The sequence below is a fragment of the Trachurus trachurus genome (genome assembly GCF_905171665.1).
Source record: "Trachurus trachurus genome assembly, chromosome: 3".
Taxonomy (NCBI): Eukaryota; Metazoa; Chordata; class Actinopteri; order Carangiformes; family Carangidae; genus Trachurus; species Trachurus trachurus.
The window spans coordinates 18,715,242-18,839,760 of record NC_139893.1 but is presented as its reverse complement, the minus strand read 5'-3'; the positions used below and the strand labels follow the sequence as shown (position 1 = coordinate 18,839,760).

At 39.9% G+C, this 124,519-nt stretch overlaps 10 protein-coding genes across 12 annotated transcripts in view; 4 read left to right on the top strand and 6 right to left on the bottom strand.

The window, feature by feature from the left end:
• Nucleotides 1-5,682: 5,682 nt before the first annotated feature.
• rec114 (REC114 meiotic recombination protein) lies at nucleotides 5,683-13,851 on the top strand (the record flags this gene model as incomplete). Its single annotated transcript, XM_084001564.1, has 6 exons — nucleotides 5,683-5,697; nucleotides 7,132-7,230; nucleotides 10,309-10,392; nucleotides 11,217-11,390; nucleotides 12,503-12,568; nucleotides 12,827-13,851. The coding sequence occupies 6 exons, from the start codon at nucleotides 5,683-5,685 to the stop codon at nucleotides 12,989-12,991; spliced, it is 603 nt and encodes a 200-aa protein (XP_083857690.1). The 3' UTR covers nucleotides 12,992-13,851.
• Nucleotides 13,852-14,004: 153 nt separating this feature from the next.
• LOC310984190 (neuroplastin-like) lies at nucleotides 14,005-47,454 on the bottom strand. The gene is made up of 9 exons (XM_083969339.1): nucleotides 46,856-47,454; nucleotides 30,907-31,254; nucleotides 26,471-26,645; nucleotides 24,959-25,053; nucleotides 20,418-20,551; nucleotides 19,997-20,270; nucleotides 14,724-14,745; nucleotides 14,510-14,583; nucleotides 14,005-14,419 (listed from the first exon to the last, which is right to left on the bottom strand). Exons 1-8 carry the CDS (start codon nucleotides 46,932-46,934, stop codon nucleotides 14,523-14,525), a joined length of 1,188 nt encoding a protein of 395 aa, XP_083825465.1. The 5' UTR covers nucleotides 46,935-47,454; the 3' UTR covers nucleotides 14,005-14,419; nucleotides 14,510-14,522.
• Nucleotides 47,455-53,250: 5,796 nt separating this feature from the next.
• Nucleotides 53,251-55,746, bottom strand: LOC311008272 (UDP-glucuronosyltransferase 2A1-like). Its single transcript, XM_084001780.1, has 2 exons — nucleotides 55,665-55,746; nucleotides 53,251-55,451 (listed from the first exon to the last, which is right to left on the bottom strand). Exon 2 carries the CDS (start codon nucleotides 55,442-55,444, stop codon nucleotides 53,870-53,872), a length of 1,575 nt encoding a protein of 524 aa, XP_083857906.1. The 5' UTR covers nucleotides 55,445-55,451; nucleotides 55,665-55,746; the 3' UTR covers nucleotides 53,251-53,869.
• Nucleotides 55,747-56,699: 953 nt separating this feature from the next.
• Nucleotides 56,700-59,816, bottom strand: LOC311008271 (UDP-glucuronosyltransferase 2A2-like; the record flags this gene model as incomplete). 2 transcript variants are annotated; one of them, XM_084001778.1, is made up of 4 exons in its annotated part: nucleotides 59,719-59,798; nucleotides 59,432-59,523; nucleotides 59,242-59,333; nucleotides 56,700-58,304 (listed from the first exon to the last, which is right to left on the bottom strand). In XM_084001778.1, the coding sequence occupies exon 4, from the start codon at nucleotides 58,281-58,283 to the stop codon at nucleotides 56,700-56,702; it is 1,584 nt and encodes a 527-aa protein (XP_083857904.1). In that variant the 5' UTR covers nucleotides 58,284-58,304; nucleotides 59,242-59,333; nucleotides 59,432-59,523; nucleotides 59,719-59,798. The 2 variants fall into 2 exon arrangements, with proteins under 2 accessions (XP_083857904.1, XP_083857905.1); XM_084001779.1 differs by lacking the exon at nucleotides 59,242-59,333 and having other exon boundaries at nucleotides 59,719-59,816.
• Nucleotides 59,817-60,640: 824 nt separating this feature from the next.
• LOC311008270 (UDP-glucuronosyltransferase 2C1-like) lies at nucleotides 60,641-62,884 on the bottom strand. The gene is made up of 2 exons (XM_084001777.1): nucleotides 62,818-62,884; nucleotides 60,641-62,521 (listed from the first exon to the last, which is right to left on the bottom strand). Exon 2 carries the CDS (start codon nucleotides 62,519-62,521, stop codon nucleotides 60,938-60,940), a length of 1,584 nt encoding a protein of 527 aa, XP_083857903.1. The 5' UTR covers nucleotides 62,818-62,884; the 3' UTR covers nucleotides 60,641-60,937.
• Nucleotides 62,885-65,163: 2,279 nt separating this feature from the next.
• chrna5 (cholinergic receptor, nicotinic, alpha 5) lies at nucleotides 65,164-70,414 on the top strand (the record flags this gene model as incomplete). The annotated part of the gene is made up of 7 exons (XM_083995634.1): nucleotides 65,164-65,254; nucleotides 67,664-67,815; nucleotides 67,968-68,012; nucleotides 68,750-68,859; nucleotides 69,160-69,337; nucleotides 69,424-70,119; nucleotides 70,256-70,414. The coding sequence occupies 7 exons, from the start codon at nucleotides 65,164-65,166 to the stop codon at nucleotides 70,412-70,414; spliced, it is 1,431 nt and encodes a 476-aa protein (XP_083851760.1).
• A 2,750-nt stretch (nucleotides 70,415-73,164) lies between these two features.
• On the top strand, nucleotides 73,165-74,763 carry LOC311008127 (UDP-glucuronosyltransferase 2C1-like; the record flags this gene model as incomplete). The annotated part of the gene is made up of 1 exon (XM_084001563.1): nucleotides 73,165-74,763. One exon carries the CDS (start codon nucleotides 73,165-73,167, stop codon nucleotides 74,761-74,763), a length of 1,599 nt encoding a protein of 532 aa, XP_083857689.1.
• A 5,564-nt stretch (nucleotides 74,764-80,327) lies between these two features.
• Nucleotides 80,328-86,876, bottom strand: chrna3 (cholinergic receptor, nicotinic, alpha 3; the record flags this gene model as incomplete). The annotated part of the gene is made up of 6 exons (XM_083969285.1): nucleotides 80,328-80,456; nucleotides 80,575-81,769; nucleotides 82,091-82,200; nucleotides 83,594-83,638; nucleotides 86,203-86,342; nucleotides 86,816-86,876. 6 exons carry the CDS (start codon nucleotides 86,874-86,876, stop codon nucleotides 80,328-80,330), a joined length of 1,680 nt encoding a protein of 559 aa, XP_083825411.1.
• Nucleotides 86,877-89,708: 2,832 nt separating this feature from the next.
• Nucleotides 89,709-96,344, bottom strand: chrnb4 (cholinergic receptor, nicotinic, beta 4 (neuronal); the record flags this gene model as incomplete). Its single annotated transcript, XM_083992343.1, has 6 exons — nucleotides 89,709-89,873; nucleotides 90,760-91,813; nucleotides 92,291-92,400; nucleotides 92,638-92,682; nucleotides 94,013-94,154; nucleotides 96,292-96,344. The coding sequence occupies 6 exons, from the start codon at nucleotides 96,342-96,344 to the stop codon at nucleotides 89,709-89,711; spliced, it is 1,569 nt and encodes a 522-aa protein (XP_083848469.1).
• An 18,614-nt stretch (nucleotides 96,345-114,958) lies between these two features.
• ube2q1 (ubiquitin-conjugating enzyme E2Q family member 1) overlaps nucleotides 114,959-124,519 on the top strand; it is a 12,357-nt gene continuing 2,796 nt past the window's right edge. Inside the window, exons 1-13 of one of the 2 annotated variants that reach the window (XM_084001750.1) lie at nucleotides 114,959-115,657; nucleotides 116,056-116,160; nucleotides 117,913-118,035; nucleotides 118,342-118,395; nucleotides 118,732-118,872; nucleotides 119,447-119,531; nucleotides 120,127-120,187; nucleotides 120,273-120,363; nucleotides 120,459-120,517; nucleotides 120,635-120,683; nucleotides 120,817-120,912; nucleotides 122,955-123,021; nucleotides 123,928-124,519. The exon at nucleotides 123,928-124,519 is cut by the window's right edge and continues 2,796 nt beyond it. In XM_084001750.1, the coding sequence (XP_083857876.1) occupies nucleotides 115,499-115,657; nucleotides 116,056-116,160; nucleotides 117,913-118,035; nucleotides 118,342-118,395; nucleotides 118,732-118,872; nucleotides 119,447-119,531; nucleotides 120,127-120,187; nucleotides 120,273-120,363; nucleotides 120,459-120,517; nucleotides 120,635-120,683; nucleotides 120,817-120,912; nucleotides 122,955-123,021; nucleotides 123,928-123,959 (1,122 nt within the window). In that variant the 5' untranslated portion in view covers nucleotides 114,959-115,498 and the 3' untranslated portion in view covers nucleotides 123,960-124,519. Of the gene's footprint in view, nucleotides 115,658-116,055; nucleotides 116,161-117,912; nucleotides 118,036-118,341; nucleotides 118,396-118,731; nucleotides 118,873-119,440; nucleotides 119,532-120,126; nucleotides 120,188-120,272; nucleotides 120,364-120,458; nucleotides 120,518-120,634; nucleotides 120,684-120,816; nucleotides 120,913-122,954; nucleotides 123,022-123,927 lie in introns of both variants that reach the window. The other variant, XM_084001749.1, reaches the window with a different exon arrangement.

The window sequence follows — 124,519 nt, the reverse complement described above, 5'->3', positions numbered from 1 at the left end:
GGAAAGGTCATGCGCGGCGAAGGATGCTCTTTTCATCAGATGTCTTTCCAGCTGCCGTCAAACAACGCGACACAATCATGAAAAAATACAATGGAGCATTCCAGGGACTGCTGACATCACTGATCCATAGTCAGGGTGCGTTTTGGTGAATTGTGAATATTCATGATGCTGATCTATTGGGTTGCCATAGGAGCGAGATCTGCAAATAAGCTCAGCCCACCTTGTTTAAAGGGGAATGCTCTTCCCATTCTTAAAACGCTCTCCGTTTATCAGGTTAAGGCTACAGGTAGGCGATGCAAGCCCGTTGTTTAGCACCGCGAGGCTGGATGCTCCAAACGGGTAAACCAAGCAGCAGCCTGTTTGTGATCCAGATGATCAGAGCGATCCTCTGCGTAATTTGCGCACACAAACGCCGGTGAGGTAGAACCTCGTAAAACGTGGTTTATAGAACTGTAAGAGCGACTTCTCATTTGGCAGCAAACACAAATAAAAGCATGCACACTTTGACACTAATATCAGTCGGTTCGTTCATGGATTTTACATAACCTTTTAACAGATCATGCCACAAATCATGGGGGGAAAAAGTTTATTTTTGACATTTGAAATATCCTCTTCACGTAGGTTGATGTCAAACAAAAGCGTTACCGCCTTCAGAATGACGCACTGGAATGTTTCGATCTTATGAGTAAACCTTTGTAAATATCCAGGCTATTGTGTAATATTGACAGTATGTATCCTCAGTAATTAAACATCACTGCATGTATGTGGAAGTAGATGTTTCTTACCTTTAATGTCAGCGTTTAAGGTCATTCATTCAAGTCCAAAGTGGGCACTTGGGAGTTTCAGCACACGATGATCTGTTTCTTTCTGTAATAAATTTCAATATGACAAAAGAAATAATTAACAAAAGAAAAAGAAAGAAAAGAAAATCACTCACTACCGTAACAGTCAAGCACAAGCAGACCCAACATTTGGTAAATCCTACATGAACATGGGAATGATTGAGCCCTTCGGTATTAAAAAACATTAAACATCAAATTTGCTGTAGGTATTATAATGACTAATACAATGTACTCATCTTAAGTGATACCATTGTTAGTCATAGAGTTTATATTATTGTGATCAACAAATGAAAGGTTCTACAGTTTTTGTGGATATAGGTCAGAATTTTGCATTTAATTGTGGCGAAGAGACAGACTTTTTGTTCCTGGATTTATAAAACGTTCTTGTCTCTAAAAAAAAAAGTGTTCCTCTCTGGGCGTTTTTGAAATATAATACAAAAACTATACCTCTTCATATTAGAATAAAATGAGATAAGTGTGTATTTGTAAAATGACAGGCTAGATGTGGAAAGAAAGAAAAACAGTGTGGAGATCAGACCAAGTCAAATTACAGATAACATGACAGGTATTGATACATTTGGACCAAAGAATAGTTCTAACAGACATGTCAGCTGATATTGGTTTATTCCAGATGTTTCAAGTGTGGTGTAGGGCAAAAATGTCAAACTAGTTTTGATGTATTCCAGAAACATTGTCCTTTACGCAGCTGGTCTATGGTAGTGAGCACTGGAGTTGACTTTTTATTCTTTTAATAAATTGAGAAATGTCTGACAAATAAAGTAATCTCCATGTTTTAATTTGACACACACACACACATCTACTCTGTATCAAAACATGAGTATAAACCACTAGACAGCACAAAGTAACCAACTCCTGAATTCCTGAAAAACTCTGCAAATTATCAGATGTAACAACTGCTTATTAGAGAAAAGGGCATATGTTGGAAGAGTGCTGAGGAAGCAGCTTGTGAGCTATGTCTGTCAACCCCTGGAGTACTATGAATCTCCAAGTGGCCGATCGGAAGTCCTGCCAACAACTTGACAACACAGAGCTTTTCTTCTCTCCAGAGAGGATGATAGTGGAAGACTGGAGAGGACTCAGCCTCAGAAGAAGATGGCTTCCACTGATCTAGTCAACTTTGTCTTTGGATTGACTGTGATTCCATGACAGTCTGCAGCAAAAGCAAAAGCACAGTCTGCACTTAAGATAAAGGCAAAGATGGAGATGGAGGCAGCTGTGTCAAGTTCTGTGTCTACTGACACACGCTCTGTTTAAATGAAGCACAATCTGCAGTAGAGATGGAAGACGAAGCAGCTGTCTGTATTGGAGGGAAAAAAGTCTGCAGTGAAGATAAAGGCAAAAAAAAAAAAAGATGAGGTAGACCACAGACCTGACCCAGGAACAGAATTGTTTTTGACCAGACAGAACAGATCCTCCTTCATCTACCTGAGATACATTTAATTGGATGAGAATGAGGAGAATATATAGCTACTGGGTATGCTGGACAAAAAGACCTGAGCCTTGATGATGGAGGCAGAGCAGTTGAGATTAGAACTGACAGACATCACAGAGGAGAAGATGGAATGGGAGGCATCCAAACCGGAAGGTATCAAAGACCAACAGTGAAAAGGCAGAAGACTGATACATGCCTAACCAGACAAGTTAAAGCAGAAGTAAGCGATCCGGTTGTTTTGGTTAGCTTCCTGTCAGCCGATGGAGTTAGCAGTCCTCACCCTCGTCCCTACGTCACCACATTCACGCGCATCCCTTGGCTGCACTGGCACATGACGACCTGGACGAGAGAGAGAAAGATCAATTTATAAGTAAAATTGTCAATCCTGAAAATGAGATGGGGGTTCAAATCAAATCAAAGAAAACGTATACATGGAAACAATTTATCCAGCTTTTTAAATTAACTGGGGGTTACCCAACGTTGCTCAGTCACCTCCCAAAGGTATAACATCCATTACTCATGCACTCTCTGTCTCTATCTTCTCTTTTCTTGTTCCTCTCACTCTCTCTTTTTACAGGACCAAGAAGCTAAAACAAAAACTTCATTCCGTGAGTTTGCATCTGTCTGTGTGGGCTTTCTCTGGGGTTTCTCCCATTTTCCAAACACTTAATTTAAATAATTGAAAAAGTATGTGTGGGACAACAAAGTTTCACTAGAAAATTTCCTCTGGGGAAATTTTGATAGGACCACGGGGGGTTACTGCAGTTTTGCAGAAACGTGCAATTTTAAAACAGGGGTCCGTTCTGCTTCTCTCAGAAAATCTTTGTATTAGAGCCAATGAGGAGCAGAGACAGACGTGGCATTTGAGGTTTGACACTTCTTACACACTTTGGACTACCTCAATTTTACAATGAGAATAGAAAAATATATCTGACCTCGATCTTAAAACAAGTAGCCTAACTTAGTTTGTCATTCATTGGGCAAAACATATCAAGATTTAGCCTAGTGAATAACTATCTGCCCTCCCCGAAAGATAATAATAATAATAGGCTAATAATAATAATAAGACTTTATTAAGGACACAATCCAGAAATACATAAGTCTCTTTTAATAATAAAAAGCATATTGGTATTATACTGATATCTACTCTGGCCCTCTGTAACTTATCAGATCAAATCGAGTGTTGAGGTATTAGCCTACCACCCCTGGTACCAACTTGCAGCCTCCTATCCTACTAACTTTTGACCTGGATGATATCATTTCTGAGCGCTGCGCGGCGCGGCTTGTTTACCTTAAAGTTGTTACTGCTAATACTATGGTTCATTTCTGCGTGTTTCTGACTTGTCGGAACAAAATGACCAGCTGGACGAAGTTCAGCTTCCACAGGCTTCCTGTCCCCAACCTGGACTTACTAAAGCTCTGGCTAGTTGCGCTAAAAATGGAGCCGAAGTGGAATCATTATTATCAGAATGAGGCGCTCAGAGATGACATCATCCAGGTCAGAGGTACATCAACCTACAGACCCCGGATGTTGATAACAGGTAAACCCCAGACTCAGAGGGGAATACTGTAGCACTAGTGTATCATAACAAAATATTGATTAAATGAACTAGTGTTATTTAGAGGCCAGATTGTAAAAAACGGCAATTCCCCTTTAAAGCAGAAGTAAGCGATCCGGTCGTTTTGGCTAACTTATTGTCAGCCGATGGAGTTAGCAGTCCCCGCCCTCGTCCCTACATCACCACATTCACGCGCATCCCTTGGCTGCACACACAGAGAGGACCGCCCCTTTATGCCGTTCTCTCTCCTCATTGGATAAAGGTTGTAGGATACAAGGAAAGTTTTCTCCTCGGCTTACAGCAGAGCAGAGTGACCGACAGACCCGTGTTTCAGACCAAACACTCTATAAAACTGATTGCTGTCGGAAGATATAACTATTTAAGACTTATATTAACACAAATATTCCGCTTACTTCTGCTTTAATAATCTTTCTCAGGATATTCTGACGCACCTGTACATTGGAAATAATTGGAGTAGTATATGCAATAATTACTTAGGCTACTGCATAGATCTTGACAGCCCTAATTTACACTGTTGAAATCACACCCGACATGTCCAGTGATTTTCAGCCTTCTGTGATTACATTTGTGCCCCCCCTCCCCCTCAAATAGGTGACCCATTCCCAAATTAAAACGGCAAAAAGCGACTTGTTTGCATCCCTGCATTTTAGCAACTTTTTTAAAACCATAATTTCAAATGAGGAGGCCGCTGTCTCTTGAGCATCCTAGGAACCACAGTTACCATCTTTCACCATCTGACCACTTTCACACTTTTCACACTTCAGGACCATGTGATGTGGCTGAATATGCTTCAGCTGTCAAATGTATACACTGGCTGCATTATGTTGTAGAAACAACATCTGTTCTGTGATGTCAGGATATTGATTAAAGCAGCCTAGCCCTACATTAATTTTGTCTCCTTGAGTGGATCCCGTGATTGTGGAATTAAGTGACAATGAACTTCATTGTTTTAAGTACAATTACCTTTTCATTTCCCATGTCTCCATCGGTGCTACAATAAAAACAACAAAAAATGCACTATCTGTCTGTCTGTCTAGTGTGCTCTCTACTATGTGCTACCAGTGTTGGAAATTAATTTTCAATCCAATTATCATTATGCCGAGCTGTTTTCCAGTAGGACAGTGCCCTCATTGCAGCAATGTACATACTCCATATGTACACCAGTCAGTCACAGTAAAGGTAACAGGAGGACTTGGATGAAGAAAAAATAATCGTTCTGCAGCCAAGGACACCAACAGAAAGGAGAAAGTCGTGCAGTATGTTATAGTGAACAGCAAATCAACCTCGGAAAGGCAAAGTGATCTGTTGCTTAACTTACATGTTGATCTCGCTTGATATGGCTGTTTTCATGTTAGCTTGTAGTTCTGCCGTGATCTCGGGTCTCCAGCTACTCTGGGCTTAGCTCCGCAGCACAGTGAATCAAGAATACGCTCAGTTGGCGAGGGCGACCGCATTTGGTCGGAGCAGAACCGTCTGTAGACATGAGGACCGACTCCATGTTTTTTCCGCTCAGTTCAGTTCAGTTCAGTTCGCATTGACCGCCACTGAAGACGCGCGCTGGCGGCGGACCAGAGCATAGACCAGAGGCCCTCACCTAGCTGCCCCCGCCCCGACAGGTCAGTTGTTTAACTCGGTTGAAAGCTCTCTGATAAACTATACCCGTATTGTCAAGTGCCAGATGCAAATGTGTCACCCTGGTGCGAACATGCAGTCTTTCTTATAACGTTACACTCACCCTGTTTGTTACTTAGCAGGTCGGTGTTTATTCGCTGTGGAAAATATCTCGAACAACTTGTCTCCAGGAGAAATGGCCGCCAACCAGGTATGGCGTTTGAAGCGATACGCCCGTTTCACCCCAGGTCTCAGAGAGAGGGGAGGAAAGCCTTGGACGGTATGACATCTGCTCTAAACTACACTTGTAGCCGTTGAAAAACATTATGCTAGCTAGCCGGTTGAGATTAGCTTTGTTAAGCTAATGCTAGCTCTTGGTAGTAGCAAAGATAGCCTACTGCAGTAGCCTGACATTCAGCTGACAGTGTTGCTGGTTTACGGGCTCAACATCATTGTGTGCACACATGCATTGAAGCTCCCTTCAAATACTGTTGGTTGTAATCAGTGTTTTGTTATTGGGGCTAACAGATAGGTAGTCAAAGGACAGGATGCTAGTGGCTGAGAGGTGTGTGTATGGCAGCTGCACTGATTCTGGACCTCAGCATCACTGTAGGTCATATGGTAAAAGTTGAAAAGAAGGAATTAAGGATCTTCAGTGTCTTTATGCAAGTGCTTTGAGGATCGTTGGGAACTAATATTTGAAGGGAATATGAGGAGTAAAGCTCCCTCTACAAATAAGACCATTAGACCAAATCTTTAAATTGTAAAACTGTTATAATCCAGGCAGAGATCCTTGAAGTGCAATATCTCCTCTTAGTTGAAATAAATAAGTAAAAAAGGTAATTCATTTACACATGATTAACGTTCACAACATAAGAATTGCTTCTAAATGTGTTATGAAATTCTAAGTGGTTGGTAAATTTCCCTTCATTGATAGACGAACAACAAATTATGTTAAAAGTGTGTGAGAGTTTAATAAACACTTAATAAACTAAATTTCTCAATGTCCTGTATGTGTTGGGTTTCAAAAATATTAGTTTTAATGGAGCTTGACAGATGGTTAAGAGATATGGGAATAATACTGTTTGCTTTGCTGTAAAGAAAAAAAAGACTGGCATATAGCCTAAGATTGTGGCTTTGTCTTTCATTGACTGCATCAGACTCTAGATGGCAAGCTGGAGCTGCAGTTTCTGAGTGAAAACAGGAGTTGAGGACTGTGAAACTGAAGTGTACCCTTGTACATTATATTGTATGACAACTCATGAGAGTTTGGATACAGTTGCACACACTGTCATTGGACCTTGTGGGATGTAACACAGTTCAATTTGTGAGCATGGAAATACATGAATCTGGCTGATTTTATTTTATTTTTAATATTGATTTACATAGGATCATGGAACTTTCTAAAAATAAGAAAATTGAAAATGACATAAAATACAGAGCATGTGACCAAGTAGTCCTTCAATGCCCTCAAAATCTTATGTGATAAAACAATGTCTATGACATGCCTCATTTAGTTACATTATGGTTTAACCAAAGACCTAATGCCTGCCAAAATGTGCTGTAGAACCATCATCAGATGATCAAGAAGATTAATCACTCACTGTAAATTTGCCCTGCTTAATATTCTCTTCTTTTTTACCAGGTGTATGAGACAAAAGGCAGTCAACCTGAGATTGTCCTTACATTTTTGGAATCTGGATATTTGCTGGTATCACAGGATCGGGAAAGTTTGGTAAGTAAACAATATGGCGTGATTGTTTTTATTTTTGTTTCCATGGATTGTCTCGTATAATGCTGAATCCGTGTCCACTCTATTGTGTCATCCAGCCTCATGCATGTCCATGTTGTTAGTGAGAAGGCTATTCTTTCAATTAACTTTTTTACAGCTCTCTGATGTGTGCAATAATTTAATACCATTAATTTACTTAATTTATGTTATTGCATATTACAATCCTACCAGTTCACTGCCTTTACTGTCTTTCAAATGAATGGTTTGAAATTCAACCCTTCGGGAAAGGGAATGGAGAAAAGATTGAAGTCAGATTATTTTCCATATGGTATTTACCTTAAAAAGAGTAGTTATTATTGATTAAGTTATGCTGAACTTGAAGTGCCAAATCACATGGACAAAGGCTATTCAAATGATGGTGGAGTAGTTCAGCATAGTAACCAGAGACTTTCAGCTCATACGATCCGATTATTCTGGCTGTAGACACTGGATTAGTAGCAGATGTCAGTGCATAAAACACTGTGTTGCATAGATGCTGCATGTGTACCTTTACTTGAAGCTCTGTTATTCAAAAAATAAATTGTGGCTATAGGGGAATTGCTTGAAATAATTTACGGCTGCAGCTGTGAATGTCATGCTCCGACACTGGCAATTTGTAGTACGTCACAGTTGTTATTATTGGTTGTCCTCCCCCATGTGGAGGGGACACTGAATATGAATTCTATTAATTATTTGTAACGCTATTCCAAAGTGGGATTCCTTGATGAAAAATGACTCTTCATTCAATTGTGTACATGCATCCTTAAATGCTTTGTTATGTTATTACTGTGATGGTGTTTCCTGACCTGGCTCCTCTGTATTCAGCCACACGTTTCTCAGATCTCGTTATTTGTGTGTGTGTGTGTGTGTGTGTGTGTGTGTGTGTGTGTGTGTGTGTGTGTGTGTGTGTGTGTGTGTGTGTGTGTGTGTGTGTGTGTGTGTGTGCGCTTGCATGCATGTGTATGTGCTCGTGCGTGTGTGCATATGTGTGGGCATATGTGCTGGGGTAGGGGTGGGGTTGCTTTTAAACATGTAAAGCACTTTGTGCTACATTTTTAATGTATTAAAAGTACTTTATAAATAAAGTTTAGTATATTATTATTATTATTATTATTATTTACCAAGGATCCCCCTTGAATTTAAAGAAATAAACAATTAGCTTTATGTAAAGAGACTATGTAGTGGCATTTTCAACAGCACATTTTCCAAAGTGGCAAACTAAAAAGGGATGCAAATGAGTAACAGAAATCTGCTTTCCAGATAAAAAGCTTCGATGGAAGCTGTATGAAATATTCTGCTGAGCAGCTTGACATTTCTGCTCAAATCTTATGGGACTTGACTGTGAGTGTTTTGGTTGGATCAAGCCAAATGTCCCTCATAACCTTACGAGTACAGGTTCAAAATCGGTTAAAGAACTTCTATTGCGAAAGATTTGGCTCACAAAAAGCTAAAAACCACCACATCCTTGGTTGAGATTAGGATTTGGGTGCAAGATTTTAATGTGGTTTATTGCAAATGCACTTTACATTGTTATCTTCTCTGTGCACTGTTTTTTCAACCTTGTGAGTTGTGTATATTAACTACTAGACAATTAGGCCGATTGCAGCTGTGGACAGTCATGGCAAAATAACTGAAGTCACCATCAAGAATAATGGTGAAAACTGAGTTGTAACCCCCTTTATCAGGTGTGCTTCACTATAGTAGTCTGGTTCAGCATGTGAAATAGTAAGAGAAAAACATGACTTGGCATTTTTACCAGGCCTAAGTTTGCTTTCTGCTCCTCAGACAAAAACTTAAATTTAAGGGACTTCTCAGTGCCTCATTAATGGTGTTCTGGCAGGGTACACGGCTATCTTGCTGCACCAGGGTGTTGAGCCAGACAGATATTCAGGTCAGACTGCAGAGAGCTTTCACCGAGGATGATAGACTGGTCTATTATAGCTTGGTGCAGTGAATGCTCAGAAACTTTCAATACAGAGAGCTCAGACATCTAGACTACATGATAAGGACAGAAGGAAACTTCTGGGACTGTCTTTGAACAATGCAGAAATGGGCTGTATTAGAGAAAGTCGGGGTGACTGTGGAGCTTTAGTGCTTTCCTTAAAATATAAATACTCCCGACTTAACAGGCATCACTGATCATAATAAAGATGATGATGTTGAATGCTATATCTCTTGAAAATATTCTTGCTGCATGTCAAATAAAGGGAAAAACCCACCGCAAGCCACTAGAACAGCTACAGCGCACCATGGCATTGATTCTTGGAAACCCCTGTTGGGAGATGAATGCCATTCTTCCAATGAATATTCCCTTATTTGGTCCTTTCATGATGTTTGTGAAGAACCTGTCAGTGCTAAATGCCCCAAAGGTGTATGCTTAGGCTTAAATCTGGTGACTGACTGATGAGGCCATAATGTGATTACTTTGAATACAAATAAATACCAAACAGCATGCTGCCATATGATTCAAATCATTTGTATGTCCCTCAGAAAATATTTACTTTTTAACTAATGCATTCAATTTTATTCCGCTGCAAAAGCTTTTCCCCCCTGCAACACAGTTAAGATAATTCCTCTTTGAATAACATAGCATAACAATTTAAATTTAAAAAAAAAAAAAAAAAAAGAAATAACTTCACTGGAAATGCAAAAGTCAAAACAAGTTAATATTTAAATTAAAATATTTAGGCTAGGTCACAATATCAGGCTACCATTTATTATTATATCTGCTTGTTGAATTGTTTCTATCATATGAAACAGCTTGTAAGCCCCAAACTTGAGGTTCAGAGGTTACTGGGTGAATAGAGACCCCTGCAGGCAGGTCCAGGTAATATTATTTTTCCAGTCTTCCTGATAATGTTAGAATACTTACGTGTGTCCTTGACATTTATCCAGTGGTTTGAAGTGAATGAGTGGAAATTGAGATGATTTTATTTGGCACATTTGGTATAGTTTTTACATTAAGTGTTTTTTGTTATGTTATCCAATCACTTAATGCAGCTTGTATGAAAACCGTTTGCTAAAGACTTTCATTCTCTGGTCCCTTCTCAGGATACCGTCCCATTGCTCTGTGGCTCAGACTCTATCAAGGTAGAGCAGAAATCTGATAACCTGATACTTCAATTTAATGTGAAGGTGAGTCGTGAGATGCATTGCAATCCCATGGTGAATAGTGGTTTCTCAGTGTCTGACCTAATACCTTAATTCACTTTGTAAGATGAAGATCCATGTTTACACGTGAGGCTAATAATGTTCAAGATCAATATGATTATTTTTGATACAGTTTATTCTAATGCCATAATGCTGAACAGCTTCACTTATATAATTCAGTTAAAATTTTAGGGTTCAGACATGAGTTGCCTCTGTGTTTACCAAACCTTTTTTTTTTTTTTTTGTCTGTCAGTTTTGGCGCTTTTCCACTACACAGTCACGGAACGGCACGGCTCGGTAAAGGTGTTTTTCCACTACAGCTGAGTTCTCTAGTTCCTCCTCAGTGGGGGCAGGGTAGTCGCAGGGGCGATCGCAGGGCCGCATTGTCCGTCTCTCTTTTTTCGATCCGTTCGTCAGCTCCAAACTCACTCGTCTGCACCTCGATTACGGACCACAGCGTGGTTTTCCACACAGCATCATTTAACTCGGGTGAAGGAATAACAACAGTCTCGATACAGATCAGTGGACGCTGTTGCCGCTCTGTTCTTGAAATTTCCGGGTTGGATTCTCATGTTGGACACAGCGCTCGCACTCGTCCAGTGACGATGCTCTGTCTAGTCAGTGGAAGGCAGTGGGCTGAAATTTAGTATTGCTTCGGCTCGCTTGGAACCAGGGCAGAGGCGGTACTAAAATAGTACCTGGTACCAGGTACTAGGGGCTAGTGGAAAAGCAAAAAAAGCGGGCCGTGACGTGCCGTGCAGTGCTAGTGGAAAAGCGCTATTTGAGATCAAATTTGTGGGTTTCTGCAGGGAGAGAGCCGCATGATAAGGATGCAGTTTGATGGAAGAAGCAGGGCAGAGGCTATAAAGGGGTGTTCAAGTGCTGTGGAAAAACTGATGGAGTACTCCCAGGTCACCACTCAGGATAACACCCCTCCACCCCATAATCAGCCCCCAACTGAGGTCTCTGCACCAGTGATACAGGTTGCCCACTTTACAGTTCACTAAAGGAAATGTCTGTGTTGGAACCAGCATGACACTGACAAAATGCATTTTCTATAGAAGTCCTCAAAAATACTCTTTGTGCGTCTGGTTTGTAGCTGCTGCTTTTTTCTGCCATGTTCCAAGTTTGATGGGAAGGAGCCACTGAGCTCTAAATAAGCATGTGTTCTTATTCTAGTTTCTAAATGTAAAAATACATCAGTGTCATGTAAATTGCCACAGTGGAAGTTACACCCACTGCTTAGTCGACATTATTGTCACAGTGCTGTTACCAGCTTTATGAGCAGTGGCCACATTGTCCTCACTAGATGGTGCTATTTGCAGTACTGTTTTGTTCTAAATGCTGACTCTACAACTGCAGTAGGTGGAGTGAGATAGTCTATATACAGCCCATGTATCATTAGCCAATCACAATGCAACATATGGTGTAGAATGCAGTATGTCCCAACCCAAACACACACACGCAGACAGGAATGTAGAACAATAATATAATTAATTTGTAAATACAACCATCAAAGTGGCATACCCCTTTAAGCCACCGAAGAAAGTAGTTCTTAATATTGCCTTTAACAGTCAAATTGTTGATAAGGAAAACAAACATTTTTGTCCAAAAGCTAAAAAACAACAACAACAACAACAACAACAACAACAAAAGAAGAAGAAAAAAAAAACATGTCATCAAAGCATTTAACCAGCTGAAAAATACACTCTACAAATCACACAGGGATGAGATTGTTGGTGTCTCATGTCAGTACTTGCCTTTTATTTATTTTCAAACTTGAAAACACTCAAGAGGATATGGTTAATTAGAGACTGGATTCTGAGTCAAACTTAGATCCAGCTCCTCTGGGCTTCATAACATTTAACACGAAGGACTGAGAAAGGAATGGACTCTGCCATGGGGTAGAATTTGACCTTTAACAAACAGACTCACTGAAGGAGTTCACAGTGAAGATGAAAGGGCTTTGACTGGTGGATATCTTTCAATTAGTAATGAAGCCATTGATTGGCCTCTTAACCCTGTGGTTTCATGCCGTGTTTGTCAAATCTTTTTTCTTCTTTTGCGTGTCACCCTGTGTCTGCAAACCTGGCAGGGGAAGGCTGTGGGAGCTGAGCCTGAGGTTGTCCAAGGACCATTGTCCATCAAGCGCCTTACACAGGTATTGACTGGGAAAAGTGGGAGGAAGTAAACAGTAAGTTATCCACAGCCGACAGCTGCTAAAAATTGAGATAGCCCCTATGCAACATATTAACTGTAAAATATGTGTTATGTTTAACCATGGAGACAAAGATTTTTACCGGGGTATAGGATGCTTAATCAATTTGTTGCTGTAAATTATCGACCATGTCTTAGTCGATCCTCAAGGGACTGTTTCCTATATTTTGACTCACTGAAATATTTTTTGGACCATCCACAGCACTTCCTGGGAGAGACTGCTGTGACTCTGCCTCAAATATATAGCCACGATTCTTTGGCACAGGGTGACTTGGAGCCAATCCTTCGTGTTTGTTTGCTGGATCCCAGCTTTCCTGCATTTGTGGAGAAGGTGGAGGGGGAGCTGAAGAAATTGCTTCAGGACTGAAGACTCCTAGCAACAACTGAAGGCAGATAGGTCAAGTCAGTGCAATGTTTTTCTTCTTATACAGTTTGTGTAGGCAGTACCTGTGGCGATTTTGTGCTGTTCTGCCAATGTTGTTTGAAATGTTGTTACATATTAGTTGTGATGATACACAGCCCAAAGAGCATGTTTTCAGCTGTATTGAATTTAGGTGTTCAGAGGAAGAATTTCCAAAACAAACCAAAAAAAAAAAAAAAAGATCTGGATTCATTTTTAAACGTTTTATTCAGAAAAAAAGTATTGGTCTCACTCATATGTTTGATCGTGGCTATATACTCTGGTCCCTCTGTTCCCACCTGAATGCAGGTCCATTCCCACCGCAACACACATGGATACATTGTATTGAAAGAGGAGTCATGCAGCTACAGCAGTGAATTTTGCTATGCCAGCTTCCAAGTGATCCCACAATATTAAAGCTTCACTGAGTAAAACAAACTGCCCTCCATATATCTATTTAAGAATACATATTGCATAGGATTATAGCCATGCTATACAGTTAAAGAGAAAAAATAAAAATCAATTCATGAAATTGGGATATATAAAAAAAATATTATTATTACTTTTTTTTTTTTTTTTACAGATTTCCTATCATTTGAACACTCATACTTTAACATATACAAGACACCTAAGTTACTCTGGAAATTAAGTAAAAAATAATACACATTATCATTTTAGTTTAGATAGTTAAACACACAGTAGTCATTTTCTGTTATCACTCTCAATTAAATTTAAATACTGCCAGTCATTGAAGCCCTTGCTTCACAATAAAAGATCTGTTAAAAGTGGACTTTTTGTCACAAACTCAAACAGTTAAATGACAATGATATGCTGTACAAATCTTTAAGAACAAAGTAAAGCAAACTATATATATATATATATATATATATATATATATATATATATATATATATATATATATATATATATATATATATATATATATATATATATATATAATTTTTTATAAGGATGACTCCATAAAAAACATAGGTCATTTTGGATGCAAAAAAGCCACACGAGGGATAACAACAGAAAATGTATATTCTGAGTATCCTATTGCGTAATTATCTTGCATGCATTGTACATGATATGTAATACAAAAGGGATCACCTCATTTGAGGACATGATAAAATTAATTAAGGAGACATCAACAGCACATTAAAAATGTGTACACCTTTGTGGTGGTTTTCATCATTATTCGTCATCCTGAAATCTCCATGTAAGACTGAATAAGGCATGCTTAAGACAGCCATTATGTTCTTTTTGTTGCCAGTGTTATGCTGATATTGTTTCTCATAAAATGAGATAAGATATGCTTTTTTGAAAACTGCCCGGAGCGCTATCCACCGCTGATACCATCTCGTTGTCAAAAATGCAGTTTAGCCATCTCACCTGTGAAGAAAATCAAGACAATATGTAACTATGGCTAATCCTGTCATTGAGTTCTATATTTAGCCCTCGTCCTCTACAACAGTGTCTTACTTGAGTAAATTGCTTATTTTGTATTCCTCTGGCGAATGTTTTTGTCCTTGTGGTTGTTTGTTGAATTTGTTTTCCTACAAAAAGAAGCAGTTTTAATTAAGTGACGATAATAACACAAAATACAGCACTGAGTATATTATATACGTATATATATGTATATATACACACACACACACACACACATATATAGGAAGAGGGATATTCATTTACTTACATTGGCCCAACTGGTTCATCGTCTATGACATGAAGACAGAACAGGACAGAAACAGAACAAAGACAAATATGAGATACAGATAAAATAAAAATACATGTTGTATGTCTCAGTACATTTTCACAGGCAGCTATTAGTTTACAATCATTTCACTATGATATGAAAATTTGTTTGAGATTGAATTTTGAAACCATCCAAAAATGAACAACAATACTGTGTGATAAAGCAGCTGAAAGCCCAGATTTCTTTGTAACATTGTAATACTGATGAAGTCGGAGTCATGCACTGGTGGGAGGCTCTGTCATCAGAGAAATTCGTGTCAGTTGCTGAACAGCTTTACTGTATATGCACAAGTTCTGTATCTGATAAACAGCCTCAGAGAGAAATTACTAAGCAAAAACAAGAGTGTAGATTTAGACACTTAGTTCTTACATTAAGGAAGGTTTCTGGACCACACAAAACTCATTCAGAAAAAAATATATAACTGTGCTTTAAATGGTCAGCGGTGACATATTTTTGTAGAAGGGCTTCTTCTGTGAAAAACTGTGTTATGATCTTGTAAACAACCACAGCTTTATCGCCAAGCATTTCTAATTTAACCTCAGATGCCATCTGAATCTCAAGGGGTTCCAGTTCATTGCAGACTGAGCATATGTGTAGGAGAGCTACAGATGGCTCACTTAAAGCCATCTTTTAATTACACTAAGAAATGTCATAGTGATTCTGGAAATGCCTAGTTCATGGTTGTGTTATTATAACTGAATTGGCATTAAAGAACATGGAGCTAGTCAAAGCTTTCAGAGGATCAGAATATAGAGGTTGTATCAGTTCCCTGCAGTGCACAGTGGTTAATGTCCCTGTTCAGTGCAAATTTCATTCAGATGTTCAACATTTAATAACTTCCTCATTTGTGCAAACATGTGCAAAAGAAGCTTATCCTCTCCATACAGCAGTGCAATAAATAACATACAATAGGCTGTCACAGTCAGAGATACTGCAGGAAGAGGAACTGTATAATGAATAATACTGAATACCGTGGCACTGAGTGACAGGTTAGTTCGAAAACTCACAACCTCAGGGTTGACAAGGTGGTTGGTGTTTAGCATACAGATGACAATATGTCAACAAGTAAGTAACCAGTCACAGTGAGATATTTTCCATGCAGTTACAAATCTGAGATAAGCAGCATTAGCAGCATTCCATGGCATTAATATGGAGCAGGTTATGGCAGTTATATGTTAGACAAAAAAACATGGTTCTGTGATCATTTGGAGGAGAATCCGTTGGCATATCCATCCTTTTCACATTTCATATGCAAACACCGCAAAAGCTACGTTTGCTTTGCAAGCACATAACAAATAACAGATTTTTACTGTGTGAGGTGCATAATAATCATTTGATCTCTGTTATCTTTATTTTTTCAAGTGAATTGAACAGACTTTGAAGTGACATACAGTATACCTTATGTAGGTGCACATTTATTGAATCTTGTGTTGAGCGGTTGTGTAGCAAATCGTCACACAGCAAAATCTGTAATTTTTAGCAACTGGTTTTTGAAACACAGGATAGAAAACGTCAGCCTCTGCCTCAGAGCCTTTGGCTGCGTAGTATAAAAGTGTTCAAACACAGCTAAGCCATCGGGAGACCAGAACTCATAATGCACGCAGACAGGGGCCAAAACCTCTGGGAATATGGGATGCTAAAAGGAGATTTTAGAGAGGCTGTGTGCATCGTGAGCAGGGAGTCCTCATTCCTGATTTGAATGGCATAAACATGACAAATATAATCCACCTTAATCTCTTCATTTTTCCGGTAGATGAAACCAAACTAGAGGCCATGCACAAAGCTTACTTCAGCGGCATAGTTTGTGCATGTATTTTGAGCAAGCAGTCAAGTAGAGCATTTTTCATTTGTTATTTTTTTCTCTAAGTATCAAGTAATTATGCATCTTAGAAAATAAGCAAAGAATATTACTTTTTATCCTTCACATGTTAAGTTAGAAGTTACAAATGCCTTAATAGATTATAGATAAATATGTGACAAATTACCGTGCCAAGCCAAGGAGATCCTCCTACAGAAATCAATTCCATATTAGCATTAATACTATATTAATATAGCTTTAAACCTATCTACAGCACTGGTAAATGTTCACATTAAATGACATATGCAATAAGTTAAGTATCAGTAAGCACTGTTTTTATACCACACTTAATAATTCATTCATTTTGAGTGTGTCACCCTAACCCTGACTGAAGTACAGCTAAAGTGTCTATGAGGAGTAAAGAGGTAGAAAATGACAGGGAGAGGAAGCCTCACATCTAAGGAGAGTTTGAACATTGAAATCTAAGATAGATTCATCTACTTAATATTCCTTCAACCGAGTAAATCTTATTTTGTTTGTGCTGCGTAAATGAAAAGCAGAGTGTATACTGAAGGTTTATTTGTGTAGTCTGCATTAGACTGTGGCGTACAACTATTGCCCAGCTGGCATGATTCATATCAGGAGGGGGAGGGGGTTGTTGTGGTTCTGCATTTTTGCTTGTGTTCATGTTTCAAATGAAAAGTAGGCGGTGCTTCATGAGAAGAGGTCAGACAGAACCTTTGCTGCCTTTGGGCTTTCTGGACAGCTCTCATCGTGTCACATTCCTATCATGTGATTTTTTTTTTGTCTTCCTTCCGAACAAGGGGTTAATTGACCTATGGCTAAGCCATGCCCCCAAACGCGATGAGCCAATCACAGTGCGCATAGCTAGCCCATACACTCAGACATTCTCTGCTTCCACGTCCATTGAAATGCATTGCAGTTAGACAGTTTTCATCCGTTTTTATATGTTTTTTCTTGACATTTTAAGTTTAAAATAGTCAAACGGTGTGCATGGGGTACATGCAACTCCGACACTAGGTATCCCGAGAGGCTGGGTGACGGGGTGTATTTTTTTTAAACTTTTCCCAAGCCACATCTCAACCGAGAGAAGTGTCTGCTCTGGATAAAGTTATGCGGTAGACCACAACACCAACTAAACGTGGATAAAATTAACAAGGATGTCTACATCTGTTCTAAGTTAAGTCAACAACGTATTTGAGGCAGCATATTGTCAGAGATGTTTAGATGTTAGCCAGTATCACAACTTAGCATAAAGTCCACTAGCTTAATGCTAACGTATAATGTAAAACTCCATAGACAGGCTAACAGAAATTAGCCCGTCGTTATCGGCGTTTTGCGGCAACCGACAGCCATAACAGTAAACCTAAGTTAAGTTTTGGTGACTTCGAGATGATATTTAATCTTTCTGTCTCCAAAAATCATCAACTGCCTCCTGTGAAATGTCTCCTACTGTGACAGCTGCCATAGCGCCTGTCACTGAATGTTGACTGTTTGTCTGAGTGAGTGGAGGGGGCGGGGCTTAGCCATGGGTCAATTGTGTCATTGGATGGAACTGAACTTGCATAGAGGGTACAAGAATTTACTAAACGGATGTTGAATTAAAATGAGTATGTACAGTACATGTCTTCAGTGGTTGAAAACAATGAACAAATGAATGAGTCAATTGATCCAGTACTTGTAATTACTTTTGTATTTCTTTGCCCACACTAGATGTGGTTTTTATATTTGTACATAGTGATCAGTACAAAACTGCAGATTCTTCAGTGTACAGTAACCTCAATTAGCCACCAGAGTAGGGACCTTGTTAGTATTTAGTTGCTCTGTACTACAACTGCATTGACCTTAGGAGCAACGCTATTCTTTATTCTGGAGATTAGATTTTAAAAGTAGCACAGACATTTAATCATTCATATGTGGTTGTTCTTGAAAAGCGTCAAGTGCGGTTTAACTCCCTGATGTTGCTTAGCTAGATGGGTCTACCCACCCATCTGTAACATGTTTGCTTGAGTTACTAAGTTCATTTCAGGCGCTGACATGGAGTGCTTAAAACTGTCTTAAGTGAAGTCATTACAATGAGCAAGGAGTACATCAAGCAGTGCTCATAAGAATGTCCTCCCTTGTGCAGGCAGCACAGTAACCTCTTTCATCGCAGTTCCCTGGCCATGATAAAGGGATCATAAAAAGAACAAAAGCCCATCTTGTGTGAGGAAAGTAAAAAAAAAAGTTCCACTGAGTATGTAGCAGCAGACTGAGGTTAGAAATTTTCTCATTAATTTATTGTCTTTACTTTTTACTTTATTAATAATATTTGAAGATGCTAAGATTTAATTTTAAGTTACATATTCACAAGCCGATGAAGCACTGAAATTAAGTTAAATTAAATCAAGGCATGTTGATTTAGATTTTATTGTGACAGTACTGTAATAGTATATTGAATTATTATGTCCAAGCCTAAAGCTTTGACCTCAACTGTTTTGTTTTTGGATCCTCAAACAATTGTTTATTTTATGTCTCACTTAAAGCTGTTCAAAACAATTTATATAGTTGTATTTGATGATGTATGTTTAAAAATGGGTTGAGTAGGTTTTTGAACTCACTGAAAATTATGGCCCTTTAGAAAGCGTAAGCAAATTTAATCCAACATCCATCCAAACATTTAACTACCTGTAGACATGTGACACTTTATGGGTTCAGCCTAATAGAAATGGAAATGAGTGGAGACATTCATTTTATCGTAACTGGTGTGAAAAAAAAGAACTTAGTTCACTGTATTGAGACTCAGCAATATTGAAGCAAAGGTTGTAATGTTTTTGGATGGACTAGGCTCGTTAAAAACATACAAACTGACGGAAAGAAAAATAACGTCTCTGAAACCATGCAGGGTCTCTCACTTACCACCCATATAGATTATGTTGCCATATGGAAAGAAGGGGGGAAGGGAAAAGAATAGTAACCAATTACATTATAAATTAAGTTACCGGTATATATTGGGACTGGTGTTTCCTGACAGTTATCAAAATGCAAACAAATGTGCTGTTTCCATGGTGATTAGTACAGCACAGAAATAGTCAACACTCTTGGAAAAGATGAGGGCCCCCTGTTGTTGACCTGATGTGCATCTTTAGAGATGTGGCATATATATGTCAGTGTCCTTCCTCCCTCTTTCACTACCAGTCAATAGGTCAGGGACATGAGAAGCAAATACATACTGATTTATCATTATTACAGAAAGTGTCAAAGCACTTTTAAAATATTCCAATATTTTCAAGATCAAACATGACACAAAAACACTAAATTCTCTGAGTTGTGATTTGAGCATAAATAATGTAGTTGCCACTTTCATGGTTTATTATTTAGTGTCTAGGGCTTGTAACAGAAAAGGTTTTCTTACCATCAATAATGTCGTCTGGCCTCTTGCGTTTCTCGTACACAACGATGATGACTACTAGGATTATAATCTCTGCAAGCACACCCAGGAAAGGCCAAAGCGGTGCAAGATGGCTGCGCACCCGTAGTATAGTGGTCTGGGCTGTGTTTCCAATCACATTAGTGGCATTGCACTCGTATATTCCAGGATCTGTGGTTATATCCAGGTTTATTATGTTGAGCTCCGTGTAGTTGTCTCTGTTAGTGATGAAGAAGCGTCCAGTGGAGTTGTCAATGTCCTGGAAAACAATTACCATTTCTCAAAGTTAATTACATAGAAAACAGGCTCATAATAATTGATTTGGAGTAAATATATATATAGCATGTCTCTTTTGTGTCTACACATACACACACACAGATATAAACATACTATACAGTACATGTACCGTATTGGATGTTCCGTCGACTTTACGCCATGTCCAGGTGGGATGAGGGTAACCGACAGACTTACAGTACATCATTGCATTTTCCCCCTCGTTTTTATTTTCACTCCTCTTGTGGCCAGTGACATCAGGTTTTGCTGGGAAGGTGAAATAAATATATAAAAAATTATAATTAGCTGAGTTGGCAGAGGTAAAACATTCAAAGGAACGTTTTAACTCCTACCAGATGGCATGAATAAGGGAATAATGATTGGCTGTTCTGGCTACAGTAATAATTTGAGGTATTCAGATGTCCATATGAGAAAGAGAAGTGTAATTAAGAGTCTCTATGGCTGATTGACTATATATTAGGGGTGTAACGGTTCACCAAACCCACGATTTGGTTCGAACTTCGGTTTTTGAAAACATACTGAAAAACCTTTTGGAAAACTTCCAGAAAGGATTGTTGCATTGCAATATCAAGAACATGAACATGACTTAAGTTATATTAACTTAACCAAGTATAACACTTCTCTTTAGACCAGTCCCCTATAAAAAAAAAATAGATCAAAAATAAATTTAAAAAACAATATTCGAGTTAATCTCTTAACTATCCAAGGATACAGAAAAATAAACATTTGTCTTAAGACCAGTCTACATTGTCTGAATAAATAAAATAAAAACTTCTTACACTAGTCCGAGGTATAACAATAAATAAGTAAATAATAATTTCAAAAGAGTAATAGTTGCATGATAATCGATAGGCGCTATTTTCTCTCCGCATCACTGCACACTGCAGCGTATCGACAGCTGTGCACGATTCCATCACCTGTTTCACAGTGTTTACTGCTCGGATAGTTAACGTAAACATGTCTGACTATGACACAAGTGATGAAGACGTTATTAGCACATAGCCAAAGGGAGACCTTTATGAACCTGAATACAGATGCCGAACTTTGTCAGATTGAGTCAGAACGGGCAGAGAGAGAGAGAGCGGAAGAGACCGGGTGATGATCAGTATTGCAGCGCACTGAGTCCGTGATGAAAGATCAGACAGACAAACGTAGGCTACACAGACAACAGCAATTAAGAGGACGATTTGTTTTTCTTGCCGTTATAAAGCGCATAGCGCAGTGACACACCAGCCACATCCACTGAGCTCTGGCTCTGCTGACCGGTGGTTAGTTAGCGGTCAGATTTTCTTGTTAAACTCTTTTTATACAAACAAAGTGCAGCCAAACATCAGGCTGAAAGAGAGAGAGAACTAGCAGAGTCTCCTCTGACGGCTGCAGGTGAGCTGCAGGTGAGCTGGCTGGAGAGCGTAGCGGCACCGTCCTTGCAGGTGATGCACGCTGTCTGTCTGTGTATGTTTGTCGGACTGATCTTCCATCCCAGACTGTGCTGGATTACTACTGATCAGCCGGTCACACTGTCTCTCACAGCTGTGGGTCCAACTTCAGCTTGTCACTTCTCTGTCCCTCCTCTCTCTCTCTGCCCTAATAGGCTTTATGCACAGCTCCACTACATACTGAATTTAAACAAACTCCTTTATTTCCTCTCTTACATTATTGGACAAACTGATTAATCCAGGTGTGTCTGACTCTGACCGCAGTAGTAATCACAATAATGGTCAGACACACCTGGATTAATCAGTTTGTCCAATAATGTAAGACTGTAAATAAAGGAGCTTGTTTAAGTTCAGGAAGTAGTGGAGCTGTGCATAAAGCCTATTAAATTTGGCGTATGAGTGTGGGAGGGGCGGGGATGAACCGATCGGTTTAGGAAGATAGAATGAGTTTCTGAACCGAAGTCCTTTGAACCGAGGTTTTCGGCTTCGGTTCAGAACCATCACACCTCTAATATATATATTTTATAATCATATACTATAAATCACATTGCACCTTTTCCCTTAGGCATGTTATTTTATCACACAGACTAGGTTGCTGAATTTGTGGGTGTTTGTGAGTCTCATATTTCATACATTTGCAGCATTTTCCGTTTGACTCCACTAGACTCACAGGGTTATTTCTTTTTTTGCATTCTTTCTAAAAACGCATTATGAAGGTATTCATCTCGTATGAGGTGAAAGAGCGTCAAACATTTTAACATGTACTATAAATTATTTAGTCGGCTTTTAAAAGCTACAGCTCCCATTAGTCTTTGGCACAGGCGTTGTGAGAACTGTAGTTGTTGAATGAATGCAAAGTAACCTTGTTATGAGAGGAATACCACTCTGGGATAGACAAAAGCATTTCAATACAATTCATAATGAGGTCATGGAAGAGGGGGATCAGTATGATATGAGAGGCTCCAGATGTTCCCATTCAAAATAATTCCACAGTGAATTCCACAGAAGAGATTTTGAGCCAATGGAAAATGTTGTAAACTGGCTCTTGTTAATGAAAGAGCTGATGATACAAATGCAACACAAAGGTTATGGGTTAATTAAATCAATTCAGGCATATGTCATAAAGCACTCAAACAGATGCCAAGTCAAACTAATCCAGCAATAAGGACAGGGAGTAAGCACCCAAAGGTGAGAAACAGATTCTCTATTTAACTATGCACAGCATCAAGAAGATAACAGTTCCTGCTTTTCCGCTAATCCTCAAAATTACAATAATTCCTTCCATGCAATTAAGCAGGATAGGGGAGACGCATAGAGGGAGCATTTTCCAGTAGTGCATGGATAATAGAGAAGGAGGGGTCTGAGCTCTTTGGTGACATCACCCCACTCTAATTATGGTGCACACGTGCTCCCTGAGCAGGGGAGTGGCCAAGCTCATTTGTGCTTTATCCTAACTGTATTATGTCAGTGAGTGACAGCACAGCAACAGCCCTCGGACAGGCACAAACATGGGCACAAACCTCCTTTTCACACTCCTGACTGAGATTACTGCGATTATTAATCTGCATGTGCCAGACAGTGGTAAAGTGACGTATGACTGTGAGGGGGGGAAGTGTGAACAGAGGCAAGGTCATGGCTGTCAGAGAGAGCAGAAACAAACAGAGGGAGATGACACGAAGATGTTAAAGAGACGTGAAATCAAATCCTTCATTAGATACTGTCCACAATTTATGTTTGAGTAGGTACATGTTGTGATTTCTTTTGAGAATTTGTGTAAAATTGTGTAATCTCAGGTAGTCAAATGTATTTCTTTAGGGTACTGTGAAATAAGCAGTATGCATGATCAATCATTTTCACAGAGAATGTTGTGAAAAATTTGGTAAAACTGGTGAAATGCGAGGTACCGAATATGTATCTGTGGTAAGCTTAGTATCACAGACAATAAACTCCACTCCCGCCACAGAGATGGCTGGGACAGGATTCAGAGCCTTAATCCTACAACATCACAGAACCCTCCATCTGTTGCCTCTGAGCTGAGTCCTGCAAGGATGAGTGTGCCAAGGACACTGTAGGCGAGGGATCTCAGTGAACTGCTGCCAGAAGCACGATGCAAAGCTGGCTAGCATAAAAGTGGGCTTGCTACCTGGGTCACAAAAGATGTCAAACACCTTTAGAAAATCACAAGAACACTTAAAAGCTGAAGAGAATGCTTTGTTAAGCTTCAGCATTGGTTCCTACTCTTGACAGTGAAACATTCTGTTATTTTTAATAATTTTACGACATGGGCTCTAGGCCTATTTAAAGGACAAAATCATGCATCATCAGTTTAGTTAAAGCACTGACACTTTTCTCCAGGGGACAGATAGCAAGCCTCAACAATCACAGGCCTGCAGTCTAGTGATGGCTGGGACACTTCATTTTGAATGGCGATGAGTCCCGTCATCTCACAACCCCAGTGAAAGCAGAACACACACGGTCATCACCCATGTTACGCAATCAGGCAGCGCTTGAAGACAGCCACTGAATAAGAGGCAGGACATGCTCAGTATGCACCATAGCCATGCCATGGCAAATTGGCTTAAGCACTACACACAGCCAAGATTCTCTTGAACAGGGTTTCACTTGCCCTTTCTCAGAGAGGATTCCTAATTCAAGTTGATGGCTTCGCTGTCAGCTTGAATGAAACCAACACAGTAGTTTAGCTTTGATTGGGTTTTCCAGCTATTACATACACCGTAGTCGATTTTATTTTAACCACTGTTAGCTCTGTGGGGTTAAGAAAAGAGCAAAAATTCACAGACGTTAAACCATCCGTTTAATTCTATTCTTGAAAGAGTAGGATGCCTCCTTGTGGGCTTAATGTTTGCATGTTTTGGTGAGCATGTGCTGTGCCTGTCCACTTTGCTACAGTGTCCTCTCAGTGAAAGCCAAGAGTGACAACAGCCTCAGGAATGCTCCCTGTCATCCCCACCACTCTGCATGAATTCAAACATCTTTGTCAACAAGAGCTCTCTTTACACAGCTTTAGGTGGTTAACTATTTTCTAGGACACCTTTATCTTTCCATCTCTCAGCAGAAAACCACAGACAACATTACTGTCATCATGCTGCGAGCTAAAATCAAGGTCAGGGTTTCAGAATTCCAGCACGTCACAGAGGTTTTTTTTTTTTTCAAGCAATATTTTTGACATTCATAAATTACAAAGGTTCAGGCTTACCTTTTACTTCAATTGTTGCATTTGCATTTGGTGCCAATTCAAATGTGTAAACACACATGTATTCCCCAGAATCATCTGCCCGTGGTTTATTGATTCTGCAAAAACATACAACACAGCAACTTATCCCATAAACTGAACATACCAGTCACTCTAATAGCAAGTAATCAAGTAAATAAGTCAACTAATTTCACATTAACTCTGGTAATTAGTTGGGACTACAGCAGTGAAAGCTTGAGGGAACTCCAAGGCCATAGGAGACAACATGTTGGCATTATGCTGTTTTATTACGGAGCAGCAGCTCTGGATTCTGCAGGGAAGGGCACTACAGGCATTTTAGCTGTAATCTTCAGAGTATCACTGATGTAATGTGACAAGGAAGTGACCAATTGGTCTTATCTTGTGGCTAGGGAGAGTCTGTGGTAAGTCTACGGGGGCGACAGAAGCTTTGTGCTTCAATGGTTATATTGTGTGACAGCAGGAACTAACAACTAGTTGGTTCTTTAGGCAATGGCAGAGTTTTTCTAGTTAGTGGCATAGGTATAGTTAAACATTTGTCTTAAGGCAGTATATGTTACATAATGTTGAGAGAGTCTGAGGGTGTCACATTTGTCAGGGTTCTTCACAGGCTTGGCTTTTCACTATTCTCCACTATAGTTCAATACATTAATAGAAAAAAAGAACAATGAATCATCATCTGAATTACAATGTACTGATATTTTGTCGCATTTTTCTGGTTAACCAAGCAGCATAATGCAGTGAAATGTGCCATATAACTAAATTTGTCCAATGTGGCACCATGCCATATGTACACTGCCTGTCCAAAAAAAAAAAGTCACACACTCTTAACATTTCGTTGGACCGCCTTTAGCTTTGATTACGGCAAGCATTTGCTGTGGTATCATGTTTTTTTGGACGGGCAGTGTGTATATATATACTGTAGCACATCGTCAGCCACAAGATCAAGCTGCTATAGGTACTGGCAAATAAAACATGTCTTTTCAATTAATAGCAAAACATGTTCCAATTTCAACGTATTGAAGTGTGTGTTACTACTAACTACCAAGGTGCCTGTACAACCAAGCAAGTTTTGAAAAGCTGTCATCTCTCCTGTGTCTGTGAGAAATGCACAAACCACACACACTGACTAGCGAGAGTGTCAACTCTGTGGACTGACCCATTTACAAGAAAGTACCAACAGTTAGTTAGCCAAGCAGAAAAGCAAACTTGAGTTACTCTCATTTTAAACTCAGAGCCAATCGGTGCATTGTCTTGGTCTCAGCAAGCTCCTCTTCTCCAGCATTCCCTGACATGTATCACTCCTGACTTCCACTGTTGGAGACTGAGACATAGCTCTGCAAGATTATCTCATCATTGTTTTTGTTTTTTTGCTTGCACAGCCATTTTAATTTTATATTAAATGTTTTAAAATACATTCTCATTCACTTTCCATTGCTGAGGACATTTAACATTATAAAGTTATGCTAACTGCACAGAGGAAAAGCTTTTTGTCACCTGTATACTGTGGTCCTCCGCTCTGTCCTTGTGTTGCTGATCTCGTGTCCATTCTTCATCCAGAAGCTTTCCTGGTGGGGAGTGTGGGCAGTGGTGAGGTTACACTGCAGGGTAACTGGTTTGCTAGAGGAGTCCGCTGATAGGATGATCTGATCAGAGGCACTGATCTTTGGTTCTGGAAGACAGAGACAGTCAAACCTTATCACAGAACTGGGGCTCATTGCTGGTTTAATGCTTCCTCCCATGCTGTAGTAGCTGTAGGCTGTATGCTGTTTTTATACGATCTGTGTAGGAGGGTGTCTATGAAGTGAAGACAAAAGTGCACACAACAAATAAACAAAAGACATAATAAGGATATGAAACAGCTGGAATGTCTTGTGTTAACCATTTATCTTTTGTTTAAAACTGAAGTAACTGTTATTTTTGCTAAAAGCTGAGCATGCAAATACTAAGTTTGTCTATCGATCTACAGTAATACCATTAATGATACATCAACATTAAATCATAACATCTCCCTAACAACTTAACCGATATTAAAAGATTCATCAAATATTAATTTATATAGCCTACCTATTATACCAATTTTGCACCTATTGCTTGGTCACTGCACTGCATTACTAAATGTCTTCCTGAAATACTGTACGGTCATGCAGACTCCTGGAAGAGATTTCACAGATAGAAGATAAACTGTAGCTGAAGATGGCACTAATTTTTAGATTCCATCATAACACAGGAAAACTGGATGGGCTCTTAAATATGCTCAGCCTAAGCTCATATGTAAATGTCTTCAGAATCTAGTGTAGAGGTAAAATAAGATATGTGATTGGCGATCTAAGGGCTAGGACTAATGTAAAATTGAACAGTCATTTGACATTTTTACACTACTGCTGAATGACTACTCAAATTACTTCAGCTTCTACGCTGCTAAGCACACTGATACTAAACAATACCAGGGTCCATTTCTCAAGGGCGTTGAGGGAAGCAGGAGGTGTCATCTGAGAGCGAGGTGCCCTTTGCTCTGCCTTGAGTAGTGAGCAGGAAGCCTCCTCGGCCCTGCCCCTCCTCCTCCTCCTCCACCTCCTCCTCCAGGGCGGGCCAACCATGGCAACGATGGAGCCCCCGAGGGGAGGAGCAGAGAGGAGAAGCATCATAATCCTACTACTGGCTGCTGTGGCTGCAAAGCTACTAGCAAGGCAAAACGGAGGAGAGGGGAAAGAAGGGCTACTGAGACTGGCAAGTGACTTCTATCAGCATTCATGGCACCTTTTTCCTGCTATTCTGTATACTTAATAGCTAAGGGGATATTACTCCACCCCCCACCCCCCATTACATCTCTCTCTCCCCCACCAAGCAGGACCACATGGACTATTAATAGTATCTTTGAGACATGCGTACACACAGAACATGAGGTACATAAATTAACATTTAGCAAACACGGCACAGTGGTCCACAGGCAGTTTCACCAAAAGGTTGTTTCTAGGACACCTTGTCACAACTTAAAATGCGGGAACTGCTGGATAAAACATCACCGTATCAGAATGTAAAATATAAAATGCCTAAATGAGTCAAGATGTAGTGAAGCACGATTTCCCCCCCTTTCCTCTTGCAGTCACTCTCATACAGAGTTGCATTTTGGTTAATATTTTATCCAATTTACTTACACGTTACATAATGAGGGGTTAATACTTGAATTAAAAAAAATTGCATAATCGGTACAAATGTGTTTTCTTTTTAACGTCATCTGTAACATTTTTGCCAAGATGTATGAAATCAATTACACAAAACAGCTGAGGCATAGAAACCGACTTATCAAGGTCTATATTTAGGGGAACATTATGTCATTGTAAAAAGGCAGTGTACTCCTGACCAAGGTGCCAGTATCTATGCTGGCACAGGGACAACAGTGGGCCTCCTGAGCACGTGGTTGAGCTAAATGGTTTGAACCACTCATCCTTCATAAGGATAGGCAATTTTTTAATACATTCATATGTATGATATAGAACAATGCACATTTGTGGCACTTTGCAGTAGATAACATTAGAGCTTCCCATATTTTAAAAAGCAAAGTCTCACAAATGTGCTTATAATTCAAAATAACAACTTGGCCTTTAAATGTACAGTACTGTATGTCTGTACTCAAAATCTACTGAGATCTGTGCACTTAGTGAAAGCCATACTACATGCATAAAATATGTGTATGTATTTTGGTATGAAACACTCATCTCTAGAAAAGTGGCATGAATACTTGTCATCACCATTGGAATTGGTTGTTACTGGCATAAATTAAAGCTGATGGCAGCTGCTGTTCAAGATTTTTGAAATATGTTTATTCGTTTTCTTGCATGGAGTTAGATTAGAAGATCAATACTAGTCTTATATTTGTAAACATTACGTTTCAGCGATTAGCCTAGCAGCTTAGGTTAGCATAAAGACTGCAAATGTGACATTTTTAGACATTGTTTTTCATATGGATTACCAAGATATGGATGTGCTGCTACACTATCTACCTTTGGACAGAGTTAGGCTACAGTAGCTCCCTGTTTCCAAAAGATATCCTAAACTAAGCTAACAATCTGCTGGCTGTAGCTAAAATTTACCATACCAACTGGTACCATTGTTCTCAAAAAAATAATAAGTGTGTTCTTAACTGTCTTAATCATTCTGTTAACTATAAAACTACATCTTTTTTTGAGAGAGAGTTTCATACTGAAAATACAGATTTATTTTAGTACACATAGAAAACATTTGTTTAATAGAAATATCATCAGTAGATTTTGTCCATGCATCCATGCTTGAGTTTCTTTCTGTTTTTTTTTATTACACAGTAAAACTGCAATTACTGCCAAATAGAATTAGTATATTATAATGAAAGCATTGCAATTGCTATATGTATACTGATTTGGGCAGAAGGATTTAGACCAGTTCATATTCACAAACTAAATTAAGCAAAACTAGGAGGCCAAAACAAGACAATCAAACTTCAGCATGTTTCCCCAGCTACAAACTATACATTCATATCAAGTGGCTATCATGTATAGCCTTTTATATACATGTAATAACATAAATATTACATGTATATATAAAAAAAAAAAAACATTTATTCCTCAGTAATGACAGAATATATGTACATCAGATCTGAATTCATGGTTTGAGGGAACATATATGAAATTACTAAATGGGACAAGTGAACAGCTGCTGTCTATTGCACTTCATAAAGGAGTTGAAATGACACCCAAAAAACCCTGATCCAATAGTGTTCACCAGAAGTCAAAATTTGTCAGTCTAATCAGAAGAGTCAGCAGTGATCAGACTCCTCTGAGCTTCTCAGAGAGCTTCACTATGACTAACAACATTCCACATCTCCCTGTGCTCCAGTGGGCAGAGCACCGAAGCATGCACAGATTAGAAGGGTCCAGTTGAAATTCAGTTTGTTTGAACGTTAGTGTGCATAGAGCAGAGGGTTAAAGGATATAATGTCATTACTGATTCACAGTCACACGCTTAATGGCTGAGAAGGCACAAGGTTACACATTGCACAGGCAAGTCCAGAGAGGCTGTTTCTCAGAGGTGAAATCTCTGTCTCGTAGGCCCGCACATGGCCATATCCTTTATTTGGATTTCCACACGCAAATTAGAAAGCAGAAAATGTTAGCTTTTATCAGGCAAGAGCTGACAGCAGGAATCACTCTTTTACGCCTTATCGGATCCCTCCTTGTGTCTTCTTACAGTCTCATTTACACTACGCCCAGAGTGAGAAAGCCAAATCAAAAGCACCATTACTTCAAAGCACCACTAGGTTTCTGCTGCATTTAGCAGGCAGGGCTTTGAAGTAAATGAAACAATTCACGTAACGCAAAAGACACAACATAATGTTAAGGGAATAGGTATCACAAATAAATCTAGGAATAGGAAATGGTTCAAATTAGGATACAGAGAAAAGAGATAGTGATCAGAATATTATAAAAGGACACATGAGACAGTAAGAACAAAGGTCTGGTGTGGGAGGAAAGAGGGAAATGTTGATAGAGGCTCGGTAAAGTTCCTGGGTTTGTGGTCATTTACAACAAGATGCTCAAGGGATTCAGGGAGAGCCAGGGAGTTTTCTGAGCTCAGTGGAAGAAAACATAAATAATTTCCAAACCAAATAAGAAACTAAATTTAATATGAATGAAAACCAACAGGAAAAGCACCCACTGGCAATGGGGATTTAGATAATTACATTTTTTTTTCATAGTAGTAAAATTACTACTATAACAAGCAACTTAAATTATGAATATGAATAAATAATGTGGTTGGTATTTATTTTAATTCTGCTTGGCCAGTGAGGGCTGTGGTGAGGGTGAGCTCTTGAAAAGATTGTACGGGTTGGAGTGGTTGGGGGCAGGGGATTGGTAGTTCATTCACCATCTAGGTACTACAGGACATATACCACTCACTCTGTAGCACCGAAATGGTGGCCTGGGCACGGATCCAGGTGATGGCTGGGTTTTGTCGGAGGTCATTGCGCCTGGGGTCGTTGCTGGCTCGGCACTCATAGGTCCCAGAGTCCTCCAGTGTGAGGCGCGTGATGCCGAGCACACTAACCCCATTGGCGCCGTAGGCCGTGTTGATAGATACCCGACGCTTGCGAGCTCCGTCCCACAGCTGCTTGAAGGAGTCGGCTCGGTTGATCTCGGCATACCACCACTGGATCTCTGGAGTGGGGTTACCAACCACGTCGCAGTACAGCTCAAAGGTGTCCCCTGTAAGCTTAGTCTCAGACATGGGCGACTTCACAAACCCAGCTGGAGAGGAAAAGTGTGGCAGGGTGGCAGGAAGGAAAGGGTTAGAGCAGTAGAAAGATGTGAAAAGGTTAAGCGGTGGAGAAAGAAATAAATTTAACCCAATGAAAGGATGATTAAAGCCAAAACAAAAACAAGCAAGCTTCAAATCATTGATAGGTGAAAATAAGCAAGACTGATGATTGTCTAAAAACCAGTCCGTTCAATGTCAAGTTCCCTGGCCCGCTGAGACCTGTCAGACATAGTCAAAGCCTCAAGTCTTTACCAGCAAATCATGCTAGTGTCTTGTGTATGTCTGTCTTCTTTTATTTCTCTCTTTCGCACACGTAAGGATCTTTGAAGTTCACCTTTCATTTGGTTGTGCTTGAACAGTACAAACATTACAGTGCATTAAATGTGGTACATGGCTAAATCTTAAAAATGTAACAAAACACTTAAAAAAACAAAGAGCTAGTCTCATTGGGTTTGATCAGTTTAATCAGCCAGTTCCTTAAAGGTTTGTTTATCAAAGAGCCTCACCAAGATGATCGATCACCTCACCCTTTTCTACATTTACTGTGATGCAACAATTAGTGGCACCGTTCTTGACCCCCATTGAAATGAAAAGTCCTCACAAGTGTGCCACATATGTCAATGCTGAAAAAAAACATTAATAACCGTTAACCAATAAGATTACGATTGGCGATCACCGATGGTTATCTTTTTCTTTTCTTTTTTATTGCTGTTATAAAATACACACACATGCACAGCAACAGCTGATCAGCGCCAGATCCACTGTACTTTGGCTCAGATTGAAGTTAGCTCCTTTATGGAGTTGCAGGTGAACCGGCTTTTTATTTATTTTTTAGCAGCACCGTTGTTACAGATCGTGCACCTCTATATCAGTGTGGGCTACATTTATTGTCTGACCTTCCCTCATGGGGACTGCGCTGCATAACTGGCACATACAGTCAGTCCTCCTGTGTAACGTTTTGCTGCGAAATATGACTGAAGGCAGGTGAAAGTCTGCATGTGTCGACACGCCCCAATGAGTTGACGACATAAGGAGCAAATATAAAAAATTAAACAATAGTATTAATCGGTCAAAGGTCTTGTTATCGGTTAATCATGTGCATCCCTACATAGTATTCCTCAAAATCCGCAGCTGTGAAATTTTCCCTTTGAGCTTGAGTCTCATTGACACAACTCTACCAGAGGAATGAATGTCACTTAAAGGTCCCATATTATGAAAAACACGTTTTGTCTGGTCTCTACATATATAAACTGGTCCTCCCTGAGCCTACCAACTCCTAGGATGAGCAAAGCAAACGGGTCCTGAATCGACTCTGCAGTCCACCCTCTGGTAAAACGGCGCTTCTACAGGCTGCTTAGAATCAGCTCCTGTGGTGACGTAACGACGGGAGTGAATTGCATAGGCCGGCCCCCCCGGTTTCTATGGCTGCACAGCAAGAAACTCCTGAGCTAAGTTGATGAAATACTGACCAATTTTGAGTCATAAAGTGGTAATAATCTTTGCCGTGTACAGTAACCATGTTACTTAACAAAATAAAATTTATGGTAGACTGATCGGTTCACTGAAAAACATGTATTTATTTATGTAAATGTGGTGATTTAAGTACATAGCCCAGAGGCAGTCCTGCTCACTTTTCATTCAAACAAACTAATGCTACTGCCACAGTTGTTAGATTTCATCAATGAGACTAACATTAATCTCCTAAAAAAAATTTAACCAGCCAGCGGTAAACCTCTAAATGCGTAAGTCCATTTGTAAAGCAACAAAAAAAAGTTTCCACCGCTTTTACAATGTTTCCTTTCAAATTGGATTAAAAAAAAAACTATACTAATGACTTATCTTATTATTAATGTCCTTCACCTATCTCCTTCAAGTCCATTTTCTACTCCTGCTCAGGGTGCTGGAGTCCATCCCAACACACTTGAGGTTAGAAGTAGGGTACATCCCTGGACATGTGGTCAGTCTGTCACAGGACTAACACATCCAGATGGACAACCACATTCACACTCACTTTGACACCTACGGGCAATTTAGTGTCACCAGTTCATAAAATCTGCATGTCACTGGACTGTGGGTGGAAACTGGAGGAAAGACATAAATTCAAACACATGGCTTTCTAACATCGGTGTCATCTGGCAACTCATTCTAGCATGTTAAACAATCCTATTAAAAATCAGAAAGAAAATTTACAGGTTTAAAAATCTGTATGGTAATTCATTCATCTATTCATATTTTGTATCTGAATATCCATGTACATACCTATTAAAAGCAATTCCCAGAAATCATCACCAACAGATATAACTTCAAGTATATATGTATGGACCTAATCTCTCTTCATCCATATCAGCTCTTACTGGTAACACCATAAATTAGGTCAACCAGCTTTTCATTTTGGATAAGCTGGAATTTAAGAGCAGGTTTTCAAAACTCACATCTGGTCAGAGTGGAACAGGATAGTTCAACCAGCTTCTGTACAAGTATGGGCTCACGCAGTTGATTTGGGCTTCTACTGTAAAGCAAAATTTGCTTTATATAACTCAAACACAGAACCTAAATATGTATCAATAACCATTAATACAGTTCACCACAGGCATTTAATCTTGGGAGACAGATAAACAGTCCCCATTTTCTGTGATGCTGCTGGACTACCTGAAGCAGAAAATACAAAATATATCAAGAACTCAAAGTGAAATGGGGTCCATAAGCATCATCGCCACAACGGTGAGGGCTGTGTCTGTGGCTGATTCATGACGCTGTTCAACATCAGTAGTTTGCCCAACAATACACTGCCAGCCTTAATGAACCTCATCTAATGACAAATCACCTGGACCACAGACACTGTTCTCTGCAGCCCCTGCAGCCTGTCAGCTGTAAACCACATGTGCTTAAATAAATCAGAAAAAATGCACTGCCTTAACTCTGCCCTGGATTGTTGTAGAGGAAATGGGAACAAAGAGCCTGTGGTCTCCTGAGTGTTGTGTCTAACTACAACAGCTTACAGGCCCTCCCAGATCTGTCTGCCCTGCTCAAAGTAATGCATCATAGGCACATGAACAGATAAGCCTGTAGAAGCCAGAGGAAGGAGTGTCAGCAACTGCAGTATTCAGCTCACTCCCACAATGAGCCATGGTACATTTACCTTAAATAAGATTATTGAAAGTTTAATTGCAGTGGAACTAGAGATACTTCTCGCAAGGTTTACGTAATCTATTTTGGGCATTTTCCACACAGTTATTTCTTTTTTTTCGGGGTGGGGGGGTTCGCCTTTTTTGTGCAAAGCTTGAGAATGTTATTGTCATTGCACTATACTTAGACAGGCTGTCAACATATCGTCACAAATATTTCACATACTTGACAATGCAGGACTTGTTAGTGTCATGTTGCCCAGCACCAGTTTGTGACTCACAGCCATATGAAAATTATTTTTTAATAGGAAAGTGAGATTATGACAAAGAATTTGGCAAAAGAAAATGCAGTCTTCCTGTTGGGAGATATGTCTGAGGATATTAGGTGCTTACAACTTGTGTTTCTATGTGCAATGCCTAGAGATATGCTGAGTAATTAGCATTTGTTTCTTTTCTCTGGAAACATCTGGGCCCATCAAGCTCACCACGTAATCCCAGAGGGTGAATCCAAGCCTATCCGCCCACACTTTGAAAGCAATATTTCAATTTGAGAGAACATTCACTATGGCATTCTCTATTATTATTATGGATATGACAGTAAATTGGCTTAGCACGCGGCATAGATAACCACTGTCAGTTATGCATAAGAGCTCATAATCACAGTATAGTATCTGCTTAGAAAAAAAGTAATGAATGTTCTCCAAGGTGATGGCAAATTAAATCAGAAAAAGGAACAGATGACTTCATTTAAATTCAGGCTCAGGGAGGCTCTGAGGAGAAATACGCACAGAACAAACTACAGATGACACTCGGCCAATGAGCGGACCAATTTTCATGTTGTTTAAACAAGGAGCTTACACTGGCAGTGAAAACAAAACACAAAGCAGCCAGCCGGTACTCATTCATTTCAAATGCAAGCTGTGAGACGAGAAGTGACAAAGAGCAGAGCTGTGGACGGTGGAACGATCTCAGCAAGTACAACAACAGTGGAGGAAAGATGAGCAAAGTTCATCTTTATGTAAATGAGCAGGGGGGCGGTTGACTGAAGGGCAGATGTGTTGACTTGAGTTCAGTTTTGTTCTGAGTAAATGCAAACGAAAAAGGAAAAAGAATTGTCTCCTTTTTATTTATAGCACATCAGCACCAGAAACTGGAAAATGTATTAAGGAAAATGACCACAAAAAGAAAGAAAAAACTATAGCTGTCAGGACATGTTATGTAATTCCTAGAAATTCATAGTATGGGCACCAGAGACAAGACACTATTAGTCTTACAGTAGCACACAGTTGATATGCTGATGTGTGTGCAAACAAAAACAGGACATAAAAAAGCTCCCAATGACACAGGTTAACAAAGGACGTGACAAAATATAATCCAAAACACTAAGAATAAATAGATTGGTCTGTTTTAAAACTGACAGAACTCCTGGATTGCTAAAGATGTGTAGACTTCACTTAAGCTTTAGTAAATGAAACTATCACCTTAAAGCCTGTCCACTGTTTACATCTAAAATATATCTTTTAGTATCAAACCCTTGCTGCCTATTGGCTCTAAAGGTAGATCTGAATAATGTGTTGCTTTCTCCTTTTGCAGTCGTAATTACATGGCCAGCGGTGTATTGTCATTTGCTTAGTTTCTAAATGTGGCTAACTGCTATGTTTGCAGAGCTAACATTGGGATGTTGTTTCAGTGGTGCTTCACACTGGCTGCTGGATGTCATGTCATGTACTGTAATGTTACAAGTATAATTTCGAAGTCCAGCATGCTTGTAGAGACATGGATGAACACAGAGTAAATATTAACAATGCGTGACTGTATATTGGAGGATGTTATATTATTAAATGTAGTATTCTTAAGAGAGTAATATGGGATAACTGAAGCAAATAAGAGCCTCACTGCCAGAAGAGACATGCTGTTTCTCTCTGTTTGAGCAAATGTTTATATGAGTGGATGATTTAACAGAAATTATTCAAGACTAATTAATTAAGTCCTTCACAGCGCCATGTCTGGCTTGCACTCTTTACCTCGGTTTACTCCTGGTCCCAGGTGACGTGCAGAATAGTATCACAAAATAACCGGTAGTTTTCTGTGACAAGCTCTGTCTAAGGCTGTATGCAAGTCACAGTCATTAGCCTACCTACTCCAGTGATGTAGGTAGAGAGGAGAGCTCCCCTGAGGACTGACAGCTCGCCACACACACCACCACCATGCAGCCTGAGAGTGAGTCAGCTGCCTGCCTACAACCTGGATCCCTGTCCGCAGTCGCACAACACAGACAGAGAAAGCCGCGAGTAGGAAACCCCCTGGGGCTAATGAACTGGTTATGGCTGTGTGTGTGTGTGTGTGTGTGTGTGTGTAGGTGTGTAGGTGTAGGTGTAGGTTTGTGTGTTTGAAGTTGTGGGTTTGGGTGTGGATGCTTAAAGGTTAGGGTTGGAGATCTTGGAAAAATGGTTCTAGCAGGCCACATTTTGAAAATACACAAGTCAAAAGTCCAAGCCCCTTTCCTCACACTTCTCTCCAAAGCTCAGGAACATGCAACGCTTGTTCAGTTTGGGCTTCACATCAAGGTGAAGCCGCGAGGGTATCACACTCGTGGCATGACCGTTGTAATCCCAATGTGAGCGACGTAACTTTCTGCCATACTGTCATGTGTCACTGCGCAGCAATGCTAACGGTGCGCCAGCTTTTTCTCATGGCTCATTCACGTGAAAGAAAACACTAAAGGAGCGGTATGTAAGAAAGTGGCAAAAATTGTTTCTGCAGTCAAGTTCAAAACACAGCAGCACATTGTTTCCCCTCCCTACCCCCCAGACTCGAGGTTGCCAGACAGCGACGCGCTAACCTCTGCTCTGCTCACTCACAGTCAGCCTCAAAGCAGAGTAAAAAGCTAAATATTCATCAACAACCTCACTGTTTTATTGCTCCGACTCACGCAACTCACGTGATTGGGAGAGAGCGCTAGGTGGCGACACATGCCAAAACATAAATTCAAAACATAAACATGATTTGCGGCCTGCAAAAAAATGTTTTTAATGCGAATATTCTGGCTGTATTGTTGTTGGTGAGTTCAGTATGTTATATCAGGTATATTAGTCTCTGTGACATATTAGGATGATTTTACGGCCAGTTGCTTTACATTTCTTACATATTGTACCTTTAACATCAAAATAAACCACCCACCATTACGTTTAGAGGTAGATTACCACCTACTGGACTTCAGTGTGGTACATTGGGTTACTGTTGTTGTCTTTGCCGCGGTCGTAACTTCACACATGCGATTAGTGAACGAAGAGTGGTACGCGCAGAGGATGGAGGGAGAGAGACGGCACCTTGACACATCACGATCCAATTGACTTTAACGTCGCATTCCCAATTGGATGCTGTTTTGGCAGGATTGTCCCTCCTACAGGCTTTGACTGACTTTTTTCATTTTTGTGAAAAAGCATTTAATTAATTGGTTGCACTCAGAGTGTGAAGAGGATTTCAAACAATTTTATAAAAAAAAGCTGAATTGAACGCAATTTGAACTGACACCGGCGTAGCCGTGAACTGGGTGTCACAGGCAGAGCAGTGAACTGAGACACTGGGAGCTTCCGCTACAAACAAGCTTAAAATATAGGCTTATTTCATTTTTTTTTTGGAACAATTTCTCATGTCGAGCCTTCAATACAAGAGGGACATTACAGACGAGCAGTATGGAGGTATTTGGATGTTTTTTGGTGTGTCTTTTTGGACAAAGAAAAGTGAGCCCCGTTCGCTACTATCATATAGACATGCACTGCTGCACAGAGCCCCCCGTAACTCAGAGAAGGCACAGGTGACTCTGAAACTTCTCCCAACCCTTAGTCGACATGAGGGTGAGTAGAAAATGAGTGAAATTTGAATTTTGGGTGAACTATCCCTTTAAAATTAATTTAAATCTGTTCTAATTATAGTTTAAAAAAATATTATTTATCAGTATTTGATAAAGTCTTCATACAAGAACTTTAAGGAGACTTGGACAGTTTGTATAATGCATCTATACTTGTGTCTGAGAGGCTGTAGTGATGAAGGGCAACTCTGGCCACATTTACAACAAAGGGGATTTTCCCTCTGACTTTTCCTCACTGGCTTAATCAAATCACTTTTCTGCCTTATGTGATGTCACTGTGATGGGACAATGTAACACAATTTTCAAATCTGAAGAAAAAAATGTGAAATTTTGGCTGTCTATTTCCATCTTCCACTGGTAATACTGGAGTAAGTCACTCAGATCACAGAAGGGAGGAAAGAGCTTAATAAGATTTAAAGCCCAATAACCCCTGTTCTGGGGAGAAATGCGCTAATCCCATCCTCTAATCACAACCACCAAACACCTCCTAGTTCTCATTCAGAGGTCAAAACAAGGGAGTTCAAATGATTTGATGTAAAATATGAGAAACACAGAGATAGACGCATCTCAGAATGCTGATTTCCATCGTCAGAATAACAAGATCATTCTAAAATTGGAAAAATCACATCCTCAGATGAGTGTCTTCCTCTACTTGTAGAGTTTGAGTTTTCTTCATGGGTAACGAATGCTTTCCCCCAATATCATGAGAATTATTGAGTTTTATCTGTCAACTTAAATGACCCTGTTCCTGCTGAACAACAGCTGGCATGAGTCTCAAAAACATCTTCGTGTCTGCTACGTCACCCAGGCGGACAGGACAAATCAGGCACAGTTTAAATGAAAATAACCTCTTTGTGCATTATGTCTCTGAGCTGCCCTTGCTCCGGCACAACAGTAGAACAGCGCTGTGGCTAAATTGGGGAATCTCCAGCAGCGACTGTGTGCAACTGTAGCCTAGGCATGTGAAGCAGAGTGGGACTGAAAAAAACAAACAAAAAAAAAAACAGTGTGCATGCTCAGCAAAAAAAACCTTCCCTTGACAAATCACTATTAAAAAAAAAACACTGCTCACCTTGGAGCTGTGCATCAGCATGCGCCTGCAGTGTATTTTACATGCTGCTCCTAATCAGTGCAGTCCATATCAGATTTCACAGTGGGTAAGACTGACTCATTGCAAGAGCTGGTTTGGGTCCCACAGTATATTTTCCAGACTCTTGTATGTAACTTTGTCCACAGCCGCAGCCGGGGCAGTAACGTGATAATGGACAAGCTACTGCATCATATCGGTCTATCGATTGGATGGCTCATAGCTGTAAATGCTGTTCAGCTATAGTGTATATAGCAATGCGTGAAGAGCCTTCTCTACAACATGTCTTCATACTTTGAAGAACTAATCTTTGATGCTGCTGTGTGGTACTAAGTAACTCCAATCAGTTAACTCAAAGGAAACTCAGGATTAGCTCATGATTGTAGATGTTATCTTGACGTGAGCTGCCTGTTGGGGCTCACGAAGACAGTGGTAACACAGCAAAAGAGTTGGCAGCAGAAAAAGCAGGCTGCATGCTTTGTATTGAGAGGTTATATAAGACACAAAGACACTTCTTCAGGTCAGCCACAGCCACCTTCTCAACAGCCTTTATTTTGTTGGCATAAAGATCACATCATCTCTCAGCTTAAATAGTTCACAGCCACCTAAGCGAGTCTTAAGAGGGCCGTGCAGCTGTGCACAAGGAGGACGTCCATTAAGAGTTAATGGATTCACTTTCACAAAAGGACCTTAAAGCCACAGTTCTCCGTGCTGTGGCTCAGTGGTAAAAATAGAAACGAGGCAGAATGGACGATTGCTATTTACAGTCCTCCAAATATCTGTCGCAGAAACTAGCCACCTATAGTAGACCTACTTTTCCCTCAACACGAGGGAAGTGATGGCATGAATTCCCTCTGCTTCCCCGATCGTCTCTTGCACTTATAATTATTATTCTACCCACGTCACTCCCTGAACTCTGTAATATCACAGGAAAATCTAGGATTGCATAAGAAGCCATGAGCCACCGATTAACCTTAATCTGAACTGTGAAGGAGAAATGAAATGGCTTTTGGATACATATGATGTGAGTAAATATCAAAATGTTACCTTCAGTGTTAAACACTTACCATAGCTGAATACATCTATGGAATCTCAATATTAGCTATATTCCTATAATATTCTAATATTCAGATTTAGACACATTTAGTGACTCACACACACAGGGACGGGCAGTGTATACTGTATATGTGAATTAATTAATGTGTATTTGTTTCATAATACTTATAGACGGGTTTCTGTGCATCGTCATCGCAGATGTGCGCGTGCAGCCAGGGGGCAGAAAGCGGGACATTCCTCACTGTTTACAAGCGGAGTCAAGCAGCAAACGAAAAGGACAAGGAGTTGTTGTGCTGTTAACCGCACAAACCGGAAAAAGGATGAATAGAAACTGTATAATATCCCAAGGGGATCTCATCCGTTTGCCAAAAACAGAAGAAGATTATGGCTCCAGACCATTGAAAGGGCGGATTGGGGTCCCGAAGTTCCTAAAGGCAGCGAGAGTCTGTGCAGCACTGGTGTCATAAAACTAAAAATAATATAAATTTAAAAAAAAAAAGAAAAGTTTTGCACATACTGACTTATATGCATGCAAATTGTCCTTTCGGTACACACTGGGCTTCTCTATGAGATAACTGCAAATGATAGCTGGGCACATATCTGAAATCCATTCGTCACTGGGAATATTATAGCTATGGGTCTGGTAAAAACGAAAGTCATCAACCAGCGTTTCCCATTAATAAACAAGTCTGTGTGGCGGCTGCAACTCTCTCGCACGCGCTGGCACACACACGGGCAGATGGGCAGGTCACGTTGTGATGGTAACATGCTAATGCTAGCTAATGTGTTCAAATTGCTACCCGGCCCCGTCAGATCGCCCGACCGGGGGGTGGGGGGCTATCCGAGTAGTGAAATGGCACTCGGATACCGCCCAAGCCGAGCGAGTACTCGAGTACTTGGATATCGGCTGCAGCCGTACAAACAATACGGCATCTACAATAATATCAGTTCACTCCGAAGCAGTCTTTTGCCCCCTGGTTGCGCGCGCATCTAGTATTGTTTGTACACAAGAAACCCATCTATAGATGGCACATGCTTCAATGGCATTGAAGGTTAAGACTTAGTATTGGTAGTTGACATCCATTTGTGATGGTTAGGGTTATCATAAGGACCTAGAGAGTGCATTACGGTATGTCAATAAAGGGTGCATGGCTATAAGTGTGTGTGTGAGTGATTCTGTGGTGTGAACAAGGCCTCAGCAAGTGGGATCTAGCAGCACAGAGACCACAGGAAATGCTTGGAATGCCTTCGTCTGGACTTTATCATACAATAGAGGGCTTATTGGATATTTGATTTTTTCCAGATAGCAAGTTGAAAGTGCGCCTCACTGTGCACAGGCTCTAAGCACCTCAGGGAATTAAATAAGAGGAAAGAAAGGCATTTTGGGGGATAATATTTTGTTATATTAGGGCTGGGTGACATGGCTGAAAAATATCGATAATTATTGATTCTGTTTTTTAGCCTATTCTAAATAAGGACCAGGAGAAAAAAAGGCTGAATTTAAACGTAAGCTTTAACCTTTAAAAAGCGGTCAACAACTATGAAAAACAATACATAAATAAATAAACATACTGGTCAGTGTGCAAATATAGACATTAAATAAATGCTTAATCAAACAAAATGTGCAAAGTATTTTGTAAATAAGAAATTAGTGTACACCTGAGGTAGACCTAACATCTTTGACATGTAACACACAGTATGTCAGTATCAAACCAGCATAAAATTATGAAAATAACTCAAAAACAACTCAACACAGTTTCACTGCAAGGAAATCTGTTTCACTTTCTCAGGCTTTAAGGCCATACTGGTATATGTAATAATATACACAAATATAAAACAATCGCAATGGATATCTTTTTCACATCAAGTAAGCAGATCAATAGGGAGCAATAAATAAACATGTCTAACAAATAATTTTAAAATAAGTGCATAGTGCAATTTTTTTTTTGCAAACATAGAAATCAGAATAAACTTGAGGTTGTATGAACATCTTTGACATGAAAAAAACCTGTTACCCAGTCCAGTCAAATATGAAAATATCAAACCAGCATATGAATAAAATAGCTCAAGCAAGCACTATTCAGCCATGGCTTCACTACAGAATTTGGGAAAGGAAAACCAGCTGGTTCACAATCTCAGGTTTTAAGGCTGCCGTGGTACATTTGACAATATTACCCCCAGCACTAAAAATCCTTTAAGAGGCGGTGCTGGTGGCTGGAATGCACAAGTATTTTTTGGCAAGCTGGGACAATCTTGGAAAGTTGTGCTCATGTAGCTTCTACCACTCTGGGGGGTCAGACTCACTGTCTGCATCAAGACACTTCAGGTAGCTTTCCAGGTCACTTTCAACTTTCAGTGAGAGGTGAGGCATTTGCGTTGTTTCTTCACACCCAGTGGCAGAGGTGGTTCAGTGGCAGCTCCTCCTTCTGCACCCTGGTTTGCTGTTCCCTCTGAAATCTCTGTCTGTGATTGGCCTGGGTCTTCATCCAGTATCTCAGACACTGCTCTTCCTTTAATGGCATCTACCTTCTCCGGACTGATGTACTGTGCCTAAGGAATACTGGCCTCACATAGGAGACTGTCACATATGACTCCCCAGAAAGGGAGTGTGTGAACTCCAGAGGAGGAGTTAAGCCCTCATGCAGTGACTCAAGAACATCAATGTCATTTGATGCTGCTGTACTCCAACGGATGAGAGCGGCTGAGGTGGTAAAATAAATTTGTCGTATTGCCAGACTTGGTAGGGACAACGACCTTGCATAGTTTGCAGACAACATTTGTCTGACTCTTGCTGGACTTAAAATATCCAAAATACTGCCAAACTGGCAGAGCCGGCCCAAGCCTCCATGGGGCCCTAAGCAAAATTTAATTTTGGGCCCCTCTATTTCTAATAATATTGATTGTTGATCGTTCACACACCTACTATAAACTCATTTCGGCTTTGGCAGTCTTGTTTACATTATCCTATTGTCAGTTGTTTATTGCCAATAAAAGGAACAGACAACATTTGCTTCACATAAAAAAGCACATTTAGTACTGACTGATGTTCCTATTATTGTAATGGCAAGAATGGCTGGAGTGTACGAAACTGGTCTCGAGAGCAAAATCAAAACTAATGTTTAAAAAAAAAATTTTGGTCTGGACCAGCCTTTCAAAGGGTTAGGTTGCTTCCTCTGCTTCACCCTGAGCCTCTTTCAGGCCACACTTTCTTCATCCGCCACTTCTGCCCTATTCTCATCTGTATCTTGTTAGCTGTACTTTCAGATATTAATAGGAGGCTTCAACATGCTTGAGTTTTACACTGCTCAATAATCAGAACAGACATGTCCTGAGATTTTTTGTAGCTTTCTATGATTATATTGTCAGCCTATAATAGCCAACCCTTCATTCTACAGCATCTGATCTATCTGATGATACAAGTCAGCCACAACCACATCCTCTTTAAGTAAGTGAAATTGAAACAGTTCTCATCAAAGTGATACGTGACTTATACAGTCCAGGCTATATGAACAATGACATGAAGCCAACCACCAACCGACTAGAATTCACGACACAGCCGTTCTACTGAAATGCAACAGTCTGTAGATCTCTCTAACCCTGTCTATGCGTTAGTGATACATCACAGGATGGCCAACCAATGGTAAGTGTTACCAGATCTCTCTTCAATTTCATATGAAACGTAAGTCATAAAAAAGATTTTTTAGTTGCAGCTATGCATAAGACATAATGTTCAGTATAATACAGTCCAGTACAGAAGCACCTTAAATATGACCCAAATAGGCCATATAAACTAGGGTTGGGAATCTTTGGGTGTCTCACGATTCGATTCATATTTCCCCCAAAAAATGCATATCACATGTTGCAGATTTATTCAGCAGTAATATATTTGAACCATTTTGAACTAAATTGCTACATTTCTCTGATTTTATACTCTTTTCAAAAGGGATGTGAATCTTTGGATGTCTCTATTCGATTCAAAATCAATTCTCGGCCCTGGTTCCAAGCGAGCCGAAGCGATACTATAACGTGACGTCAGCTGACTGCCTTCCGCTGATTGGGCAGAGCGTCAGCGCGAGCGCGACGTCCGACATGAGAATCAAACCCGGAAATTTCAAAAACACAGCGGCAACATCGGCCACTGATCTGTATCGAGACTGTTGTTATTCCTTCACCCGAGGTAAATGTTGCTGTGTGTTAAACCACGCTGTGGTCCATAATCGAGGTGCAGACGAGTGAGTTTGGAGCTGACGAGCGGATCGAAAAAAGAGAGGCGGACAATGCGGCCCCGCGATCACCCCCGTGCCGCCCCCGCCCCCGCTGAGGAGGTACTAAAGAACTCGGCTGTAGTGGAAAAGCACCTTTACCGAGCCGAGCCGTGCCGTGCTGTGAAGTGTAGTGGAAAAGTTAGTTAGTTAGCCATTAGTTCGCTTATGCCTTGGGCCGGCTCTGCAAACTGGTGACGTGACCTTTCCTATTTTATCCACAATTTCCTCTCGCGCTGTTGTACTCATTTTCTTTTTTCACTCCACGTTCTTTTTTTCTTTGTTGCTGTTGTTGACGCCACCAATCTTACTAAGCTGGGCCGTTAGAGGTCAGGAGGCTAAAGCATTTCCTCTGCCTACATCCCCCAGAATGCTTTGCGGTTCTGGATTGGGGTTTTCTTCCTAATTTTTTTCTAACAGAGTTTAGTGAAATTATCGAACATTCCATCAAACGTATTTTTTTTATTGATATTGATCACGTGTCCATCACGATAGATATTGTTATATCGCCCAGCCATATGTTATATAACTGCTTAAGTTTTATTTTTTTGTCTCCTCACAAGCTGAAGACGTAGGCTGAGTTTGTGATTACTTCTAGTAGCATCTGTATTTCAAAACTGTGCTTCTTTCTTTTCTGCATACTCTCTTTAATTAGTGTTACACAGAAATATTGTAGTAATATATCACACTCGTGTTGTCTGGGAAAAAAAATCATTTTCAATGCTTGCAATATTAAGTCCTTTAATTGTAGGACAATGATGGAGTGAGGTCTGTCACAACCTTCTCTTCCTATTGTCAAAATACATGTCTTGGTAAGTCTTGCGCAGTGGGTGTCTGATTATCCCACATAAAAGATGGGGTGAACATTAAGCATTAAATTTATAAGCATGCAGTTTAATTCTCTGCCTTATTTATTTATTTATTTTGAAAGGGGATTAGATCCTGTCAGTGACGTTGATCTGTCAACACAAAACCTTGACAGGAGCTTCTGAAAAGGCAATGATTACTTTGTTAACAGAAACTGAAATAGACTGGTTACATTTGCATACTAAAGCACCGACTTGTCTGGGTTGCCAACGGAAGCTATTGAGGTTCTTTTAAAACATTTGAAAAAATAAAGACCCCACTTTCATTTTGTGAAGTCTGCTGATTTGCGTGCCCCTCTGGGCTGATGTGATTCAACAGAATGTGAGAACAGGACATGCTGTAGCAGAGGAGGACAGCCTGGAACACCCAACAGCATGTTGCTGCTGACATTTGTTTAAACCGCATCAACTTTTTATTATGATTACCGCACAATGAAATTCAACTTACAAATGAGCATCCTGCAGCTCTTCATGTCTGTCAACCAAATGTCTCATGCACTATATCTGGATAGTTTCAAAAACAAGGACATCTGGTGCTCAAACATGGTGGATGAAGATCAGATAAGTGTGTTTAGATTTGCTGTAGTTAGGCAATAAAGGAAGCTCCACATTGCATTAGAGGAACTGTGCCATTATGAGGAAGCGGGTTTCTCAATTAAACAGATGCACAAGTCCAAGTCCAACACCTGTGAAACAGAAGGGCCTGATATTTGCAGTATTTCAAACATGCACTGGACGAGTCATTAGTCTGTTTGTGTGTGTCAACATTACTTTATCAGCATCTAGAGCAGGTTAGTCTTGCTTGACACACTCTGCAACCCAACCCCCTCTTTGACTTAGCAAACTGCTCACTGACAGCCCCAGGCTATACTCATAGGCTCTATGTAAATACTGACAACTAATTCCATGAAGGTACAAGCCTCAGTTTTGCTCCCAGCAACAACAAGCACTGTCAACGTTTTCTATTTGCCCTAAAGTGACAGTTAATGCAGACACAGTAACACAACACACACTGTAGCTGGAATAAATGACAACCTTTCAAAGAAAAAAAGAAAAGAAAAAAAAGATGTCACAACACAGTCAGTTTACTTTCCGTCTTCTAAAGGCTACACTGTGTGGTCAGTAACTGAATCAGATTTGTTGGTGTTTAACTCTGGCCTTCTTGTCGAGATGCGTGAAACTACAGTGTAGTAGAGGCTTAATCGCAGTCATTCTCAAAATCCTATTTGGCAACATTTCGCTCGGCGTCCTCCTCATACAAGTCAAGTCACTTTCCCTCAACGCGATGTTTACAATTATGCCACGGTCAAATCTGCTTTCTTACCGTTTTGAGCCGAGATGAAAGGCAGCATCAAGTTCCCTAAAAGGGCCACCGCCAGCAGCATCACTGCGTTAGGATGCATTGTCGGGGGGCTAGATGAGAGTACCAGGGTCTCGGTCGGACGAATGTGGGAGGAGAGCTCGTGTATAGATCACCAGATCTAGAGAGATGGGCCCAGCATAGCACCGGGTGCTTAAAAAAAGCAGGCAGACGAGGATTATTTAAAGATGTTTGTAGAAATGCCTCCCTGATTCAAAGACCTTAAGAGGACGGCGATGGGTGAAGGGTCCAGGGGGAACGAGGCCAGCGGCTCAGGGATGCCGATGTGCAGCCATAGGCGGTGATGAAGCCTCGTCGGATTGCGGAGGAGAGGTCTTTGGATGTCAGGGAGATTGTCCACAGTGTAGTTCTGAAGATTCAAAGATGCGCAGACCGATGCGCATTTGCGCTCTCACGCTCACGGTTCGGTGATTAAAATGAAAGTGGCGCACAAATGATTCCCGACGGGAAGTGATGTAGCCGAAACATAAGTCTGTTATCAGCACCGGTCTATTTTTAATACCTAAAAAAAAAAGAAAAAAAAGAAAAAGAAAAACAGAGGAACAGATGCTGGTAGGACACCAACGGCAGCAACGACAGGCTGCGCGTGCCCTATGCGCTCATGACCGTGGATAAACACACATGTACACAGAGTCACGCTCTTGCTCTGTCTGTCTCTCTCTCTCACACACACACACACACTCACACACACGGACGTAATGTTGTTTGTAAACTCAGGCAGTAACTAGACTGTGTGATTTCCGAGCTCTCATTTCTACATCAGTGGATAAGATTAATTTATCTTCATTCATTTTCTTTATGAGACGACAGGTGCACATTTTCATCATCTGTAACTTGGAGGAAGGTGTTCCTGCTTATACGCTATTTCCTCACTACAGGAATAACCTTGCCGTATCATTTGATAACCCTGTTCAACAGCTCCTGCAGCAGTAGTACTAATACAACCCAGACATTGCCAGATGGATAATCGCCAACAGAGATCTAAGCAGAGAACGTGACGTGTTTGAAATGCAGTGAGTGGCTGCATTAAAAAAATGCATGGGTAAATATGCAGATGAACTAAAATCAACCCTGCCAGACTTTTCATCAGTCACATACTGTGTCTCCAAGCCTGTTTCACAGTGCCTAAATACTCGCTCTTGTCAGGTTTTAATGTGAGGAGATTATAGTGATGCTCTTGAGCTCACTGAGGTCATTTATAAATTATGTCATCACATCAGTGGCCTGGGTGTTCTCAAGCTGTATGTACCACATCCCCTTCAAAGTTCAACATGGCCTCCTGTAATCCGCTCTATCCCCTTATCTGTGCTGCAGCATGGGCGCCCTCATGTGGTCAGATGAGGTAGACAGACGAGAGTGCATGCATTTCTCTTTTTTCTCTGTTTCAGACAATATTGTAAAAAGAAAAAACAACAAAAAACAAAACAGGAAAATAACCTGAGCTTTTAAAAAAGATAAGCAGGAGGGCAGTTTTATTATGCATCTTTGATGACTTTCCTTTAGGTAAATATCTTTTTAACTAAAACATTTTTGTAATGTTTAAATGTAGTGTAAATTTGGCCCCGTAACTTGATTCTTCAATGTAAAGGCTCACCCTTTGTTACATGCCAACACCTACATTAATGTGTTTTTTAGTTGCACTATTGCAGTGGGCCAGTCTGTGCTAAACTGCAGAACAAACTTCCCTCCACTTTACAGCCCTCCCTCCAGTTTGTCTATGGGAGACCACATTTAAAATGTAACCCCACCTGAAACCTCGCACAGACCAATCAGCCAGAGAAATGTCAGAGCAGACGGCACACCCTCCTTTGTTCAAAACCAATCAGAGTGGAAGTGTGGCATTTTGCCCGAGGGGAAAACTTACCCCTGGATGAGTTAATTACGCATCACTTAGCTGTTGCCAATGTGTTCACAACGGTGGACCCTCTTTTGGGCTTTTTACAACGATTGTCTTCATCTTTCGGTCAATCTAGTATGGAAAGTAGACAACAATGGCTTACCAGGCTGAAAAATGAACTTAGCAACAGTCCTCTGGTATCAAATGTGGCTTTTGGCTTTATCCTCATGGGACTAGAGAAGCTGGTGGAGCTGGAGTTTGAGTGTCCTTGCAACCCTACATGGAACGGAATGTTTTCATCAGCATTCTTCATCATTCCTGCCGTCATGGCCTTCACCTTGATGCTGATCATCCAAGGATGCAGATGTGATACGTGGTGCAGGAAAACTGTTTCCCTCTCCAGTTTTGTTCCTGCTATCGTGTGGCTGATTTTGTTGTTCCTCGATGGCCAATACTTTGCTTGTGCTATGACAGACTGGGACGGTAGATTTGTACTAGTTGACAAGGCACCTCCGCAGAAGTGGTGTGAGCCAATTAGTGAGGGAGATGTCACCCCACAAGAACTAATGCTCCGCTCGCAGCAGCTGTTTGTTTTTTCTCAGGTGAGTTTAATATTTTCTAGTTTACAGAAAATTATGCAGGATGAGAGGAGTTGAAACACCTCCGCCTCAGACTGGGTACTAAAGAGAATAAATCCCAAAATGCCAAGCTATTACCCTTTGTAAAATTTGAGTAATAGCTCTGTTTGTAGACTTTGTTAACAAATACACACCTCCTCTGTTGTTATTTACTAAACAAAGTGTTGCTTCACTCTTCTGTATCCCAGGTTATAGGCATAGTCCTCCTCATTTTCATCTGTGTGGGTCTCGTAGTGTATGTCATCAGAGAAAGCTGCCAACAAGAGGTGGAGATGCAGGATGCAGATGTAGCTGAGCTCACTGTGCTCAGGATGAGCTCTCTACGGACCAGGACATCATGAGAGGATTTACACCGCCCACTACACCTGCCCTGCTGGCATGGACACTTTGTAAATACCCTGAACAGACTTTACTATGACTTTTCATGGCTAAAGACTGGAGAGTGATGGTCAATGATACTGGTAAGAGGCTGCGTAAATACAGCTCTGACTATAAACCCTGATCATGTTATTTTCTCTGTATTATCAGCAAATATGTACACAGAACAGTGACCTGTGCTCGTCTGATGCGTCAGTGGCAACAGGTTTTTAGTTTTGACCTGAAATGGGAAAGACACTCTTTATGAGAGTTACATGGAAAGACTTATTCCACTTTTATGTCCTGTAAATAGGCCCTTGAAGCTACAGCCAACTGCCACTTAGCTTAGCATAAAAAACTTGAAATAGGTGAAGACATTCACCCTGCCTGTTGCCAAAGTTTGGCTACAAAACTTTACAGCACTAGGAACTTTTTCATTTATGATGTCCTGTTTGTTTCATCTCTGCAAAATCCCAAGCATAAAAATTATAATTTTGCATTTTCATAGGGTTTATGTGCTGGATTATTCCTTGACAAGGATCAGTTGCCAGGCAACCAGCAGACACTCCAGAAAGTTACTCCAAGACAAGAAAATAGAGCCTTGTATATCAAGCTTAGAATGATTGTTCTTCTTTTTCCACACTATTCAGAGCTAAACTGACTGGCTGCTGATTGTAGCTTCATATTTTGCTTACCGATTAATAGTGGGATTGATCTTCTCATCAAGCTCCCAGCAAGAATGCCACTATTCTTTTAAAGGAGACATTTTTGTGAGTTTTGGTATTGCTACTTAGTCAGCACTAGCATTAGGAGCTATTTACTTACCAGTCCTCAGACACTGTTTTGCTTTTACAAAATGTTTGAGGTTATAATATGCTCTCTGAGTGGTGCAGTTTCTTTAAAGAAGCCTGAAAGCTACAATCATTTGGTACCAGGAAGTGACAAGAGAGTCTAACTGGGCCAGAGCTAGCTAGATAGCAGGCTAACTTCAATAGAAGAAGAAATTTAAATGGAAGCACCACTAGATGGTTACAATCCATAGATGCAGAACGCTCTTGACAGATAAAGAAATTAATTTTGAAACTGAAATCACAAAATTTCTTCTAGAGTAGATAAGGAAATAGCTGTTAATGCTAACATTGGCTAGGGTTGCAATAACAAAGCTCGCAAATACCACCTTTGAAGTGATATTTCACACACATTTTGTGAATTTTTAGTGGACATGAATCGTCAGTAGTTCTGAGACACTCAGTCAGTAGGCTACTGCTTTCAACTTTTATCCCTTGAAAATAGAATTTCATTGTTTTTAACCACAAAGTTTGTTTTAATGCTTTTTGTTTTAGCTTTATATATTGAGAAGTGGAACCCGCCAGGCAGCTAATATTGATCCAATATTAGTTGACTTGTTGTTTGAGCAGTGTGTGTCAAAATTGTGAAAGTGAAATTTCACTTGAAATGTGTTTATTTTTTTCTTGTTGGTTGCAAATGTCTGCAGACATATATGTAGGGTCGGACCCCCATGATGTCTAATCCTACCTAACAGTATGTAACTGACGATTAAGACAACTGATATTCCTAATGATTTACCTGCGTGACAGCTAGAGATGTAAAACATTATATATGTTTTGTGTAATGGCTGCAACAAGACAAAAATAGGAAGGATGTAGACACAAAATCTATCACATTTGCAGCATGTTTTTTTTTTGTAATAAAAGAATTTATTTATTTAAGTAACAACCCTCAGGGATTTTGTACAGTCATGTCCTAACAGCATGTTCTTTTCCACAATGCTCACAAACCTACAGTCTTGAGAATCTGAGTGAGATTAACTAATTTGTGAAACCAAGTTTTACTGTAACATCTCTCTAGCAAGTGAATTTTACAAATACTGATACACTTTTGGACGAATCATAGGCTAATTTATTTTGATTTTGCTGTTTTGGCATCCATATCAAACTATGGTAACATTGGGAATATCCTTTCTACCTTTAGTGGGCTTAAAGTAAATGCCATAGATTCAACACCTTAACACGGTCCTCTGTCATGCTAATGATATCACAAGACCAAGACTGTCTGTAGTTTTCTCAGGTAAGCAGCACCTTTGTGTCTGAGGACGTCCTCTGTCCACAGTCTCTTGTGGAGATTCTCTCTGGGTCGCTAAAATCCGACACATACAGCGGAAGTTCAGTTCTGACTTGTATTCCATGTTATTTACAACACTGCCCAGTTAAGCCCATTAAGTGTAGAAATTGGGGCAGACCCTGCATGTTCACCCTGAGGGAGGGCTTATTCAAGACTTCCTGTATGGCCCAGAGGATGTTGTTGTCTTTATCCACTCTGTTCCACACTTAAAGACTCAGCAGGCCGTCTTTTTTTCCGTAAACAAATGTGCATTCACAACTGGGACTCAACAGACTCTGAAACTACTTCATTTCATTTAATGAAAAATAAACTTTTCCTTTTCTTATGACCTTGATGGTAAATTGTTCTTGCCCAGGGAAGCTCGTCTGTCAATCCCAAGACATTTGGAGGTAATTTTGCCAATAGGCTATTTAAATCTGACTTTTTTTGCAATGATGAATTTCATGTCCATATATTCAGGGACAACTTTAAGGGTGGGACAAAAAAAAAACTGGTAACAATGGAAACTTTTTTATGACTCTGCTTAGGTGGTTGCTTTTTCATAATATATTAAAAGAACATACTGATAGTATACCCAACGATCCATAGTGGTTATTGTAAAGATCAGCTTGCTCACTGTCGTTTATTATTATGCATGTTTTTGTAAAATCTTACAGTAAATACCCGCCTGTGAACCTGTGCAAAATTCCCCTCTTCTATGCTCCCTTTATCAAATATTTTTCATACATTAAAATAAATATTATATTTGTAGTAAAAAGGCACATAAAGTATGCAATCCCAGATGAAAACATGGAGTAATTAGACAATTTACTACATGAATGAAATTATTAAAATAAAAAATAGAAATAAAAAAAACATAAACAACTTTTGTTGAAAGTAGAATTTAACTATTCATCATCAGTTGGCTTGTGTCTAGAATGCAATCTCCACCTTTCCACAACAGAGATTTTTAAGTATTATGTTAATTGCATTAAAAAGTAAGATTCAGTTTGAAAAGTAGTCCATAGTACAAAATCCTACAGGTAAAAATCATGAGCCAAGGCTTATATAAGTGTACAAAGGTTTCAAGCTGGCCCAAGATAACCTTGGCACGTCACTCCCATCTTGGTGTGAGAAATTGGATGTGTTAAAATCCATGTTAGATTACACTCCAGGTTGGAGGAGATAAGAACATGAGTCCTCAGTATGGTGCACTGCTGAGGAAAGAATATAGTCATAACATAAATACAGTAGTATATTGTACTACAGATTAAGAGTGAATGTAAAATGAATTGCAAAGATGCAAAGCTTGTCCCCACTGTGTCAATTAAAGAGGACAAGCTTGTGAAGAAGCAAGCAGCAAACAAGCAAATAATTTAGAAAAATTAAAAAGGCTTTTATTTCATTCTTGCTACATCAGCAATATACAGTGCATTCTCTTTCCTGCTATGACCAAGGTTAAACATATCACTGTGTGGCGAATGTGGATGTGAACAGAATTTAAAGAAAATATACTGCATGTATGTACATGTAGCCAACACATAAGGTTTGTTCAGCCAGAGTAAAGGATATGTAAAATATTACAGTTCTCAGTCACATAATCAACCTGATACCAATGTATACTTTCTCAAATAAATCATCATATAACGTTCAAGTCTTTGGAATTGCTGTCATTTTATTTTAATTGTATTTTTTTTTCTATTACCAGTAATACAAATAAATCACTGAGCAAACAATTCATGTTTCATTCATTTAAATGACTAAGAATATTTGTGGTCTAAATTCCAGTTTGTTTGCCTCTTTGTTTAAAAAAGAATCACATTCCCGTTTTGTTCTTGGACAGAGTTTACAGCATCTACATGGTGGGGGTGGGTCATCAGGAGCTCTGCTTAGGCATTGTTATCCCACTTTATTCAGCAAATCAAATCAGTGAAGCATTTGTCTTTAATATTCAGTTGGGTGGTACATCAACCACTGAACATAAACAATACACACTTACACACATTAGTCAGATTTCAGTTTTCTTTTCAAACACATTCTGAAGCACGCCCATATTAACCCAACAAAAAATAGGAAAATAAGCAGTGTAACTGTTAGCAAAAATAATACAACATCTACAGAGTGGTAGGAGTACCAGGGCAGTTTGTAGGACTCTGTTCTCAGGTGAGCTGCACCTTTGTGTCTCATGACAAACTCTATCCAGAAGAGGGCAGTGTCTAGTGGTGCCATTGGCTGATCTCTGTGCAGCCTGGAGAGTCTCTGCATGTTCATACTGTAGGAGGGCTCAGTCAGGACTTCCTGAATACCCTGAAAGAAGATTTCCTCATTCATTGTAAAGATGTCAATTATCTTCCCTGCTCCCCTTGCTTCAATTCTAAATAGATTATCACGTTGATCAAAAATCAAAGGAAGTCCTAGTATAGGAACTCCATGGTAGATGGCCTCTTGCACTCCGTTAGTTCCACCATGAGCCACAAATAGTTTAATCTTGGGATGTCCTAGGAGGTCATTCTGTGGCATCCAGTCCACTAGTAAAGTGTTGTTGCCCACAATGGCTGGTCTATCACCTTTATACCTCCAGATGACTTTCTGCGGTAATTTTGAGAAAGCTGCACTGATATCATTGGCTAAATCATGGGGAAGCTCTCCAATCAAAGTCCCCAAAGACATGATGATGACACCATGTTCTCCAGAACTCTGCACAAACTCCTCCAGGTGTTGAGGTAGAGGCTTTGCAGGTTTACACTGGAACCCTCCCATATAGATGACATTGGGCATAGTAGGCCGAGGAAACTCAAACACAAAGTCCACTCTCATCAGCCACAAGTCTGCTGCTTGAAATAGGGAGCAGTAGTCTGCATCTGGTCCTATATATTTTTCAATTACCCCATCAAAATGTGGCATGACATACATAAAAACCTGATATTTCATAAAAGCATAAATGGCGACATTGAGAAGTCTATCGAGAAAACTCATTTTATCTGATAGCTCAGACCCTGTCATTGGAACATAGGAAAGAGGAGAAGGTGCAATTGAAAAATGGCCCTCGTTTTCAGTTGTCCATCTGACATTATACACAAGCGGTAACTTGAAATAATGGGCAAGAATAACACCCACTGGTGTAACAGGGTCTGTGAGGACAAGGTCATACTTGCCTTCTTGTAGTGATTGCATCACATCTTTGTTTTCAAAAATCTCCTTAAGCATTGCACTCATTTTCTCATACATCTCAGAGGATTTTTCTGCTTGTTCCATTTCCAGTTTCATACGTGTCCAGAAAGACTTCCCTTCCCTCTGGATTTCCAACAACTGGGCCACAAACTTAGTTATAAAGTCTTCATCAAATCCAGATCCCATACCAACTGTAATCGAGGTATAGAATGGCGAAGTTTCCTTGATGTACCAGCTGTCTGATGCCCGCACAACAGAAACCTGGTGGCCCCTTGAATGTAGTCCCTCTATGATGACTTTCATGTTCACCCAGTGGCTCCCATCCACTGGAAAAACAAGTACTTTACCACCATAAAGCACAGATGGACAGAGCAGGCAGAGCAGGATCCAGACACAGGGCCAATTCATTTTTATTCTTATAGAAGAAAGCACATGTTAGATTGTATCTCATCAAATGTGCAGGCTGCTGTAGCCTACTCAGTAACTGTTCAATTGTACATGAGAAAATCAATACCATTGGGACATAGCAAAAGCCAGTTAAAAATTAACCTCTGAAAATACAGAATTTCTACATAAATACTATACCAGTATGTTGTATTTGCAAAATATTTAAACATGCAAATATTACCTTTATTGGCCGTGTATTTATTTAGGTCTATCTTCTTTGTTAGACAGCAGTGCACATGCCTTCCGAGGTCCAGAATGACTAGGACTTTGGTACTGCAATTTCATGTTTATATATGCACAGGTGATAAGGAAGTACAAAGTTGAGTAACAGACTTGCAAGGCGTTAACAATTTTACCTGCAATGCAAATTCCCTTGACAAAACCAAATGACTGGGAGACAGTACTCAAAAATGTAGCATTAATTCCCACTTATAAAGTTCTCAAATTGAAGGCATTTGGATTTCTTTTCAGTTCTGTTTTTACCTCCTATTGTTTCATTTCATAAGAGGTTTAGGGTTGCAACCACAATACAGTTTTCTATAATGCATTTACATAATTCATTCTCCCTAAAGCTGCCACTTTTGATGGTCTGAGGAGCTAGTTTTGTCATATGTCCTATAATAATCATGTTTGCTCTGTTGTCTTCTGACAAGTCTTTTTTGTAAGAAGCTCACATTTTAGACATTTTTCCTTATGACTATAAACTAATGAACAGCATAACCTGGTGGCTGCTAAATGGATCAGCAGACTTTCATCTAGATCAACTTCTAGTGCAGGGACTATAATAAACCTAGAAATGTACATGGTTTTTCTTCAGTCAAGAATGTTTCAATATTATACTGAAAACTCGTGGTCTTTGCTTTTAATAGAATTAACATTTGTATCTTATCTAATGTCATCAAGTTAGTATACCGACCGTGCAACACCTGTGTTTCCAGACTTTTATTTTGGATAGGGCCAAAATTAAAGCTTAAATGCATGCATTCATTATGAAGCATATGATGTCTGATTACTGACAGACTTCATTCAGTAAAAGAGCAGTCAATACTGGCAACAGTGTTTAATCTTTGGCACATTTTCTCTAGAAGGTTCCAGCAATCAGTTCTGTAGCAGTATAGTGCAAATGTCAGACATGTATCCTTAATATTCAACAAGATTCTAGCTAAACTGGCTGTAATACATCAACCAGGGAAATTACACAATGAACCCTTCATCATTAGTCAGATTTAAGTTTTCTTCTCAAACACAATCTGAAGCACACCCATACTAACCCAACAAAAAACAAAAAAATAACCAGTGCAACTGTTAGCAAAAATAATACAACATCTACAGAGTGGTAGGAGTACCAGGGCAGTTTGTAGGACTCTGTTCTCAGGTGAGCTGCACCTTTGTGTCTCATGACAAACTCCATCCAGAAGAGGGCGCGGTCGAGCGGCTTCATTGGTTGATCTCGATGCAGCCTGGAGAGTCTCTGCATGTTCATCCTGAAGGAGGGATGATTCAGGACCTCCTCTATGGCAGTCTGAAATGTTTTCATATCCAGTGCAGAAATATCCATAACCTTTGCAACTCCTTTTGCTCTGAGTCTAGAGAGGTTGTCAACTTGATCAAACACAAAAGGAATGCCTACCATAGGAACTCCATGATATATAGCTTCATAGATTCCATTTGTTCCTCCGTGACTTACAAACAGTTTAACATTGGGATGTCCTAGGAGGTCATTCTGTGGCATCCAGTCCACTAGTATAGTGTTGTTGCCCGCAGTGGCTGGTCTGTCACCTTTATACCTCCAGATGACTTTCTGAGGTAATTTAGCAAAAGCTGCAGCAATCTCATTGGCTAAGTCATGGGGAAGCTCTCCAATCAAAGTCCCCAAAGACATGATGATGACTCCATGTTCTCCAGAACTCTGCACAAACTCTTCCAGATGTTGAGGCAGAGGTTTTGCAGGTTTACACTGGAACCCTCCCATATAGATGACATTGGGCATGGTAGGCCGAGGAAACTCAAACACAAAGTCCACTCTCATCAGCCACAGGTCTGCGGCTTGAAACAGGGAGAAGTAGTCAACATCTGGACCAATGTAGCGGTTGGACAACATAGAATAATGTGGTCCAGATATCTGTTTGTACAGATGCATCTTCGTGGTGTAAAAATATATGTTTTTGAGCCTCTCAAAGAAAGTCATTTGATCTGTTAATTCTGAAGGCGGAAACGGGATGTAGGAAAGTGGAGAGGGTGCAATTGCAAAATGGGCCTCACCATGCACAGTCCACCGCGCATTAAACACTAATGGCAATCCGAGGTAGTGAGCCAGAATGACCCCTCCTCCATTAGCTGGGTCTGTCAAAACCATATCATACTTGGCATCTTGGAAGGACCTCATTAACTCTTTATTTTCAAGCATGTACACAACCATTTCACACACTCTTTTGTGTAATTCAAAGAACCTGTCCTTTAATTCCCTGGCTGCAGCGAAAAGGGTCCACATGGACCCTTTGCTTCGTTTGATTTGAATAGTTTCTGAGATGAAGGCACGATAAAAATCCTCATCTCCACCTCCAGCAATATTGACTGTGACTGTATTGTAATGTGGAGAAGTTTTGCTGACGTACCAGCTGTCTGCAGCCCGGATAACTGTCACAGCATGACCCCTGGAATGCAGCTCCTCAACGAGTACCTTCATGTTTACCCAGTGGCTGCCATCATGTGGAAACACCAGAACTTTCCCACCTCTGGCAGCTGGAATAACGACAGCCAAAAGAGAGATGATGCGAGCCAGAGATAAAATCATCTTCATATATTCTCAAAAGGAGCAGGTCTGTAATGTAAATAGGAAAACAACAGCACAAAAAACTGATGTTATTAAACTAATCCAGAAATTGTGTGTGCAACAAAGACAGGCATGCCCATATCTACAGTAGGAATGATATTCATTTTTACTATGTCTCTGCATGGTAAAAAAAAAAAAAAAAAAAAATCCTTCCAACTCCCCTCACGTGGACATAACACATGGAGCCTCTCTCAGGAAGTAAGAGTGCAGTTCAGTGCCAAGAGCACTGGATGTGTTCTGAGTTAAACCCTAATCTCCCTGAGCATGCTTGTATTCATTACCATGGCGTTTAGTCTGTGTGAAGGAAATAACCACGAGCTTCACTCTAAGAAATGCATGATTGATGCATGTATAATAACTCTCATGCATAGATTTTCTTTCTGATCGCATGTCTAATCCTTCAACAATGGACATGAGTCAATAACATCTTCATCCACGAAAACAGCAGCTGTCAAAAGCTAGAAACAAATGTCAACAAGGATAACTTACCCTTGGTGCACAACCAAGAAGAAAGTAGCAAAGTAAGTCACACTGAAAAGTTTAAACTATTCTGAAACTTGTGTTAACAAACTCTGGACCCACTAAAAATAAAGTCAGTGAAGATTTGAGGTCTAAGTTGTGCAACCCTGACACACTTCCTTGTTTCTTTTGTCCCACCCTCATGACAGTTACATGAGAAGCTTGTCTCTTTACCAAGGTACCAAGTCCTAAAAGTGCAATGAGCCAGAACTGCTGTGTTAAAAGGGAAAGAGTAATGTAGACACAGTGCAGCTTATTCTGGGAATATTGCTGTGTGATGGTATAAGTAGTTTTATGTCTTTGGAATGACCTTAGATCTGCGCACATTTTCATTTCAAAGGGATGACACATGAAGTGTCATGTGTGTGAATGTGCGGTTAGAAAACCGTCTTTTTTTTAAACTTACTTGATGACTGATAACAGTTCTGCTGAATGTACAGCACTGAGCACTTCAATTTTAGGGAAGTTGACTGCAGCGACTCAAAGCTCTGAAGCCATCTACAGAAACAGCATGTCCATGCTTAAACTTACATCACACTTTCTACTTAAACTGAACTTGTCTAAAACATTAACAATGTTATAAGAATGGAACTCACTCAACAGACTCTTTGGTTGGGTGCATGAAGGATGGAAGACTCAAATCAAAACACTTGAGTTGACATGAGGTGACTTGTCTTGCACTTTGAATCTGTAATGAAAGTCAGGCTGTGAACAAGCTGCATGCACACCAAGGAGGCAAATTCCTAAGTAAACATTTACATGCAAATGAGTCATGCTGTAGCAAGTCAAACATGCCATGGCAGATTACAGTCACTATGTAGCCTACTATTGCTCAGAAAAATAACAGGAAGCTGCTGCAGTGAGAATTAGAGATAAAGCTCACCACTTATTGTTCCTTTTCAAATGTTCCACAGGGCAATCCACAATCCAAATATGAAATCAACTGGTGGACCACAACATGGCACACACACATCCAGCGACCCCCACATCACACACAAACACACACACACAGGTCCAACCCCAAACAGCTACTATCAACTCCCCCCTACGTTTCCGCGTCCACGCGCAGCTTCGTCATATGGGCCGTCCCAAAACTCATTGACTACGAATGCGAGTGTATTGTTCAGCACTTAGACAGCGAGTCTTCGACAGTCTGCACCACGGTCGAAAACTCGCTGCAGACTTTGTCAAGTATTATAGATCAAACGCTCACACCGTGCTTAACGAACTAATTGAAATTCTCAAGGGTGTGTGTGTGTGTGTGTGTGTGTGTGTGTGTGTGTGTGCGTGCGTGCGTGCGTGCGTGCGTGTATAAAGAAAAGAGAAAAAAAAGAAGTTATGTCTGAAATCAATTCATTACTTTGTTTATCCTGTAATTAATGTATCTTCTATTCAAGTGTAGGCTATTTTATTTTAATTAACTTTATTTTTTGACTAATTTTAACTCCTATTTGAATATTTATACAGTATATAGATTGCCATATTTATTTATTTATTTTGTAACATTTGATCCTGATGCCTTTTCTGTGTTTACGTTAAGCACTTCGGGGGAAAAAAAACCTTGAATTTCAAATATTCTATATAAATAAAGTTGCTTTTCAGCTATCCCAGGTTTATGGTTCATGGTCCAGGCTCAGTGAATGGGGTGAGGAACTTACACACCACACACACAAAAAAATTGTCCTCCACTGCTGCAAGTGTAACTTGGTATGGAGTGATACTCTGTATAGTTCAAGTTCGTTTGGGAGTGCTTTGGGACTGGCCCATACACCCACACAAAGAAGCAACACCCAAAGCTGATCATATCGGCCTTTTGTCACAGTTATTTATTTCAAAGCAGAATGCTCCACCTAGTGGTTGGATGTGTAGAAATATTACATGCCCACAACAAAAACAGACAACCAACATCAACATTCAATCAAATATTTTACTTCCATTCATGTATTTATAGTATTTGTTTGATGATGAAAAGGTAACAGCGTAACATACTACAAAATGTTGCCTTTAGAAAACAATTCATCTTGATATTGTAAAAACCATTGCAACATGCATCTATCTATTCTTTAAAAATAAAATGTAAAATGCTGTATATCCCTTGACAATCAGTCACGTTTCACTTTAGATTTACACACTGCATTGTATAAACACATCATAAAGATGAAAAGAGTTAAAAACACGAGTAGCACAGCTCCAGCCAGGAACAAAAATACATCTACAGAGTGGTAGGAGTACCAGGGCAGTTTATATGACTCTGTTCTGAGGTGAGCTGCACCTTTGTGTCTTATGACAAACTCTATCCAGAATAGGGCAGAGTCCAGTGGCTGCATTGGCTGATCTCTGTGCAGCCTGGAGAGTCTCTGCATGTTCATCCTGTAGGAGGGCTCATTCAAAACCTCCTGTATGGCATCGAGGAAGTTGTTGTCTTTGTCAACTGTTTTAAGGGTTAGAATTTTACCCCCTCCTCTCTCTTTCAGTCGGAGCAGGTTGTCATACTGGTCAAAAAAAACAGGCAGACCCACAACTGGGACTCCATGATAAATAGCTTCTTGAACTCCGTTTGTTCCCCCATGAGCCACAAATAGTTTAATCTTGGGATGTCCAAGGAGGTCATTCTGTGGCATCCAGTCCACTATCATAGTGTTGTTGCCCACAGTGGTTGGTCTGTCACCTTTATACCTCCAGATGACCTTCTGAGGTAATTCGGCAAAAGCTGCAGCAATCTTATTGGTCATGTCAGCAGGAAGTTCATTGACAAAAGTCCCCAGAGACATGAGGATGACTCCATGTTCTCCAGAACTCTGCACAAACTCCTCCAGGTGTTGAGGCAGAGGTTTTGCAGGTTTACACTGGAACCCTCCAATGTACACAACATTAGGCATGGTGGGCCGAGGAAACTCAAACACAAAGTCCACTCTCATCAGCCAAATATCTGCATTGAGGATTAAGTGGTTAAAGTCATTATTGGGCCCAAGGTATTTGTCACATATTTTCTGATATGTGTGTTTAACCACGTGGTGGTTCTGCATTAGGGTTATCAGATGCAAAACAACGTTTTGAACTCTTTGAAAAAAGCTCATCTTATCAGTATTGCCAGTTCCTGTTATCGGAATATAGGATAGAGGTGAAGGAGCAATAGCAAGATGACCTTCTTGCGGTATCAGCCAGCGAACATTATAAACCAATGGAAGGTTCAGATATTTGGCCAAAATGACCCCACCTCCCCAGCAAGGGTCAGCGAGCACCAAGTCAAACTTGCTGTCATTCAGGTTTCTTATCAATTCTCGGTCATCAAGAATTGCTGTTATAGTTTCACTCACAGCTTCATGAGCGTCAATAAATGTGCTCATCATTCCTACAGTCAAGTGAAGAAAATTAATCAATGGAAGAGCCCCTCTTTCAAATGCAATGCTCTCAGATATGATTTTTGTGATGAACTCCTGATCTAAACTCTTCTCAACTTGGACTGTGATGATGTTGTAATAAGATTTGTCATCCTTGATATACCAGCTTTTGCTGGAGCGTAGAATTGTTATATTGTGTCCTTTTGAGTGCAAAGCTTGAAGCAAAATATCCATGTTTATCCAGTGGCTGCCTTCAGCGGGAAAGACCAAGATGTTCCCAGCCTGACAGGCTCTGGGAATGAGGCAGAGGAGCAGCAAAGCACTGCAGCAGTAGATCAGCCTCATCTGAAATGAGAGTTAACCACAGTGACCAGCATGTCTTCACAGTAAAAATGAACTGTAATCAGTTCAAACAGTGCAGTTAAAAGTTGTGCACGGCTCATCATAATTGTTATTTCTTACTTCAATTATTTTCCATTTTCATTCTGCCATCCTAAGTCCTCCTGGTTTTCAACCAGCTCAGTTTGTCAGAGCTTGCTAGCTCTAAGTTAATATGTCTGATCAAATGATTATCATTACTTTGTTCAAGTACACTTTGCTTACAGTACAACTCAAACGTAGATATAAGCAAACTTTCTTACTGTTGCCTCCTGTGTTTTTCCGTCCAATCGTTGTGCTTTGTGTAGCGTCTGTCCCTGTTCTGACAAGTCTGGCCACCAAATGTTTGTCCAACCCAAAGGGGAGGAGCTGATCAGGATACTTTGTAGTTCAGTTCTGGGCTGCTGGAAGTAATAGCTGGATCCACGTGCAAGCCAAGTCGATAAGGAAGATCAAAGGTCATTGATAAAGTTGTCGGTTGATAAGATCAATGCAACAACACAGTGGCACAGGGATATAATGTGTTAATCATTCATTTGTAAGCCGAAGATGAATTTCAGTGTGCTTAACAGAAACAATCAAAGGCTCTCATTAATTCAGTCATTCTCAAATACAACATGTTGGTTTACTGAACCACAACCCTGACCTTAAAAGACTGAACACAGGGTCTCAAAGAAGATGATCCTGTCTGCTTATACTATCTTTAATTAAAGTCAGTAAATAAAGAATCCCACTACTCAGTGCACGTGAAATGTAGTTTAAACTCAGTTTTTGCAGGTTTTGATCCACTGAACTGATTTGAGAACTATAATTGCCAGTGTACCAGCGTTGGTAGCAGGACAATATGCTCAACTGTGGTGAAGAATATCTTGTTTAGTATTTACAGGTATAAATATGCCTCTGAGATAGTGTGATCCAAAGTCAAATGAAAGTCAAATAACAATATTTTACCACCTGAAAGAATAAAACCAATGATGGAGACTATATTCAAGGCATTTCAGTGCAAAGATAAGTGTGAGCTTTGTCCTGACATTTTATTTTACCTACCTCTTACAGTTTGATTTTTATGTAATTGTTTTATGTGGATATGTGCTTGTAAATTGCTTTTATTATTTTGGTCTTTTTCATATGACCATTGATGTGATGTTGCCCAGGGACTACAGATGAAAATGAGCTTGTAGCTAACTCTGGTACAGCGGAGAGCTGTACACTGTCCCTGTCAAACAATAAATATGTGATATTTTCCGCGTTTTCAATTTCTGTTTAGCTTATAAATTCAAGTTTCAAACCTCCTCTTTGTTTAATCGGTTTTGGATGTACAATTTGGCTCAGATTTTACTTATCATTTGATACTTTCTCTTTTTCCTGAACCCTTAACAAACTGTGAGTAACTGCAAATACAGATTTAGCTTTCTTTGTATTTGCTCACACCAAATTGGATACAATATGGTAGATGTAACCGAACATTATTTTAATACTGTAAAATGAATTTATGTTGAAGCAGAATTCATGTTTTTCTCTGGATCTAATGTAACTCGTACAATCTCTCATTCCTTAAAGGCTTTTTTTTGAATGAATTTAACAGAAATGTCAAGGTCAGATTTTCAAAAATCATATTCAAATCAAATTCAAATAAAAAAAAAAATTAGATAATGCGGCTATACAACTTGATCCTTCAAAGCTGGGTATTGATTCCCCCCACCCCCAACCCCCGCCCCCCATCCCATAGCCCACACCATCTCAATATGCTGTCGCCATGGAAGCAGTCACATTCACATACTGAGAGAGTGTAAGGAATAAGAGGAACAAAAAAACACAGCATCACAGGCAGATGTGGACACCAGGTAATAAACTGGACATAGCAGTGGCAGAGCTGCCCTTGTCGTTTCCTGATGATGCTGTGGAGATACATGGAGAGGAGGCAACTGACCCTGTCTGTGTTGAGTGAATACAAGAATGCTTGGAGAGGGGGAAGGGGGGTGGAGGTGGTGGTTGGGGAAAATGGGGCGGGTTCTCTGAAAAAGGAGGAGGAGGATGTGTTTTCTTTGCACAATTGGAGACAGCAGGGAGAGGAGCAGCTGTATGAGGCGAGAGAAAGACCCTGCATGGAATGGAGGAGCGCTAGAGCAGCTCTGTCGCTGTTGTCTGGGTACCCACCATCATCACCGCTCTGGACTGCGTATTAATGGGAGAGACTCAGTGCAGGTACGTATACAGCATTTGCATGCATTACAATGTCAAATGTGCTTATTACCTTGGAGAGATAAGCAAAGTGAGGGTACAGTGCATGCTTGTGCAGGATTCCCGTTCTGTATATCAAAGGTGTGTGATTGAGGCATTTTGTTGTTTAGAATGTGTTTTCGTTTGTTTGCTTGCTTACTTAACGAAGCCTATGTACTGAAATCCATAACTGTGACTGACTATGGTTTACCAAAGGGAGCAGGGGTGGCTGCCATGGGATTTGCACCCTTAACCCATGGCATTGTTAAAGCCTCACTCTACTAGCTCAGCTCCCTCTCCTGTTTTTAATAACCACTGTTTTTAATATTCATTTTCCAGCTCTGTGATGCCTGAGGGACCAGCACTGTGCATCCAGTGCCACCTCTGATATGATGCTGAGAGCAGGAGGAGCAGCCACCTCTCTCGCACTGCTGCTGCTGTTGCCGTTGCTGTGCTGTTGCCACCTGTGTCACTCACTGCGTAAGTTTCCCAAGGACTGGGAATGCCTCTTAAAATTATCATGGTGGCGACAGATGGCATAGTTGGAGATGAGTTGGAGTCTAGTGGATTTGTAACCAAGAAACCAAGGAGGAGGGTGTAGAAATGTATAAATTGCCAGATGGTTTGTAAAGAGTGATGATATCAAGTTAGTGAAACAAAAAAATATCAATGTGAGAGTGATAGCCTTTAAAAGGCTTTTATAGAAAGTGGGTCAACTGTCAATTGAACAAGCAAAACAATTCTACAAGCTAATCTGTCAAATTAACATCTATGACTTAACTTAATTACAAACATTTACAGGGTGAAGTGTTGGACCTCATCCACATTTCATTTGACTTTGCCTGGTTACACAATTCAAACTAAGTAATGAAGAAAATCAGGAAAACTGTGATACATATAAAAAAAAATATATACTTTTGATCTTGATCTGAATGCTGTCCACAAAGCAAACACCAGGTAATCCTGCTATGAGATGAATGCAGCATGAGGCAGGCAGGTGTGCATACAGTATTATGAATATAAAAGGGTATGAGCTGCTGCAGCCAACTCAGCAGGGTAGAATAAGAGGAAAAGGTAGGGTATATGATACAGGGACATGTTATATATATATATATATATATATATATATATATATATATATATATATATATATATATATATATATATATATATATATATATATATATATATATATATATATATATATAAATACAGGGATAAATTGTATCAACTAGCTTATGTCCACTCTAGCCATAACACTGTGTACAGTGTATACATGTATCTACAGTATGTCATAGGTTTTGCATATTTGGCTTGTTATGGCAATGTATCCTATTTACTTTAGATTAGTGTAATTTTCATCGCCTTTATGGTAGTATACATAAAAAAAGTACTCATTCTATATTATCCCATGTTTTTTTTCATGATCTATTACCGATATGCTTTTTGACATGCTGCCCACTGCACCAGGCAGACAGCTGCAAGCATTGACCCAGGTCTCCTTGAAAGTGCAGGAATTCGTTAACGCGAAACATGAACTTTACTCAGCATGATTTTCCCAGCTATTACAAATGAGCATTCCCTTTTCTTGGTGCACATACTGTATATTAACTCAGTGGTTTATTCTGCCTCTGACTCTATGATTACCCATCATACTCTGAAACAGATTAATGTGGAATTCAGCAGTCACTGCAGCTTGCCGCTCAGCCAAGCGGGACGCTGGTCTAAGTGGGGGAGAAGCTGAAGAGATGATGAATTTGCTGATTACAGGGTCATTGATTGAGGGTGTTGCAGCCTTGTCTGTATTGATCTGCAGACACTGAAAGGGTGACACCATACATTTGTGGTCAGTCTAGAAGTAGCTTTCAAGCCACAATCTCCATTCATAAATTGAGTTTATAACTGCGATGGTGAATGATTTAAAGAGCAGGATGAGAGAAATTGCGTGTAATGCAATCAATAATTTTTACTCTGTAGTGGAGATCAGTTTCAGCAAAACAAAGCTGCAATTTGACTGGAGTTTAGGTAGTTACACTATGCACTACACAGACTTTGTCACCTACTCAGTAAATACATTGTAAGCATGTGAGGACAGAAATACATGTATTTTGTTTATATTCTTTTAAATACATAGGCTCATGTTTGGTTAGAAAGAAATAGTCACATAATGCTGATGTGAGTTGGCACCATCTAGTTTTTCTGGGCGTACTGTCTTTTGTCTGTCAATGTGAACTGTGAATCCTAGTAAGTGTTCATTGTTACTTGAGTACACAAATGTTGTATAACAGATTCTTTCACCACCATCAGTCCAAAGTCCAAGTCATGTTTGGGCCTGTCCTGTTCGCTTATTTATCATCTCAAAAAACCACTGGCAAGCAGTTATGTTTTAATAAAATAAATAATAATAAAAAACCAAAGAAAGTTGAGATGAGTTTGATAACAAACACTGGTACACATGAGTCACAGTGTATCAGTGTATAGGAAGTGGTCCAAGCCTCTTCAATGCTATGTACAGTCAAATGTCATGACTGCTTCATTTGATATTATCCTTTTGTAAAATGATGGCTTTGTGGCCGAAAATACTTCCTAACTTTCACTGCACTGTATATTCACACGTGTTTCAGTCAAAGATCTGATGTCTCTCCTTCTTGAAATCAAACCTATACAGTACCACAGAGGTAATATCTGCAGAAACTTGACACATAGACATGGTGGTAAGATCAGAAAGGTGACTGCTGTGCTGTTTGAGGGCAATGTTGGAAACAGAGTTAGAAATTGAGTCATTATCGACAGTGTAGTTGGAATTGGTGAATAAATCAGAGGTACTGTTTTATCAGCTACATGTTGTAATTTTCCTCTTTAACTGTCTTGTCCTCTCCAACCTTTCAGGGGTCCCAAAGCTCTCATCTTATGCAAAAGCAGAGGACAAGCTATTCAAATACCTCTTTGGAAACTACCAGAAATGGGTTCGTCCAGTGGTATATCAAAACCAGACCATCTGTGTCAAGTTTGGACTGGCCATCTCCCAGCTAGTTGATGTGGTGAGGATAAAAAAGCATATTCTTAATATTGTTTATGGATGTGTGTCACTGAGGTGTTAACAGGGCTGAAAGACTGAATAATATTTCAAATATTGTCCTGCCATTTTCTTTTCAAACTAAGGTTTTAACAGATTGTTGTTTTGCCATTCTAGGATGAGAAAAACCAGCTGATGACAACCAATGTGTGGATGAAACAGGTAAGTGAAACATCGCACCTAACGCTACCAGCTGCGGCAGCATTGCATTTGGCCATCATCTAAACATTCAGGTAACATTATAAGTGAGTGGTTAGGGCTATGGAAATACTTTTACAGCCTCTGGCTTACATGGCATTTTGAGACAACCAGTCACTTTCACCTCGGCCCTCTTTAATCTGATCTGGTGGCATTTCACTGACAGTCCTCATCTATATGAGTCCTTTTCGTACTGTGCCCACGCACCTGCCTCCACAAGTCATTTCCTCCCCACCCAGGCTCCTGTCAGCCTTATTCATGGTCTTGGGGTGTCCTGTCTGTCATGCATCTTATGAATTATCCCCAAAGACCAGGCCGTTCAGGTTAATGGAAGGGCAGAGGACACAGATGCCTTTGGCAAAATGAAAGGAATATCTCTTTCATCTCCTTTTCCTTTTAATTTTTTTCTTTTTCACAAACTGTCTCATCTTCAACATTATTCTATCACAAGTATGACATGTCCAAGAATATGATAGATTTGCTATTAAAAGTACTGGAAGACAGATTTTATTATAGACCCAGACAAGCTGTTTCTCTGGTGTTTGTGAGAAGCTAAGTTAGCTGACTGCTTGTTCACACAAAGGTTGCTCAGGACAGCAAGTAAGTAGTATATCTAACAAAAGGACAAGCTTATCTTTAAAGTCACTATGTATAGATATTTATTTTGTTGAATCTTCATAATTTTATTTTCCTGTGTATAGGAGTGGACTGACATGAAGCTCAGATGGGACCCTGATGAGTATTTGGGCATCACAACTGTCCGAGTCCCCTCTGATAGGCTCTGGCTTCCTGATGTTGTACTGTATGATAAGTATGTGCATTTTACATACATTTCATATTTTCCAAATTCAATATGTTGTCATGGCCATAATGATATGCTATGCATGCAGCACTAGAATTTCAAGAGACCATCTAATAATCAAAATTACGTTATTTGAGTAGAAATTGTGAGAGGACATAGTTGGTGTAGTGCCTATGGATTCAGTGTGACAGGAGTACCAAAAAAAATGAAGTGTATTCTAGAACCCAAACTATAGCTTTGAATGTAAAATACAGCCTGACATGAAATAGAAGTTCTTAAAACAACGATAAATGTTGTTTCTTTCAACAGTTCAGACGGGCGTTTTGAAGGAACTGTCACCAAAGCTGTTGTTAGGTTTGATGGAACTATATCATGGACACCACCAGCCAATTACAAGTCAGCCTGCACCATCGATGTCACCTTCTTCCCATTTGATCTCCAGAACTGCTCCATGAAGTTTGGTTCCTGGACATATGATGGCTCCCAGGTGAGTCTCTCCTCCAAGGTGTGTATAGTCTATTAAGCTCAGTTGTGTCCAGTGATTGACATGACATTGTCCTCATTATTTAACAGGTGGACATCATTCTGGAGGACTTCCACGTGGACAAGCAGGACTATTTTGACAATGGTGAATGGGAGATAGTAAAGGCCACAGGCAGCCGTGGTCTGAGGAAAGATGGAAGCTCTTCCTACCCCACCATCACCTACTCCTTCATCATTCGCAGGTTGCCTCTTTTCTACACCCTCTTTCTCATCATCCCTTGCATTGGCCTGTCCTTCCTCACCATCCTTGTTTTCTACCTGCCCTCCAACGGTGGTGAGAAGATCTCTCTCTGCACCTCGGTGCTGGTGTCGCTCACTGTTTTCCTCCTGGTCATCGAGGAGATTATCCCGTCCTCCTCAAAGGCTATCCCTCTCATTGGGGAGTACCTAGTCTTCACCATGATCTTTGTCACACTTTCCATCATCATCACAGTCTTTGCCATCAACATCCACCATCGGTCCTCTTCTACACACCATGGCATGGCACCTTGGGTGAGGAAGATTTTCCTGCATCGACTGCCTAAGCTGCTGTGCATGCGCAGCCATGTGGATCGTTATGCCACAGCTGGAGTTGCCAGGACGGGAGGAGGACTAGGACTGGGTATGATGAAGGACTCAGCACCTGAACTCACCCCGCTTCTCTACACAAGACGTCACCTGCAAGCAGCTTTGGATTCTATTCGCTACATAACCATGCATGTGGTTAAAGAAAATGAGGTCAGAGAGGTGAGTTTGTTGGAATTTTCCTGTTTATCTTTCTTTAATTTGTTATAAACAATCATTTTTGATCCTACACAGTTTGTCACTAAATACTTAGAAATTTCGTGTCGAGAGAGTAACACGTGTGTCTTTTCTGGCACAGGTGGTACAAGACTGGAAGTTTGTAGCACAGGTTCTGGATCGAATGTTTCTGTGGGCCTTCCTCCTGGTGTCCATCCTTGGCTCTGCTCTTCTCTTCATCCCAGTTATTTACAAATGGGCCAACATCATTGTCCCTAACCATGTTGGAAGTCTCCTCTAAGGACATTATGGAAATTGAGTTAAAGCACATTAACAGTTCACTGAGCAAGTGAAGATTAGCAATGAGAAATGGGCCTGCTCTCCACAGTCCCTCTGTAAACTACTGCTGTGGCAGAGCTCAAGCTGCAGATTTAAGACCTGAGCTTCTCACAGAACCATGTTTTTTATTTTTAATTATTACTATTATTTTATCTCAAAAATTCTGAATTCTGTATTTGATTTGATTTAAACATGAATGAAAATTGGTGTACTACTACATATAAGAAACCTCAGAAATGAAATGATCCATGTCCAGTACAATTTTCTCTGTATTTCAATAAATTCTAGTACATTCATTTCATCGAGTATACACTGGGATCATAGAGTACAGGTGTATCATTGGGCCTAGTAGAAAAACAGCGCGAGCATGTCCTCACGGTATCATATAGGATTACTGTTTTACTAATGGCTTTTATGTTTATGCAGGTTACAGAATAGAGTGATTAATTTAATTCAATTCATTTCAGTAATTTATGGATCCCTGGAAAGCCAATTACAAGGCAGCCCCCCAGATCAGCAACCGAAACATGACAGATAAGAGAAGATGTGTGTGAGAGAGAGGAAACAGAGGGATCTCTCATGCCGGGACTTGAATTTTCCAGGCAGCCCCTGCACCCTTCAGCCTGAGAAAACATCCTGCGTTATCCAGGATGACACATCACAATATTCATTATGGGCCTAACTCTAATGTTTTTAACATACTGATACTGAGATTAAGCACAATGACCTAGCTCCATCACAACTGAAAAATAGCTATTATAACTCCTCAACATCTGTCTTGTTGTTTGATTGATGTTGCATGCAGATGCCTCAGATTATGTAAATTTGGAGACATGTATTAAAGGACCTTAGGGTCACTTTTCCATATCTCTGAGAACCAGGATGACTCTTGTGTTCTGCAGCTTAGCAGCTCTCAGCCTGTGGTTGACCCTGCACTGCCTCTCCATGGCCATGTTAAACCATTACAGTTGAAAAAGAAACATAGGCACCACTAGTATGTACACTGCAGAGCAACTGACTTCAAATAGCTACAAAGGTCTGCTCATTAATAATACTGTAAAGATAGATCACTTACACTCATCAGATTGTATTAAAGCAGATATCAGCTTCACGGCCGTTTTGGCTAATGCTGCGTTCAAGGCAGGCTTTTGAAACCGTAAGTTACAGCTTCAAGTCACAACTACGACTTGGTAGCGTTCCAGGTAACCCGTAGCTCGTGTTTTTACCATCCTGTTGTCTGTGAAAGTTCCCTATAACGGCCACTCGTAACTTCCGACCCGTGAACTCGTACCAGATCGAACTGGTATGACTTCACAGGAAGGAAAAACACAAAGTACGAGTTTCTTTGAACGCACCATGAGTTAGCAGCCCCCGCCCTTGTCAGGCATCAATTGGTCCTCGTGCTACGTCACCACATTCACGCGCATCCCTTGGCTGCACACACAGCCCTTCATGCCGTTCTCTCTCCTCATTGGATAACACTTGTATCCCACAAGGAACATTTTCTCCTCGGGTTACAGCAGAGCAGAGTGACGGAGAGACTCGTGTTTAGGCTGAAATACTTCATGTAAGTGATTGCTGACGGAAAATAGGACTATTTAGGACTTATATTAACAAAAACATTCCACTGATATCTGCTTTAAGTATAGATTTACTGTTGACATATGAACCCTCATTACTGCACATGTTAGTTTTATTTTAGACTTACAGTAAGAGTGACATGATACTTGAAAGTTGTACTGCTCTTAGGGACTTATCAAATATTATATTAAGTTTACTAATTTTTTAAACGTATTAAATTTACATCAAGGTACACTATATTATATATATATACCGGTATATATATACTGTATATACACTTTTGCAATTGTACAGCACTTTGGTCGACTGAGGTTGTTTTAAATGTGCTCTATAAATAGTGACTTGACTTGACTATATGTACAGTATATACTATACTGTTTTTAAGTACATTTAGATCATGGAGTGTTTTTAAAAGGTGTGAGGTATGAGCAGAAAACACCTAGACAGACCACATTATTTGTCTACATGTTAGGCGCTACTGTTGTTGAGGCCTCTCTGGATTATAAAGCAAATACTTCTGTCTTCAGCTTATTGCACTGCAACAGTTACATACGGTAAGCCGGATTCATTTTACACCTTTAGTATGATGTAAGGCAAAGACAGGCTAGTTGTTGCAAGTATGTAACTTGTTATTTTAATAACATACAATATTATCCAGACACCTTAGGTTTGTCCCAGAGGATTTGCATCTTTTAGGTGATTTTGTATGAATGTTTCTGAGTGAGTGCATGCCGCAAACAGTTAAAGAAAAATATCTCCGGCTAAATTCACACAAGGGAAAACAAATAGCTGTTACATGAATCTGCCCACAGCTTCAATAAAGAGGTCACGTTGTTCTTCAAGAAAGGCCCAAAGAAAAGCTTAATGATAATCTTCTTATGAGAGCTTTCCTGAAATTTGCACTATGCATTCTCTGGTAGTTTCACACCAACATCCAAGGAATAAGCGTATGCATGCTCGGGGCTGCCTCATATAAAACAGGTATGTAACAGTTTGATCTTGCATGAAATTATATTCTCCTTTCTCAGAGGGAAACCTGAATGCAAAAAAAGTAAAAAAGACTTGTATGGTAGGTGTCATTCAGAGACACCCCAAATTAAATTTTATATCTGTTCTTCTTTCAGGTTAAAGATGTCGCCAGGTGGAAGGATAAAAACTTTTATTCTCCTTTTATTCTTGGGATTCTTTACATTCAGAATGTGTCATGGGGGAAAGGTTTTGATCGTACCTTTAGAGGGAAGCCACTGGGTCAACATGGATATCATGATCAAAGCACTCCACTCTCGAGGACACTCCGTTGATGTGGTACGAACCAATGAAAGCTGGTACATCAAGGATGACTGTCCACACTACAAGACAATCACAGTTCCTGTCAGTGAGGCTTTTAATCATGACTTTATTAAACCGATCCTGAAAAGGATAATTGAAATAGAAAGGGGAGGGGGCTCTGCTGTGAACTTTGTGAGTTTGCAGGTCGAGATGTTCACTGCAATGTTTGACATTCATAGAATAATGTGCAAAATGGCTACTGTCATGTTTAAAGACAAAGCGTTGATGGATAGTTTAAAGGAGAGAAAATATGACCTAGTCCTTACTGACCCAGCATGGGGTGCAGGTATATTGTTATCTCACGCTCTTAAGCTACCTCTGGTCTATAATGTGCGGTGGATCACTAGTGGAGAGGGACATTTGGCCATTGCACCTTCTCCTTTATCGTATATCCCAATGACTGGCTCAGGGTTGTCAGACAAAATGAGTTTCATACAGAGACTCACAAATCTATTATTTTATGTAATTTGGCAAGCTCAGGATGCATTTCTAATTAGCCCTCAGTATCAAGCTGTTTGTGATGAGTTCTTTGGCCCAGAGGTCAGATACAGTGACTTATTACGAGGAGCAGACCTGTGGCTGATGAGAGTGGACTTTGTGTTTGAGTTCCCTCGGCCCACCATGCCTAATGTTGTGTACATTGGAGGGTTTCAATGTAAACCTTCTGAACCACTTCCTGAACACCTGGAGGAGTTTGTGCAGAGTTCTGGAGAACATGGATTCATCATTATGTCTCTGGGGACGTTTGTGAATGAACTTCCTGCTGACTTGACCAATGAGATCGCTGCAGCTTTTGCTAAATTACCTCAGAAAGTCATCTGGAGGCATAAAGGTGACAGACCAGCCACTGTAGGCAACAACACTATGATAGTGGACTGGATGCCACAGAATGACCTCCTTGGACATTCCAAGATTAAACTATTCGTGGCTCATGGGGGAACAAACGGAGTTCAAGAAGCTATTTATCATGGAGTCCCAGTTGTGGGTCTGCCTGTTTTTTTTGACCAGTATGACAACCTGCTCCGACTAAAGGAAAAAGGAGCAGCTAAGATTCTTACATTAGCTACTGTGGACAAAGACAACACCCTCCTCAATGCCATAGAGGAAGTCCTCAATGAGCCCTCTTACAGGATGAACATGCAGAGACTCTCCAGGCTGCACAGAGATCAGCCAATGCAGCCACTGGACTCCGCCCTCTTCTGGATAGAGTTCGTTATGAGACACAAAGGTGCAGCTCACCTCAGAACAGAGTCCTACAAACTGCCCTGGTACTCCTACCACTCTATCGACATAATTCTGTCTTTTCTGGTAACTACTTCAGTATTTACTTTTCTTCCTCTTGTTTTTTTTAGACTTGGATGTCTTAAGAAATGCAAGAAAACACAAACAAATAAAAAATGAAAACAACCTGCTCTTAGCTTACCTGACTAAAATATTTTTTGTCATTTCATGTAACGCAACCTTGAATTCATGAATTCATTACATTTTCTCAATGTAAAAATACTTTCTTTAACTCAATTTATGGTGCAGTCAAGGGATTCTGATTGCTTATGACTATTCAAGCCTTTAGTAAATAATAGGAATTTCTTTTTTCCCAATAAAGCTTTATTATGTAACAATGAGAATGAGCCACCAGGGAGAGTAGGGTGAAAATGTGACACTATAGATTCAGTGTTAGCAGGCACAGCAGACAGAAATGCTAATTAGCAAACAAAGACAACTGCACTCTGTTCAGAAATGTGTGTTTGATGAAAGCTGCAAGCATTCACTAATTATAAATAACTTTCCACATATTCCATTTTCCAGCTGAATAGGCTACTTGGGATAGTTTTCCCTTAGAGGGAAACAGATGAAAACATGGCAGAAATAAAGAGAAAACTGTTAACATGAACCCCAAGCCTGAAGCCACCATTAAGTTTACAACTTTGGCCTCCTCTAGTGGTAGCAAGAGAAAATACACTGTGACAGACAGCAATCATACTTTTTGGTGACAAAGCAAGCTCTGTTCTTTCCTTCAGGAGAGCAGCAGTAATGAGAGTGGGTAGAAAAACAACACTCACAATCACAAATGCACTGGATGCTCCAGCTGATTGGTGGGTTATCAACCAGAAGCAATCATTCTGTGCTAGAAAGAGAGACCGCCTAATCACGGAAGGTCTTTAGACTCGCAGGTTGAACTTTCGTAATGGTACACTAGGTTAATGGTGAATGCAGCAGGCTACTGATTAGATAGTGTCTAATCATGAATTACATGAGTTCTTAATCATGCAATTACAATTTTTGAAACATGAAACATTCAGATAATTGATCTGAGTCCTAGCTGGACTTGGTTTTGGTGGTGGATTGTAAGATCAACAAAGACGAATTCATTTCATTTTCATTTATTTGTTCATTCCAATCCAGTTCTTGGAAAGTACATTATATGAAGTTAACAAAATAACATACCCTGCTGATACAGACAATAAATATTTTCCTCTGCGTAACAGCTGGTAACATTATATTATTTAACATTTTATTCATTTTCATTTTCTTTCCATGTTGGCTTGTTAGCGAGAAAGGAATCTAAAGACTAATAAACATTTTTAACAACAAGAAGTACTAGAATTACTGCCATGTGGTTGTATGCCTCTACTACTGTCGTAGAAAATATTAACAATTTGTGTGAAATTTTGTTATAATTGCTATGAGGAGTCTTAAAGTGTGGCTAAATATGTTTGTGAAAATACAATTTCCTTGAGTTCATTCAGAAGGAACTATCAAAAGGAGATATCACATTCACAAGGCCAAAGTTGTATTTTGCGAGATAATCTTGACCTTTAACGTTTGAGTGCCAAAATCTAACCTGTTCATCCTTGAAGGACATTTGTGCCAAATTTGAATGGATTCCCCTGATATGTTTTCAAGAGTTTTTGTTTTTTGACAACACTAAGACCTTGACAAAAGAAAATCTTGTTGAAAAAAAAAATCAGTTGATCCTTGAGTCCTAACCACAAAAAATGTTGCCAACTGTACTTGTTTTTTTTGTATGAATATATTGCATTGTGATGATAACCATAAATTGTGTATCAATGAATCAATTAAAAACAAAAAAAAGGTCGGCAGGTGGGTAACATTGGTGTTGCCAGGAGGTCAGTGTTGTTTGTGTTTGTTGTTTGTGATAGCTAACTGGTTAATTAGAGAGCAGAGGTAGGGTTGTTGCGTCGAGTACATGATCTGCAGGAAGTGACATCATAGACAACATGCAAACTTTACTTATCTGTGCCTAAACTTAAACAATGGCTTCACTTACTTTTTGTTCTTTCCCCCCTATTTTACACCTGTACTACATGTCAGTTTTACTAAACTTAACCAGTCGGGGATTCTCGACGATTTTTGGTGAGGCTCTACGTCACTTCCTGCAGATCATGTACTCCATCTAGCCACAACCAGCAGGTAGGCTACTGCTGTCAGACTCATGTTGAGTAGGCTATCGTTAAATGTCTAGTTTGCTAAGATGTGGTGCTACTGATGTGATGTTAGCTGTCTGCAGCAACAGTAGCCAGATATTTTCCATCTTGCTCTGTATCATGTTGTCATAAGATGGAGCTTTGAAACAGCATGAACAAGGCTGTGTTTTTATTTTCAAGAAGTAAATGTTTTTTCCTACAGTGGCAGTGCACTTGAATGCACCTTGAAGAGTGTGAGGTAACAGCTGAAAAAACTAACTTAAGTAGTCCAAATTCTACAAACTTTTAGCTTTAACTTTTAATTGGTGTGTTGTGACATCATCACTACAGAGTTCAAAAGGTTTTATAGCCATGGACACCTAAAAACACACATCTTTCTCAAATTGTGCACTTATTTGCTTGGATGCATACTACAAAACTCCTTGTTAGTCTAACTGCAGGTACACATCCTCCTTTCTTACTGACTCTATTTAGCTATTACTCCACTGTGTTATGGTGCTGTGATTGTGAGCACGTCATTTGTTTTATGAAGTTTCATGAGGTTTGTTATGCTTCATCTTTGAAGCAAAACAAAGAGCATGCACCTCAACACCATGTAAGATGTTCAGGATCCCACCATAATGATGCTGCTATCAATAAGCATTGATTCATTTGGGGTGTGGAGCTTGTGGAGGAGAACTAAAGAGAGGGTTGTACTTGTTTTGCTGTTGAAAGCAGTCCTTCTCCAATACTGCTTACTCCACCTTTAATTAAGTTAATGATCATCCTCTGAGAATTCATTGTGTTCATTTTTTTTTTTTTACGGAATGGAATCTAGTTATGTTTTCTTTCTGTCATCATGAGTAATTAAACATACTGTTATTTCCCCAGAGTCTCTCCTTACAGTAATTTCATTTTCGGCATTTCTCCCTCTTCCTTTGTCAGCCCCTGCCCTGCCCCAGTATCAACATAGGAAAACTCTATGTTTAAATTCACAAGAAAGACATGAAAGTGGTCTCCATCCAGGTGACACTGAATAAAAACGTGGTCTGACTCTTTCTCGGGTAAGACTGGACAAGTTGGCATACACCAAGAATTTCAAGGGTATCAGAGATGGCACATATGACATACATTATCTCTTGTCACTGACAATCAATCACTTACTGAAATGTCTGTTTTGGTCATCCTCCTCTGCTGTGAGGATGACTAACTTTGTACCTGGTAAGGGTGGTTTTTGTTCAGCACCATTGTACAGATTCCAAAGACATCTTTACATACATAAACATAAACCATGGAGTGTTTCTTGAATCCAGATGTGCTGCACATTACCCGAAGGTCACTGCTCTCACTTTCCCTTTTTTACAGGGTGCAGGACTCTCGCAGGAAAAAAATAAATCTGCAAAATTAATTTATTGAAATAGAGACAAACCTTGGAATTATAAATGATACAAGGCAAAAACAATCATCGTCTCCTCATCAATGAAAGCTTACTGTTTGTTTTGTTCACAACCTGCTTTTCAAGGAGTCCTTGAAGAATAAGAAAAATAAATTCACATTCCCTTCAATCTGCGTGCATAATTTCACTCAATTATTAATACAAACAGTAAAATACTCACATACAAGTGTCATGATGTATTCCTGACTCCACAGTCACCTCTCAGATTGTTGTCTGAACAACCTGAGAGCAGAAAGCTGAAATTTCTGCATTTTATTCTGCATGTGCAGAAACTAGTGAACCACTTCCTGTACAGTCTGTGGTGGCTTGTAATATTTGAGAAAACAATCATCAGCAAGAAAGCACATACTTACAGTACCAGATAGCAGTCTGAAAACAGCCTTATGCTCAGTATGACATATTTAGAATTAACACTTCCCCCTCTTTAGGATGTAACCTTCAGAAAATATTAATGGATACTCTTAAGAAGCTCTTTTTGTCGTTATCTGTTTGGGAGATCCCCTGTAGATCAGCCACAAGATCTGAGTGAGCTTTAATTAAATTCATTAGCCAGGGGTTTCTTATCAGATGTGACAGAGGGCTTCTACAGTATCTGTCTGTGCTTCCCTGCCAGCATTCAATTAACATAGGCTGCATTTTCTTTTAATCACATAGCTTGCCATCTGCTCAGATTTTAGAGTCACACAGTGACATACTGAGGAGTAGACCACATACAGGGTGCTAAAACACTTTCAGCACAGTCAGGAATAAAGTTTGACTTAATGTCAAGATTCAGTGTTTTTCCAATGGCACCATATATTCATTTCTAAGACTTGTGGTGGTGTATGTGCACTGGGCTGTTAAGACATGCTGCACATCCTTTGTATTAAGAGTGGAAAATTGTATTTTGGCCAGGAAGCCAATAAGCTCCTTCATCATTTGCTGGTCTATATCGATTGTGATCCAATAAGCTGAGTTGGCTCCACAGGGGCCTGGAGGATGTGAAACAGAGTAATAAACTGCTCCTTAGTGGTCTCTTTGAAATTACATCTTCACCTCACAGCTTTTGTAAATATTTGGTATCACAAGGAAACCACCATCTCTAATTTATTCATCTATGATCTGTCTATATCTGTTCTGATTTATTTACAAATACAAGTAAACAAGGCCTTAATTATTTACATTTACTTAAAATGTCTCTACAATTCAAATACTTTTAGGGATTTTGTAAATACATTATATTCAACAAATGCTAAATTGTACGGCCACCACACTGTCCTGAAGTTATCTGGACAAAATCAAACAGCAGCTCTCTTAATGCATTTGAGCTTTTTAAAGTTTTAGTACCAGTATAACACGTTTTTTTTTTTTTTTTTTTTTTTTTTTACAAATGGGATGACTGTTTGAATCAATAAAGGTTATGACAAAAACAGCCAGGAAACTTTTTTTTAATTTTTTTTTACCACTTGTAGTGTCAAGAATTTTCCAGATGGTGTCACTGTTTGAACACAGTCAACATCCTTGCTTCATCCTCACAAACATGAGATTCATGTTTATGTTAAAGGTTGAACAGTTCAAAAAAAAAAAATCTCTATAAACAGTTTAATTTTGGGCACTCATAATATATATTCCATCTGCGAACATAAGTTGACGTTACATTAAATAGTCACTGTAACAAATCATTACTCATCAAGACAGATGACAAAACAGATATTTGACTCTGCAGATGTTATTTAAATTTATAGTGAGCTGGTATCTCTGTTTATGCCACCAGCACCAAATTTCTGAGTGTTGCCACATACACTGCATTACCATTTACTTCAAATTTTTATTTTTACACAAAAAAATGACATGATTGCCAACTTGTTTGCCATTGCTTGATAACCAGGTCCTTCACATTTGCAATTCCTTAATCTAATCCTCAAATAAACAATAAACTATCTATGAAAATTAAATGGACATCAGCTTTTGGCCGACACAGTGATCTTTTCTCGTGACTTTGGACCCATGCTGTATTTTCTTTCTCTGAGCCATGTTGAAAATCTCACACGAAACAAACTCTGTACAGCTTAACAGTCTGAAATATTAAGTTTTATCAAACAGATTCAAATGTCTTCCCCGAGTAATAGAGGCTGAAGGAAGAGGCCAGCTGTTCCCAGGATACACACAAGGACAAAAACCCATAGGAAGATCCTGTCGATTACCATGGCAACGTACTTCCAGTCATCCTGAACCTATGATAAATCACAGTGAAATCATTTTCAGAGATATGGTGACATTGTTATAGTTTCTTCAAAGATAATTTATTTCCTATAAAAGCTTTAGTTAAATGTTGTGATCACTTGTACTCACCTCTTTTGCTTCATTCTGTAGTCTCATGTTCTCTGCTATGTATCTGACACTTTCAATAGCCTCCCTGACCTCAGGAGAGAGTGGCAACAAAGACATTATACCTCCATCCAGGGACTCAGAGCTGGAGCACTGACTCCCTCCTCCTACACCAGCAGTGCTGCCTCCAGTCAGTGCCCCAAGACACCCCAGTCCTCCGCTGCCGCCCCCAGAGTCTGCAGGCAATTTGCTGGATCTCTGGTGCCAGCAGCAGTTGCAGCGGCCCTCGCAGCACAATAGCCCAGTACCTGCACCCTTGCCGGGGTCAACACTTAAGTTATTGAGGTTGGAAAGCTCGGTGTTGTTGAAAAGCCGTTGGCGATTTGTCAGACTGGATACCACGCTGGAGGCCAGGGCCTGAGGTTTGTGCTGCTTCTGCAAAGTGCCTGATGAATGAATGGCACAGGGTCTCGAATGAACTGCATTAACATTACCGGCCATCTTCTCAGGGTCCCTCTCTGGCCGGGTCATAAACATCACCCGGGGCAACAGTCCCAAGAAGACACTCCTCACCCAGCAGGGCATGGTGTGTGTCTTTGGCGTGCGGTAGTGGACGTTCAACACAAAAACGGTGATGACAATAGAGAGGGTGACAAAGATCATGGTGAAGAGGAGGTACTCGCCAATCAGGGGAATGACCAGAGACGTGGAGGGGATGGTCTCGGTTATAACCAGCAAGAAGACAGTTAAAGACAGCAGGACCGAGATACACAGAGTGATTTTCTCACCACAGTCAGACGGCAGGTAGAAGACGAGCACTGTGAGGAAGGAGATGAGCAAGCAGGGGATGATCATATTGATAGTGTAGAAAAGAGGCAGGCGGCGGATGTACAAAGAATAAGTGATATCTGTGTAGATTTCCTCACAGCAGTTGTACTTAATGTCATGTTTGTAACCAGGGGCATCAATGATCGTCCACTCTCCGCTCTCCCAGAAGTCTTTCAAGTTGATGGTGGAGCCTATCAGAACCAGATCAATCTTTGCCTTGTCATAGGTCCAGGAGCCAAACTTCATGGTGCAATTTTGGTAGTCGAAGGGGAAGTAAGTGACGTCAATCTTGCAGGAACTCTTGAATATGGCCGGAGGGATCCAGGTAATGTCACCATTATATCGAAGCAGGGCCTTTGTTTTGTCATCCACCTGGAAATCTCCAACCGCACTTTAGAGAGAGACAGAGAGTACAGTAAGTCAAATGAAGGTTGAAGTATAAGGACAGTCACAGACAGATGAGTCATTGAAGATTAAATTCAGGGAAATAAACAATTAACTATTGTATCTTGGAGATATTAATCAAACAACACTCTGTGGTTTCAGTAAATTGCACCCTCTGATGTTAATTATCCTCTCTCTTCAGACTATGCAAAACAAAAGAATTACCCCTGCAAACTAATACTGTTTGTCATTGGGATCCTTTACGGTAATTGTACTAAACGATCAATAAAAATGTTGAGCCAGTCTTTTTAATTGGCATTATGCTCACTTGTTGTACAGAACAATGTCTGGCTTCCAGATCCTGTTGGATGGCACTCGGATGAACTCAACCCCCCCAAATTGTTTTGGATTCCATCGTAATTTGTAGTCATTCCAGACCTGAAACAAACACAGAATGATTAAGATAGATTAAAAACAACTCAAAGACATTTCAATGTCAGACAAAATGTTGTGATCACAAGACCTAACAATTTTCAGATTGGGGAAATGGAAAAAGATCTGTCCTTAGCAGACATTATGGAATTAGTTTTAAATTGGTTTTCTACAGAAATTTGAATTGTGTTTGGGTCACACTCAAAGTAAGTTGGACATTTGAGATTCAGAACACCTAGACAAAATATTTATCAAATATATAAACTACTTCCTGGATGAAATACCAAACATAAACAGTTGTGCTACAGTTCTGTGAGGCTGTGCTGTTCTAAATGCTAACATGAAGTACTGTATGCTATCTTAGTTAAGTGTGTTAGCACACTCTTACTTGAAATCAAGCACTGCTGAGGCTGATGAAAATGTTTGTGTAGTCATAAATCTAAGTACTGCACAAATCAAAAATACAGGCATTAGATCAATAGTGAGGGCACATGCAAATATTTCAAACCAATTCAATGTAGAGTTAAGTAAAACGTTTAATAATAATCCACCCATAAGGTAGATATTAGTTTTTCTAGCATATCTCCCAATATATTGCATATATCTTCCAAAAAAAAGCCCAAAACTTGCCACATCTGCAAGCATTATTTAGGTGGTTTACAGATAAAAAACAAACAAACAAAAAAAACACAGTAGGTACTGTATATGCCTGTGGGGATTTTACTGTGTGTGTTTTTTTTTTTTTTTGCATCTATGTCCATTTCTTACAGGAACTATAAAACAACAAATGACATTGAAATACGCGAAACAGTGCTTCACCTCTCTAACATCAAAGAAGAACAGCTCAACCCTTCACATGAACATGGCTCTAGAAAAGATAGGCTCCTGTTATGGGAGCTGCAGCACTGCCCTGCCGTGTTTCATTCAGAAATGGTTCACTGCACCATGTTTCTAAACAAAGGCACCATGTGGAACTGAGTACATGATAAAGCAAGCCATACAGCAGTTGTATTTTTGTTGCAAGGCTTAATCTATGTGATTATGACAAAATCTAATTCATTTTACTGGTGTAACTTCAGTTTTAATCACAATGTCAAAGTAAATATTGTAATTAATATGGATTATTGAGGTAAGTGTGATTTTTGACATTTGAAATTCAAGACCACTGTCAAGTTATTTCAAAAATACTGCTTTAAATCATTAAATCTCAGTGCCTTCAGTTTACTGGATTAAAATAAAAGAAAGTAAGGCCACATGGATCAATGTGTTTAAAAAGCTCTCGCCCATGAATAATTCAACCTGTCAGTTTGGCCACGAATAATCATGTATGACAGAAGGCTGGATCCATGCTTGATGCCCTTGCTTGAGGTCGATTTGCAGTCATGCACCATACACTTACATGTCTCAGCCACAGATTGGTCTCCATGATCTGATTGAGTTCATCCTGAAAACAAGACAATATAGATGTAATTGCGTAGCATATAAAAAGAAAACACTGTTTTAAGTTAAAAGAGGAACTGTCACATGTAGGAATTCCAGTTCTTTCTTCAGGTCAGGACCTCTGTGTGTCTTCTTCAGAGCGACACACCTGAGTCCTTAATGCCCGGAGAATAACACACATGGCAGCTGGAGCCCGGAGGTCACAGCACAACCTTACCTTTTATTCTAACAGCTCAGTTGTAAAGGTGGAGCAGAGGGACTAAAAAGGGGGAGGGAGAAAAACTGTGGGGGTAAGGTTTGTGTGTGACTTAGACCGTGAATGAACCAATCTCATGACCCAGTGCATAACATGAACCATTCAGGTGACCATTTAGTATCCTGGAGAGGTTGTACACGGCTGGTAAGCACAGGTACACTGAAGAAGGCCGCAGTACAATGTTTGATTGGATTGGGAGCATCAAGTAATTTTAAAGCCCTTTGATAGCTTGGACATCTTGGTCACAAAAACAATCAGTGAGTGCAGTGACGCAAAAGAAAATGTCCTGGATCAGATCTGATAAAGATCTATTTAGAATTCAGTGTGTGTTTTCAATATGATGTAAAATCAAATCTTGAATATTTTTCCTTCGGCTGCCTGTTTTTTGTGAAGTCTCAAAGAGCAGGAGTGCACTCAGCCACTGTATCTTGTAAACAGACCATTGTTGTTTATACTTTGTTGCTTTTGTGTAATAAACAAACAGGATATGATATGTTGCTGCTGAGCCTACAGTTGCTGGTATGCAGATTTTATTACCACTGGAGAGAGCAGGGCTAGTTGTTTTCCACATGTTTCCAGTCTCAGTGCTAAGCTAAACTAACTCATTATGTATTTAGTGGACTGACATTGGTGTGATATGAATCTTCTCATCTAACTCTGCAAAAGAGTGAACAAGCATATATTCCAAAAGGTCCAGCTATGTCTTTAAAAAAAACACTGTTGCCACCTTAACCTCTCGTCTATTCTAGCCTCTTCATAGCCGGTGGTACAATCCCTGATTGCAAGATGATGACTGAGGCAGCCTGGCCAATGAGCTATTGATGGTCTGGATGAGCTCACATAGCCTGGCTGTAATTGGTGTAAGCTGACCAACAGCAATCGCTGGGTAAGAAGCACCAGGTGTGCAGAGGGAATAATAGTCATCCATCAGCACCAGGGGCTCTGCAGCCTGCTACAATAATCAAGTAAAGATTAATGTAACAAAATATCCGTTATGTCTCTATCATCTCCAGATCCTGGCAGGTATTCAATTCTTATAAAGGTCTGTTGATTTATAGCGATTACAAACAAACAAGAGAACGCGAAATGAGAAGGCTTCCAAGGTGTCGCATCCCACATTACCCATTTAAACTGTCAAGAAAAAACAATGGCCAGCATTGGCTGATGTATTAATATATAAATATATAATAATGTAATAAAAACAGGGCTGTTTACCTATTTGTTATTTTGCCAAATTTTGGATGAGATTTTCTACACTATAGTCTCAATTTGAAGCTCTAGCCAAGAGCCCATTGGCTCATCTTAAAAGCGGGGAGAGACAGCTAACCCCAAATCTGCCAACCTGCAACTCAAAAGCTCATTTGTTTACACGTAATAACTAATTTGCGTAATTCATAGAAGACTGCAGTGATTTAGTTTAGTAGTTTAATGCAGATTTATGTACACAATACATGTGGCATACATTTACCTTCATATAGATCCATTGCTGCTTTCAATCTTGAGAGTCTCCCTGTAGTAGCTTTATTAATCATTATTAAGTTTCATTAATGGTGAGTATCCTTCTCACTGAACAAAGTATTTGTGAATCACTTTGATTGGTGTAAAGATCTCATTTATGACATAACCAAATGATTACGGTAAAATGTATGAAATAAAACCCATGATGTGCTTGTCCTTCAACACAGGCAGGGGGACTGCCACTATATTCAAAGCTTTTCATTTTGTGAATGAAGCTGTCCTCCTTGTCAAATGCCAGCCTTTCTGCTTAATTATCAGCATCCGCTCCAGACCTGTCTGAGTCAAGTGAGAGAGCCGTCTGCCTGCCACGCCGGACAGCAGTCAACAAGCCCCAGCAAAACCTGCCATTAAATCCAGTAGCGCTCATCTGAAGTGGCAGTGACTGAGTGACAGGGGCTGCCTACACTGAGAGGTGCTCAGGCAGCTGACATTTCCCATCTTGTCTTGGCCAGACTAACAGCCATACTGTCCCTTAGGTGGTACTATCTCAGGTGCCTATAGGATGGCCGATAATCCCTTTCTCTAGAACTTTGTTGTCCAAACTCAATGAATCCTTGAAACTAATTTCTTGTGAGATATAATAAATCAGTGCATTATGCCCAGACCCTCCACATTGAGCACTGTCTTTATGTTAGTCCTTGTTTTTCCTTCCGGCCATGACTGCTCATTGAGCAGGATGATATATGCTTGACTGTAATGAAGCAGTGGCCCATAAATCAAAGGTAGCACACAGACATCTGAAACATGTAGGGGGGGGGGGGGCAAACAAAACAAACCATTTGTAGGCTACTTACCACTTTGACCAACTGTGACATGGACACCTCGAACTGAACAATGACTGGATCTGACACATTTTCCACTGGTCGTATGTACTGGTTGTACTTGGAGAATATCACAGAGAAGAGCCTGTGTTCTGCTTCTGAGCATGTGCCTCCTAAATCAGAGCATAAGGATCATGTATGTGGCATCACTGCAGAGCGTTTAGTTGGTTAACAAAAGCTTGTCTTCAAGATAACTAACTGCCAGAAGATCACGTTCGTCAGTTGGTAGAAATCCAGAGAAGCAGTGTCAGATTCCACTTAACTCATAAGGGACTAATCACCACTGTTCACACTCTGATGCACAGCATATTGTTGGTCTGTTTTTTTTAGGAAAATTAAATGTACAGACACAACACTTACTTTCCTGAAGAGCCATGACTGGTTAAGTTATTTAATATATAGCTATATTTTGAATGTGATGCATGAAATTGATTTGAAATAGCATTTCGTGCTCTCTAATCATGCACAGTTAGTCGACAATAAAATATTCTTGTCATAATTGGCTTACTTTGATATGGCAAAACGTGTCTTAAAACAGATGAATGTGAAGCAACAAGTAAGTGAGAGTAGCCAGGTTGTTACTCACCTGACAGAAGAAACAGGAGAAAGGAACATGTGAGCAAAACGAAGCAAAACCTGGCTTTCATGCTGTTTAATTGACAAATGTCCGATGGATCCGCGCTCCTCGCAGCAGACAGCAGGAGAAAGTGGCAGGAGTGAAAGCGCGTCCGCAGCCAGAGAGAGAACCAGAGAGAGAGAGAGAGAGAGAGAGAGAGAGAGAGAGCGAGCAACACACGCACACAGCTACAGGAGCCAAACCCCTGCACCACAGCAGCGACCCAGTCCAATGAAACATGAGAAAGAAACTGTTCTTTGTTGCGGGAACTGCACTTAAATATCACAATATAGTTCATCTTAAACATGTAGAATTGCTTTTTCAATACACTATTCTGCGTTTGGTGTCACCTAATAGTTCATCTATTTCCTCAGTCACCCTTTGACTATTTGTGATGGGATCCCACATGAACGCACTATTTTTCGAACACACAGTTTTTTTGGCCATAGTGTTTCTTGCTCTATGTATCCTGCTGGTTTTGGAGTCATGCCATTTCAATGCACCAATCAGGATTTAGCAATATATTTGCAAATAAGAATGGGATCACTAGTGTTTTGTTTGGTCAATTCCAAAATGCTGATGATCAAACTATAAGTAGCCTTGAATAATCTTAAATTTTGGAGCAGGCTACTAATTACAGATATCTGTATCTTTTACTGTTGAATGTAGATTGTAATGAAATTATATGTATATATTTTACAACTTGCACTTTCAGGTAGGTGCAGACGATTAAGGATGGTTGACATGGACCCAGGTGTTGTTCATATATAATCCCTCTCACAGTGTAGCCTATGTGTTCATATTACTAAAGCGCCAAATGGCCTTCAAACAAGATAAATAGCCTATGTACCACTGGATTGGAGCTTTGGAGACCTTCAACAAAGCAGATTTTATTAATGACTAACTTTCTTTATTGTGTGTGTGTGTGCGTGTATTGTATATCTTTTTTTTTTTTTCAAAAATGCTGTCACTTCACCCCACCTCTAATAATGACATGGTTTCTGCCCTTTTTGTAATGCAGTATTACATGATTGCAGCCCTGTAGTTTGACATTATGTCAAACCAGCGGGGTGAGGGGAATGTCCAACGTTTTTCAGTTGACCTCTCCACTCTACTAAAGTGCCCTCAGATGACAAATAAATTCCTACAAGCACCATGGGCATCTGACCAGGCACTCTTAACTTCTTTAAGTGGGGCAAGCCAAAAGAGAATTACCCCATGGGGGATCAGTAAGAGATTACATCACACAAAGATAGAAATAATTGATAACTTGACCTTCAGATTTTTTTTTATTTTTATCCACAGACAGGGCAGAGTGAAAGTGGGATTGTTCTTACACCTACACATAGACACTTGGGTCATTGAACAAAACTGTCTTTAGTGACAAACAGCTACCAAACACAACATGCTGCAGAGATTTTCCCATAAGAGACATTGAGAATAACATGTTCATTTTCACATTCTAAGAGTACTAGGGTAAATCATGATTTAAGAAATATAAATGCTTGCTTACATGACAGGGCACGTGTCAAAACAATGTCTCCACGCATCATTTATTCATGTCTCATGACTTGAGGCTCATGATTTATGGGACCTTCCACAAAGTGTTGAATGAAGACTCCCCCAGTGTTGCTAGGATTGAAGCAGATGATAGATTATTGATGGATATGCTGTAGCACTGCACTGCCTCTCTTCACTAATGACAGGAAGTTGACAGGTGACTGGAAAGGCAATGAATAATCTTGGAAACTGCAAACAGAGATTAAAGTAAAGCATTAACATAGATGCTGATTGCAATCCCTGATTTAAATGAAGGTCTCACAAAAGAGCCAGCAGTCGGCAGAATCTCTAAGGAGCCCACTCAGCCCTGTTTATTGAGTAGTAAATGTTGTGTGTGGCTGCACTCACCCCATCTGAACAAATGAGCACTTAACAGAAATCAACTGTGGTGTAAAGGCACAAATGAGTCCCTATAAGATTACAGTGTTAAATACATTTAGTTCTCCCTTTCTTCACAGATTTGTAGAAGTATTTAATTTAAGGGCACAAGTTATCAGGCTAGCACTTGGACAAGAGATGTCATAATCAAGATCACTTTCATTTCCATCCATTTTGTTGTATCAACATTTTTTTTTTTTTTGCTTGGTCACACGTTCTCACATCTAAAGTGAACAGCTGTCATTTCTGTGTGATGAAATGTTTAAATTGGCACATCTTCAGCAAACGTACTGGCTCTGAGGACAAACTTTATCACCTGCAACATAGATTAACTGAGCACTTTGGCAAGACCCTGACTTTATTGGGGATTTCATACATTTAATCAAACTGAAAGAGGACACTGATTTATCTTTATTTTTCATTCTTTAATCACACATCAGATTTCAATAATATGGGGATGTAACTCAACACAAATAGGTAGTCAAGAAACATCTGACGTCTGCCATGTCTCAATCAAATTGTATTGGTTATATTCCCATAACAGCTCAACATGTATTACACTTGCATACTTGATTGCAGAGGAGGCTACATTCAGTCCAGTTCTTTGTAGATATGAAAAAGGGAAAGACCTTCATGCAGTAATTCTTACTGTAAATACCATTTTGGATGGTTGTATTGCTTTATATGGTTTTGGAGACATTTTATCAAATTTTAACCTCACATAAACATCTTATTTGTTCTGCTGATGTACAAAATAAATGTTTACAAGTATTTTTGGGCATTGTGTCAGAGCTAAATCCTAAGAAAACTTCAAAACTAAAAAAAACAAACAAAAAAAAAAACTACTGGAATACATCTCCTTATCCTTACAGCTCAGTTTCTTATGAAGACCCTAAAGGTCATCAGTCTCTGTTGTTGTTGTCGATTAGATGCGAGGAGTCTCTGAGCTGTGCTGCTGGCTTGGAACAATCTGACTCTGGAAGAGAGGCTGGAGAAACAGGCCCAGGGTGCCCACCACACACACTATCACAAAGATCCACAGGAACATACGATCCACCACCATGGCCACATACTTCCAGTCCTCTATCACCTGCAAATACAGAAATGAGCCAATTAAAATGTGTCACAATACAGAAGTTAGTTGACTGAATAAATTCTCTGCAGTGTGTTTTCTGTGGGTGCCGCTATACCTCGGACTGACCACTTGGGGGCAGAGAGGCTAACTGAGTGAATGAATGGATTAAAGTGTATGTAATGTAAGCCTTGTTTTCCAGCCGTAAATGAAAACTTGGTGTATTCTGTAATACACTTTTTTCATTCACATTCATGCCAATTTGCCTGCATTGAAAAGGAAATTGAATCATTTGGAAACTGATTGAGCAGCATAATATTTGAATGTGAACACAGTTAAGATAAAGGACCCATCTCTATATTGATGAGACCTACACTGAAATAGCAATTGACCCTTTCACCCCATTTTCAGCGCTGTCCTTGGTAGTTTTTGAAACCAGCTATTTCTCATTTCTGGTTCCCTCCCCCATCGTATTGATTTGTCAGAGAAAGCAATTGATTACCAAAAGTCTGACTTCAATTTGGTAGTGGCTAGGTCACAGCCACTACTTAGGGTTAGTGGTATTCCATCCTGCACCTCAGAGGTCACAGACCGTATGTTATCACGTAATGTTATCACATCAATACAAACACCTCTGGTCCAGTTTAGTGGGATTAGGATGGATGGAAGAGGATTAGGTCAACAGTGGAGCCAACTCTAAACTAAACCAATGATTTAGCGTCCTGCCCCTGAATCTTACAGCAAGAAGAAAATACAAAGTGTTTATATTTTGTAGAAAGAAACAAAGAGCATCTTATATTCATATTTTTTGTCAATTAAAACTTAAAAAGATGTACCTATTCATTATTCTTAATATTATTTAACATTGTTCAATGAAACAATTGTTTTAAGTGTGTATACATACACTTTGATCATCGTCATCTCCCATCATGTGCTCAGCCACAAAGCGGACTCCATTCACCGCCTCCTGGACATCAGCTACCCAGTCAGAATTGCTTCTCTGCTGGAGGTCCTGGGTGGAGGTGAAAACAGTGGGAAGGTAATCTGTGGAGCGCAGGTCCTCCTTCCTGTTGGAGTGGGTGTAGCCCATAGAGGGGGCTACATTTTTGTGTCCTGGGGTAGAGAAGGCAGAATCGGAGGAAAGCAAGGCAGAAGATGACATTGTGATTCCTCCTTTGGATGTCCCTGAGTAACCCAAACCCAGAATGTTTCTCTTTGCCCGTAGGCACCGCTGTTGGCGGAGCTGCTGGCGGGCCGAGTTATTGTGAGGACGTCTCATGAAGAGCAAAGCAGGTAGTTTCACAAGAAAGATTAGCTTGACCCAGGATGGCATAGTGTGGGTGCTGGGGGAGCGGTGGTGCACGTTGAGCACACACACACTGGTGATGATAGAGAAGGTCACCAATACCATGGTGAACATCAGGTACTTGCCAATCAGAGGCACATCCAGTGAGGTTGGAGGAACAATCTTGGAGATTAGAAGCAGGAACACAGTGAGAGCCAACAGGACGGAGATGCAGAGGGTCATCTTCTCTCCACAGTCTGAAGGCAAGTAGAAGACCAGAATGGCCAGAGAGGTGATCAAAACACAGGGGATAATTAAGTTTATGGTATAAAAAAGGGGCTTCCTCTTGATGATAAAGTCATACGTAAGGTCCACATAGGTGGGATCCAGGGGATTGACGGTCCGTCTGCCTGGCAGAGCCAAGATATCCCACTCCCCGCTGGGAGTGAAATCATCCATACTAGCCACCTCAGACTTCAAGATCAGGTCGATCTCAGTGTGGTCATACGTCCAAGAGCGGAACTTCAGGGTGCAATTCTGCTGGTCAAAGGGAAAATGCTTTACTTCGATCTTGCAGGCGCTTTTGTAGATGGCTGGAGGAAGCCAGTTGATGCTGCCATTGAAAAGAACAATGGCATTGGTGAAGACTGTCACCTCATAGGTACCATCAGCGCTGTTAGAAAAGGAAGAAAGAGAATGTTAACTTGAATCACTCTCTGAGGTATGTGTTGTCAACACTGCAATCATAGTGTGTAGTTAAAGGAAACCACACTGGGAAGTTGTTTTGGTTATTTCTTACAGATGATTGCAATCAATTTAAAAAGCCAATTAAATCTACAATCTGCTTCTGGTGTATATAAACTCTGGAAAGGCTTCGTAAAGTCATTTGAGTGAGACTTTAATAGTGAGCAGGAGAAGTGAAGACTGCGAGATTGCTAATCATGTCCCTTTTATACTGCATTACTTTCTTTCTGTAAATGTATGGCTTTATTCATGATTCTATCAAGAAATCAAAGTGACTAAAGACTAATTCTTTGCACCAATGATCATTCTATTTTTCAGAATAAACATTTCACATTAAAACACATAAAAAAACATAAAAAAAAAAAATCTCTGCAAAGTGACTCTACAACATTTCAACAATGCTTACTTGTTATACAGAACAATATCTGGGAGCCAGATGTGTCTGGATGGAATACGCAGTTTGTCGATACCTTCGTATTTTGCAGGGTCCCATGATAATCTGTAATCCACCCAGTGCTGAAGAGACAAAGAACAGGCTAAAACCTCTGAAGTCTTCCACACACTTTCTCAAGAGCAGCTCATTTCCAATTACATGCTTCATTATCAATGAAATATGTTTGGTGCACAATTACAGAGAGGGTTTGTTCCACGTTGAAGTGGGAAAGAATTGATATACTTTAATTCAAGTTCAAGTGGAAGGACACTTAACATTACAACAGGTTATTGAGAGTATATGCATTTTATCACACTTACCTGAGTAAGCCAGACATTCGTTGTCATAATCTGTTCTCTTTCATTCTGGAAATGTACAAGTGGTATGGAAATTATTTTTCAATACAGTTTTTAACATTGAATACATTTCAAAAGAATAAGAAAATGGTTTAGCATTGCATTTCCAATTATACCAAAAACGCAGATTTAAACCATGGTATAGACACCGTCTGCAGTGATTCCCAACCAGTGGGCTGTGGAAAAAATGTGATGTGGCTTGTTTGAAATAACTTGAGTTATGGCTGATTCAAACCATTTATGAAGGAGCAAAATACTATTTCAAAATCGTGGTGGTGTTGACAAAAAAAAACAGTAGGCTACACAGTAACACCTTATGGAGAGCCGTTACGATTCAGAGTACATTCAAACCTGATTAATCAATAGATAGTTAAACACAAGACAGACAGTTGAAATAGCTGTGTAGCTAATACGCAGTGTACATTATAAGCTAAAGGTAAAGGCCAAATTAGCATCTCCTGCAGAAAATGTCAGCACCTCAGACAGATGTTGCACCAGTAAACTTTAGATGAAGGAATATTCCTAGTTTCTATCATGTTTACTGTATATCTGACATCTGGTTAACTTGCAATAGCCCTCTCTTGTCTCCTTGTTAACATGTGTTTATTGTTAGGATTGTAATCACATTGCTATGACACACATGCCTAAGTGTGCTGGCAAATGCCAATTACTCCAAAGGGTACAATGGGAACTCATAGGCTGAGACTGTGAATGTGTTTTGCTGCCTTGAGCTGCAACTGGGAGCCGCTGCTGTAAATCTGAGCGGGGCCTCTATCACTGGGGGTAAAACAGCTTTATGGCCCCTTTTAATGCAATGTGCTGAAGTTTCAATCTGGACATGACAGAGGCAGAGATCACAGCTGACCAGATCTATCTTCCACTTCATCCTTCCCTTTAGAGCTACGGCCTCTCAACACAGGCTGCTTTGTAATTAAATGCTCTCTCAAAGTGTCTTTTCTATCATTCTCTTTCTCTTACCGTCTTTCTTTTGCTGTCCACCACTTTGTTGTTCCTGTACTAACCCTGACACACATAAAGAAATGCAAGAAACACCCTCTGGCAGCATGGTGGTGCCGTGGGTAGCACTGATCACTCAAAGAGAGAAGGTTCTGGGTTTAAGCCCTGCGGCTGGGGCTTTTACTACAGCTTTCTCGCATGTTCCAAAGACATGTATTTAACTGACCACTCTAAATTGTCCAGAGATGTGAATGTGAGTGTGAGTCTATATGTCAACCATGCGATAGGGTATGTCCAATGTCATCTGGGACATGCTCCAATCACCCCAGGTGAGCTAAGAGATGGACACATCCTCTGGGGATGGGGAATTCTCATGCCTTACCACACTGATGAGCTGTGCCAGAGAAACTTGCAGCTTCACTGTGACTCTCTCAGTCCTGTTGACAGCCGGCCGGATGAGTGGATTGTAGCGTTGCTTTCCCAGCAACCATTCCATGAGCCGCTCCTCTGAGTCAGCACTGCTGCTACCTGGTGACACAATTATTTTGTATTTATCCATATACAGAGTATCTTGGTGGGTGGCAGAGATGCTATGACTTTGATGAACTCTGTAGATTGCTGTGGGACGATGTCCTGTGTGAGTAGCATTGATTCAAGTTTTTTTCTAACAAGTTTTGGGAAGAACTATGATTGCATTTTTTTATGCATCCAACATTAACTATTAGTCTAACACATGATGCCACAGCCTTTATATATTCATGGCTGTCCATTGCCAGATGTGTTCATTGATTTTGTTTGTTATCCTGCACAGCATATCCTTCCTCTGTCTGTTCATTCAACTGCATCATACAAACTGAAAACCAGACTTCAGAGTCTTAAGGGAAACAGCAGCTGTCAATTACAAGGAAGTCGAGGATGGCTGTGTTGTGGAAATGATATTAAAATGTTAGGATAGCCTAAATAATTTCCAAATAAGTAATTACATTTGGGATGAGGGCAGACATTTTCAGAGCATGTTAATCATTTTGCATTTGCTTGAAGGCAAATCACTGGATGTGTCCTTAAATGAGACTAAGCGATGAATACCAATACTTTTACACTCCACCTATCTCCCTCAACCCTGACTAAAGTATGCCCATGTCAAAGGGGTGAAGACAAGCGTGACTGAAACTGATGAGTGGCTCCTCTCATCTGGAGCAGAGTGGATACATGTAGCAGTACCTCTTCTATTTTCTTTACATGAAGCCAGGTTTTAAATGCCCCAATATGTTCAATAGAAGCTGAGTCAACTTACTCATGGGAAAAGCTGTAATGAGGTGAGACTCTTACTGATAGGCCCACTGAAGAAGAATTGCAAGTGCTGTCAATTTTCACTTGTGTTATCACTTGTCCTTTTTTGATGCTATATAGTGTATCAAAAGTAAGACTGACATTAAACCTTCAGTTCCAACGCTTCTCCTTTGCTTAGTGTCCAGCAGTGAGTATCATTATCATCCCTCAGACTCCTGGAGCTTCACAGGGCGTGGCAGGCCGACAATCTAGTCCCGCTGGACAGTACATGCTGTCGTGACAATGCCTTTGTCAGTCATTTGGCTGAGATCCCATCCAGCACAGTCAGACCTCCACAACACTCTTAAGCAGATGGTGCGTTGTCAAAGCCCTCGGAGACCGGAGTCAAACAAGCACTGGCTTCCCCAGAGGTGAAGGTCACTTGCAAAGCTACCAAACTTGCAATCACCTGCTGTGTGTAGCCACTGTGTGTTTGTGTGTGTGTGTGTGTGTGTGTGTGTGTGTGTGCGTGCGTGCGTGCCTGCGTGCGTGTGTGTGTGTGTGTGTGTGAACTGTTGATAAGGTCACTCTGCACAGCACAATGAACAACATTTTCTTCAAAATTGTACAACTGTGTCAATGAACCAAAACAATTATAAACTATTAATAATATGTGGGTATTTATATGTATATATTCTTTCCTTTGTATGAAGAGGGTAAAAGAACTGCACATTTGTGCATATGTATGTTTTTGGTACTTTTGTCTCTCCATAAATACAAATTAATCTGTTGGAAAGGCTATATGGTAACAAAGGTAAAAGTAATGAAGTTATGTGACGTTGAAGACGTTCCGAATAGGGTGGTAGGTACAAAGGTTTTTGTGTAGCTTCAGGAAACATTTTTATCATTTGTAAGCCAATTTGTTGCTTAAGCCTTTTGATTGTAACCTGACACACTAAATATCTCATCTAACCCTAACCCTTGAGAGCTGACTGCTGATTTGGTGACTCCCAGGCCACATCTGATATCAGGACTGACTCATCAAATTGCCCTTTGTTGATATACAGAAGTATCACATCTCAGCTGGACTTGCAAAAAATTCTGTTTTTTTTTTCCTGTGACAATTTCAACTCATACATGTGATTAACTCTATACAGTGTATATTGAAATGTAAAAACAGTTAAGCAATACAGAGAAAATAGTTCGAGCTCTGCAGTCAAGTCAGTGCGCTGAACAAAAGCGGCACTCAAAATCAAAAGCTGCGATCTGACTTTTGTGACAAACAAACAAAAAGCAGACGAGCCACTTCTGCACAGACACACTTCCCCCCAAATAAATTTGGAGCTGTACCAGTCCAAATAAGTAAAGTCCCATATGAAAAGAAAGACACACTCACAGTGGACTAGAGAGAAGAGGTAAGCGAGGATGGAGAGAGCCCGAGTCATTTTTTCGGCACCATCTGGTCAGGAGTTGTCAGTGATGAAGCCTCAAAGCTGCGGCGTTCAGCGCTCTTCCCCTCGGACATACCGGGCTCTGCTGCGCTCTTGGTCTGGACACTTCACGGGCACTGCCCTGATGACTGAGAAAAGGAAGCGCAAACCGAACAGCCAGATCACTTGTCCCATTACGGAGTTACTCCACAACAATCCGCCCCATGAGATTCAACGACCCCCCCACAGACAAAACGGGTCTTCACGCTCCGCCGACGCGCAGTGGCCAGCCCAGGCGCGCTGCTCACTCCGTCCCCTGCAAGTCCCGAAGGTCCTGTACCCAGCCGCTGATCAGCTACAAGTTTACACCAGCTGCTGTAGACGATACATCTCATAAACTGTGGCAATGAAGATGTTCTTCAAACGGACAGGGAGTGTATATTTTAATAGGCATAAGGGTTTTAGTCAACAATAAAAGCTTTATTCAGAACAAAGTCTCAGTGATAGATAAGTAATAGCTAAATAGGGATAGTTAGGATGTGTGATGTCAGTGCTATTTTACCTATGCACCCACATCTTAATAAAACATGGCAACAATAACATGTAACATTTGGAAATAATTATTTTAAAATAACATATTTGGGAATGTTTTCTGACCAAAGTTACTCAAAGTATAGGCTATAAGTTTATCTCATTTTGTGCCATTGTTCTGAACCAGAAAATAGTCATGTGCCAGCACATGGGTCCTGTCCTCAGCAGTATCAGTAGCCTATGGTATCCGAATACGACTGATGTTACAACACACAGTTGTGTGTAATTCACTTCACCACCACTAAATATCACTTGACAAATCCTTGTCACTTGCGGTCATATGCTGACCTTACACTACTTTGGCAAGTGTGCTCAGGAGAGGAAAATCATAATTTATTTTCCTCACTTCACTAAATCTCACATCCAGTACCAGAGAGTGAGAGATTTAGTGAGGTGAGGTGATGTCCAGTCAGACCAAGAGCAGTGTAATCTTAGCGTAGCAGATTTACAGTCCTCACACTGCTTAAAGCCTCATTATAATGACCAGTAAAGGAACTGTATCAGGCATGAGGGGCAGCAACAAGGACTCTCCTGGGGTTATAAATTTGAACTCCAAGGACTTTTATTCTGGATCATTGAGAGTAGATCAATAGGGGCTGATTAGATTTAACCTTTTCTTACCTGAGCAGGGGACAGGGTGATGGACTCACAGTTCATTTGTTTGTCTGTCAGACTGTTTATATAGAAAACAGATGTTTTCATAGAGAAATCAAATGCATTCCAGTGGTGCAGCAGCATCTGTACTTGGTCCATTTAACAAATGACATAAAATATAATTTACATTACTGCAGATGATTTTCTGAAACATATGCTTGTCACACTCGATCAGAGATCATACATCTGTTGGTGGCAGGTGATATATTGATACTGATGTGTAGCAGATTTGGGATTTTTCTAATTCATCACACTGTTTCTCATGTGACCCATTAGATTGGACTCACAAACAACAGAGGCTCAATTACAGTGAACAGTACACCCATCTGCTTTGATTCTTGTTTTATTTTTGACTGGTTTATATAAGTGCAGAGTTGTAAGTTAACACTATAAATTGACTCACATGAAAGATTATGCACTGTGATGGAATAATGACCATTGTATAGGTAACATTTGAAGCTGTTTACTGAATAGAAATTGATAAAAACCAAATGCTTATTATAAAGCTAAAAATATGTATCTGATCACATTATTTTTCTTTCTGTGAGAAAACCAAAGTGCTTGGATCACTTTTGATAGTGCAAAGCAATGATATGCCACAACCCTGATCTCTTCACTCTATGATATAAACACCATATTGTTCTGTTGTTGATGTTGGCCCTGGATGCAAATTCCTAATTCAGAATGACCACTTCATTATATTTCACTTTTCATTATTAAATCAGGGGAGAGTGACAGTGCACTGTAACTGCATCCTGCGTTTTCACATGAGGGATTTGTAATTTGTATATACTGCAAAATACTGGAATAAAATAGCAACGTTTCATACATACACCTGTGTTTTTATCGGAGTGGCTTTTCATTACAAAATGTGTACTTGAAAACATGAACACCACAAGCTCAATGTTATTAATATATTCAATCAACTTGAGATTTGAACTTTGATTCTATCCTAGCAACAGCCTTCACAGCACATTTTGAATATGCAGTGTTGAGACATGCCTGCTAAAAAATGTGCCAGTTCATTTTGTAAATGGCCTCCTACTTCACCATATTACAGAGTGATGACAATTTACAGGGACACGTTTTGTGAAATGCTCAATATCGACAGTATAATTTCTAATTGGAGAACAGGAAGGTTGTTTGGACTTTGGATGAAAGCCAAGAATCTCCCCACTAATAGGATACCATCCCTAATATATCAATGAGAGATGGATAAATGTTCCCCATGCCAATATAAATAAAGGTGAAAAATGTACTTTATTTGATGACATACAGTATGTGATGCAAGGAGCTGCTTCCTGTGCATGAATTGTCCAGTCCTGATCTCCTCCCCTTCCCTTTACATGGTCCTACACATTACATTTTATGGTAAGTAGAAACAAAATGAGAGAATCAAGTGGGATGTTAGTAGTTGTCTTTTATTAGTCCCAGTGTGACAGCACCTGGGGTAAAAAAAAAAATAAAAATCTCAGTGGCTTTTCTGCATCATGAAGCACTAACCTTCCATTTTATCGAGAAGGTGCAACATTTTAAAGCCTTAAGTGGTAAGTAAAAGCCCAGACACAAAGGTTTAAAGACTTTCTCAAACTAGAGTTCACTGCCTTAGCAGTTTAATGGCTTTAATACAAAAGTATATAAGCCAGTTTGTGGTCACATCTTCTTTAAAAAAATAAAAAAAAACTATGATTATGCTTCAGTGGACAGCAATTTAAGCCAATCTAAATCATCTTAATAAAGTTCACTCTAGTGGGAAGTGTACTTAGTGGACTCAGGAAACAGCTCCAAAATAGTACGAAACACTTTATCTGAAGACAAATGACTAGAGCCATAACACCTGAGGATAAATCTTCAGAAGACAAAGATGAATAACTGTAACTTTATTCACAAATCATAGGCCTATATGAAATCATATTGGAGTAGTTATTTGACTCTTGTCTATTTCTGCAGTGTGAGAGGTGGTATGAGCACTGTGAGTGTCCTGCAGGAGCCACATGACAGCTGAAAAGTGGACATGTTGACAGATCGACAGACAGTAAGTGTTTGAGTGTGAGAGATTTTTCTGTGTGCCATGGCTTGATGGAAGAGAAATAGCTAATCAAAGAATTGCTGCTGTTGCAGTACCATGTTGCACCACTGCAATCTCACCCTGTGAGGGATATATATCAAGCAGGCAGTTCATTACCTGGAGTGCTTGGCTCCTGTACCAGTGAGTCTCAGCCTCATGTGAAAATATTGATTACACGCCACCCACTGCCTGCAGGGGAACCAACCTATCTCACTGGTTCATGCAAGATCTTTTATGGTTTAGTATAATGATAATCTATGAATATACCTGGTGTGTGCATACTATGTGAGTATTTATAGTAGTTTATTTGTCCAAAGATACATACCCTGAAAATATCATTACAGTAATAATAAACAAAGGTAGGAAGTCAATAAATGTATTTACTATGAACATTTTGTTTCATGCTTTATCCAGTATAAGTGTATGTCAGAATTGAATATTATTTTTATTACACGACTGGGCAGCTATTGTTAGTAGCTACTTTGCAGATTAAGGCACATGCAAAACATAAAATGATGAGCATTTCCTATAAAATACAATGCATTGAAAGAGATAATACAACAATACTATATGGATAAATTACAATTAGCTCCACCTCAACCAGCTACAATAGTAAAAATCAACTTGCTAATTAAAGCAGAAGTAAGCAGAATATTTATGTTAATATAAGTCTTAAATAGTTATATCTTCCGACGGCAATCACTTATAGAGAGTGTTTGGTCCGAAACACGGGTCTGTCAGTCACTCTGCTCTGCTGTAAGCCGAGGAGAAAACTTTCCTTGTATCCTACAACCTTTATCCAATGAAGAGAGAGAACGGCATAAAGGGGCGGTCCTCTCTGTGTGTGCAGCCAAGGGATGCGCGTGAATGTGGTGACGTAGGGACGAGGGCGGACTGCTAACTCCATCTGCTGACAGGATGTTAGCCAAAACGACCGGATCGCTTACTTCTGCTTTAATTGTCAATGTTGTATAATAACTATATACAGTATGATGATATAAAACATGCAGGAGAGATGTTTTCTGCCAAATAAAACTCTGACATATGAAACTAGAAAATAGTTTAAATGTGACTCACCTGTCACGATCATGGCTTACTGCAACACTTGAATAGAACAGATGGACTGTATACCTGCATGATTCATTACATGACATCAGTGTTTTTGTGCAAGTCAGTATTTGAAGCGTTTCTAATTAATTTCACGTGAGACCACTTTCCCAGTCAAGTGAACTGTTACAATTTATAATCATGTCTCAAAAGACCATGGTCTCGTCTTTGCCATATCACATAAAACAATAGTTTTCATGTGAATATACTGGACCAATTTTGAGGAAGAGTTTATAAGCAGTCAACAGTAAACAGAATGTTTAACACCTCTACTTGGCCTGAAGCCAACCACATTCTGTCAGACCACATAAATGCATTAGACATTGACCATGAAAGAATTATGTATTGTTCATCGATTCATATTTGTGCAACTAATCAATTTTTATAAGGCTTATTTTTTAAAGACAGTGTGGTGAGACTTTCACTTTAGAAATGACCGACACATCTAGACTACATTTGGACGCATAGTTCATAGAAGAACAATTGTAACACCTTGCCCATGCTTATGGTTAGACTTTTTTCTTTAAAAACAAACCAACAGAGATTGGACGGGTAAATGGAATTCGATAGACGGCCAGTGTGAGGGCTTATCTCAGTGGTCCATATCTGTTGTGTCAGACTGAGCAGTCAGTAATGAATAGTCTCTGGAGAAGACAGATTAGCTTGTTCATGTATTCCGCCTGTCAGTGATAGACAGGAAGGTGAGACCAGTCACAAGCGTCCAATATGGCATACAGCAAGACTGAAGAAGATAAATAGTCTTATGTGACACCTGCAGATAGAGCAGGACTTAATATGACCTCCTCAATGTACGCTGCAGTACCATTTTTTTACGGGGGTATAAACCTACACCTGTCTCAAGGTGCAGCGCCACAAATCCTGAAGGGATCGATTGGTCTGGTCCATCCCTGATCTCCTCTTTCCCCCAGAAGTCTGATTTAGAGGTGGCCTTCCCCTAATGTCCACAGTCAAGGAGCTTGTCTGGCCGTTTCAGCCATCAAAGCCTCCCCTAAAGTGTATTGAAAGTTGAAAGACTGGCTTACCAAATTGTGTGTCACAGTTAAGAAAGTCAGAGGCTGGCAGACCAAGAACTGGAATGAAGAACTGTCATACTTTGTTGCTCATTAAACTGAAGGCATTTTAGAATGTTTAAATGGTGATTGGGGCACAGAGTAAATAGAAAGCAGACAGAGCCACAGGTTCATAGATGTCAGTGTAGTCAGTGTATGTGTAGAAGATGATATGCACTTGAACATGTATGAATTTTTGTGAGACTGCGTGGGTGAAAACGCGAAACACCTCAACAGTCCTCATGTGTTAAAAGAACTGTAAAATTGATTCTATATGTCACCGTGAGGTCCTTTACATAGGCACTATTTACTGACATGCATTTCCTCAGTCACAGCTGACTGGAATCAATTCTTTCTGCCCTAGATGAGATCTTAATGTACTTAGAAAGGTGTCTCCACCAGCTCCAAGATGAGTGCTTTATTGAGGCAAAGCCATGCAAACTGTGTCTATCTATAAATCTTTCCTTTCTGCTTCTTTGGGAGAGTTAGAAAAAAACAAAAAACGAATGCAAACAGACAAAGGGAAGCAAACAGATAAATAAAATTGCAAAGGAAGGTAAATGGAAGATGTGATCCTGGAGTATATTTGCCGTATAACCTTACACATCTGTGGTTGCCTCATAAAATCCAAATGACCTCACCATCAGTGTCCTCAGACATTGTGAGGGGAAGATAAAATCCCAGCGAGACAGATTGTCTGACACCTTGACAAAATAATGCCTTCATGATTGTAACACAAGGTCAAGTCTGGTGTGTAACATTGTAAGAGCTGTGGTTCAGAAAGATAGTTTTTATATTTTGCACATCTTGCAATTCAATGTGGGGAAACGTTACAGATGTTTATTTTCCAGTCTCTGATTTTTTACAATTAGACAGGACCAGACAGACAAGCCAGAAAACAGACATTTAATAAATGAGCAGTAATTAGTATCAGTGGCATGATGATGAATGATTGAGATTCAGTGTTGCTTCTCACCTTACACACATAATGATAAATGTATCAAGGACCTTCACCCCAGATATCAGAGGTAGTTTATGACTAACCATAAATAAACCAATTTATATGACAAGTAAACACTATGCACTCCACTGACCAGATATGGTTTCTATCAATATTGTAATTAAACTGAAACTCATCACTGGAAGGTGTCTACTTTTTGTCATTACAAAGCAATATCCAGTTCTCCAAAAATACATAGGATTAGTGTTCATCTTAAAGTACCCCCTGTATTGCATTGCACACATTGCTGCTGTAACAGTTCATTCTGGAAGTACATTTCCCTGTGTCTATCACTGAAACTGCGTCATGAAATGCTACATCCAATCCTCAGAACTCATTTGTGGTGAACAGGAAGAAAAGGAGACCGTGGTCCTAACCAGATGTAACTATGATGGAGTAGGACTGACAGTGCAGCTGTGGTGTTATTGGACGTCGGGAGCTGAATCCCTCTCCTGGGGCTCGTATGGTCAGAATGGTGCAGATTCAATCAATATGAATCAATGCTAGACATGGAAATGATCCACCTGGGCCTGACCAAGAGTGCAAGATGAATAGGGTGGTCCTAATAGGAAGATGCATCTTTGGGAGCACAAGATTGAGTCCAGTGTTGGATGAGGTGGGAAATTCATTATTCATCAGATCAACATAGCTGAGTTGGCTTTAATCCTACGGGAAGAAAAATATTCTAGTTTTGAAGAAAAATATTAAGGTTGTTATCAAAAACTTTACTTTGATGTATGAATTTCACATGTCACTTTTCAAAAAATGTTTTTGAATGTGATTCTTCTGGTGTAACAATCACCAAAAAACACCAGTCAATAAAACAGATGAGGTCATAAGAACGATGTGGAAACTTCAACTGTTGTGCAATTGATGCTACCAACCTGTTTGTCACTGGAACTTTCATCACATGTCCTTGTGGCCGTTGCACAGTGGATTTGGGTTAATGACGTCTGTACATTTGACCAGGATTATGTCGCAGTGATTCAATTCTGTGTCTGTGTTACCATCAAACCAGCTCTCTAGGGAGAGGGATAGAGAGGATGAAGCCTCTCTGTCACATCCATGGTGCTCAAGAGACTACAGATGCCCCTCATCATTGCAGAGATCTTATCCTGGGGCGGGGGGGCTGGGTCCACATGGTGAAGTGACTGATTGCTGCATGTCTGTCTGGACTGGCTGCTAATGATCCAGGGCAAAGATAATCAGCTAACCACAGGCACCATGGCTGGTAGTTACTGCAAAATAAAAGAAACAGATTGGATGTGAAGCTGCATTTCCCACAAGGAAATCCAACCATTCATCAATTAGCTGAAACCAAATACCCACAGGCAAAGGAGGTTTGTTCCAAGTGAAGAGGCTCTGAAGTGTGTCTGTCTGGCACAACACAACACAAGACAGACAGATAAAACACTATGGTCTTGTAAAATACGGTAAAACAAATACATTATGGAAACACTGTTGCATTCTCAACTCAAAACCAAAATATGAAACACAAAATTTCCTATAATTTATTGAAAAAGCAGTTACCAACATCTGCCATTTAATGCAAGATTACATGCTAGCCCAAGGTACCTCTTTTGAAAAAAATACACTTATTTGCGCATTGACAGAAAGTTAGATGAGAGAAGGTAACACTGGCTGCATGTTACAGTCAGCAGCCAGTTAGCTTATCTTAGCAGAGAGTGGTTTCAATCTTCTCATGTACTGTTAACTGTGATAAGAACAAATGTTTTAAACACTTGTGCTGTTTGAAAACTTTGCTATATGATGTAAAAAGCTCCTGACATACATTTACAATAGACAGCACAATAGAGATAGGTGTTTCGACCAGCAGTTGCAGGAGACCGCAGGCAAGACCAGACTGTGTTTAATAAGTTCACAGGCAAAAGTGCAAAGAAATCCCACAAGCAGAAAGGAGAACCAGGGGCGGAGTGGTCATCGGGATGACCTGGAGATTTCCCGGCTAAAACTAGGCAGGACCGCCGCTGAGGAGAAGCACTGATCAAAAGCACTACCTACGAGGACAGTATCATCTGGCAGAGGAGCCAAAACCCCAGACCATAACAAAAGGTTTTACAACATAGACTGATGTTGAATGTTGGCAAGAAGTCACAAGAGGAAGTAATATAGATGTAACTGAAGAAATATATGTCCTTGCATGGGTGTTAAATTAACATTTGAAACATCTAATGTGATTTCCATCTATTCTTCCGGTTGATGATTTTCCATTTCCGATTTAATAATGATGTTATGATGTATAATTGTAAGAGCCTCTTTTTGACATTAGACAGAGAGCAAGGTCAGGGTGATGTCCTCAAGATGATTTGATGTGTGTTGTAACCCTAACAGTGCATAACTTTGTCTGACCTCCTAATCCTAAAATATATTATGTCCCTGCTCATTTAGACCATGGTAGTTGATGTCGAAGAAATCTCAAGGGAAAGTCTGACATGGATTCAGGCTAATAGGAAAGTTTGCAAATGTACATCAAGACATTGTAATTTTCTGAATACATAATTTCACTCTCTAGTTCAATGCAAAATGTCTACAGATCTTGAGTCTGTTCTGCTGCAGTTGGATGAACAATTTGACCAGCATGAAAAGTGTGTTTTTTTCAGATCTGACCGACTTTAATCTCTCTGGGTGTTACCCTGTGAGTACTGCCCAGCAAGAGGTTACTGACTGGTCCACAGGTAGAGGTAAATTGGATGTGTCACGGCTCCCGAGACTCCAGATGGTATGTTACTCACCTTGAGACCCTCTCCTTACTGAATTCTCCTCCGCTGTGATCAGAGTCATTGGTGGAAAATGTTAGCTGCCCCACACAGCTCCTCATCACAGCCACCATATGTCCGCCAAATTTCTCAGATATATCTCCCTCTTCTTCAGCAGGCTAGGCAGGTGCAGAGATTTAACAGATGGTTTTATACACAGTTGTCCAAGAGTCCAAACAGTGAAAATGATTTTACTGGAAGATCCAAACATACAAGTTGCTACCCTCAAAAAAGTGCTTGATTGTTGGGTTTGATTATGCTGGTCAATAAATCCAGCGTGCTAACAACACACTGTAGAATTGTTTTTTGGCCACTTCAATGGAGTTTTAGTTGTCTGTAACCAGCCAATGCCTTACTGGAGGTCACTTACTGAGACTGTTCCAAACTTGCTCCCCTCACACCTTTAAAGGGATAGTTCAACATTTTGGACATTTTTGGACAAGTTGTGACCTGCACATTCAACATGCTATGAAATAAAAATACATAATTATGTAACATTACGACACATGAAGCAAATACTCAGAACTACTTGCGTTTTTAAAGTCACTCCGCCCAGCAGCCGTGTCTGGGATGTAGTTCCGGCTACGCATTTTCCTTGAAAACAACTTTCGTAAAGTTACATTATTATTTGATAGCATGGTGAATGTGCATGTCACAACTTGTCCACAAGAGTGTTTTGGAGTTGCTGTATGGTGTATTTGATGAGTTTGATGAGGGAAAGGCACCATTCGCCTCGGTTGCGTTAGCTGAGCAGCTCGCGTCTCTGCCCCACCGATCTAAAAACTGCTTGCACCGACAATTATGGTAATGAACCTATACCCCTAAGACTAGGGATTATGGCAATAGGCTAATTTGCCAAAATGTTGAACTGTCCCTTTAGATGCAGATGTTTCTGATATGGTTACTCAACATGACCCATAAATGAACACAATCTGACAAGTGTTTTGTTTGCTTCTTACAAGATGAAACTCTAAATTGCTGTATTAGTTGACACACTGAAATGAACAGTGCTATATGACAAAGTGTTGATTCATTTAAAGTTTGACCACCAGTTTGTTTGGTACCTGCTGAGTTTGAAGCTAGTTGAGACAACAGCTGAATGCTTAACTTTTGGGACCTCAACAATAACTCTGTCCAGGACTGAGTAAGTGCTATTCTCTTCCGTCCTTCATGTGCCTTGCATTTTCATGCTTGTTGCCCAAGGCAATACAGAGTATGATTTAGATGATATTTGTCCTCTTAGCTAATTGACTTAAGCTGGCCCTCCCTCCCTGATTGTCAGCCTGTCGGGGTCGTTGTACTGGCCCTATAAACTGTATTAGCATTAGGATGGATAGATTGGCACTGGTGTACTCATTTACAAGACCCCTTCCTCTGGTCCATCTTGCCTCTTGCCAGAGCAGCAGTGCCCCAGAAAGTAAATAGACTTTGGCTTAAATGTGATTAGGCAGCAGTTTACTCGGTTAGGCCGCATGAGAAACAACAGATCCCACTGCACAGTGATGCTCCACAGATAACCTTTATCCAATTAGACTGGAGCAACACAGTCCATTTATCCATTACACTACAAAAAAAATTCATCACTTTACAAAATATTTGGATTGTCACTGACCAATATTATCATTGAATATTTACATTCCATAATATTACTGTTTTGTAATAATGGTATTGTTTTTCCCACCACAATATACATTTTAATGTGTGTCACAGCTTTAATCTGGCTTCATTCAGTGTTTAGTGTCGAAAGAGGCAGATGTGAAAATCACAGTTCCCAGCACTCAACGCTGTTGATAAGCTGTGTTGTATGTTTGACACTGATAGTTCTGTAGATGCTGAATCTCTCATTGCTTCTTTGTTGTGCCTTTGCTGACGTGGTTAACTTCCTTTTCCTCCGTTGACAGTAATGGCAGTTCTATAGTTTGTTGTAAATGTTATAATAATAACCAAATCATCATATTGTATCAATGTGACTTTCCTATTACCTTCTTACATTTTCTTTTAATCTGTTTTTGAATGACCAGTGTCACACCTGTACACTTCTCCTTGAACCCAGAGTCCATAGATTTAACTTTTTTTTTACTGAAGAAGTAAAAGGACTGCTGAGACACTTCTAACGATACCACTGCCGTTGAAGGTGACATTTGCTCTTTATTCAGTACTATTTGGGAGTAATGGCCCTCTGTGGGCTCATTGGAGAAACACTTAAGTCGACTAAGACCCGTGGAACAGACAAGTGCCTTTATAATGTAATTATGTTTTGCAGGACACTGGTGTAAAAAGTGTATGAAACCAATTAGTATAATTCACTGTATCTATAATATAGAATAATATATAGTAGGACCTAATCTTCTTTCTTTCTTTCTTTCTTTCTTTCTTTCTTTCTTTCTTTCTTTCTTTCTTTCTTTCTTTCTTTCTTTCTTTCTTTCTTTCTTTATTGCTTGTGCAGTCACAGTAAATTTAGGTAATTATTGCTCAGCAAGGAATCACCAACATTAATGTACCAACATTAGCTATTAAACTTTTCCCAGGGTAATTTCTAGTGTTCAGCTATGCACATTACTTCCTGTCTCATCCGTATTTCATTTTATTTTCTGCCTCGTGTTCTGGAAGCAGTGTTCTTGTGAAATGTTCACTACAAACTATAAAGGTTCTCTGGGTGACAATTTCCCAAACAGCCATAAAGAAAGCAGCCTGATCAGACTGCAACTGATGCTGTTCCGCTTTCCTGAATGTGATATGTCAAAAGATTTTATTTTGATAAATTTGTGGTTTAATGTTTTTATTTGCTCTGTACAGGCCTTTTGATTCTTATAGGAATCTGTTATCCATTCAACATACACAATACATGATCAGCTGTCCTGATATAACCTCTTTGTAACTAATTTGGCTCTCTCTTAATCTGTTGGTTTCAAGGATAGTTCTTATCTTATACTAAATATTTCAGAGAAAGGCCTTATCACAAATTAAGCCAATAGTGGCTACTGTCCAGCCCTGGGTGTGAGAGACAATGATTCTCTTAAGATGAAATAGCATCTGTCAGTGTGTGTGTCTGTGTTGACAAAGCAAAGGACATATGCTACAGTCACTAACAGGGTTCTGTTCTGTGTGTACGCTCACTGTTCCCCAGAAGCAGAGTGCATATTGCTCTTCTTTGGTGGGAATGGTGCTGTCTCCTCTGACAAACGGCCCTGCTGCATGTGGTGAATCAGCAGTGTTGGCGGTTGAGGGATGGCTTCAGCTATCCAAGAGTAAACGTCTAAACACCTCCAAATCCCTACAAGACCTTGGTTTAACGGTTTAACACTATCATGGCTTAGATGTAGTTACTTTTTTCTCATCATGAATTAATTCACAAGAAGATCTCCCTGCAAATATTGTTGATAAAGACTCATAGTGGACTAATAAACTGAACTGGCTGTCATTTAGTCCCCCGTTCCTCTGTAAATACTTCTGGTATATTCAAATAACCCATGGTTAAATTAGCATGCTGCAAATTACTGACACACTACAATCTAAATGGGATGACAAAAAATAAAACAGCCTAGCAATTTCAGGTTTACATCTTATAATGAGGTTTAAGGTCAAGCTTAAGAGGAAGCATGTAGAGCCTTCATGCTGGCCTTTGTGACTCCAGCTCTGGGACTGTTCATAAAGAAATAATAAAGGTTGTAAATGGTGGGAAATGATTTGCTCTTGCTGTCTGGGATGGAATGAGGAGACAAGGCAGGGTTTAATTAAGTTTTCGTCTGGTGCAAATGGAGGACAGAGGGGCAGGATAAATCACTGAGGACAACAGCAATCTGCCTCTTTATTAGTGCATACACAAGCGTGCCGTGACAAACTACACGTCAGCTGCTCAATCATAAAACATTGCTGAGAGCACAATCAGGATTCGACCAAAGACATTTGTTTTAGTTTGTTCTTACTCTTGACAGGCTTCATGTCCGCCTTTGTGACATCCCTGAGGACATCCTCTACCAAAACTGTTTGTGATACACTCAGGCTTACGTGTATGAAATATAATTCTGACACTGAGATCACCAATCCATTTCACAGGTGTTTGTTTTCTCCCCTTCATTTGCATGTCTTCCTCATGAATGAAGTGGATGTAATACTGTAGGTGTGATCAATAAGGAGTCATATACAATATCTTTCCCCTTGCAGTGCTATCTAATTTACGCATATAAAAAACAACATGAAATATGATCATGTTTTACCTTTTTAAATATTCTGCATCTGCACAGTGCTTTTTATTAATTGCTTGTCAATATTTAGGAGAAGGACAAAGTTGCTATAATTAATATAAGAGCAAGAAGTAAACCTCTTCGCAACTGTCAGCGGAGGGATGCAACATGTTTGCATGGTGGGTTAATTGCTTTTGGCAGGATGTTATACAACTGCTGCTCTATAACACAACATCCAGGCACATGGAAAGGATAGTCCCTCAACACAATCTCCTCAGTAAGCTATCGATACACCGTAATTACACAACAACAAGGATGGATGCTATTGATTTAACCTGCTAGTGAAAAGTCAACCTGGTTATCACAGGTCAGCAGCTTCAAAATTAGCCGGGGAGTTAAATGGAGCAGAACAACCAGATGGAAGTATGTGATGGACTGAGAAAGTAACCCTGAAAACATGACACTTAAAATGACATTTCACCTCATACTTAGCAATCAAGACTATATTAGTCATTGAATTCAACTTTATGAGTCATAAACAGAGACAGCCTTGTTAAAATCTGAGAATGACCTTTAATCAGGAGGTGAGCTCATCAAGCTTATTATTACATTCAGTCCAGCATGTTCACATAGACTGCAGAATTTTTTTTCCGAACCCATTCAACCAGTTTATCTTCATATCTTTGAAGGAATAAGCTCTGCTATTAAAACTGGAATGGACAACTAATAATTTGCAAACCTTTGTGACCTGCTCAGAATAAATTACAGTGATTATAGTATTATAGTATAGCCATTTCCCTCACTTTTCAATGTCATTACTCACTGCATCAAACTAACAAACATGCTGAGGCAGCCACTGAGTCACACACCCATTGATACAAATGCACAACCAAACAAAATGACAAAGAGCAGGGTCATAAAAATAAGGTTGGGCATGCTTTGTGTTATCCACATCCACCTTTGTTGGTTTTACAGCGTCACCTCCGTCCTAGCTGCCCAAATCCCCCCAAAAATGAATTACAATGTTTGCTAGACTGGAACCTTGACCTTTCCTGAAAAACCATTACATTAACGAATCCCATGACCTCACTTCACTGAGTTCAGGTAGATTGTCAGACTTTAGCGCACACATTTGCAATATTCTACACAATGTAATTTAAAATTTGTCAGGTCACATACATAGAGATTGAAATGGATGGCTGGCAGTGAGGCTTTGGGTGTATGGAGACAGACCTGTGTTCATATGAGACCAATGAATGCTGGTCAGGTTTGGACCAGGAACCAACCACATCTTTTTAGTTTGCGGGCCTTTTTAATGGCAAAATGAATACATTGTTCCTAAATAATGAAACCTAGAACTCAAATATAGCTCAAGAACTCAGGTGAACTACTGTAGATGTCTCGGTCTATGTCAGAAGTACAGCACGTTTGAAGAACAACACATGACAAAATTACGCAATGAACTTCTGCCAGTATGTGTCCTGGTCAGAGCATCATGGAATACTAATTTGGAGGAGACCAAATAAAGAAAGGTTATGCCTGTTGAAAGGGGGAGCTCATGATAACATAATTAGAGATGACAGCACAACACTATTTTGGTCCAGTCAGCTGCTCCCAAATCTCTTCTGATAACAGGCGAATAAGGGAAAGGCTTTTATCATTTGCTTTTAAGGTTCGGTGTTCTCCCTGAAACAAATCCAATCCATCTAATTGAATTCAAGGACTTAAAGTAGCCTACTGCTTCTTGAAGAACTATTATATGTGCTGTCTCTCCAGTATTGAACTTGTCTGGCTGTGGATCTGAAAGTCAAAAAATAATTCCAAGTTTTAATTTTCCAGTAATCAAAAGCTTTGAGGCAGATATGCAAATTGACTTGGCTCAGCAGTGCTGCATGTACAGCCATTTAAACGGATTGAAGAAAAAAAAAGTAAACATTTTGTGAAGAAAAACAGAATATGTCCATGTAACCTTGTAGCAACCAAAAACGTAATAACGGCCAATAACGTAATAACAGCCAATAATTTAATAAATTTGGCAATTTTTAATGTAATAAAGCCAATAATGTAATAACATGCCAATAATGTAATAAAACTTTTGAGCCAATAACGTAATAACTTTTTGCCAATAATGTAATAAGTTATTACATTATTGGCTGGTAATAACTGGTGTCAATAATGTAATAATACATAAATATGACAGCAGTTCTTGGAAATAAAAGGGTTTTTTAGAGTTTTTGTGCAGTTTTCTAATCAAAAATAGGTAAGTGGATGACATAGTCGTCATATTTATTCATCCAAGATATGTACCTTTCACCTCTCTCTCTCTCTCTCTCTCTCTCTCTCACTTCTACCATGCTTAATGATATGTTTGCAAACGGAAGAAGTAAGCATTGTAGGCTATCAACAACCTCCAAAACATAACCAAACTTGTGTATTGAATGGTGTCTGCCAGCCAGTTTATGTTTCAGTCATGTATAACTTCCTGCCTCAGACAAACCATGTGAAATGTGATAATCCCAGCATGGCTCGGAGGAGCAATGGAGTTGATTTGGTTTTACCATTCTCTTTCTATTTGAATTTTTTTTTTTCAACACGTTGAGCTTAAAGGTCCCGTGTTGGATAAAGTGATATTTTGATGTTTTTTTTTGTTTTTTACAGTGATAATAAAGCAACATAGGTTCTATATTTATACTGTGAAAGTATATAGGTAGTTTTTTCATTCACAAATGTAAAAAAAAAAAAAAAAAACTACCTTTATACTGTATGGAGCAATACCAACATCTACCTCTAGACTTTCACAGTATTAATATAGAACCTAAAGCTGCTTTATCATCACTGTATAAAAAACAAAAAACATTGAAATGTCACTTTATCCAAATGGGACCTTTAAGCTCAACGTTTAGTTTTTAATTTTCAAACATGAAAAACAAAGTTAGATGTATGAAACCTGCAGAGATTTCATTTTAGATCTCCAACAGCTGGTTTCAGTAGTGATCTATTTGTTGATTGGTGCTGCAAAAGAAAACATTTAGTATTTGAGAAAGAGATTTCTGAATGTGTACAATTGTGCTGCCACTTCATTTGGAACTTCATTTGGGTGTTCTGGAGATAACGCTAACCATCAAGTTGGACAAATGATGGCTAAATATGTTAATTTAAAAAAATCAATGGTAAAATCAAATCAACGCCATTGCTCCTCCGAGCCATGCTGGGATTATCACATTTAACATTAGGCTACCTATTCCCAATGGTTTGTCTGAGGCAGGAAGTTATTCATGACTGAAACATAAACTGGCTGGCAGACACCATTCAATACACAAGTTTGGTTATGTTTTGGAGGTTGTTGATAGCCTACAATGCTTACTTCTTTCGTTTGCAAACATATCATTAAGCATGGTAGAAGTGTGAGAGAGAGAGAGAGGTGAAAGATAGTACATCTTGGATGAATAAATATGACGACTATGTCAGATCCACCTATTTTTGATTAGCAAACTGCACAAAACTGCCTTTTATTTCCAAGAACTGCAGTCATATTTATGTATTATTACATTATCGGCACCAGTTATTACATTGTCAAAGGTTTTTTTTAATACTAGGCCAATAACGTAATAACCAGCCAATAATGTAATCACTTGTTACATTATTGGCAAAATGTTATTACGTTATTGGCTCAAAAGTTTTATTACATCATTGGCATGTTATTACATTATTGGCTTTATTACATTTAAAATTGCCAAAATTATTACGTTATTGGCTGTTATTACGTTATTGGCCGTTATTACGTTTTTGGTTGCTACAAACCTTAAATACAATAGCCATGGGTTTGTGCCTCTATGGTTTGTGCTACAGTGTGCCCTTCCGTACACCCGATTGTTCCAATGTTTAGGCAACACTACCCCCTGATGGGCACCAGACGCTACTACAGCTATGATCTATAAATGTACCAATGTTTATTTGAGGAAAAGATGGCCCTCCAGTAGCATAGAGCATACCACAGATCATTGTTCCTGATACCTGTGAGCAGTTTTACAATTCAAAAGCCAGCAGTCAATAAAATATAAATCTATGATCTGTATTTTATAGATGCAAAATCTTTTGCAATACATTTTCCCAGTTTGAAAGAGAGGAGGCGTGATCCTTGGACATGATCCTTATTTTCCTACCTGATGTCTATGTGTTGTTTTTTCATTTATAAATACAGATGACATACTAACCTTCATATATTACAGAAGAAGACAATAAAATAAATTTAATAATCTGTCAAGGTAGGTTTCATTCAGTCTAAAAGGTTTCATAGGGACTGTTGGAACAAGTTTTCCAATACCAGTGTGGCACTCATACTGCAGACAGTCAGTTAGGCAATATACCCAACAGTAAAACAAATACACATCCAATGTGCTGAATTCGTTGAAAAGATAAGGTGTTGAAGTTGTGTCATAGCCTACTGGCCGGATCTTTTGAATTAGGCTAATTAAACTATCAAAGATTGTGTAATTGTTTTTTTGTTTTTTTTGCATTTCGGTTGTGTAATTGTTTTGGTGACTTTTAAATGACATGCATGACGTCATGGTCAGTGTGTCTAGGTAGGTAGTCTAACTAATTTGGTCCAGAAGGTCATGCAACAAAACTTGCTCTTTTTAATGCACAAGAGAGTACAAAAATGTATTTGGGGACAATTATTTTTCCACCTCTTTTTACGTATTTTCCTGCTATTAGCCTAATTGATATTTATTTAGTTGCAAGTTGTGTTCATGATCATAAGAAGGAAAAAAAAAAAATGTTTTTTGACTCATTTGACTCCAAGTAGCCCTATCCTCTATGCAAAATAAGACAAGATGGCTGTTCTTTTATATTATAAAAACATAAAAATGAATATGGGTGTGTTATAAGTGATCGTCTTTAAATTGTACACGTAATTAGATGACACATGTAGTTTAATATGAAAAAGTTTGGTTGGTTCCAAACAGAACCGTCCCCACCCTCCTCTAGAAACGTATTATTTTACCCCCCGAAAAAAAATAAAAAAAAATAAAAAATAAGCTGTTGTCCCGTGCTGATGTGTAACTGAGAGGTCAGAGGGTTATTAACTTTCTTTTATTTATTTTTTAAAATAAATTGAGGACGCGCTGAATGCTGGGATTCTGCGGGAGCGGGGAGATTGCAGAACGCCATCTTTAAACCCCACAAGAGGCCAGGCAGCTACAGTTGTACACCGGGATGAAAAACACTGCCCCTACAGCGGCTTATAAGTTCCGATCGTAGACGTTGTGTGATTGTTCCCCGGCTGAGTAAAAAAAAAATAGGAACCGTCCGAGGGGACTGTGAGGAGACGGTCACGGGGCACCGCGAGAGCCTTAAAATGTTGTTATGATAGGCAGACAACAACAATAGACGGAAAGACAACAACAACGGACTGGCTCGCTAGCATCTCTCCAAGCAACTGCGCTGTTTTCACATGCTAGCTAAAAGCTAGCTCACGTTAGCTACTTCGTTAGCGAACCCCCGTCCGGTCGCGCTTGAATTTTTTTGCCCGGACCGTTGTTTACAGCTGGCACTGGGTATCCAGCTTCATCTAACATCTAACGGGGGATGGTTCGTCTTTGCCACTTTGTAACCCAATTTCGTCCCGTATATTAAACCGTGGCTTTAGCTAGCTAAAAAAAGGCTAAGTCCCGACTTCTCCCCCTCCCCAGCGGCCCGGCCGGAGATGCATGGAAGATGTCGGTGTCGGGGCTGAAGGCCGAACTGAAGTTTTTGGAGTCCATTTTTGATCCAAACCACGAACGCTTCAGGATCATCGATTGGAAGCCCGATGAGCTGAGCTGTCAGTTTAATGTAACCGGGGAAAAGCTGTTAATAATCCACTGTAATATAACGGTAGGTGGACAGTAACAACAACACAAGTACCGGGGTTTATACACTTTCCTCCGTTGATCGCTAGCGCGCTAATGTTAGCTGGCTAACTTGCTAGCCAGATAGCAGGCTACCTCCACCACAACGGTACAATCCGGTGCTATGCGGGACTTTTTTGTGTGCGTAGTTTCATTTCTGTCATTTTGAGGTGTAGATAGCCTCGGTGGTTGGGTTGTTGGTCGGACAGCCTGACATAACGTAATAGCTGTTAGCTATCGCTGCACTCTGAATGCTAATGTCGTCAACCCAAATTCTAGGTTATTTACTGACTGTGTTGAACCAGACAGCTCACACATAAGCAGATATACGTCAAATGTGCTGATGTGACCGTGTTTTTGTTGTTGTGTCCCACTGTCTCGTAGGAGTCTTATCCATCTACGCCGCCGATCTGGTTTGTGGACTCTGATGACCCGAGCTTGGCGCAAGTTTTGGAGAGGTTGGAAGATGTGAGAAAAGGCAGCACCCTGGTATTTATCCCGAGTCGCTTATTTTTTGTTTATCATTTAGGAAAATGTCGCGATTGATGTAGACCATGTGAAGATCTGCTTAAAATTGTATTTGTCTTTGTCCCCCCAAAAATTGTCAAAAACACACACGCATACACACCGTAGGTTTCGTTCAATTCATACTGTGAAGACTTGCTACAAGACGCATATTATCCTGTGATACAGCAGTAGTAGGCTTCAAGTAAACATAAGTGGACGCTGAGCATTTCAATGCCCAGCTGACTCATTCTTAAAGTATTCAGATTGATGTGTTAAAAACAGAGTCAGACGTAGTCACAGCCAAAATGCTCTCATTTTATAGCTGAGGTATATGGCTTATGACTGAATCAAGACACTATGCTTATTTTGTCTTAACTGAGTTTCTGGCCTTTACAAGTATTGGCCAAGCTGCCTCCCAGTAGGAGTGTTTTCTGTGCATTATCAGGCCACAATGACAGCCTGCTGTGACAAGCTTCATTTTAATGTGCAGATAATTCTGGTGCCAATAATCATATTACAATCCTCCTTTATTTGGGACTTATTTAATGTGCTGGTTATGCTATAGACACTGAATGTAGGCAGCACTTGGTGTTGTTGGACTGAATGTCAGTGTTTTAGACTGCACACGTTGTTGTCCTCAAACAGGCTTTACTTCATTCTTGTAAGAATTTTGCAACGCTGGCCTAGTTGTAGCAATTTCATTGGTGCAGGTTGAGGTATTTGCTATTTTAGTTTTACACTCTGAACATTCACACAACTGTGAGCTGTATGCAATATATTTCATATGGGTGTTCAAACATAAACATAAGCTTGCATGTGCTGCTTAATGTGTGTGCGTTTCTACTTGGACAGAGGGGTAAACATGTTTATATAGGCAGGTGTTCAACAGTCCCAATGGCTGTTTCATTAGATCATAAAACAATCTTTGAGGTCAAACTGTCTGTGACAAGCAGCTCCTTATGTAATTCTATGTATGTGGTGACATCCTGAGCTTTGTTAGCCTACTTATTCAAGCTGCATGCTCTGTTTGTAGGACACAAAATATGCTTTTTATAGAAGTGCTGTCAGATTCTTAGTCAGAAGTTTTTTTTCTTTCTTTGCACCATAACTACAGTCAACATTCAGATAATGAATACAACGTTACCAGTGCTGTCTTTTTAGGTAAAGGACAAACCTTACCTTTCTGTGGATAGATAAGATCAGTCCATTTTCTTACTGTTGCACAGATGTTCCTGTGGTAGTCTGTATTTGTATTGCACCAAATTTGCAAAGGCAGCACACACTATCTGGTGGCAGCATTTTTTTTTCATATGAGCACAAACAATTTTATTCTCCATGCAATGCACATATCTGCTTTGGTACTACATCAAGTGTTTTATGTTTAAAACCTTTCTTTGAAGTCATATGTGGGTAGTTTGCCCAAACTTTATTGCTACACTTACAGATTGCCAGGTTTTACATTACAGTGCCAGTTGGCATGCCTTGTGACACATGATGTAAACATTGTGTTGACTTTCGTCTTACACAATCATCAATCACTCATTCTAGATTCAAGAATTTGTCGTATTCAAAATGTCATCATACTGCAGTGAAGCTCACTCACAAATGCGTGTGCTGGCGTTTGTCACATCTGTGATATGTGTGCCATGTGGATTTGCTGCGTCGCTGCATTTGCAGTCTTGAATGGTTTGTCTAACTCTGTATCTCCTCCTCTTTGTGGTTTGTCTTTTTTAGCTTTTGCAGCAGTTGAAAAAACTTATTTGTGACCTTTGTCGGTTGTACAACCTTCCCCAACACCCCGATGTTGAGATGCTGGACCAGCCCCTGCCCGCAGGCCCTGTGGGACAAGACCGAAAGGCAAGGCTGCCTAGTTTGTTCTTGTCAAATCCCTACCTATGGCATGATACAGCCAGAATTTGATTACATTTAAGGAACATACATGCTTCAATTAGGATGTTATATTATGCACTTTAGACCACTTGTGCCTAGTAATGAAATAGTAGTCTAAATTTTAAAGGGCCTTGGTGATTTATATGACATGGCTGTCTAAGCTCATCAGTGGGCTCTTCCTGTTCCGCGGTCAGCTAAATGTGTTTGTTTTTTTGATCAAAAGACCAATCAGCAAGGCCACTTAATACTTTGTCTGTGGTGTGTTTTGTATAGCATGGCACAGAAGAGGTCACATCTGAAGAAGAGGAGGAAGAGGAGATGGGAGAGGTAAATAATTTAATTATAATGATCTTTTCTTTGTGGTGTTGTTTAGTGAGAAGAATGGCAATAGATTTGTTTTTGTTCTGCCCCTCTTCATCCTCCTGATATATTGTACATCCACATTATTACTGAATTTGGGTTTTATTTGATTATGATAGTTTGACCTTGAATAAAGCTGTAATGGTATTCTTTTTACATTGTTATTCAAGTCAACAAACAAGTTTCATTTCATCTTGTTACTTGACACCAGCTTTGATCCCTGGGCTCATTTTTAAGTTGCATGTTTTGCTGGAGGACCAGGAATTATTCAAAATGTCTAAAATATCAAATGCAAACAAACAGGACATAGAGGATCTGGACCACTATGAAATGAAAGAGGAGGAGCCTGTGGATGGGAAAAAATCAGAGGATGATGGCATCGAGAAGGAGAATCTGGCCATCCTGGAGAAGATCCGAAAGAACCAGAGGCAGGATCACTTGAATGTAAGTCTATGCTTAGTGATGTTCTTATTCTGAATTTTGTGAGGCTTATGGTTGATAACATATTTGATCGAGGACCTCTTGTCACTAGTGATCACTTTTGTGAAAGACAAATGGAGAAAGGTTTTGAGAAGACAGCAAAGAAAAAAGGCAGCGGTGAGGCAGTTGTTACATATCTCTGACAGTAGGGAATGTGACCTGTTTCTAAATGTACTCTCCTATGCAGTATTTTCAGGTTTCTCCGAGCATCTGCCCTTCAAGGCAGCAGAAACTTATGAAAAGATTTGTTGTTTCTTCTGGGAACGTCTCTCTGCTTGCTTATCATCCTGTTCAGTTTCTCTTTGTGTCTGAAATGTTTACATTTATACTGTGAAACCAACAAGGCCTTGATGGTCTTTCTTACTTTAGACATTCTGAGGATCAGTCAAACATTATTTCCAAGGGGTGCAGAGATGTCTATGATGTCATCTAGCAGGATGAAGCTCTGGCCAGTGTTGGCCAATAGTAAGCACAGATGACAGGTTTGCACTGATGTCAATTTACAGAAAAGCTATGCTCTTTATATTTACTGTTGCAGGGAGCTGTATCTGGTTCAGTCCAAGCCTCCGATCGCCTGATGAAGGAGCTTAGAGAGATCTACAGGTCTCAGAGTTACAAGACAGGTATGCACACCACACAAAGGTCTGCTCTTTGTTGCACATCTGAGTAAAAAAAAAAAAAAAACTCGACCTAGAAACATAACAGACACAAACCCACACTCACAACAATCCTTACTTCAATTCTTGTCAGAGTGGACATGGCAATATCAGAGCCAAAAGTTGTAACTGGTCAAAAGAAAGCATTTGAACCAGTTTAGGACTGCAGGATTTAGAAGGAACCCAACTCATACTTGCTTATTTGCTTATTCTGAGGTCAAGTCAGCAGTACCATGAGCTACTACACTGCTGTGCAATGGACTCATGTATGCCTCGATAATGGACATACAGTCAGCACATTAATATGATTTCCACACAGTGCAAAAAAGATAAATTATATGCTTGAAAAAATTTAGCATTTATTTTGTAGAAATACTCCACCTGTGAACGAAGCTTCAGATAATTTACAGGATTACCTGACCACTCAGAATACACTTTGTTTTGCCCCACTGCATTACGTTGTATGTAATCACTCCTGTTGTTGTTGTTGTTGTTGTTGTTGTTGTTAGACCTTGTGTTTGCGGACTTTTGCGCAGTAATAATCGATCCATGTTTTTTGCAGGCATCTACTCAGTCGAGCTTGTTAACGACAGCCTGTACGAATGGCACGTCAAACTAAGGACGTAAGTAACTTTTGGGATCTTGTTGTGTTGTTTTTCCGGTCTCACTTTTAAACACAAACTAACTGCATAATTTGATGACACACAGGGTGGATCCAGATAGCCCCTTACACAGTGATTTACAAGTCCTAAAGGAAAAGGAAGGAATGGATTACATTTTACTAAACTTCTCATATAAAGTAAGTTAAATTGACTTTTGCCTTCATGAAAATGAAATACCTTTCAGGAGTCTTTGAAGTCCTCAAATTAACCATTTTGCTGTTCTTTGCCACAGGATAATTTCCCCTTTGATCCACCCTTTGTCCGGGTAGTTTCGCCTGTGCTTTCTGGAGGGTGAGTTCTTTTAGCTTGTACTCCTCTCAGCTACCTTCATCTCCATAATCTACTGAGGATCGAGGCTGAGTTTGTAAACAATAAGATTAATACAGTACGCCTTTCTCCTTGCTTTAGTTACGTTCTTGGAGGAGGCGCCCTGTGCATGGAACTTCTCACCAAACAGGTATGGCAAACTAAGCAAACGCTTTAATGTAAATCTGTGCTGCATGATAGTGAATATTACTTTGGATGGCATTTGCATCTGTTTTACATTTTTTAAAACCCACTCTTACTGACACTGCGGTTCCTGATTGCAGGGTTGGAGCAGTGCCTATTCCATTGAGTCTGTCATCATGCAGATCAATGCCACTTTAGTCAAAGGAAAAGCCAGAGTGCAGTTTGGAGCCAATAAAGTAAGTGAGGAAGCACAAGGGGGTTTAATTTCAAGTCAAGAAATGTCCCGTGATATTGTTGACCTCATGCAATGAATGATGTGGACCATAATGCCAGTGCTTTGACACAAAAGGCTTGGTTCCCTGGCTCTTAGTGGTAGAGTATTGTGCTTTGTGACAGTCTCCTGTTTCTGCAGCCAAAGCTAGCTCTGTGTGTATGTGTCTGTGTCTTTTTGTTTTTGTTGTTCTTAAATCAAAGTAACAGCACATCACAACAGGGATGGCCAAGGTAGATGCTTATCTCTTTGTGCTGCAGTTTGCAGTTGCTGTCTCTTGTACTTGTTATGTTTTCAGGCTACAGACCGAGTTCACCAGGTTCAAAAGAAATGTGGATATTTTTAAGTTTTTCTCATTAGTTTGGTCTCATAAATGCAGATTCAGTTTTCTTGATGTCACATGTTTTAATTAAGTCTGAGATTTTTGTAGTTTTTGTCCGTTCCCAATCTGATGAATCTTGGCTAAGCAGAATGTGCCACGCTCATTCTAGTTTGGAAAGCACACACATTTTTATTGTTTCCATGAAACCTTTGTATGATTGTAGGTTACTAACACAACATATAACAATGTGTGCAAGTAATTTAAGGATGTAAATTGTATAGTTAAATGTCATTGCTCTAGTAAGATATGGTGAGCAGGGGCTCTTTTAAAACCTGAACTACCTCAGGTACACTATAGAAAAGTTGCTGCTTACCCGTCCGTCCTAGTATGTCTTCACAGGATGAATTCAGGTAAAGTACTGGGTGTAGGTCAGCCTTGTTTACAACATTCAGAGCCTGAACACAACCTCCAAGACAATCATGTTAAATGGAAAAAAAGAGGCTCAGCATATGAAAAGTTGATTGCAGTTTTGAGTGTGTTCAGCATAAATGAAAGATGATCTTTTATGTAAAATCGTTCTTTTATAAATGTGTTTCAGACCTGGGGACATTTGAACACATGTTCTGCAAATGTCTGACATTGTTTAGCCCTTTGGTCATAAACTGCTGTAATCAGCTTCCATAAGTAGGTTTGACCTGGAGACTTTAGTCTGGTCCACGGTGTAAGTCCAGTCTTCATTTGTTCTGAGATGCGTCTTAAGCCAGTAATAGACTTGGACAAGACTACTGTAACCCTTAAAAAATTAGCCTACTTACAACCAGGCTAACTCAGCTGTGTTTCCATGGTAACGAGGAGTGACACCTGCAGAGATGGAGAAAACCATGGTTTATTATTTATGGTTTTCTGACAGTGATGTGGAGCGAGCAAATGGAAGCAAGTAGTTTTGAGAGATCTCGGTAAACTTGTTGGACATATACAGCACATGCATATACCCATGTGGACATGGCAAGTCATTTTTTTGGCAGGTTAAATATCCTGAGCATGACTGAGTTGTCAGAAGTACTGAGCCCTGCCATGTCAGTGTCTCAGCTCTGCTGGAAATCTGCTCTGCACCAAGATTTTATTTCTTCTTGATGTGGTTGTAACTATTGAATTATTTTAAAATTTTCTGTTGATGTGGTTTCAGTAGCAATTTCCCAGAATTCATGGCAAGTTAGTCCTACTTTAGGATAGTTAACAACTAAACAGAATGGTGAGAGATCTGAAGTCTGATGATTAGTTGTCCAAGAAGATATTTTGTGAACCTGGTGGATATGAAGCTATAAACATCAACACAGTCTTAATGAAGTCTGCTTCTGTCGTATTGATTCATGCAAAGGCCTGTGCTTTGCTGTGGTTCAGCAGTGATGTGCATAGATTATGGCTGCAGAACAAGGTCCTAATGTTAATGTTGATGGCCATGTGTGTGTGATAGCAGTCTGGCATGAATGGGACAGAACGAAGGAAGAATGTGTGGTCATTATCCTGCACAGTACACCATGTTTTGTACTTGAAAGTGGAGATGATGTGATAAGCTTTTCTTGCTTGTAGAAAAGAGCTGTCATTGCTGTTTTCCTTGTTCTGTACTGTCATCATAAACCCGGTGCACACTGTAAGGTTGACTTCATTTTCATCTTTTAATGCAGAACCAGTACAATCTCGCCAGAGCACAGCAGTCCTACAAATCCCTGGTTCAGATCCATGAAAAGAACGGTGAGTGTTTTTGTCTCCAATTTCATACAGGGTGCATTACAGACCTTGTTTACTGAAACCAAATCCCTCCCATGCATCTAAGCCGAGGAAAATTGGTGCATGGACAGTTGTGTATGTACCAAACATGGACAGCCTTTATATGCATGTAGTCCACATCATTACACTCACTTTGTATGACTGGTGTGTAGGGGATTAATACCAGATAAACAATATAATATATAGAAACTACAGACTTTTAAAGCTCATATTTACAAACAATATTTACACCTAAGGTCAAAGATCTGACTGAGCCAACAGTAACAAACAGTGTCTGTCCTGTGGGAGCCCAAAAGCAATGAATAAATGATTAATATCCCCAGAATAAATTGAATGAATATGCAGTATGGCTGAAATTTATTATTTAATAAAAATCAGTGAAGAGAAACAAACGTTTACATTTTAATAGTGAAACAGTTTTACAGGAGAAAAAGACACAGGTATGTCATCTACTCAAAGATGAGCATTTATGCAGCATTCCTGTTGTCCCTGACCTCTGAAAACAGAAACTGCATTTGGAAACGGGGCAGGTGAAAATATGTAAATCACTTTTTTTCCATCAGGCAACATTGAGCTAAATTTAATTGCAGTGGGATGTAAGAGTTGAGAACTGAGAGGCCGGCTGAACTTTGTTAAAATTCTGCACCATATCTGCCCAAGGTCTCACCACTGAACACTTCTGAGCGTGCTGCCTTTTGGTTCTTACAAACCAGATAAGGCTGGAAATGTAGATTCATGCCAATGAGGCAGAAGTCATGCAACCCTGTTACTGTAGCTGGTGGAGATCTGGTATTTGGTTGTTTTGTACTTGTTGTACTTGTTGTGTTTTATCTGTGTAGTCATTGTCGGTTGTTGTGCTTATTTCTTCAGGCTGGTACACACCCCCTAAGGAGGATGGCTAAAACAGACTTTTGCCTTTCCTGCACTGGGACCACCTGTCTTAGAGTTTTTTCTTTCTCTTGCGACCAATATGTTTTTTTTTTTTGTTTGTTTGTTTTTTTAATCCTGCAAACCATTTTGTTCTCTACACGAGAGTTTGAACTCCAAACCAAATTCCTCATACAGTGACCACCCAGAAACTAGCACATCAGCACACCAACACACAGACACTGACACTGACACACACACACACGCCCCTCCTGAAATTTACATCCAAGTTCATCAGCTATTCGCAAGGAAGTCCTCCCCCCCTGGATATTTATCTCTCTGTGCATTGTCTGATACAATCTAATTTTTCCATTGCGACATTCATTCTGTACACCAGGACAAACAGTGGACTAAATAGCGTGCAAACTCACCCTTTGGTTTTGGCGTTGAGCATGCCAAGGTTACTTGCTGGCTTCGAGTTGAAAGGTGCGGCATGGCTTTATCCTCCAGCAGTGGCAGTCTGATGCTCCAGTCACCAGACAGTGCCTCTCTGACCACAGACTGGATCTGAGAATGGCATGCGACATTCCCTGAT

What these genes read in the sequence shown, in the direction of transcription:
- LOC310984190 (XM_083969339.1), bottom strand. Translation starts at nt 46,934, where the DNA reads ATGCATCCTAACGCAGTGATGCTGCTGGCGGTGGCCCTTTTAGGGAAC. An exon ending in TCGACGGAACATCCAATACG is followed by an intron (nt 20,271 to 20,417) that starts GTACATGTACTG and finishes ATTGTTTTCCAG; the next exon opens with GACATTGACAACTCCACTGG. An exon ending in GATGAACCAGTTGGGCCAAT is followed by an intron (nt 14,584 to 14,723) that starts GTAAGTAAATGA and finishes TTCTTTTTGTAG; the next exon opens with GAAAACAAATTCAACAAACA.
- LOC311008272 (XM_084001780.1), bottom strand. Translation starts at nt 55,444, where the DNA reads ATGAATTGGCCCTGTGTCTGGATCCTGCTCTGCCTGCTCTGTCCATCT.
- LOC311008270 (XM_084001777.1), bottom strand. Translation starts at nt 62,521, where the DNA reads ATGAGGCTGATCTACTGCTGCAGTGCTTTGCTGCTCCTCTGCCTCATT.